Below are 143,315 nucleotides of genomic sequence, written 5' to 3'. Positions count from 1 at the left end.
GACTCGCTGCCTTTAGGCTCACGAGCTGGGCGGCGAGTGCGGTGCCATATTTGTGTGGCCGGGCTTCCCGTGGACGCTGGCTCGACCAGATACGTCTGGCGGACGCAAGCCTTTGAAATCCATTTGTGACTCGCTGCCCTTCGGCTCACGAGCTGGGAGGCGAGCGCGGTGCCACATTTGTGTGGCCGGGTTTCTCGTGGACGCTGGCTCGACCAGATACGTCCGGAGGACGCAAGCCGTTGAAACCCATTTGTGACTCGCTGCCTTTCGGCTCACGAGCTGGGCGGCGAGCGCGGTGCCACATTTGTGTGGCCGGGTTTCCCGTGGACGCTGGCTCCACCAGATACGTCCGGCGGACGCAAGCCTTTGAAACCCATTTGTGACTCTCTTCCCTTCGGCTCATGAGATGGGCGGCTAGCGTGGCACCACATTTGTGTGGCCGGGTTTCCCGTGGACGCTGGCTCGACCAGATACGTCCGGCGGACGCAAGCCTTTGAAACCCATTTGTGACTCGCTGCCTTTCGGCTCATGAGCTGGACGGCGAGCGCGGTGCCACATTTGTGTGGCCGGGTTTCCCGTGGACGCTGGCTACACCAGATACGTCCGGCGGACGCAAGCCTTTGAAACCCATTTGTGACTCTCTTCCCTTCGGCTCATGAGATGGGCGGCTAGCGCGGCACCACATTTGTGTGGCCGGGTTTCCCGTGGACGCTGGCTCGACCAGATACGTCCGGCGGACGCAAGCCTTTGAAACCCATTTGTGACTCACTGTCTTTCGGCTCACGAGCTGGGTGACGAGCGTGGCACCACATTTGTGTGGCCGGGTTTCCCGTGGACGCTGGCTAGACCAGATACGTCCGGCGGACGCAAGCCTTTGAAACCCATTTGTGACTCACTGCCTTTCGGCTCACGAGCTGGGCGACGAGCGTGGTACCACATTTGTGTGGCCGGGTTTCCCGTGGACGCTGGCTAGACCAGATACGTCCGGCGGACGCAAGCCTTTGAAATCCATTTGTGACTCGCTGCCGTTCGGCTCACGAGCTGGGAGGCGAGCGCGGTGCCACATTTGTGTGGCCGGGTTTCTTGTGGACGCTGGCTCGACCAGATACGTCCGGAGGACGCAAGCCGTTGAAACCCATTTGTGACTCGCTGCCTTTCGGCTCACGAGCTGGGCGGCGAGCGCGGTGCCACATTTGTGTGGCCGGGTTTCCCGTGGACGGTGGCTACACCAGATACGTCTGGCGGACGCAAGCCTTTGAAACCCATTTGTGACTCTCTTCCCTTCGGCTCATGAGATGGGCGGCTAGCGTGGCACCACATTTGTGTGGCCGGGTTTCCCGTGGACGCTGGCTCGACCAGATACGTGCAGCGGACGCAAGCCTTTGAAACCCATTTGTGACTCGCTGCCTTTCGGCTCATGAGCTGGGCGGCGAGCGCGGTGCCACATTTGTGTGGCCGGGTTTCCCGTGGATGCTGGCTACACCAGATACGTCCGGCGGACGCAAGCCTTTGAAACCCATTTGTGACTCTCTTCCCTTCGGCTCATGAGATGGGCGGCTAGCGCGGCACCACATTTGTGTGGCCGGGTTTCCCATGGACGCTGGCTTGACCAGATACGTCCGGCGGACGCAAGCCTTTGAAACCCATTTGTGACTCGCTGCCTTTCGGCTCATGAGCTGGACGGCGAGCGCGGTGCCACATTTGTGTGGCCGGGTTTCCCGTGGACGCTGGCTCGACCAGATACGTCCAGCGGACGCATGCCTTTGAAACCCATTTGTGACTCGCTGCCTTTCGGCTCATGAGCTGGGCGGCGAGCGCGGTGCCACATTTGTGTGGCCGGGTTTCTCGTGGACGCTGGGTAGACCAGATACATCCGGCGGACGCAAGCCTTTGAAACCCATTTTTGACTCGCTGCCTTTCGGCTCACGAGCTGGATGGCGAGCGCGGTGCCACATTTGTGTGGCCGGGTTTCCCGTGGACGCTGGCTAGACCAGATACGTCCGGCGGACGCAAGCCTTTGAAATCCATTTGTGACTCGCTGCCCTTCGGCTCACGAGCTGGGAGGCGAGCGCGGTGCCACATTTGTGTGGCCGGGTTTCTCGTGGACGCTGGCTCGACCAGATACGTCCGGAGGACGCAAGCCGTTGAAACCCATTTGTGACTCGCTGCCTTTCGGCTCACGAGCTGGGCGGCGAGCGCGGTGCCACATTTGTGTGGCCGGGTTTCCCGTGGACGCTGGCTACACCAGATACGTCCGGCGGACGCAAGCCTTTGAAACCCATTTGTGACTCTCTTCCCTTCGGCTCATGAGATGGGCGGCTAGCGCGGCACCACATTTGTGTGGCCGGGTTTCCCGTGGACGCTGGGTAGACAAGATACGTCCGGCGGATGCAAGCCTTTGAAACCCATTTGTGACTCGCTGCCTTTCGGCTCATGAGCTGGACGGCGAGCGCGGTGCCACATTTGTGTGGCCGGGTTTCCCGTGGACGCTGGCTACACCAGATACGTCCGGCGGACCCAAGCCTTTGAAACCCATTTGTGACTCTCTTCCCTTCGGCTCAGGAGATGGGCGGCTAGCGCGGCACCACATTTGTGTGGCCGGGTTTCCCGTGGATGCTGGCTCGACCAGATACGTCCGGCGGACGCAAGCCTTTGAAACCCATTTGTGACTCGCTGCCTTTCGGCTCATGAGCTGGACGGCGAGCGCGGTGCCACATTTGTGTGGCCGGGTTTCCCGTGGACGCTGGCTCGACCAGATACGTCCAGTGGACGCAAGCCTTTGACACCCATTTGTGACTCGCTGCCTTTCGGCTCATGAGCTGGGCGGCGAGCGCGGTGCCACATTTGTGTGGCCGGGTTTCTCGTGGACGCTGGGTAGACCAGATACATCCGGCGGACGCAAGCCTTTGACACCCATTTGTGACTCGCTGCCTTTCGGCTCATGAGCTGGGCGGCGAGCGCGGTGCCACATTTATGTGGCCGGGTTTCCCGTGGATGCTGGCTAGACCAGATACGTCTGACGGTCGCACGCCGTTGAAACCCATTTGTGACTCGCTGCCTTTAGGCTCACGAGCTGGGCGGCGAGTGCGGTGCCATATTTGTGTGGCCGGGCTTCCCGTGGACGCTGGCTCGACCAGATACGTCTGGCGGACGCAAGCCTTTGAAATCCATTTGTGACTCGCTGCCCTTCGGCTCACGAGCTGGGAGGCGAGCGCGGTGCCACATTTGTGTGGCCGGGTTTCTCGTGGACGCTGGCTCGACCAGATACGTCCGGAGGACGCAAGCCGTTGAAACCCATTTGTGACTCGCTGCCTTTCGGCTCACGAGCTGGGCGGCGAGCGCGGTGCCACATTTGTGTGGCCGGGTTTCCCGTGGACGCTGGCTCCACCAGATACGTCCGGCGGACGCAAGCCTTTGAAACCCATTTGTGACTCTCTTCCCTTCGGCTCATGAGATGGGCGGCTAGCGTGGCACCACATTTGTGTGGCCGGGTTTCCCGTGGACGATGGCTCGACCAGATACGTCCGGCGGACGCAAGCCTTTGAAACCCATTTGTGACTCGCTGCCTTTCGGCTCATGAGCTGGACGGCGAGCGCGGTGCCACATTTGTGTGGCCGGGTTTCCCGTGGACGCTGGCTACACCAGATACGTCCGGCGGACGCAAGCCTTTGAAACCCATTTGTGACTCTCTTCCCTTCGGCTCATGAGATGGGCGGCTAGCGCGGCACCACATTTGTGTGGCCGGGTTTCCCGTGGACGCTGGCTCGACCAGATACGTCCGGCGGACGCAAGCCTTTGAAACCCATTTGTGACTCACTGTCTTTCGGCTCACGAGCTGGGTGACGAGCGTGGCACCACATTTGTGTGGCCGGGTTTCCCGTGGACGCTGGCTAGACCAGATACGTCCGGCGGACGCAAGCCTTTGAAACCCATTTGTGACTCACTGCCTTTCGGCTCACGAGCTGGGCGACGAGCGTGGTACCACATTTGTGTGGCCGGGTTTCCCGTGGACGCTGGCTAGACCAGATACGTCCGGCGGACGCAAGCCTTTGAAATCCATTTGTGACTCGCTGCCGTTCGGCTCACGAGCTGGGAGGCGAGCGCGGTGCCACATTTGTGTGGCCGGGTTTCTTGTGGACGCTGGCTCGACCAGATACGTCCGGAGGACGCAAGCCGTTGAAACCCATTTGTGACTCGCTGCCTTTCGGCTCACGAGCTGGGCGGCGAGCGCGGTGCCACATTTGTGTGGCCGGGTTTCCCGTGGACGGTGGCTACACCAGATACGTCTGGCGGACGCAAGCCTTTGAAACCCATTTGTGACTCTCTTCCCTTCGGCTCATGAGATGGGCGGCTAGCGTGGCACCACATTTGTGTGGCCGGGTTTCCCGTGGACGCTGGCTCGACCAGATACGTGCAGCGGACGCAAGCCTTTGAAACCCATTTGTGACTCGCTGCCTTTCGGCTCATGAGCTGGGCGGCGAGCGCGGTGCCACATTTGTGTGGCCGGGTTTCTCGTGGACGCTGGGTAGACCAGATACATCCGGCGGACGCAAGCCTTTGAAACCCATTTTTGACTCGCTGCCTTTCGGCTCACGAGCTGGATGGCGAGCGCGGTGCCACATTTGTGTGGCCGGGTTTCCCGTGGACGCTGGCTAGACCAGATACGTCCGGCGGACGCAAGCCTTTGAAATCCATTTGTGACTCGCTGCCCTTCGGCTCACGAGCTGGGAGGCGAGCGCGGTGCCACATTTGTGTGGCCGGGTTTCTCGTGGACGCTGGCTCGACCAGATACGTCCGGAGGATGCAAGCCGTTGAAACCCATTTGTGACTCGCTGCCTTTCGGCTCACGAGCTGGGCGGCGAGCGCGGTGCCACATTTGTGTGGCCGGGTTTCTCGTGGGCGCTGGCTACACCAGATACGTCCGGCGGACGCAAGCCTTTGAAACCCATTTGTGACTCTCTTCCCTTCGGCTCATGAGATGGGCGGCTAGCGCGGCACCACATTTGTGTGGCCGGGTTTCCCATGGACGCTGGCTTGACCAGATACGTCCGGCGGACGCAAGCCTTTGAAACCCATTTGTGACTCGCTGCCTTTCGGCTCATGAGCTGGACGGCGAGCGCGGTGCCACATTTGTGTGGCCGGGTTTCCCGTGGACGCTGGCTCGACCAGATACGTCCAGCGGACGCATGCCTTTGAAACCCATTTGTGACTCGCTGCCTTTCGGCTCATGAGCTGGGCGGCGAGCGCGGTGCCACATTTGTGTGGCCGGGTTTCTCGTGGACGCTGGGTAGACCAGATACATCCGGCGGACGCAAGCCTTTGAAACCCATTTTTGACTCGCTGCCTTTCGGCTCACGAGCTGGATGGCGAGCGCGGTGCCACATTTGTGTGGCCGGGTTTCCCGTGGACGCTGGCTAGACCAGATACGTCCGGCGGACGCAAGCCTTTGAAATCCATTTGTGACTCGCTGCCCTTCGGCTCACGAGCTGGGAGGCGAGCGCGGTGCCACATTTGTGTGGCCGGGTTTCTCGTGGACGCTGGCTCGACCAGATACGTCCGGAGGACGCAAGCCGTTGAAACCCATTTGTGACTCGCTGCCTTTCGGCTCACGAGCTGGGCGGCGAGCGCGGTGCCACATTTGTGTGGCCGGGTTTCCCGTGGACGCTGGCTACACCAGATACGTCCGGCGGACGCAAGCCTTTGAAACCCATTTGTGACTCTCTTCCCTTCGGCTCATGAGATGGGCGGCTAGCGCGGCACCACATTTGTGTGGCCGGGTTTCCCGTGGACGCTGGGTAGACAAGATACGTCCGGCGGATGCAAGCCTTTGAAACCCATTTGTGACTCGCTGCCTTTCGGCTCATGAGCTGGACGGCGAGCGCGGTGCCACATTTGTGTGGCCGGGTTTCCCGTGGACGCTGGCTACACCAGATACGTCCGGCGGACGCAAGCCTTTGAAACCCATTTGTGACTCTCTTCCCTTCGGCTCAGGAGATGGGCGGCTAGCGCGGCACCACATTTGTGTGGCCGGGTTTCCCGTGGATGCTGGCTCGACCAGATACGTCCGGCGGACGCAAGCCTTTGAAACCCATTTGTGACTCGCTGCCTTTCGGCTCATGAGCTGGACGGCGAGCGCGGTGCCACATTTGTGTGGCCGGGTTTCCCGTGGACGCTGGCTCGACCAGATACGTCCAGTGGACGCAAGCCTTTGACACCCATTTGTGACTCGCTGCCTTTCGGCTCATGAGCTGGGCGGCGAGCGCGGTGCCACATTTGTGTGGCCGGGTTTCTCGTGGACGCTGGGTAGACCAGATACATCCGGCGGACGCAAGCCTTTGACACCCATTTGTGACTCGCTGCCTTTCGGCTCATGAGCTGGGCGGCGAGCGCGGTGCCACATTTATGTGGCCGGGTTTCCCGTGGATGCTGGCTAGACCAGATACGTCTGACGGTCGCACGCCGTTGAAACCCATTTGTGACTCGCTGCCTTTAGGCTCACGAGCTGGGCGGCGAGTGCGGTGCCATATTTGTGTGGCCGGGCTTCCCGTGGACGCTGGCTCGACCAGATACGTCTGGCGGACGCAAGCCTTTGAAATCCATTTGTGACTCGCTGCCCTTCGGCTCACGAGCTGGGAGGCGAGCGCGGTGCCACATTTGTGTGGCCGGGTTTCTCGTGGACGCTGGCTCGACCAGATACGTCCGGAGGACGCAAGCCGTTGAAACCCATTTGTGACTCGCTGCCTTTCGGCTCACGAGCTGGGCGGCGAGCGCGGTGCCACATTTGTGTGGCCGGGTTTCCCGTGGACGCTGGCTCCACCAGATACGTCCGGCGGACGCAAGCCTTTGAAACCCATTTGTGACTCTCTTCCCTTCGGCTCATGAGATGGGCGGCTAGCGTGGCACCACATTTGTGTGGCCGGGTTTCCCGTGGACGCTGGCTCGACCAGATACGTCCGGCGGACGCAAGCCTTTGAAACCCATTTGTGACTCGCTGCCTTTCGGCTCATGAGCTGGACGGCGAGCGCGGTGCCACATTTGTGTGGCCGGGTTTCCCGTGGACGCTGGCTACACCAGATACGTCCGGCGGACGCAAGCCTTTGAAACCCATTTGTGACTCTCTTCCCTTCGGCTCATGAGATGGGCGGCTAGCGCGGCACCACATTTGTGTGGCCGGGTTTCCCGTGGACGCTGGCTCGACCAGATACGTCCGGCGGACGCAAGCCTTTGAAACCCATTTGTGACTCACTGTCTTTCGGCTCACGAGCTGGGTGACGAGCGTGGCACCACATTTGTGTGGCCGGGTTTCCCGTGGACGCTGGCTAGACCAGATACGTCCGGCGGACGCAAGCCTTTGAAACCCATTTGTGACTCACTGCCTTTCGGCTCACGAGCTGGGCGACGAGCGTGGTACCACATTTGTGTGGCCGGGTTTCCCGTGGACGCTGGCTAGACCAGATACGTCCGGCGGACGCAAGCCTTTGAAATCCATTTGTGACTCGCTGCCGTTCGGCTCACGAGCTGGGAGGCGAGCGCGGTGCCACATTTGTGTGGCCGGGTTTCTTGTGGACGCTGGCTCGACCAGATACGTCCGGAGGACGCAAGCCGTTGAAACCCATTTGTGACTCGCTGCCTTTCGGCTCACGAGCTGGGCGGCGAGCGCGGTGCCACATTTGTGTGGCCGGGTTTCCCGTGGACGGTGGCTACACCAGATACGTCTGGCGGACGCAAGCCTTTGAAACCCATTTGTGACTCTCTTCCCTTCGGCTCATGAGATGGGCGGCTAGCGTGGCACCACATTTGTGTGGCCGGGTTTCCCGTGGACGCTGGCTCGACCAGATACGTGCAGCGGACGCAAGCCTTTGAAACCCATTTGTGACTCGCTGCCTTTCGGCTCATGAGCTGGGCGGCGAGCGCGGTGCCACATTTGTGTGGCCGGGTTTCTCGTGGACGCTGGGTAGACCAGATACATCCGGCGGACGCAAGCCTTTGAAACCCATTTTTGACTCGCTGCCTTTCGGCTCACGAGCTGGATGGCGAGCGCGGTGCCACATTTGTGTGGCCGGGTTTCCCGTGGACGCTGGCTAGACCAGATACGTCCGGCGGACGCAAGCCTTTGAAATCCATTTGTGACTCGCTGCCCTTCGGCTCACGAGCTGGGAGGCGAGCGCGGTGCCACATTTGTGTGGCCGGGTTTCTCGTGGACGCTGGCTCGACCAGATACGTCCGGAGGATGCAAGCCGTTGAAACCCATTTGTGACTCGCTGCCTTTCGGCTCACGAGCTGGGCGGCGAGCGCGGTGCCACATTTGTGTGGCCGGGTTTCTCGTGGGCGCTGGCTACACCAGATACGTCCGGCGGACGCAAGCCTTTGAAACCCATTTGTGACTCTCTTCCCTTCGGCTCATGAGATGGGCGGCTAGCGCGGCACCACATTTGTGTGGCCGGGTTTCCCGTGGACGCTGGGTAGACAAGATACGTCCGGAGGATGCAAGCCTTTGAAACCCATTTGTGACTCGCTGCCTTTCGGCTCATGAGCTGGACGGCGAGCGCGGTGCCACATTTGTGCGGCCGGGTTTCCCGTGGACGCTGGCTACACCAGATACGTCCGGCGGACGCAAGCCTTTGAAACCCATTTGTGACTCTCTTCCCTTCGGCTCATGAGATGGGCGGCTAGCGCGGCACCACATTTGTGTGGCCGGGTTTCCCGTGGATGCTGGCTCGACCAGATACGTCCGGCGGACGCAAGCCTTTGAAACCCATTTGTGACTCGCTGCCTTTCGGCTCATGAGCTGGACGGCGAGCGCGGTGCCACATTTGTGTGGCCGGGTTTCCCGTGGACGCTGGCTCGACCAGATACGTCCAGCGGACGCAAGCCTTTGAAACCCATTTGTGACTCGCTGCCTTTCGGCTCATGAGCTGGGCGGCGAGCGCGGTGCCACATTTGTGTGGCCGGGTTTCTCGTGGACGCTGGGTAGACCAGATACATCCGGCGGACGCAAGCCTTTGAAACCCATTTTTGACTCGCTGCCTTTCGGCTCACGAGCTGGATGGCGAGCGCGGTGCCACATTTGTGTGGCCGGGTTTCCCGTGGATGCTGGCTAGACCAGATACGTCTGACGGTCGCACGCCGTTGAAACCCATTTGTGACTCGCTGCCTTTAGGCTCACGAGCTGGGCGGCGAGTGCGGTGCCATATTTGTGTGGCCGGGCTTCCCGTGGACGCTGGCTCGACCAGATACGTCCGGCGGACGCAAGCCTTTGAAACCCATTTGTGACTCACTGCCTTTCGGCTCACGAGCTGGGTGACGAGCGTGGCACCACATTTGTGTGGCCGGGTTTCCCGTGGACGCTGGCTAGACCAGATACGTCCGGCGGACGCAAGCCTTTGAAACCCATTTGTGACTCACTGCCTTTCGGCTCACGAGCTGGGCGACGAGCGTGGTACCACATTTGTGTGGCCGGGTTTCCCGTGGACGCTGGCTAGACCAGATACGTCCGGCGGACGCAAGCCTTTGAAATCCATTTGTGACTCGCTGCCCTTCGGCTCACGAGCTGGGAGGCGAGCGCGGTGCCACATTTGTGTGGCCGGGTTTCTCGTGGACGCTGGCTCGACCAGATACGTCCGGAGGACGCAAGCCGTTGAAACCCATTTGTGACTCGCTGCCTTTCGGCTCACGAGCTGGGCGGCGAGCGCGGTGCCACATTTGTGTGGCCGGGTTTCCCGTGGACGCTGGCTACACCAAATACGTCTGGCGGACGCAAGCCTTTGAAACCCATTTGTGACTCTCTTCCCTTCCGCTCATGAGATGGGCGGCTAGCGTGGCACCACATTTGTGTGGCCGGGTTTCCCGTGGACGCTGGCTCGACCAGATACGTCCAGCGGACGCAAGCCTTTGAAACCCATTTGTGACTCGCTGCCTTTCGGCTCATGAGCTGGGCGGCGAGCGCGGTGCCACATTTGTGTGGCCGGGTTTCTCGTGGACGCTGGGTAGACCAGATACATCCGGCGGACGCAAGCCTTTGAAACCCATTTTTGACTCGCTGCCTTTCGGCTCACGAGCTGGATGGCGAGCGCGGTGCCACATTTGTGTGGCCGGGTTTCCCGTGGACGCTGGCTAGACCAGATACGTCCGGCGGACGCAAGCCTTTGAAATCCATTCGTGACTCGCTGCCCTTCGGCTCACGAGCTGGGAGGCGAGCGCGGTGCCACATTTGTGTGGCCGGGTTTCTCGTGGACGCTGGCTCGACCAGATACGTCCGGAGGACGCAAGCCGTTGAAACCCATTTGTGACTCGCTGCCTTTCGGCTCACGAGCTGGGCGGCGAGCGCGGTGCCACATTTGTGTGGCCGGGTTTCCCGTGGACGCTGGCTACACCAGATACGTCCGGCGGACGCAAGCCTTTGAAACCCATTTGTGACTCTCTTCCCTTCGGCTCATGAGATGGGCGGCTAGCGCGGCACCACATTTGTGTGGCCGGGTTTCCCGTGGACGCTGGGTAGACAAGATACGTCCGGAGGATGCAAGCCTTTGAAACCCATTTGTGACTCGCTGCCTTTCGGCTCATGAGCTGGACGGCGAGCGCGGTGCCACATTTGTGTGGCCGGGTTTCCCGTGGACGCTGGCTACACCAGATACGTCCGGCGGACGCAAGCCTTTGAAACCCATTTGTGACTCTCTTCCCTTCGGCTCATGAGATGGGCGGCTAGCGCGGCACCACATTTGTGTGGCCGGGTTTCCCGTGGATGCTGGCTCGACCAGATACGTCCGGCGGACGCAAGCCTTTGAAACCCATTTGTGACTCGCTACCTTTCGGCTCATGAGCTGGACGGCGAGCGCGGTGCCACATTTGTGTGGCCGGGTTTCCCGTGGACGCTGGCTCGACCAGATACGTCCAGCGGACGCAAGCCTTTGAAACCCATTTGTGACTCGCTGCCTTTCGGCTCATGAGCTGGGCGGCGAGCGCGGTGCCACATTTGTGTGGCCGGGTTTCTCGTGGACGCTGGGTAGACCAGATACATCCGGCGGACGCAAGCCTTTGAAACCCATTTTTGACTCGCTACCTTTCGGCTCACGAACTGGATGGCGAGCGCGGTGCCACATTTGTGTGGCCGGGGTTCCCGTGGATGCTGGCTAGACCAGATACGTCTGACGGTCGCACGCCGTTGAAACCCATTTGTGACTCGCTGCCTTTCGGCTCATGAGCTGGACGGCGAGCGCGGTGCCACATTTGTGTGGCCGGGTTTCCCGTGGACGCTGGCTACACCAGATACGTCCGACGGACGCAAGCCTTTGAAACCCATTTGTGACTCTCTTCCCTTCGGCTCATGAGATGGGCGGCTAGCGCGGCACCACATTTGTGTGGCCGGGTTTCCCGTGGATGCTGGCTCGACCAGATACGTCCGGCGGACGCAAGCCTTTGAAACCCATTTGTGACTCGCTGCCTTTCGGCTCATGAGCTGGACGGCGAGCGCGGTGCCACATTTGTGTGGCCGGGTTTCCCGTGGACGCTGGCTCGACCAGATACGTCCAGCGGACGCAAGCCTTTGAAACCCATTTGTGACTCGCTGCCTTTCGGCTCATGAGCTGGGCGGCGAGCGCGGTGCCACATTTGTGTGGCCGGGTTTCTCGTGGACGCTGGGTAGACCAGATACATCCGGCGGACGCAAGCCTTTGAAACCCATTTTTGACTCGCTGCCTTTCGGCTCACGAGCTGGATGGCGAGCGCGGTGCCACATTTGTGTGGCCGGGTTTCCCGTGGATGCTGGCTAGACCAGATACGTCTGACGGTCGCACGCCGTTGAAACCCATTTGTGACTCGCTGCCTTTAGGCTCACGAGCTGGGCGGCGAGTGCGGTGCCATATTTGTGTGGCCGGGCTTCCCGTGGACGCTGGCTCGACCAGATACGTCCGGCGGACGCAAGCCTTTGAAACCCATTTGTGACTCACTGCCTTTCGGCTCACGAGCTGGGTGACGAGCGTGGCACCACATTTGTGTGGCCGGGTTTCCCGTGGACGCTGGCTAGACCAGATACGTCCGGCGGACGCAAGCCTTTGAAACCCATTTGTGACTCACTGCCTTTCGGCTCACGAGCTGGGCGACGAGCGTGGTACCACATTTGTGTGGCCGGGTTTCCCGTGGACGCTGGCTAGACCAGATACGTCCGGCGGACGCAAGCCTTTGAAATCCATTTGTGTATCGCTGCCCTTCGGCTCACGAGCTGGGAGGCGAGCGCGGTGCCACATTTGTGTGGCCGGGTTTCTCGTGGACTCTGGCTCGACCAGATACGTCCGGAGGACGCAAGCCGTTGAAACCCATTTGTGACTCGCTGCCTTTCGGCTCACGAGCTGGGCGGCGAGCGCGGTGCCACATTTGTGTGGCCGGGTTTCCCGTGGACGCTGGCTACACCAAATACGTCTGGCGGACGCAAGCCTTTGAAACCCATTTGTGACTCTCTTCCCTTCGGCTCATGAGATGGGCGGCTAGCGTGGCACCACATTTGTGTGGCCGGGTTTCCCGTCGACGCTGGCTCGACCAGATACGTCCAGCGGACGCAAGCCTTTGAAACCCATTTGTGACTCGCTGCCTTTCGGCTCATGAGCTGGGCGGCGAGCGCGGTGCCACATTTGTGTGGCCGGGTTTCTCGTGGACGCTGGGTAGACCAGATACATCCGGCGGACGCAAGCCTTTGAAACCCATTTTTGACTCGCTGCCTTTCGGCTCACGAGCTGGATGGCGAGCGCGGTGCCACATTTGTGTGGCCGGGTTTCCCGTGGACGCTGGCTAGACCAGATACGTCCGGCGGACGCAAGCCTTTGAAATCCATTCGTGACTCGCTGCCCTTCGGCTCACGAGCTGGGAGGCGAGCGCGGTGCCACATTTGTGTGGCCGGGTTTCTCGTGGACGCTGGCTCGACCAGATACGTCCGGAGGACGCAAGCCGTTGAAACCCATTTGTGACTCGCTGCCTTTCGGCTCACGAGCTGGGCGGCGAGCGCGGTGCCACATTTGTGTGGCCGGGTTTCCCGTGGACGCTGGCTACACCAGATACGTCCGGCGGACGCAAGCCTTTGAAACCCATTTGTGACTCTCTTCCCTTCGGCTCATGAGATGGGCGGCTAGCGCGGCACCACATTTGTGTGGCCGGGTTTCCCGTGGACGCTGGGTAGACAAGATACGTCCGGAGGATGCAAGCCTTTGAAACCCATTTGTGACTCGCTGCCTTTCGGCTCATGAGCTGGACGGCGAGCGCGGTGCCACATTTGTGTGGCCGGGTTTCCCGTGGACGCTGGTTACACCAGATACGTCCGGCGGACGCAAGCCTTTGAAACCCATTTGTGACTCTCTTCCCTTCGGCTCATGAGATGGGCGGCTAGCGCGGCACCACATTTGTGTGGCCGGGTTTCCCGTGGATGCTGGCACGACCAGATACGTCCAGCGGACGCAAGCCTTTGAAACCCATTTGTGACTCGCTGCCTTTCGGCTCATGAGCTGGACGGCGAGCGCGGTGCCACATTTGTGTGGCCGGGTTTCCCGTGGACGCTGGCTCGACCAGATACGTCCAGCGGACGCAAGCCTTTGAAACCCATTTGTGACTCGCTGCCTTTCGGCTCATGAGCTGGGCGGCGAGCGCGGTGCCACATTTGTGTGGCCGGGTTTCTCGTGGACGCTGGGTAGACCAGATACATCCGGCGGACGCAAGCCTTTGAAACCCATTTTTGACTCGCTGCCTTTCGGCTCACGAGCTGGATGGCGAGCGCGGTGCCACATTTGTGTGGCCGGGGTTCCCGTGGATGCTGGCTAGACCAGATACGTCTGACGGTCGCACGCCGTTGAAACCCATTTGTTACTCGCTGCCTTTAGGCTCACGAGCTGGGCGGTGAGTGCGGTGCCATATTTGTGTGGCCGGGCTTCCCGTGGACGCTGGCTCGACCAGATACGTCCGGCGGATGCAAGCCTTTGAAATCCATTTGTGACTCGCTGCCCTTCGGCTCACGAGCTGGGAGGCGAGCGCGGTGCCACATTTGTGTGGCCGGGTTTCTCGTGGACGCTGGCTCGACCAGATACGTCCGGAGGACGCAAGCCGTTGAAACCCATTTGTGACTCGCTGCCTTTCGGCTCACGAGCTGGGCGGCGAGCGCGGTGCCACATTTGTGTGGCCGGGTTTCCCGTGGACGCTGGCTACACCAGATACGTCCGGCGGACGCAAGCCTTTGAAACCCATTTGTGACTCTCTTCCCTTCGGCTCATGAGATGGGCGGCTAGCGCGGCACCACATTTGTGTGGCCGGGTTTCCCGTGGACGCTGGGTAGACAAGATACGTCCGGAGGATGCAAGCCTTTGAAACCCATTTGTGACTCGCTGCCTTTCGGCTCACGAGCTGGGCGGCGAGCGCGGTGCCACATTTGTGTGGCCGGGTTTCCCGTGGACGCTGGCTACACCAGATACGTCCGGCGGACGCAAGCCTTTGAAACCCATTTGTGACTCCCTTCCCTTCGGCTCATGAGATGGGCGGCTAGCGTGGCACCACATTTGTGTGGCCGGGTTTCCCGTGGACGCTGGCTCGACCAGATACGTCCGGCGGACGCAAGCCTTTGAAACCCATTTGTGACTCGCTGCCTTTCGGCTCATGAGCTGGACGGCGAGCGCGGTGCCACATTTGTGTGGCCGGGTTTCCCGTGGACGCTGGGTAGACAACATACGTCCGGCGGATGCAAGCCTTTGAAACCCATTTGTGACTCGCTGCCTTTCGGCTCATGAGCTGGACGGCGAGCGCGGTGCCACATTTGTGTGGCCGGGTTTCCCGTGGACGCTGGCTACACCAGATACGTCCGGCGGACGCAAGCCTTTGAAACCCATTTGTGACTCTCTTCCCTTCGGCTCATGAGATGGGCGGCTAGCGCGGCACCACATTTGTGTGGCCGGGTTTACCGTGGACGCTGGCTCGACCAGATACGTCCGGCGGACGCAAGCCTTTGAAACCCATTTGTGACTCACTGTCTTTCGGCTCACGAGCTGGGTGACGAGCGTGGCACCACATTTGTGTGGCCGGGTTTCCCGTGGACGCTGGCTAGACCAGATACGTCCGGCGGACGCAAGCCTTTGAAACCCATTTGTGACTCACTGCCTTTCGGCTCACGAGCTGGGCGACGAGCGTGGTACCACATTTGTGTGGCCGGGTTTCCCGTGGATGCAAGCTAGACCAGATACGTCCGGCGGACGCAAGCCTTTGAAATCCATTTGTGACTCGCTGCCGTTCGGCTCACGAGCTGGGAGGCGAGCGCGGTGCCACATTTGTGTGGCCGGGTTTCTTGTGGACGCTGGCTCGACCAGATACGTCCGGAGGACGCACGCCGTTGAAACCCATTTGTGACTCGCTGCCTTTCGGCTCATGAGCTAGACGGCGAGCGCGGTGCCACATTTGTGTGGCCGGGTTTCCCGTGGACGCTGGCTACACCAGATACGTCCGGCGGACGCAAGCCTTTGAAACCCATTTGTGACTCTCTTCCCTTCGGCTCATGAGATGGGCGGCTAGCGCGGCACCACAATTGTGTGGCCGGGTTTCCCGTGGATGCTGGCTCGACCAGATACGTCCGGCGGACGCAAGCCTTTGAAACCCATTTGTGACTCGCTGCCTTTCGGCTCATGAGCTGGACGGCGAGCGCGGTGCCACATTTGTGTGGCCGGGTTTCCCGTGGACGCTGGCTCGACCAGATACGTCCAGCGGACGCAAGCCTTTGAAACCCATTTGTGACTCGCTGCCTTTCGGCTCATGAGCTGGGCGGCGAGCGCGGTGCCACATTTGTGTGGCCGGGTTTCTCGTGGACGCTGGGTAGACCAGATACATCCGGCGGACGCAAGCCTTTGAAACCCATTTTTGACTCGCTGCCTTTCGGCTCACGAGCTGGATGGCGAGCGCGGTGCCACATTTGTGTGGCCGGGTTTCCCGTGGATGCTGGCTAGACCAGATACGTCTGACGGTCGCACGCCGTTGAAACCCATTTGTGACTCGCTGCCTTTAGGCTCACGAGCTGGGCGGCGAGTGCGGTGCCATATTTGTGTGGCCGGGCTTCCCGTGGACGCTGGCTCGACCAGATACGTCCGGCGGACGCAAGCCTTTGAAACCCATTTGTGACTCACTGCCTTTCGGCTCACGAGCTCGGTGACGAGCGTGGCACCACATTTGTGTGGCCGGGTTTCCCGTGGACGCTGGCTAGACCAGATACGTCCGGCGGACGCAAGCCTTTGAAACCCATTTGTGACTCACTGCCTTTCGGCTCACGAGCTGGGCGACGAGCGTGGTACCACATTTGTGTGGCCGGGTTTCCCGTGGACGCTGGCTAGACCAGATACGTCCGGCGGACGCAAGCCTTTGAAATCCATTTGTGACTCGCTGCCCTTCGGCTCACGAGCTGGGAGGCGAGCGCGGTGCCACATTTGTGTGGCCGGGTTTCTCGTGGACTCTGGCTCGACCAGATACGTCCGGAGGACGCAAGCCGTTGAAACCCATTTGTGACTCGCTGCCTTTCGGCTCACGAGCTGGGCGGCGAGCGCGGTGCCACATTTGTGTGGCCGGGTTTCCCGTGGACGCTGGCTACACCAAATACGTCTGGCGGACGCAAGCCTTTGAAACCCATTTGTGACTCTCTTCCCTTCGGCTCATGAGATGGGCGGCTAGCGTGGCACCACATTTGTGTGGCCGGGTTTCCCGTGGACGCTGGCTCGACCAGATACGTCCAGCGGACGCAAGCCTTTGAAACCCATTTGTGACTCGCTGCCTTTCGGCTCATGAGCTGGGCGGCGAGCGCTGTGCCGCATTTGTGTGGCCGGGTTTCTCGTGGACGCTGGGTAGACCAGATACATCCGGCGGACGCAAGCCTTTGAAACCCATTTTTGACTCGCTGCCTTTCGGCTCACGAGCTGGATGGCGAGCGCGGTGCCACATTTGTGTGGCCGGGTTTCCCGTGGACGCTGGCTAGACCAGATACGTCCGGCGGACGCAAGCCTTTGAAATCCATTCGTGACTCGCTGCCCTTCGGCTCACGAGCTGGGAGGCGAGCGCGGTGCCACATTTGTGTGGCCGGGTTTCTCGTGGACGCTGGCTCGACCAGATACGTCCGGAGGACGCAAGCCGTTGAAACCCATTTGTGACTCGCTGCCTTTCGGCTCACGAGCTGGGCGGCGAGCGCGGTGCCACATTTGTGTGGCCGGGTTTCCCGTGGACGCTGGCTACACCAGATACGTCCGGCGGACGCAAGCCTTTGAAACCCATTTGTGACTCTCTTCCCTTCGGCTCATGAGATGGGCGGCTAGCGCGGCACCACATTTGTGTGGCCGGGTTTCCCGTGGACGCTGGGTAGACAAGATACGTCCGGAGGATGCAAGCCTTTGAAACCCATTTGTGACTCGCTGCCTTTCGGCTCATGAGCTGGACGGCGAGCGCGGTGCCACATTTGTGTGGCCGGGTTTCCCGTGGACGCTGGCTACACCAGATACGTCCGGCGGACGCAAGCCTTTGAAACCCATTTGTGACTCTCTTCCCTTCGGCTCATGAGATGGGCGGCTAGCGCGGCACCACATTTGTGTGGCCGGGTTTCCCGTGGATGCTGGCACGACCAGATACGTCCGGCGGACGCAAGCCTTTGAAACCCATTTGTGACTCGCTGCCTTTCGGCTCATGAGCTGGACGGCGAGCGCGGTGCCACATTTGTGTGGCCGGGTTTCCCGTGGACGCTGGCTCGACCAGATACGTCCAGCGGACGCAAGCCTTTGAAACCCATTTGTGACTCGCTGCCTTTCGGCTCATGAGCTGGGCGGCGAGCGCGGTGCCACATTTGTGTGGCCGGGTTTCTCGTGGACGCTGGGTAGACCAGATACATCCGGCGGACGCAAGCCTTTGAAACCCATTTTTGACTCGCTGCCTTTCGGCTCACGAGCTGGATGGCGAGCGCGGTGCCACATTTGTGTGGCCGGGGTTCCCGTGGATGCTGGCTAGACCAGATACGTCTGACGGTCGCACGCCGTTGAAACCCATTTGTGACTCGCTGCCTTTAGGCTCACGAGCTGGGCGGCGAGTGCGGTGCCATATTTGTGTGGCCGGGCTTCCCGTGGACGCTGGCTCGACCAGATACGTCCGGCGGACGCAAGCCTTTGAAATCCATTTGTGACTCGCTGCCCTTCGGCTCACGAGCTGGGAGGCGAGCGCGGTGCCACATTTGTGTGGCCGGGTTTCTCGTGGACGCTGGCTCGACCAGATACGTCCGGAGGACGCAAGCCGTTGAAACCCATTTGTGACTCGCTGCCTTTCGGCTCACGAGCTGGGCGGCGAGCGCGGTGCCACATTTGTGTGGCCGGGTTTCCCGTGGACGCTGGCTACACCAGATACGTCCGGCGGACGCAAGCCTTTGAAACCCATTTGTGACTCCCTTCCCTTCGGCTCATGAGATGGGCGGCTAGCGTGGCACCACATTTGTGTGGCCGAGTTTCCCGTGGACGCTGGCTCGACCAGATACGTCCGGCGGACGCAAGCCTTTGAAACCCATTTGTGACTCGCTGCCTTTCGGCTCATGAGCTGGACGGCGAGCGCGGTGCCACATTTGTGTGGCCGGGTTTCCCGTGGACGCTGGGTAGACAACATACGTCCGGCGGATGCAAGTCTTTGAAACCCATTTGTGACTCGCTGCCTTTCGGCTCATGAACTGGACGGCGAGCGCGGTGCCACATTTGTGTGGCCGGGTTTCCCGTGGACGCTGGCTACACCAGATACGTCCGGCGGACGCAAGCCTTTGAAACCCATTTGTGACTCTCTTCCCTTCGGCTCATGAGATGGACGGCTAGCACGGCACCACATTTGTGTGGCCGGGTTTCCCGTGGACGCTGGCTCGACCAGATACGTCCGGCGGACGCAAGCCTTTGAAACCCATTTGTGACTCACTGCCTTTCGGCTCACGAGCTGGGTGACGAGCGTGGCACCACATTTGTGTGGCTGGGTTTCCCGTGGACGCTGGCTAGACCGGATACGTCCGGCGGACGGAAGCCTTTGAAACCCATTTGTGACTCACTGCCTTTCGGCTCACGAGCTGGGCGACGAGCGTGGTACCACATTTGTGTGGCCGGGTTTCCCGTGGACGCTGGCTAGACCAAATACGTCCGGCGGACGCAAGCCTTTGAAATCCATTTGTGACTCGCTGCCCTTTGGCTCACGAGCTGGGAGGCGAGCGCGGTGCCACATTTGTGTGGCCGGGTTTCTCGTGGACGCTGGCTCGACCAGATACGTCCGGAGGACGCAAGCCGTTGAAACCCATTTGTGACTCGCTGCCTTTCGACTCACGAGCTGGGCGGCGAGCGCGGTGCCACATTTGTGTGGCCGGGTTTCCCGTGGACGCTGGCTACACCAGATACGTCTGGCGGACGCAAGCCTTTGAAACCCATTTGTGACTCTCTTCCCTTCGGCTCATGAGATGAGCGGCTAGCGTGGCACCACATTTGTGTGGCCGGGTTTCCCGTGGACGCTGGCTCGACCAGATACGTCCGGCGGACGCAAGCCTTTGAAACCCATTTGTGACTCGCTGCCTTTCGGCTCATGAGCTGGACGGCGAGTGCGGTGCAACATTTGTGTGGCCGGGTTTCCCGTGGACGCTGGCTCGACCAGATACGTCCAGCGGACGCAAGCCTTTGAAACCCATTTGTGACTCGCTGCCTTTCGGCTCATGAGCTGGGCGGCGAGCGCGGTGCCACATTTGTGTGGCCGGGTTTCTCGTGGACGCTGGGTAGACCAGATACATCCGGCGGACGCAAGCCTTTGAAACCCATTTTTGACTCGCTTCCTTTCGGCTCACGAGCTGGATGGCGAGCGCGGTGCCACATTTGTGTGGCCGGGTTTCCCGTGGACACTGGCTAGACCAGATACGTCCGGCGGACGCAAGCCTTTGAAATCCATTTGTGACTCGCTGCCCTTCGGCTCACGAGCTGGGAGGCGAGCGCGGTGCCACATTTGTGTGGCCGGGTTTCTCGTGGACGCTGGCTCGACCAGATACGTCCGGAGGACGCAAGCCGTTGAAACCCATTTGTGACTCGCTGCCTTTCGGCTCACGAGCTGGGCGGTGAGCGCGGTGCCACATTTGTGTGGCCGGGTTTCCCGTGGACGCTGGCTACACCAGATATGTCCGGCGGACGCAAGCCTTTGAAACCCATTTGTGACTCTCTTCCCTTCGGCTCATGAGATGGGCGGCTAGCGCGGCACCACATTTGTGTGGCCGGGTTTCCCGTGGACGCTGGGTAGACAAGATACTTCCGGCGGATGCAAGCCTTTGAAACCCATTTGTGACTCGCTGCCTTTCGGCTCATGAGCTGGACGGCGAGCGCGGTGCCACATTTGTGTGGCCGGGTTTCCCGTGGACGCTGGCTACACCAGATACGTCCGGCGGACGCAAGCCTTTGAAACCCATTTGTGACTCTCTTCCCTTCGGCTCATGAGATGGGCGGCTAGCGCGGCACCACATTTGTGTGGCCGTGTTTCCCGTGGATGCTGGCTCGACCAGATACGTCCGGCGGACGCAAGCCTTTGAAACCCATTTGTGACTCGCTGCCTTTCGGCTCATGAGCTGGACGGCGAGCGTGGTGCCACATTTGTGTGGCCGGGTTTCCCGTGGACGCTGGCTCGACCAGATACGTCCAGCGGACGCAAGCCTTTGAAACCCATTTGTGACTCGCTGCCTTTCGGCTCATGAGCTGGGCGGCGAGCGCGGTGCCACATTTGTGTGGCCGGGTTTCTCGTGGACGCTGGGTAGACCAGATACATCCGGCGGACGCAAGCCTTTGAAACCCATTTTTGACTCGCTGCCTTTCGGCTCACGAGCTGGATGGCGAGCGCGGTGCCACATTTGTGTGGCCGGGTTTCCCGTGGATGCTGGCTAGACCAGATACGTCTGACGGTCGCACGCCGTTGAAACCCATTTGTGACTCGCTGCCTTTAGGCTCACGAGCTGGGCGGCGAGTGCGGTGCCATATTTGTGTGGCCGGGCTTCCCGTGGACGCTGGCTCGACCAGATACGTCCGACGGACGCAAGCCTTTGAAACCCATTTGTGACTCACTGCCTTTCGGCTCACGAGCTGGGTGACGAGCGTGGTAACACATTTGTGTGGCCGGGTTTCCCGTGGACGCTGGCTAGACCAGATACGTCCGGCGGACGCAAGCCTTTGAAACCCATTTGTGACTCACTGCCTTTCGGCTCACGAGCTGGGCGACGAGCGTGGTACCACATTTGTGTGGCCGGGTTTCCCGTGGACGCTGGCTAGACCAGATACGTCCGGCGGACGCAAGCCTTTGAAATCCATTTGTGACTCGCTGCCCTTAGGCTCACGAGCTGGGAGGCGAGCGCGGTGCCACATTTGTGTGGCCGGGTTTCCCGTGGACGCTGGCTCGACCAGATACGTCCGGAGGACGCAAGCCTTTGAAACCCATTTGTGACTCGCTGCCTTTCGGCTCACGAGCTGGGCGGCGAGTGCGGTGCCACATTTGTGTGGCCGGGTTTCCCGTGGACGCTGGCTACACCAGATACGTCCGGCGGACGCAAGCCTTTGAAACCCATTTGTGACTCGCTTCCCTTCGGCTCATGAGATGGGCGGCTAGCGCGGCACCACATTTGTGTGGCCGGGTTTCCCGTGGATGCTGGCTAGACCAGATACGTCCGGCGGACGCAAGCCTTTGAAACCCATTTGTGACTCGCTACCTTTCGGCTCATGAGCTGGACGGCGAGCGCGGTGCCACATTTGTGTGGCCGGGTTTCCCGTGGACGCTGGGTAGACAAGATACGTCCGGCGGATGCAAGCCTTTGAAACCCATTTGTGACTCGCTGCCTTTCGGCTCATGAGCTGGACGGCGAGCGCGGTGCCATATTTGTGTGGCCGGGTTTCCCGTGGACGCTGGCTACACCAGATACGTCCGGCGGACGCAAGCCTTTGAAACCCATTTGTGACTCTCTTCCCTTCGGCTCATGAGATGGGCGGCTAGCGCGGCACCACATTTGTGTGGCCGGGTTTCCCGTGGACGCTGGCTCGACCAGATACGTCCGGCGGACGCAAGCCTTTGAAACCCATTTGTGACTCACTGCCTTTCGGCTCACGAGCTGGGCGACGAGCGTGGTACCACATTTGTGTGGCCGGGTTTCCCGTGGACGCTGGCTAGACCAGATACGTCCGGCGGACGCAAGCCTTTGAAATCCATTTGTGACTCGCTGCCCTTAGGCTCACGAGCTGGGAGGCGAGCGCGGTGCCACATTTGTGTGGCCGGGTTTCCCGTGGACGCTGGCTCGACCAGATACGTCCGGAGGACGCAAGCCTTTGAAACCCATTTGTGACTCGCTGCCTTTCGGCTCACGAGCTGGGCGGCGAGCGCGGTGCCACATTTGTGTGGCCGGGTTTCCCGTGGACGCTGGCTACACCAGATACGTCCGGCGGACGCAAGCCTTTGAAACCCATTTGTGACTCGCTTCCCTTCGGCTCATGAGATGGGCGGCTAGCGCGGCACCACATTTGTGTGGCCGGGTTTCCCGTGGATGCTGGCTAGACCAGATACGTCCGGCGGACGCAAGCCTTTGAAACCCATTTGTGACTCGCTACCTTTCGGCTCATGAGCTGGACGGCGAGCGCGGTGCCACATTTGTGTGGCCGGGTTTCCCGTGGACGCTGGGTAGACAAGATACGTCCGGCGGATGCAAGCCTTTGAAACCCATTTGTGACTCGCTGCCTTTCGGCTCATGAGCTGGACGGCGAGCGCGGTGCCACATTTGTGTGGCCGGGTTTCCCGTGGACGCTGGCTACACCAGATACGTCCGGCGGACGCAAGCCTTTGAAACCCATTTGTGACTCTCTTCCCTTCGGCTCATGAGATGGGCGGCTAGCGCGGCACCACATTTGTGTGGCCGGGTTTCCCGTGGACGCTGGGTAGACAAGATACTTCCGGCGGATGCAAGCCTTTGAAACCCATTTGTGACTCGCTGCCTTTCGGCTCATGAGCTGGACGGCGAGCGCGGTGCCACATTTGTGTGGCCGGGTTTCCCGTGGACGCTGGCTACACCAGATACGTCCGGCGGACGCAAGCCTTTGAAACCCATTTGTGACTCTCTTCCCTTCGGCTCATGAGATGGGCGGCTAGCGCGGCACCACATTTGTGTGGCCGGGTTTCCCGTGGATGCTGGCTCGACCAGATACGTCCGGCGGACGCAAGCCTTTGAAACCCATTTGTGACTCGCTGCCTTTCGGCTCATGAGCTGGACGGCGAGCGTGGTGCCACATTTGTGTGGCCGGGTTTCCCGTGGACGCTGGCTCGACCAGATACGTCCAGCGGACGCAAGCCTTTGAAACCCATTTGTGACTCGCTGCCTTTCGGCTCATGAGCTGGGCGGCGAGCGCGGTGCCACATTTGTGTGGCCGGGTTTCTCGTGGACGCTGGGTAGACCAGATACATCCGGCGGACGCAAGCCTTTGAAACCCATTTTTGACTCGCTGCCTTTCGGCTCACGAGCTGGATGGCGAGCGCGGTGCCACATTTGTGTGGCCGGGTTTCCCGTGGATGCTGGCTAGACCAGATACGTCTGACGGTCGCACGCCGTTGAAACCTATTTGTGACTCGCTGCCTTTAGGCTCACGAGCTGGGCGGCGAGTGCGGTGCCATATTTGTGTGGCCGGGCTTCCCGTGGACGCTGGCTCGACCAGATACGTCCGGCGGACGCAAGCCTTTGAAACCCATTTGTGACTCACTGCCTTTCGGCTCACGAGCTGGGTGACGAGCGTGGTAACACATTTGTGTGGCCGGGTTTCCCGTGGACGCTGGCTAGACCAGATACGTCCGGCGGACGCAAGCCTTTGAAACCCATTTGTGACTCACTGCCTTTTGGCTCACGAGCTGGGCGACGAGCGTGGTACCACATTTGTGTGGCCGGGTTTCCCGTGGACGCTGGCTAGACCAGATACGTCCGGCGGACGCAAGCCTTTGAAATCCATTTGTGACTCGCTGCCCTTAGGCTCACGAGCTGGGAGGCGAGCGCGGTGCCACATTTGTGTGGCCGGGTTTCCCGTGGACGCTGGCTCGACCACATACGTCCGGAGGACGCAAGCCTTTGAAACCCATTTGTGACTCGCTGCCTTTCGGCTCACGAGCTGGGCGGCGAGCGCGGTGCCACATTTGTGTGGCCGGGTTTCCCGTGGACGCTGGCTACACCAGATACGTCCGGCGGACGCAAGCCTTTGAAACCCATTTGTGACTCGCTTCCCTTCGGCTCATGAGATGGGCGGCTAGCGCGGCACCACATTTGTGTGGCCGGGTTTCCCGTGGATGCTGGCTAGACCAGATACGTCCGGCGGACGCAAGCCTTTGAAACCCATTTGTGACTCGCTACCTTTCGGCTCATGAGCTGGACGGCGAGCGCGGTGCCACATTTGTGTGGCCGGGTTTCCCGTGGACGCTGGGTAGACAAGATACGTCCGGCGGATGCAAGCCTTTGAAACCCATTTGTGACTCGCTGCCTTTCGGCTCATGAGCTGGACGGCGAGCGCGGTGCCACATTTGTGTGGCCGGGTTTCCCGTGGACGCTGGCTACACCAGATACGTCCGGCGGACGCAAGCCTTTGAAACCCATTTGTGACTCTCTTCCCTTCGGCTCATGAGATGGGCGGCTAGCGCGGCACCACATTTGTGTGGCCGGGTTTCCCGTGGACGCTGGCTCGACCAGATACGTCCGGCGGACGCAAGCCTTTGAAACCCATTTGTGACTCGCTGCCTTTCGGCTCATGAGCTGGACGGCGAGCGCGGTGCCACATTTGTGTGGCCGGGTTTCCCGTGGACGCTGGCTCGACCAGATACGTGCAGCGGACGCAAGCCTTTGAAACCCATTTGTGACTCGCTGCCTTTCGGCTCATGAGCTGGGCGGCGAGCGCGGTGCCACATTTGTGTGGCCGGGTTTCTCGTGGACGCTTGGTAGACCAGATACATCCGGCGGACGCAAGCCTTTGAAACCCATTTTTGACTCGCTGCCTTTCGGCTCACGAGCTGGATGGGGAGCGCGGTGCCACATTTGTGTGGCCGGGTTTCCCGTGGATGCTGGCTAGACCAGATACGTCTGACGGTCGCACGCCGTTGAAACCCATTTGTGACTCGCTGCCTTTAAGCTCACGAGCTGGGCGGCGAGTGCGGTGCCATATTTGTGTGGCCGGGCTTCCCGTGGACGCTGGATCGACCAGATACGTCCGGCGGACGCAAGCCTTTGAAACCAATTTGTGACTCACTGCCTTTCGGCTCACGAGCTGGGTGACGAGCGTGGTAACACATTTGTGTGGCCGGGTTTCCCGTGGACGCTGGCTAGACCAGATACGTCCGGCGGACGCAAGCCTTTGAAACCCATTTGTGACTCACTGCCTTTCGGCTCACGAGCTGGGCGACGAGCGTGGTACCACATTTGTGTGGCCGGGTTTCCCGTGGACGCTGGCTAGACCAGATACGTCCGGCGGACGCAAGCCTTTGAAATCCATTTGTGACTCGCTGCCCTTAGGCTCACGAGCTGGGAGGCGAGCGCGGTGCCACATTTGTGTGGCCGGGTTTCCCGTGGACGCTGGCTCGACCAGATACGTCCGGAGGACGCAAGCCTTTGAAACCCATTTGTGACTCGCTGCCTTTCGGCTCACGAGCTGGGCGGCGAGCGCGGTGCCACATTTGTGTGGCCGGGTTTCCCGTGGACGCTGGCTACACCAGATACGTCCGGCGGACGCAAGCCTTTGAAACCCATTTGTGACTCGCTTCCCTTCGGCTCATGAGATGGGCGGCTAGCGCGGCACCACATTTGTGTGGCCGGGTTTCCCGTGGATGCTGGCTAGACCAGATACGTCCGGCGGACGCAAGCCTTTGAAACCCATTTGTGACTCGCTGCCTTTCGGCTCATGAGCTGGACGGCGAGCGCGGCGCCACATTTGTGTGGCCGGGTTTCCCGTGGACGCTGGGTAGACAAGATACGTCCGGCGGATGCAAGCCTTTGAAACCCATTTGTGACTCGCTGCCTTTCGGCTCATGAGCTGGACGGCGAGCGCGGTGCCACATTTGTGTGGCCGCGTTTCCCGTGGACGCTGGCTACACCAGATACGTCCGGCGGACGCAAGCCTTTGAAACCCATTTGTCACTCTCTTCCCTTCGGCTCATGAGATGGACGGCTAGCACGGCACCACATTTGTGTGGCCAGGTTTCCCGTGGACGCTGGCTCGACCAGATACGTCCGGCGGACGCAAGCCTTTGAAACCCATTTGTGACTCACTGCCTTTCGGCTCACGAGCTGGGTGACGAGCGTGGCACCACATTTGTGTGGCCGGGTTTCCCGTGGACGCTGGCTAGACCAGATACGTCCGGCGGACGCAAGCCTTTGAAACCCATTTGTGACTCACTGCCTTTCGGCTCACGAGCTGGGCGACGAGCGTGGTACCACATTTGTGTGGCCGGGTTTCCCGTGGACGCTGGCTAGACCAAATACGTCCGGCGGACGCAAGCCTTTGAAATCCATTTGTGACTCGCTGCCCTTCGGCTCACGAGCTGGGAGGCGAGCGCGGTGCCACATTTGTGTGGCCGGGTTTCTCGTGGACGCTGGCTCGACCAGATACGTCCGGAGGACGCAAGCCGTTGAAACCCATTTGTGACTCGCTGCCTTTCGACTCACGAGCTGGGCGGCGAGCGCGGTGCCACATTTGTGTGGCCGGGTTTCCCGTGGACGCTGGCTACACCAGATACGTCTGGCGGACGCAAGCCTTTGAAACCCATTTGTGACTCTGTTCCCTTCGGCTCATGAGATGAGCGGCTAGCGTGGCACCACATTTGTGTGGCCGGGTTTCCCGTGGACGCTGGCTCGACCAGATACGTCCGGCGGACGCAAGCCTTTGAAACCCATTTGTGACTCGCTGCCTTTCGGCTCATGAGCTGGACGGCGAGTGCGGTGCAACATTTGTGTGGCCGGGTTTCCCGTGGACGCTGGCTCGACCAGATACGTCCAGCGGACGCAAGCCTTTGAAACCCATTTGTGACTCGCTGCCTTTCGGCTCATGATCTGGGCGGCGAGCGCGGTGCCACATTTGTGTGGCCGGGTTTCTCGTGGACGCTGGGTAGACCAGATACATCCGGCAGACGCAAGCCTTTGAAACCCATTTTTGACTCGCTTCCTTTCGGCTCACGAGCTGGATGGCGAGCGCGGTGCCACATTTGTGTGGCCGGGTTTCCCGTGGACGCTGGCTAGACCAGATACGTCCGGCGGACGCAAGCCTTTGAAATCCATTTGTGACTCGCTGCCCTTCGGCTCACGAGCTGGGAGGCGAGCGCGGTGCCACATTTGTGTGGCCGGGTTTCTCGTGGACGCTGGCTCGACCAGATACGTCCGGAGGACGCAAGCCGTTGAAACCCATTTGTGACTCGCTGCCTTTCGGCTCACGAGCTGGGCGGCGAGCGCGGTGCCACATTTGTGTGGCCGGGTTTCCCGTGGACGCTGGCTACACCAGATACGTCCGGCGGACGCAAGCCTTTGAAACCCATTTGTGACTCTCTTCCCTTCGGCTCATGAGATTGGCGGCTAGCGCGGCACCACATTTGTGTGGCCGGGTTTCCCGTGGACGCTGGGTAGACAAGATACTTCCGGCGGATGCAAGCCTTTGAAACCCATTTGTGACTCGCTGCCTTTCGGCTCATGAGCTGGACGGCGAGCGCGGTGCCACATTTGTGTGGCCGGGTTTCCCGTGGACGCTGGCTACACCAGATACGTCCGGCGGACGCAAGCCTTTGAAACCCATTTGTGACTCTCTTCCCTTCGGCTCATGAGATGGGCGGCTAGCGCGGCACCACATTTGTGTGGCCGGGTTTCCCGTGGATGCTGGCTAGACCAGATACGTCTGACGGTCGCACGCCGTTGAAACCCATTTGTGACTCGCTGCCTTTAGGCTCACGAGCTGGGCGGCGAGTGCGGTGCCATATTTGTGTGGCTGGGCTTCCCGTGGACGCTGGATCGACCAGATACGTCCGGCGGACGCAAGCCTTTGAAACCAATTTGTGACTCACTGCCTTTCGGCTCACGAGCTGGGTGACGAGCGTGGTAACACATTTGTGTGGCCGGGTTTCCCGTGGACGCTGGCTAGACCAGATACGTCCGGCGGACGCAAGCCTTTGAAACCCATTTGTGACTCACTGCCTTTCGGCTCACGAGCTGGGCGACGAGCGTGGTACCACATTTGTGTGGCCGGGTTTCCCGTGGACGCTGGCTAGACCAGATACGTCCGGCGGACGCAAGCCTTTGAAATCCATTTGTGACTCGCTGCCCTTAGGCTCACGAGCTGGGAGGCGAGCGCGGTGCCACATTTGTGTGGCCGGGTTTCCCGTGGACGCTGGCTCGACCAGATACGTCCGGAGGACGCAAGCCTTTGAAACCCATTTGTGACTCGCTGCCTTTCGGCTCACGAGCTGGGCGGCGAGCGCGGTGCCACATTTGTGTGGCCGGGTTTCCCGTGGACGCTGGCTACACCAGATACGTCCGGCGGACGCAAGCCTTTGAAACCCATTTGTGACTCGCTTCCCTTCGGCTCATGAGATGGGCGGCTAGCGCGGCACCACATTTGTGTGGCCGGGTTTCCCGTGGATGCTGGCTAGACCAGATACGTCCGGCGGACGCAAGCCTTTGAAACCCATTTGTGACTCGCTGCCTTTCGGCTCATGAGCTGGACGGCGAGCGCGGCGCCACATTTGTGTGGCCGGGTTTCCCGTGGACGCTGGGTAGACAAGATACGTCCGGCGGATGCAAGCCTTTGAAACCCATTTGTGACTCGCTGCCTTTCGGCTCATGAGCTGGACGGCGAGCGCGGTGCCACATTTGTGTGGCCGGGTTTCCCGTGGACGCTGGCTACACCAGATACGTCCGGCGGACGCAAGCCTTTGAAACCCATTTGTGACTCTCTTCCCTTCGGCTCATGAGATGGACGGCTAGCACGGCACCACATTTGTGTGGCCGGGTTTCCCGTGGACGCTGGCTCGACCAGATACGTCCGGCGGACGCAAGCCTTTGAAACCCATTTGTGACTCACTGCCTTTCGGCTCACGAGCTGGGTGACGAGCGTGGCACCACATTTGTGTGGCCGGGTTTCCCGTGGACGCTGGCTAGACCAGATACGTCCGGCGGACGCAAGCCTTTGAAACCCATTTGTGACTCACTGCCTTTCGGCTCACGAGCTGGGCGACGAGCGTGGTACCACATTTGTGTGGCCGGGTTTCCCGTGGACGCTGGCTAGACCAAATACGTCCGGCGGACGCAAGCCTTTGAAATCCATTTGTGACTCGCTGCCCTTCGGCTCACGAGCTGGGAGGCGAGCGCGGTGCCACATTTGTGTGGCCGGGTTTCTCGTGGACGCTGGCTCGACCAGATACGTCCGGAGGACGCAAGCCGTTGAAACCCATTTGTGACTCGCTGCCTTTCGACTCACGAGCTGGGCGGCGAGCGCGGTGCCACATTTGTGTGGCCGGGTTTCCCGTGGACGCTGGCTACACCAGATACGTCTGGCGGACGCAAGCCTTTGAAACCCATTTGTGACTCTGTTCCCTTCGGCTCATGAGATGAGCGGCTAGCGTGGCACCACATTTGTGTGGCCGGGTTTCCCGTGGACGCTGGCTCGACCAGATACGTCCGGCGGACGCAAGCCTTTGAAACCCATTTGTGACTCGCTGCCTTTCGGCTCATGAGCTGGACGGCGAGTGCGGTGCAACATTTGTGTGGCCGGGTTTCCCGTGGACGCTGGCTCGACCAGATACGTCCAGCGGACGCAAGCCTTTGAAACCCATTTGTGACTCGCTGCCTTTCGGCTCATGAGCTGGGCGGCGAGCGCGGTGCCACATTTGTGTGGCCGGGTTTCTCGTGGACGCTGGGTAGACCAGATACATCCGGCAAGCGCAAGCCTTTGAAACCCATTTTTGACTCGCTTCCTTTCGGCTCACGAGCTGGATGGCGAGCGCGGTGCCACATTTGTGTGGCCGGGTTTCCCGTGGACGCTGGCTAGACCAGATACGTCCGGCGGATGAAAGCCTTTGAAATCCATTTGTGACTCGCTGCCCTTCGGCTCACGAGCTGGGAGGCGAGCGCGGTGCCACATTTGTGTGGCCGGGTTTCTCGTGGACGCTGGCTCGACCAGATACGTCCGGAGGACGCAAGCCGTTGAAACCCATTTGTGACTCGCTGCCTTTCGGCTCACGAGCTGGGCGGCGAGCGCGGTGCCACATTTGTGTGGCCGGGTTTCCCGTGGACGCTGGCTACACCAGATACTTCCGGCGGACGCAAGCCTTTGAAACCCATTTGTGACTCTCTTCCCTTCGGCTCATGAGATTGGCGGCTAGCGCGGCACCACATTTGTGTGGCCGGGTTTCCCGTGGACGCTGGGTAGACAAGATACTTCCGGCGGATGCAAGCCTTTGAAACCCATTTGTGACTCGCTGCCTTTCGGCTCATGAGCTGGACGGCGAGCGCGGTGCCACATTTGTGTGGCCGGGTTTCCCGTGGACGCTGGCTACACCAGATACGTCCGGCGGACGCAAGCCTTTGAAACCCATTTGTGACTCTCTTCCCTTCGGCTCATGAGATGGGCGGCTAGCGCGGCACCACATTTGTGTGGCCGGGTTACCCGTGGATGCTGGCTCGACCAGATACGTCCGGCGGACGCAAGCCTTTGAAACCCATTTGTGACTCGCTGCCTTTCGACTCATGAGCTGGACGGCGAGCGTGGTGCCACATTTGTGTGGCCGGGTTTCCCGTGGACGCTGGCTCGACCAGATACGTCCAGCGGACGCAAGCCTTTGAAACCCATTTGTGACTCGCTGCCTTTCGGCTCATGAGCTGGGCGGCGAGCGCGGTGCCACATTTGTGTGGCCGGGTTTCTCGTGGACGCTGGGTAGACCAGATACATCCGGCGGACGCAAGCCTTTGAAACCCATTTTTGACTCGCTGCCTTTCGGCTCACGAGCTGGATGGCGAGCGCGGTGCCACATTTGTGTGGCCGGGTTTCCCGTGGATGCTGGCTAGACCAGATACGTCTGACGGTCGCACGCCGTTGAAACCCATTTGTGACTCGCTGCCTTTAGGCTCACGAGCTGGGCGGCGAGTGCGGTGCCATATTTGTGTGGCCGGGCTTCCCGTGGACGCTGGCTCGACCAGATACGTCCGGCGGACGCAAGCCTTTGAAACCCATTTGTGACTCACTGCCTTTCGGCTCACGAGCTGGGTGACGAGCGTGGTAACACATTTGTGTGGCCGGGTTTCCCGTGGACGCTGGCTAGACCAGATACGTCCGGCGGACGCAAGCCTTTGAAACCCATTTGTGACTCACTGCCTTTCGGCTCACGAGCTGGGCGACGAGCGTGGTACCACATTTGTGTGGCCGGGTTTCCCGTGGACGCTGGCTAGACCAGATACGTCCGGCGGACGCAAGCCTTTGAAATCCATTTGTGACTCGCTGCCCTTAGGCTCACGAGCTGGGAGGCGAGCGCGGTGCCACATTTGTGTGGCCGGGTTTCCCGTGGACGCTGGCTCGACCAGATACGTCCGGAGGACGCAAGCCTTTGAAACCCATTTGTGACTCGCTGCCTTTCGGCTCACGAGCTGGGCGGCGAGCGCGGTGCCACATTTGTGTGGCCGGGTTTCCCGTGGACGCTGGCTACACCAGATACGTCCGGCGGACGCAAGCCTTTGAAACCCATTTGTGACTCGCTTCCCTTCGGCTCATGAGATGGGCGGCTAGCGCGGCACCACATTTGTGTGGCCGGGTTTACCGTGGATACTGGCTAGACCAGATACGTCCGGCGGACGCAAGCCTTTGAAACCCATTTGTGACTCGCTACCTTTCGGCTCATGAGCTGGACGGCGAGCGCGGTGCCACATTTGTGTGGCCGGGTTTCCCGTGGACGCTGGGTAGACAAGATACGTCCGGCGGATGCAAGCCTTTGAAACCCATTTGTGACTCGCTGCCTTTCGGCTCATGAGCTGGACGGCGAGCGCGGTGCCACATTTGTGTGGCCGGGTTTCCCGTGGACGCTGGCTACACCAGATACGTCCGGCGGACGCAAGCCTTTGAAACCCATTTGTGACTCTCTTCCCTTCGGCTCATGAGATGGGCGGCTAGCGCGGCACCACATTTGTGTGGCCGGGTTTCCCGTGGACGCTGGCTCGACCAGATACATCCGGCGGACGCAAGCCTTTGAAACCCATTTGTGACTCGCTGCCTTTCGGCTCATGAGCTGGACGGCGAGCGCGGTGCCACATTTGTGTGGCCGGGTTTCCCGTGGACGCTGGCTCGACCAGATACGTCCAGCGGACGCAAGCCTTTGAAACCCATTTGTGACTCGCTGCCTTTCGGCTCATGAGCTGGGCGGCGAGCGCGGTGCCACATTTGTGTGGCCGGGTTTCTCGTGGACGCTGGGTAGACCAGATACATCCGGCGGACGCAAGCCTTTGAAACCCATTTTTGACTCGCTGCCTTTCGGCTCACGAGCTGGATGGCGAGCGCGGTGCCACATTTGTGTGGCCGGGTTTCCCGTGGATGCTGGCTAGACCAGATACGTCTGACGGTCGCACGCCGTTGAAACCCATTTGTGACTCGCTGCCTTTAGGCTCACGAGCTGGGCGGCGAGTGCGGTGCCATATTTGTGTGGCCGGGCTTCCCGTGGACGCTGGATCGACCAGATACGTCCGGCGGACGCAAGCCTTTGAAACCAATTTGTGACTCACTGCCTTTCGGCTCACGAGCTGGGTGACGAGCGTGGTAACACATTTGTGTGGCCGGGTTTCCCGTGGACGCTGGCTAGACCAGATACGTCCGGCGGACGCAAGCCTTTGAAACCCATTTGTGACTCACTGCCTTTCGGCTCACGAGCTGGGCGACGAGCGTGGTACCACATTTGTGTGGCCGGGTTTCCCGTGGACGCTGGCTAGACCAGATACGTCCGGCGGACGCAAGCCTTTGAAATCCATTTGTGACTCGCTGCCCTTAGGCTCACGAGCTGGGAGGCGAGCGCGGTGCCACATTTGTGTGGCCGGGTTTCCCGTGGACGCTGGCTCGACCAGATACGTCCGGAGGACGCAAGCCTTTGAAACCCATTTGTGACTCGCTGCCTTTCGGCTCACGAGCTGGGCGGCGAGCGCGGTGCCACATTTGTGTGGCCGGGTTTCCCGTGGACGCTGGCTACACCAGATACGTCCGGCGGACGCAAGCCTTTGAAACCCATTTGTGACTCGCTTCCCTTCGGCTCATGAGATGGGCGGCTAGCGCGGCACCACATTTGTGTGGCCGGGTTTCCCGTGGATGCTGGCTAGACCAGATACGTCCGGCGGACGCAAGCCTTTCAAACCCATTTGTGACTCGCTGCCTTTCGGCTCATGAGCTGGACGGCGAGCGCGGCGCCACATTTGTGTGGCCGGGTTTCCCGTGGACGCTGGGTAGACAAGATACGTCCGGCGGATGCAAGCCTTTGAAACCCATTTGTGACTCGCTGCCTTTCGGCTCATGAGCTGGACGGCGAGCGCGGTGCCACATTTGTGTGGCCGGGTTTCCCGTGGACGCTGGCTACACCAGATACGTCCGGCGGACGCAAGCCTTTGAAACCCATTTGTGACTCTGTTCCCTTCGGCTCATGAGATGGGCGGCTAGCGCGGCACCACATTTGTGTGGCCGGGTTTCCCGTGGACGCTGGCTCGACCAGATACGTCCGGCGGACGCAAGCCTTTGAAACCCATTTGTGACTCGCTGCCTTTCGGCTCATGAGCTGGACGGCGAGCGCGGTGCCACATTTGTGTGGCCGGGTTTCCCGTGGACGCTGGCTAGATCAGATACGTCCGGCGGACGCAAGCCTTTGAAATCCATTTGTGACTCGCTGCCCTTCGGCTCACGAGCTGGGAGGCGAGCGCGGTGCCATATTTGTGTGGCCGGGTTTCTCGTGGACGCTGGCTCGACCAGATACGTCCGGAGGACGCAAGCCGTTGAAACCCATATGTGACTCGCTGCCTTTCGGCTCATGAGCCGGGCGGCGAGCGCGGTGCCACATTTGTGTGGCCGGGTTTCTCGTGGACGCTGGGTAGACCAGATACATCCGGCGGACGCAAGCCTTTGAAACCCATTTTTGACTCGCTGCCTTTCGGCTCACGAGCTGGATGGCGAGCGCGGTGCCACATTTGTGTGGCCGGGTTTCCCGTGGATGCTGGCTAGACCAGATACGTCTGACGGTCGCACGCCGTTGAAACCCATTTGTGACTCGCTGCCTTTAGGCTCACGAGCTGGGCGGCGAGTGCGGTGCCATATTTGTGTGGCCGGGCTTCCCGTGGACGCTGGCTCGACCAGATACGTCCGGCGGACGCAAGCCTTTGAAACCCATTTGTAACTCGCTTCCCTTCGGCTCATGAGATGGGCGGCTAGCGCGGCACCACATTTGTGTGGCCGGGTTTCCCGTGGACGCTGGCTAGACCAGATACGTCCGGCGGACGCAAGCCTTTGAAACCCATTTGTGACTCGCTGCCTTTCGGCTCATGAGCTGGACGGCGAGCGCGGTGCCACATTTGTGTGGCCGGGTTTCCCGTGGACGCTGGGTAGACCAGATACTTCCGGCGGACGCAAGCCTTTGAAACCTATTTATCACTCGCTACCTTTCGGCTCACGAGCTGGATGGCGAGCGCGGTGCCACATTTGTGTGGCCGGGTTTCCCGTGGATGCTGGCTAGACCAGATACGTCTGACGGTCGCACGCCGTTGAAACCCATTTGTGACTCGCTGCCTTTAGGCTCACGAGCTGGGCGGCGAGTGCGGTGCCATATTTGTGTGGCCGGGCTTCCCGTGGACGCTGGCTCGACCAGATACGTCCGGCGGACGCAAGCCTTTGAAACCCATTTGTGACTCACTGCCTTTCGGCTCACGAGCTGGGTGACGAGCGTGGTAACACATTTGTGTGGCCGGGTTTCCCGTGGACGCTGGCTAGACCAGATACGTCCGGCGGACGCAAGCCTTTGAAACCCATTTGTGACTCACTGCCTTTCGGCTCACGAGCTGGGCGACGAGCGTGGTACCACATTTGTGTGGCCGGGTTTCCCGTGGACGCTGGCTAGACCAGATACGTCCGGCGGACGCAAGCCTTTGAAATCCATTTGTGACTCGCTGCCCTTAGGCTCACGAGCTGGGAGGCGAGCGCGGTGCCACATTTGTGTGGCCGGGTTTCCCGTGGACGCTGGCTCGACCACATACGTCCGGAGGACGCAAGCCTTTGAAACCCATTTGTGACTCGCTGCCTTTCGGCTCACGAGCTGGGCGGCGAGCGCGGTGCCACATTTGTGTGGCCGGGTTTCCCGTGGACGCTGGCTCGACCAGATACGTCCGGAGGACGCAAGCCTTTGAAACCCATTTGTGACTCGCTGCCTTTCGGCTCACGAGCTGGGCGGCGAGCGCGGTGCCACATTTGTGTGGCCGGGTTTCCCGTGGACGCTGGCTACACCAGATACGTCCGGCGGACGCAAGCCTTTGAAACCCATTTGTGACTCGCTTCCCTTCGGCTCATGAGATGGGCGGCTAGCGCGGCACCACATTTGTGTGGCCGGGTTTCCCGTGGATGCTGGCTAGACCAGATACGTCCGGCGGACGCAAGCCTTTGAAACCCATTTGTGACTCGCTGCCTTTCGGCTCATGAGCTGGACGGCGAGCGCGGTGCCACATTTGTGTTGCCGGGTTTCCCGTGGACGGTGGGTAGACAAGATACGTCCGGCGGATGCAAGCCTTTGAAACCCATTTGTGACTCGCTGCCTTTCGGCTCATGAGCTGGACGGCGAGCGCGGTGCCACATTTGTGTGGCCGGGTTTCCCGTGGACGCTGGCTACACCAGATACGTCCGGCGGACGCAAGCCTTTGAAACCCATTTGTGACTCTCTTCCCTTCGGCTCATGAGATGGGCGGCTAGCGCGGCACCACATTTGTGTGGCCGGGTTTCCCGTGGACGCTGGCTCGACCAGATACGTCCGGCGGACGCAAGCCTTTGAAACCCATTTGTGACTCGCTGCCTTTCGGCTCATGAGCTGGACGGCGAGCGCGGTGCCACATTTGTGTGGCCGGGTTTCCCGTGGACGCTGGCTCGACCAGATACGTCCAGCGGACGCAAGCCTTTGAAACCCATTTGTGACTCGCTGCCTTTCGGCTCATGAGCTGGGCGGCGAGCGCGGTGCCACATTTGTGTGGCCGGGTTTCTCGTGGACGCTGGGTAGACCAGATACATCCGGCGGACGCAAGCCTTTGAAACCCATTTTTGACTCGCTGCCTTTCGGCTCACGAGCTGGATGGCGAGCGCGGTGCCACATTTGTGTGGCCGGGTTTCCCGTGGATGCTGGCTAGACCAGATACGTCTGACGGTCGCACGCCGTTGAAACCCATTTGTGACTCGCTGCCTTTAGGCTCACGAGCTGGGCGGCGAGTGCGGTGCCATATTTGTGTGGCCGGGCTTCCCGTGGACGCTGGATCGACCAGATACGTCCGGCGGACGCAAGCCTTTGAAACCAATTTGTGACTCACTGCCTTTCGGCTCACGAGCTGGGTGACGAGCGTGGTAACACATTTGTGTGGCCGGGTTTCCCGTGGACGCTGGCTAGACCAGATACGTCCGGCGGACGCAAGCCTTTGAAACCCATTTGTGACTCACTGCCTTTCGGCTCACGAGCTGGGCGACGAGCGTGGTACCACATTTGTGTGGCCGGGTTTCCCGTGGACGCTGGCTAGACCAGATACGTCCGGCGGACGCAAGCCTTTGAAATCCATTTGTGACTCGCTGCCCTTAGGCTCACGAGCTGGGAGGCGAGCGCGGTGCCACATTTGTGTGGCCGGGTTTCCCGTGGACGCTGGCTCGACCAGATACGTCCGGAGGACGCAAGCCTTTGAAACCCATTTGTGACTCGCTGCCTTTCGGCTCACGAGCTGGGCGGCGAGCGCGGTGCCACATTTGTGTGGCCGGGTTTCCCGTGGACGCTGGCTACACCAGATACGTCCGGCGGACGCAAGCCTTTGAAACCCATTTGTGACTCGCTTCCCTTCGGCTCATGAGATGGGCGGCTAGCGCGGCACCACATTTGTGTGGCCGGGTTTCCCGTGGATGCTGGCTAGACCAGATACGTCCGGCGGACGCAAGCCTTTGAAACCCATTTGTGACTCGCTGCCTTTCGGCTCATGAGCTGGACGGCGAGCGCGGCGCCACATTTGTGTGGCCGGGTTTCCCGTGGACGCTGGGTAGACAAGATACGTCCGGCGGATGCAAGCCTTTGAAACCCATTTGTGACTCGCTGCCTTTCGGCTCATGAGCTGGACGGCGAGCGCGGTGCCACATTTGTGTGGCCGGGTTTCCCGTGGACGCTGGCTACACCAGATACGTCCGGCGGACGCAAGCCTTTGAAACCCATTTGTGACTCTGTTCCCTTCGGCTCATGAGATGGGCGGCTAGCGCGGCACCACATTTGTGTGGCCGGGTTTCCCGTGGACGCTGGCTCGACCAGATACGTCCGGCGGACGCAAGCCTTTGAAACCCATTTGTGACTCGCTGCCTTTCGGCTCATGAGCTGGACGGCGAGCGCGGTGCCACATTTGTGTGGCCGGGTTTCCCGTGGACGCTGGCTAGATCAGATACGTCCGGCGGACGCAAGCCTTTGAAATCCATTTGTGACTCGCTGCCCTTCGGCTCACGAGCTGGGAGGCGAGCGCGGTGCCATATTTGTGTGGCCGGGTTTCTCGTGGACGCTGGCTCGACCAGATACGTCCGGAGGACGCAAGCCGTTGAAACCCATATGTGACTCGCTGCCTTTCGGCTCATGAGCCGGGCGGCGAGCGCGGTGCCACATTTGTGTGGCCGGGTTTCTCGTGGACGCTGGGTAGACCAGATACATCCGGCGGACGCAAGCCTTTGAAACCCATTTTTGACTCGCTGCCTTTCGGCTCACGAGCTGGATGGCGAGCGCGGTGCCACATTTGTGTGGCCGGGTTTCCCGTGGATGCTGGCTAGACCAGATACGTCTGACGGTCGCACGCCGTTGAAACCCATTTGTGACTCGCTGCCTTTAGGCTCACGAGCTGGGCGGCGAGTGCGGTGCCATATTTGTGTGGCCGGGCTTCCCGTGGACGCTGGCTCGACCAGATACGTCCGGCGGACGCAAGCCTTTGAAACCCATTTGTAACTCGCTTCCCTTCGGCTCATGAGATGGGCGGCTAGCGCGGCACCACATTTGTGTGGCCGGGTTTCCCGTGGACGCTGGCTAGACCAGATACGTCCGGCGGACGCAAGCCTTTGAAACCCATTTGTGACTCGCTGCCTTTCGGCTCATGAGCTGGACGGCGAGCGCGGTGCCACATTTGTGTGGCCGGGTTTCCCGTGGACGCTGGGTAGACCAGATACTTCCGGCGGACGCAAGCCTTTGAAACCTATTTATCACTCGCTACCTTTCGGCTCACGAGCTGGATGGCGAGCGCGGTGCCACATTTGTGTGGCCGGGTTTCCCGTGGATGCTGGCTAGACCAGATACGTCTGACGGTCGCACGCCGTTGAAACCCATTTGTGACTCGCTGCCTTTAGGCTCACGAGCTGGGCGGCGAGTGCGGTGCCATATTTGTGTGGCCGGGCTTCCCGTGGACGCTGGCTCGACCAGATACGTCCGGCGGACGCAAGCCTTTGAAACCCATTTGTGACTCACTGCCTTTCGGCTCACGAGCTGGGTGACGAGCGTGGTAACACATTTGTGTGGCCGGGTTTCCCGTGGACGCTGGCTAGACCAGATACGTCCGGCGGACGCAAGCCTTTGAAACCCATTTGTGACTCACTGCCTTTCGGCTCACGAGCTGGGCGACGAGCGTGGTACCACATTTGTGTGGCCGGGTTTCCCGTGGACGCTGGCTAGACCAGATACGTCCGGCGGACGCAAGCCTTTGAAATCCATTTGTGACTCGCTGCCCTTAGGCTCACGAGCTGGGAGGCGAGCGCGGTGCCACATTTGTGTGGCCGGGTTTCCCGTGGACGCTGGCTCGACCACATACGTCCGGAGGACGCAAGCCTTTGAAACCCATTTGTGACTCGCTGCCTTTCGGCTCACGAGCTGGGCGGCGAGCGCGGTGCCACATTTGTGTGGCCGGGTTTCCCGTGGACGCTGGCTCGACCAGATACGTCCGGAGGACGCAAGCCTTTGAAACCCATTTGTGACTCGCTGCCTTTCGGCTCACGAGCTGGGCGGCGAGCGCGGTGCCACATTTGTGTGGCCGGGTTTCCCGTGGACGCTGGCTACACCAGATACGTCCGGCGGACGCAAGCCTTTGAAACCCATTTGTGACTCGCTTCCCTTCGGCTCATGAGATGGGCGGCTAGCGCGGCACCACATTTGTGTGGCCGGGTTTCCCGTGGATGCTGGCTAGACCAGATACGTCCGGCGGACGCAAGCCTTTGAAACCCATTTGTGACTCGCTGCCTTTCGGCTCATGAGCTGGACGGCGAGCGCGGTGCCACATTTGTGTTGCCGGGTTTCCCGTGGACGGTGGGTAGACAAGATACGTCCGGCGGATGCAAGCCTTTGAAACCCATTTGTGACTCGCTGCCTTTCGGCTCATGAGCTGGACGGCGAGCGCGGTGCCACATTTGTGTGGCCGGGTTTCCCGTGGACGCTGGCTAGATCAGATACGTCCGGCGGACGCAAGCCTTTGAAATCCATTTGTGACTCGCTGCCCTTCGGCTCACGAGCTGGGAGGCGAGCGCGGTGCCATATTTGTGTGGCCGGGTTTCTCGTGGACGCTGGCTCGACCAGATACGTCCGGAGGACGCAAGCCGTTGAAACCCATATGTGACTCGCTGCCTTTCGGCTCATGAGCCGGGCGGCGAGCGCGGTGCCACATTTGTGTGGCCGGGTTTCTCGTGGACGCTGGGTAGACCAGATACATCCGGCGGACGCAAGCCTTTGAAACCCATTTTTGACTCGCTGCCTTTCGGCTCACGAGCTGGATGGCGAGCGCGGTGCCACATTTGTGTGGCCGGGTTTCCCGTGGATGCTGGCTAGACCAGATACGTCTGACGGTCGCACGCCGTTGAAACCCATTTGTGACTCGCTGCCTTTAGGCTCACGAGCTGGGCGGCGAGTGCGGTGCCATATTTGTGTGGCCGGGCTTCCCGTGGACGCTGGCTCGACCAGATACGTCCGGCGGACGCAAGCCTTTGAAACCCATTTGTGACTCACTGCCTTTCGGCTCACGAGCTGGGTGACGAGCGTGGTAACACATTTGTGTGGCCGGGTTTCCCGTGGACGCTGGCTAGACCAGATACGTCCGGCGGACGCAAGCCTTTGAAACCCATTTGTGACTCACTGCCTTTCGGCTCACGAGCTGGGCGACGAGCGTGGTACCACATTTGTGTGGCCGGGTTTCCCGTGGACGCTGGCTAGACCAGATACGTCCGGCGGACGCAAGCCTTTGAAATCCATTTGTGACTCGCTGCCCTTAGGCTCACGAGCTGGGAGGCGAGCGCGGTGCCACATTTGTGTGGCCGGGTTTCCCGTGGACGCTGGCTCGACCAGATACGTCCGGAGGACGCAAGCCTTTGAAACCCATTTGTGACTCGCTGCCTTTCGGCTCACGAGCTGGGCGGCGAGCGCGGTGCCACATTTGTGTGGCCGGGTTTCCCGTGGACGCTGGCTACACCAGATACGTCCGGCGGACGCAAGCCTTTGAAACCCATTTGTGACTCGCTTCCCTTCGGCTCATGAGATGGGCGGCTAGCGCGGCACCACATTTTTGTGGCCGGGTTTCCCGTGGACGCTGGCTAGACCAGATACGTCCGGCGGACGCAAGCCTTTGAAACCCATTTGTGACTCGCTGCCTTTCGGCTCATGAGCTGGACGGCGAGCGCGGTGCCACATTTGTGTGGCCGGGTTTCCCGTGGACGCTGGGTAGACCAGATACTTCCGGCGGACGCAAGCCTTTGAAACCTATTTATCACTCGCTACCTTTCGGCTCACGAGCTGGATGGCGAGCGCGGTGCCACATTTGTGTGGCCAGGTTTCCCGTGGACGCTGGGTAGACAAGATACGTCCGACGGTCGCACGCCTTTGAAACCCATTTGTGACTCGCTGCCTTTAAGCTCATGAGCTGGGCGGCGAGCGTGGTGCCACATTTGTGTGGCCGGGTTTCCCGTGGATGCTGGCTAGACCAGATACGTCCGGCGGACGCAAGCCTTTGAAACCCATTTGTGACTCGCTGCCCTGCGGCTCATGAGCTGGCCGGCGAGCGCGGCACCACATTTGTGTAGCCGGGTTTCCCGTGGACGCTGGCTCGACCAGATACATCCAGCGGACGCAAGCCTTTGAAACCCATTTGTGACTCGCTGCCTTTCGGCTCATGAGCTGGACGGCGAGCGCGGTGCCACATTTGTGTGGCCGGGTTTCCCGTGGACACTGGCTCGACCAGATACGTCCAGCGGACGCAAGCCTTTGAAACCCATTTGTGACTCGCTGCCTTTCGGCTCATGAGCTGGGCGGCGAGCGCGGTGCCACATTTGTGTGGCCGGGTTTCTCGTGGACGCTGGGTAGACCAGATACATCCGGCGGACGCAAGCCTTTGAAACCCATTTTTGACTCGCTGCCTTTCGGCTCACGAGCTGGATGGCGAGCGCGGTTCCACATTTGTGTGGCCGGGTTTCCCGTGGACGCTGGCTAGATCAGATACGTCCGGCGGACGCAAGCCTTTGAAATCCATTTGTGACTCGCTGCCCTTCGGCTCACGAGCTGGGAGGCGAGCGCGGTGCCACATTTGTGTGGCCGGGTTTCTCGTGGACGCTGGCTCGACCAGATACGTCCGGAGGACGCAAGCCGTTGAAACCCATTTGTGACTCGCTGCCTTTCGGCTCATGAGCTGGGCGGCGAGCGCGGTGCCACATTTGTGTGGCCGGGTTTCTCGTGGACGCTGGGTAGACCAGATACATCCGGCGGACGCAAGCCTTTGAAACCCATTTTTGACTCGCTGCCTTTTGGCTCACGAGCTGGATGGCGAGCGCGGTGCCACATTTGTGTGGCCGGGTTTCCCGTGGATGCTGGCTAGACCAGATACGTCTGACGGTCGCACGCCGTTGAAACCCATTTGTGACTCGCTGCCTTTAGGCTCACGAGCTGGGCGGCGAGTGCGGTGCCATATTTGTGTGGCCGGGCTTCCCGTGGACGCTGGCTCGACCAGATACGTCCGGCGGACGCAAGCCTTTGAAACCCATTTGTGACTCACTGCCTTTCGGCTCACGAGCTGGGTGACGAGCGTGGTAACACATTTGTGTGGCCGGGTTTCCCGTGGACGCTGGCTAGACCAGATACGTCCGGCGGACGCAAGCCTTTGAAACCCATTTGTGACTCACTGCCTTTCGGCTCACGAGCTGGGCGACGAGCGTGGTACCACATTTGTGTGGCCGGGTTTCCCGTGGACGCTGGCTAGACCAGATACGTCCGGCGGACGCAAGCCTTTGAAATCCATTTGTGACTCGCTGCCCTTAGGCTCACGAGCTGGGAGGCGAGCGCGGTGCCACATTTGTGTGGCCGGGTTTCCCGTGGACGCTGGCTAGATCAGATACGTCCGGCGGACGCAAGCCTTTGAAATCCATTTGTGACTCGCTGCCCTTCGGCTCACGAGCTGGGAGGCGAGCGCGGTGCCACATTTGTGTGGCCGGGTTTCTCGTGGACGCTGGCTCGACCAGATACGTCCGGAGGACGCAAGCCGTTGAAACCCATTTGTGACTCGCTGCCTTTCGGCTCATGAGCTGGACGGCGAGCGCGGTGCCACATTTGTGTGGCCGGGTTTCCCGTGGACACTGGCTAGATCAGATACGTCCGGCGGACGCAAGCCTTTGAAATCCATTTGTGACTCGCTGCCCTTCGGCTCACGAGCTGGGAGGCGAGCGCGGTGCCATATTTGTGTGGCCGGGTTTCTCGTGGACGCTGGCTCGACCAGATACGTCCGGAGGACGCAAGCCGTTGAAACCCATATGTGACTCGCTGCCTTTCGGCTCATGAGCCGGGCGGCGAGCGCGGTGCCACATTTGTGTGGCCGGGTTTCCCGTGGACGCTGGCTACACCAGATACGTCCGGCGGACGCAAGCCTTTGAAACCCATTTGTGACTCGCTTCCCTTCGGCTCATGAGATGGGCGGCTAGCGCGGCACCACATTTTTGTGGCCGGGTTTCCCGTGGACGCTGGCTAGACCAGATACGTCCGGCGGACGCAAGCCTTTGAAACCCATTTGTGACTCGCTGCCTTTCGGCTCATGAGCTGGACGGCGAGCGCGGTGCCACATTTGTGTGGCCGGGTTTCCCGTGGACGCTGGGTAGACCAGATACTTCCGGCGGACGCAAGCCTTTGAAACCTATTTATCACTCGCTACCTTTCGGCTCACGAGCTGGATGGCGAGCGCGGTGCCACATTTGTGTGGCCAGGTTTCCCGTGGACGCTGGGTAGACAAGATACGTCCGACGGTCGCACGCCTTTGAAACCCATTTGTGACTCGCTGCCTTTAAGCTCATGAGCTGGGCGGCGAGCGTGGTGCCACATTTGTGTGGCCGGGTTTCCCGTGGATGCTGGCTAGACCAGATACGTCCGGCGGACGCAAGCCTTTGAAACCCATTTGTGACTCGCTGCCCTGCGGCTCATGAGCTGGCCGGCGAGCGCGGCACCACATTTGTGTAGCCGGGTTTCCCGTGGACGCTGGCTCGACCAGATACATCCAGCGGACGCAAGCCTTTGAAACCCATTTGTGACTCGCTGCCTTTCGGCTCATGAGCTGGACGGCGAGCGCGGTGCCACATTTGTGTGGCCGGGTTTCCCGTGGACACTGGCTCGACCAGATACGTCCAGCGGACGCAAGCCTTTGAAACCCATTTGTGACTCGCTGCCTTTCGGCTCATGAGCTGGGCGGCGAGCGCGGTGCCACATTTGTGTGGCCGGGTTTCTCGTGGACGCTGGGTAGACCAGATACATCCGGCGGACGCAAGCCTTTGAAACCCATTTTTGACTCGCTGCCTTTCGGCTCACGAGCTGGATGGCGAGCGCGGTTCCACATTTGTGTGGCCGGGTTTCCCGTGGACGCTGGCTAGATCAGATACGTCCGGCGGACGCAAGCCTTTGAAATCCATTTGTGACTCGCTGCCCTTCGGCTCACGAGCTGGGAGGCGAGCGCGGTGCCACATTTGTGTGGCCGGGTTTCTCGTGGACGCTGGCTCGACCAGATACGTCCGGAGGACGCAAGCCGTTGAAACCCATTTGTGACTCGCTGCCTTTCGGCTCATGAGCTGGGCGGCGAGCGCGGTGCCACATTTGTGTGGCCGGGTTTCTCGTGGACGCTGGGTAGACCAGATACATCCGGCGGACGCAAGCCTTTGAAACCCATTTTTGACTCGCTGCCTTTTGGCTCACGAGCTGGATGGCGAGCGCGGTGCCACATTTGTGTGGCCGGGTTTCCCGTGGATGCTGGCTAGACCAGATACGTCTGACGGTCGCACGCCGTTGAAACCCATTTGTGACTCGCTGCCTTTAGGCTCACGAGCTGGGCGGCGAGTGCGGTGCCATATTTGTGTGGCCGGGCTTCCCGTGGACGCTGGCTCGACCAGATACGTCCGGCGGACGCAAGCCTTTGAAACCCATTTGTGACTCACTGCCTTTCGGCTCACGAGCTGGGTGACGAGCGTGGTAACACATTTGTGTGGCCGGGTTTCCCGTGGACGCTGGCTAGACCAGATACGTCCGGCGGACGCAAGCCTTTGAAACCCATTTGTGACTCACTGCCTTTCGGCTCACGAGCTGGGCGACGAGCGTGGTACCACATTTGTGTGGCCGGGTTTCCCGTGGACGCTGGCTAGACCAGATACGTCCGGCGGACGCAAGCCTTTGAAATCCATTTGTGACTCGCTGCCCTTAGGCTCACGAGCTGGGAGGCGAGCGCGGTGCCACATTTGTGTGGCCGGGTTTCCCGTGGACGCTGGCTAGATCAGATACGTCCGGCGGACGCAAGCCTTTGAAATCCATTTGTGACTCGCTGCCCTTCGGCTCACGAGCTGGGAGGCGAGCGCGGTGCCACATTTGTGTGGCCGGGTTTCTCGTGGACGCTGGCTCGACCAGATACGTCCGGAGGACGCAAGCCGTTGAAACCCATTTGTGACTCGCTGCCTTTCGGCTCATGAGCTGGACGGCGAGCGCGGTGCCACATTTGTGTGGCCGGGTTTCCCGTGGACACTGGCTAGATCAGATACGTCCGGCGGACGCAAGCCTTTGAAATCCATTTGTGACTCGCTGCCCTTCGGCTCACGAGCTGGGAGGCGAGCGCGGTGCCATATTTGTGTGGCCGGGTTTCTCGTGGACGCTGGCTCGACCAGATACGTCCGGAGGACGCAAGCCGTTGAAACCCATATGTGACTCGCTGCCTTTCGGCTCATGAGCCGGGCGGCGAGCGCGGTGCCACATTTGTGTGGCCGGGTTTCTCGTGGACGCTGGGTAGACCAGATACATCCGGCGGACGCAAGCCTTTGAAACCCATTTTTGACTCGCTGCCTTTCGGCTCACGAGCTGGATGGCGAGCGCGGTGCCACATTTGTGTGGCCGGGTTTCCCGTGGATGCTGGCTAGACCAGATACGTCTGACGGTCGCACGCCGTTGAAACCCATTTGTGACTCGCTACCTTTAGGCTCACGAGCTGGGCGGCGAGTGCGGTGCCATATTTGTGTGGCCGGGCTTCCCGTGGACGCTGGCTCGACCAGATACGTCCGGCGGACGCAAGCCTTTGAAACCCATTTGTGACTCACTGCCTTTCGGCTCACGAGCTGGGTGACGAGCGTGGTAACACATTTGTGTAGCCGGGTTTCCCGTGGACGCTGGCTAGACCAGATACGTCCGGCGGACGCAAGCCTTTGAAACCCATTTGTGACTCACTGCCTTTCGGCTCACGAGCTGGGCGACGAGCGTGGTACCACATTTGTGTGGCCGGGTTTCCCGTGGACGCTGGCTAGACCAGATACGTCCGGCGGACGCAAGCCTTTAAAATCCATTTGTGACTCGCTGCCCTTAGGCTCACGAGCTGGGAGGCGAGCGCGGTGCCACATTTGTGTGGCCGGGTTTCCCGTGGACGCTGGCTCGACCAGATACGTCCTGAGGACGCAAGCCTTTGAAACCCATTTGTGACTCGATGCCTTTCGGCTCACGAGCTGGGCGGCGAGCGCGGTGCCACATTTGTGTGGCCGGGTTTCCCGTGGACGCTGGCTACACCAGATACGTCCGGCGGACGCAAGCCTTTGAAACCCATTTGTGACTCGCTGCCTTTCGGCTCATGAGCTGGACGGCGAGCGCGGTGCCACATTTGTGTGGCCGGGTTTCCCGTGGACGCTGGGTAGACAAGATACGTCCGGCGGATGCAAGCCTTTGAAACCCATTTGTGACTCGCTGCCTTTCGGCTCATGAGCTGGACGGCGAGCGCGGTGCCACATTTGTGTGGCCGGGTTTCCCGTGGACGCTGGCTACACCAGATACGTCCGGCGGACGCAAGCCTTTGAAACCCATTTGTGACTCACTGCCTTTCGGCTCACGAGCTGGGCGGCGAGCGCGGTGCCACATTTGTGTGGCCGGGTTTCCCGTGGACGCTGGCTACACCAGATACGTCCGGCGGACGCAAGCCTTTGAAACCCATTTGTGACTCGCTTCCCTTCGGATCATGAGATGGGCGGCTAGCGCGGCACCACATTTGTGTGGCCGGGTTTCCCGTGGATGCTGGCTAGACCAGATACGTCCGGCGGACGCAAGCCTTTGAAACCCATTTGTGACTCGCTGCCTTTCGGCTCATGAGCTGGACGGCGAGCGCGGTGCCACATTTGTGTGGCCGGGTTTCCCGTGGACGCTGGGTAGACAAGATACGTCCGGTGGATGCAAGCCTTTGAAACCCATTTGTGACTCGCTGCCTTTCGGCTCATGAGCTGGACGGCGAGCGCGGTGCCACATTTGTGTGGCCGGGTTTCCCGTGGACGCTGGCTACACCAGATACGTCCGGCGGACGCAAGCCTTTGAAACCCATTTGTGACTCTCTTCCCTTCGGCTCATGAGATGGGCGGCTAGCGCGGCACCACATTTGTGTGGCCGGGTTTCCCGTGGACGCTGGCTCGACCAGATACGTCCGGCGGACGCAAGCCTTTGAAACCCATTTGTGACTCGCTGCCTTTCGGCTCATGAGCTGGACGGCGAGCGCGGTGCCACATTTGTGTGGCCGGGTTTCCCGTGGACGCTGGCTCGACCAGATACGTCCAGCGGACGCAAGCCTTTGAAACCCATTTGTGACTCGCTGCCTTTCGGCTCATGAGCTGGGCGGCGAGCGCGGTGCCACATTTGTGTGGCCGGGTTTCTCGTGGACGCTGGGTAGACCAGATACATCCGGCGGACGCAAGCCTTTGAAACCCATTTTTGACTCGCTGCCTTTCGGCTCACGAGCTGGATGGCGAGCGCGTTGCCACATTTGTGTGGCCGGGTTTCCCGTGGATGCTGGCTAGACCAGATACGTCTGACGGTCGCACGCCGTTGAAACCCATTTGTGACTCGCTGCCTTTAGGCTCACGAGCTGGGCGGCGAGTGCGGTGCCATATTTGTGTGGCCGGGCTTCCCGTGGACGCTGGCTCGACCAGATACGTCCGGCGGACGCAAGCCTTTGAAACCCATTTGTGACTCACTGCCTTTCGGCTCACGAGCTGGGTGACGAGCGTGGTAACACATTTGTGTGGCCGGGTTTCCCGTGGACGCTGGCTAGACCAGATACGTCCGGCGGACGCAAGCCTTTGAAACCCATTTGTGACTCACTGCCTTTCGGCTCACGAGCTGGGCGACGAGCGTGGTACCACATTTGTGTGGCCGGGTTTCCCGTGGACGCTGGCTAGACCAGATACGATTGGCGGACGCAAGCCTTTGAAATCCATTTGTGACTCGCTGCCCTTAGGCTCACGAGCTGGGAGGCGAGCGCGGTGCCACATTTGTGTGGCCGGGTTTCCCGTGGACGCTGGCTAGATCAGATACGTCCGGCGGACGCAAGCCTTTGAAATCCATTTGTGACTCGCTGCCCTTCGGCTCACGAGCTGGAAGGCGAGCGCGGTGCCACATTTGTGTGGCCGGGTTTCTCGTGGACGCTGGCTCGACCAGATACGTCCGGAGGACGCAAGCCGTTGAAACCCATTTGTGACTCGCTGCCTTTCGGCTCATGAGCTGGACGGCGAGCGCGGTGCCACATTTGTGTGGCCGGGTTTCCCGTGGACGCTGGCTAGATCAGATACGTCCGGCGGACGCAAGCCTTTGAAATCCATTTGTGACTCGCTGCCCTTCGGCTCACGAGCTGGGAGGCGAGCGCGGTGCCATATTTGTGTGGCCGGGTTTCTCGTGGACGCTGGCTCGACCAGATACGTCCGGAGGACGCAAGCCGTTGAAACCCATATGTGACTCGCTGCCTTTCGGCTCATGAGCCGGGCGGCGAGCGCGGTGCCACATTTGTGTGGCCGGGTTTCTCGTGGACGCTGGGTAGACCAGATACATCCGGCGGACGCAAGCCTTTGAAACCCATTTTTGACTCGCTGCCTTTCGGCTCACGAGCTGGATGGCGAGCGCGGTGCCACATTTGTGTGGCCGGGTTTCCCGTGGATGCTGGCTAGACCAGATACGTCTGACGGTCGCACGCCGTTGAAACCCATTTGTGACTCGCTGCCTTTAGGCTCATGAGCTGGGCGGCGAGTGCGGTGCCATATTTGTGTGGCCGGGCTTCCCGTGGACGCTGGCTCGACCAGATACGTCCGGCGGACGCAAGCCTTTGAAACCCATTTGTGACTCACTGCCTTTCGGCTCACGAGCTGGGTGACGAGCGTGGTAACACATTTGTGTAGCCGGGTTTCCCGTGGACGCTGGCTAGACCAGATACGTCCGGCGGACGCAAGCCTTTGAAACCCATTTGTGACTCACTGCCTTTCGGCTCACGAGCTGGGCGACGAGCGTGGTACCACATTTGTGTGGCCGGGTTTCCCGTGGACGCTGGCTAGACCAGATACGTCCGGCGGACGCAAGCCTTTAAAATCCATTTGTGACTCGCTGCCCTTAGGCTCACGAGCTGGGAGGCGAGCGCGGTGCCACATTTGTGTGGCCGGGTTTCCCGTGGACGCTGGCTCGACCAGATACGTCCTGAGGACGCAAGCCTTTGAAACCCATTTGTGACTCGATGCCTTTCGGCTCACGAGCTGGGCGGCGAGCGCGGTGCCACATTTGTGTGGCCGGGTTTCCCGTGGACGCTGGCTACACCAGATACGTCCGGCGGACGCAAGCCTTTGAAACCCATTTGTGACTCGCTGCCTTTCGGCTCATGAGCTGGACGGCGAGCGCGGTGCCACATTTGTGTGGCCGGGTTTCCCGTGGACGCTGGGTAGACAAGATACGTCCGGCGGATGCAAGCCTTTGAAACCCATTTGTGACTCGCTGCCTTTCGGCTCATGAGCTTGACGGCGAGCGCGGTGCCACATTTGTGTGGCCGGGTTTCCCGTGGACGCTGGCTACACCAGATACGTCCGGCGGACGCAAGCCTTTGAAACCCATTTGTGACTCGCTGCCTTTCGGCTCACGAGCTGGGCGGCGAGCGCGGTGCCACATTTGTGTGGCCGGGTTTCCCGTGGACGCTGGCTACACCAGATACGTCCGGCGGACGCAAGCCTTTGAAACCCATTTGTGACTCGCTTCCCTTCGGATCATGAGATGGGCGGCTAGCGCGGCACCACATTTGTGTGGCCGGGTTTCCCGTGGATGCTGGCTAGACCAGATACGTCCGGCGGACGCAAGCCTTTGAAACCCATTTGTGACTCGCTGCCTTTCGGCTCATGAGCTGGACGGCGAGCGCGGTGCCACATTTGTGTGGCCGGGTTTCCCGTGGACGCTGGGTAGACAAGATACGTCCGGTGGATGCAAGCCTTTGAAACCCATTTGTGACTCGCTGCCTTTCGGCTCATGAGCTGGACGGCGAGCGCGGTGCCACATTTGTGTGGCCGGGTTTCCCGTGGACGCTGGCTACACCAGATACGTCCGGCGGACGCAAGCCTTTGAAACCCATTTGTGACTCTCTTCCCTTCGGCTCATGAGATGGGCGGCTAGCGCGGCACCACATTTGTGTGGCCGGGTTTCCCGTGGACGCTGGCTCGACCAGATACGTCCGGCGGACGCAAGCCTTTGAAACCCATTTGTGACTCGCTGCCTTTCGGCTCATGAGCTGGACGGCGAGCGCGGTGCCACATTTGTGTGGCCGGGTTTCCCGTGGACGCTGGCTCGACCAGATACGTCCAGCGGACGCAAGCCTTTGAAACCCATTTGTGACTCGCTGCCTTTCGGCTCATGAGCTGGGCGGCGAGCGCGGTGCCACATTTGTGTGGCCGGGTTTCTCGTGGACGCTGGGTAGACCAGATACATCCGGCGGACGCAAGCCTTTGAAACCCATTTTTGACTCGCTGCCTTTCGGCTCACGAGCTGGATGGCGAGCGCGTTGCCACATTTGTGTGGCCGGGTTTCCCGTGGATGCTGGCTAGACCAGATACGTCTGACGGTCGCACGCCGTTGAAACCCATTTGTGACTCGCTGCCTTTAGGCTCACGAGCTGGGCGGCGAGTGCGGTGCCATATTTGTGTGGCCGGGCTTCCCGTGGACGCTGGCTCGACCAGATACGTCCGGCGGACGCAAGCCTTTGAAACCCATTTGTGACTCGCTGCCTTTCGGCTCATGAGCTGGATGGCGAGCGCGGTGCCACATTTGTGTGGCCGGGTTTCCCGTGGACGCTGGGTAGACAAGATACGTCCGGCGGATGCAAGCCTTTGAAACCCATTTGTGACTCGCTGCCTTTCGGCTCATAAGCTGGACGGCGAGCGCGGTGCCACATTTGTGTGGCCGGGTTTCCCGTGGACGCTGGCTACACCAGATACGTCCGGCGGACGCAAGCCTTTGAAACCCATTTGTGACTCTCTTCCCTTCGGCTCATGAGATGGGCGGCTAGCGCGGCACCACATTTGTGTAGCCGGGTTTCCCGTGGACGCTGGCTCGACCAGATACATCCAGCGGACGCAAGCCTTTGAAACCCATTTGTGACTCGCTGCCTTTCGGCTCATGAGCTGGACGGCGAGCGCGGTGCCACATTTGTGTGGCCGGGTTTCCCGTGGACGCTGGCTCGACCAGATACGTCCAGCGGACGCAAGCCTTTGAAACCCATTTGTGACTCGCTGCCTTTCGGCTCATGAGCTGGGCGGCGAGCGCGGTGCCACATTTGTGTGGCCGGGTTTCTCGTGGACGCTGGGTAGACCAGATACATCCGGCGGACGCAAGCCTTTGAAACCCATTTTTGACTCGCTGCCTTTCGGCTCACGAGCTGGATGGCGAGCGCGGTTCCACATTTGTGTGGCCGGGTTTCCCGTGGACGCTGGCTAGATCAGATACGTCCGGCGGACGCAAGCCTTTGAAATCCATTTGTGACTCGCTGCCCTTCGGCTCACGAGCTGGGAGGCGAGCGCGGTGCCACATTTGTGTGGCCGGGTTTCTCGTGGACGCTGGCTCGACCAGATACGTCCGGAGGACGCAAGCCGTTGAAACCCATTTGTGACTCGCTGCCTTTCGGCTCATGAGCTGGGCGGCGAGCGCGGTGCCACATTTGTGTGGCCGGGTTTCTCGTGGACGCTGGGTAGACCAGATACATCCGGCGGACGCAAGCCTTTGAAACCCATTTTTGACTCGCTGCCTTTCGGCTCACGAGCTGGATGGCGAGCGCGGTGCCACATTTGTGTGGCCGGGTTTCCCGTGGATGCTGGCTAGACCAGATACGTCTGACGGTCGCACGCCGTTGAAACCCATTTGTGACTCGCTGCCTTTAGGCTCACGAGCTGGGCGGCGAGTGCGGTGCCATATTTGTGTGGCCGGGCTTCCCGTGGACGCTGGCTCGACCAGATACGTCCGGCGGACGCAAGCCTTTGAAACCCATTTGTGACTCACTGCCTTTCGGCTCACGAGCTGGGTGACGAGCGTGGTAACACATTTGTGTGGCCGGGTTTCCCGTGGACGCTGGCTAGACCAGATACGTCCGGCGGACGCAAGCCTTTGAAACCCATTTGTGACTCACTGCCTTTCGGCTCACGAGCTGGGCGACGAGCGTGGTACCACATTTGTGTGGCCGGGTTTCCCGTGGACGCTGGCTAGACCAGATACGTCCGGCGGACGCAAGCCTTTGAAATCCATTTGTGACTCGCTGCCCTTAGGCTCACGAGCTGGGAGGCGAGCGCGGTGCCACATTTGTGTGGCCGGGTTTCTCGTGGACGCTGGCTCGACCAGATACGTCCGGAGGACGCAAGCCTTTGAAACCCATTTGTGACTCGCTGCCTTTCGGCTCACGAGCTGGGCGGCGAGCGCGGTGCCACATTTGTGTGGCCGGGTTTCCCGTGGACGCTGGCTACACCAGATACGTCCGGCGGACGCAAGCCTTTGAAACCCATTTGTGACTCTCTTCCCTTCGGCTCATGAGATGGGCGGCTAGCGCGGCACCACATTTGTGTGGCCGGGTTTCCCGTGGATGCTGGCTAGACCAGATACGTCCGGCGGACGCAAGCCTTTGAAACCCGTTTGTGACTCGCTGCCTTTCGGCTCATGAGCTGGACGGCGAGCGCGGTGCCACATTTGTGTGGCCGGGTTTCCCGCGGATGCTGGGTAGACAAGATACGTCCGGCGGATGCAAGCCTTTGAAACCCATTTGTGACTCGCTGCCTTTCGGCTCATGAGCTGGACGGCGAGCGCGGTGCCACATTTGTGTGGCCGGGTTTCCCGTGGACGCTGGCTACACTAGAAACGTCCGGCGGACGCAAGCCTTTGAAACCCATTTGTGACTCTCTTCCCTTCGGCTCATGAGATGGGCGGCTAGCGCGGCACCACATTTGTGTGGCCGGGTTTCCCGTGGACGCTGGCTCGACCAGATACGTCCGGCGGACGCAAGCCTTTGAAACCCATTTGTGACTCGCTGCCTTTCGGCTCATGAGCTGGACGGCGAGCGCGGTGCCACATTTGTGTGGCCGGGTTTCCCGTGGACGCTGGCTCGACCAGATACGTCCAGCGGACGCAAGCCTTTGAAACCCATTTGTGACTCGCTGCCTTTCGGCTCATGAGCTGGGCGGCGAGCGCGGTGCCACATTTGTGTGGCCGGGTTTCTCGTGGACGCTGGGTAGACCAGATACATCCGGCGGACGCAAGCCTTTGAAACCCATTTTTGACTCGCTGCCTTTCGGCTCACGAGCTGGATGGCGAGCGCGGTGCCACATTTGTGTGGCCGGGTTTCCCGTGGATGCTGGCTAGACCAGATACGTCTGACGGTCGCACGCCGTTGAAACCCATTTGTGACTCGCTGCCTTTAGGCTCACGAGCTGGGCGGCGAGTGCGGTGCCATATTTGTGTGGCCGGGCTTCCCGTGGACGCTGGCTCGACCAGATACGTCCGGCGGACGCAAGCCTTTGAAACCCATTTGTGACTCACTGCCTTTCGGCTCACGAGCTGGGTGACGAGCGTGGTAACACATTTGTGTGGCCGGGTTTCCCGTGGACGCTGGCTAGACCAGATACGTCCGGCGGACGCAAGCCTTTGAAACCCATTTGTGACTCACTGCCTTTCGGCTCACGAGCTGGGCGACGAGCGTGGTACCACATTTGTGTGGCCGGGTTTCCCGTGGACGCTGGCTAGACCAGATACGTCCGGCGGACGCAAGCCTTTGAAATCCATTTGTGACTCGCTGCCCTTAGGCTCACGAGCTGGGAGGCGAGCGCGGTGCCACATTTGTGTGGCCGGGTTTCTCGTGGACGCTGGCTCGACCAGATACGTCCGGAGGACGCAAGCCTTTGAAACCCATTTGTGACTCGCTGCCTTTCGGCTCACGAGCTGGGCGGCGAGCGCGGTGCCACATTTGTGTGGCCGGGTTTCCCGTGGACGCTGGCTACACCAGATACGTCCGGCGGACGCAAGCCTTTGAAACCCATTTGTGACTCTCTTCCCTTCGGCTCATGAGATGGGCGGCTAGCGCGGCACCACATTTGTGTGGCCGGGTTTCCCGTGGATGCTGGCTAGACCAGATACGTCCGGCGGATGCAAGCCTTTGAAACCCGTTTGTGACTCGCTGCCTTTCGGCTCATGAGCTGGACGGCGAGCGCGGTGCCACATTTGTGTGGCCGGGTTTCCCGCGGATGCTGGGTAGACAAGATACGTCCGGCGGATGCAAGCCTTTGAAACCCATTTGTGACTCGCTGCCTTTCGGCTCATGAGCTGGACGGCGAGCGCGGTGCCACATTTGTGTGGCCGGGTTTCCCGTGGACGCTGGCTACACTAGAAACGTCCGGCGGACGCAAGCCTTTGAAACCCATTTGTGACTCTCTTCCCTTCGGCTCATGAGATGGGCGGCTAGCGCGGCACCACATTTGTGTGGCCGGGTTTCCCGTGGACGCTGGCTCGACCAGATACGTCCGGCGGACGCAAGCCTTTGAAACCCATTTGTGACTCGCTGCCTTTCGGCTCATGAGCTGGACGGCGAGCGCGGTGCCACATTTGTGTGGCCGGGTTTCCCGTGGACGCTGGCTCGACCAGATACGTCCAGCGGACGCAAGCCTTTGAAACCCATTTGTGACTCGCTGCCTTTCGGCTCATGAGCTGGGCGGCGAGCGCGGTGCCACATTTGTGTGGCCGGGTTTCTCGTGGACGCTGGGTAGACCAGATACATCCGGCGGACGCAAGCCTTTGAAACCCATTTTTGACTCGCTGCCTTTCGGCTCACGAGCTGGATGGCGAGCGCGGTGCCACATTTGTGTGGCCGGGTTTCCCGTGGATGCTGGCTAGACCAGATACGTCTGACGGTCGCACGCCGTTGAAACCCATTTGTGACTCGCTGCCTTTAGGCTCACGAGCTGGGCGGCGAGTGCGGTGCCATATTTGTGTGGCCGGGCTTCCCGTGGACGCTGGCTCGACCAGATACGTCCGGCGGACGCAAGCCTTTGAAACCCATTTGTGACTCACTGCCTTTCGGCTCACGAGCTGGGTGACGAGCGTGGTAACACATTTGTGTGGCCGGGTTTCCCGTGGACGCTGGCTAGACCAGATACGTCCGGCGGACGCAAGCCTTTGAAACCCATTTGTGACTCACTGCCTTTCGGCTCACGAGCTGGGCGACGAGCGTGGTACCACATTTGTGTGGCCGGGTTTCCCGTGGACGCTGGCTAGACCAGATACGTCCGGCGGACGCAAGCCTTTGAAATCCATTTGTGACTCGCTGCCCTTAGGCTCACGAGCTGGGAGGCGAGCGCGGTGCCACATTTGTGTGGCCGGGTTTCCCGTGGACGCTGGCTCGACCAGATACGTCCGGAGGACGCAAGCCTTTGAAACCCATTTGTGACTCGCTGCCTTTCGGCTCACGAGCTGGGCGGCGAGCGCGGTGCCACATTTGTGTGGCCGGGTTTCCCGTGGACGCTGGCTACACCAGATACGTCCGGCAGACGCAAGCCTTTGAAACCCATTTGTGACTCGCTTCCCTTCGGCTCATGAGATGGGCGGCTAGCGCGGCACCACATTTGTGTGGCCGGGTTTCCCGTGGATGCTGGCTAGACCAGATACGTCCGGCGGACGCAAGCCTTTGAAACCCATTTGTGACTCGCTGCCTTTCGGCTCATGAGCTGGACGGCGAGCGCGGTGCCACATTTGTGTGGCCGGGTTTCCCGTGGACGCTGGGTAGACAAGATACGTCCGGCGGATGCAAGCCTTTGAAACCCATTTGTGACTCGCTGCCTTTCGGCTCATGAGCTGGACGGCGAGCGCGGTGCCACATTTGTGTGGCCGGGTTTCCCGTGGACGCTGGCTACACCAGATACGTCCGGCGGACGCAAGCCTTTGAAACCCATTTGTGACTCTCTTATCTTCGGCTCATGAGATGGGCGGCTAGCGCGGCACCACATTTGTGTGGCCGGGTTTCCCGTGGACGCTGGCTCGACCAGATACGTCCGGCGGACGCAAGCCTTTGAAACCCATTTGTGACTCGCTGCCTTTCGGCTCATGAGCTGGACGGCGAGCGCGGTGCCACATTTGTGTGGCCGGGTTTCCCGTGGACGCTGGGTAGACAAGATACGTCCGGCGGATGCAAGCCTTTGAAACCCATTTGTGACTCGCTGCCTTTCGGCTCATGAGCTGGACGGCGAGCGCGGTGCCACATTTGTGTGGCCGGGTTTCCCGTGGACGCTGGCTACACCAGATACGTCCGGCGGACGCAAGCCTTTGAAACCCATTTGTGACTCTCTTCCCTTCGGCTCATGAGATGGGCGGCTAGCGCGGCACCACATTTGTGTGGCCGGGTTTCCCGTGGACGCTGGCTCGACCAGATACGTCCGGCGGACGCAAGCCTTTGAAACCCATTTGTGACTCGCTGCCTTTCGGCTCATGAGCTGGACGGCGAGCGCGGTGCCACATTTGTGTGGCCGGGTTTCCCGTGGACGCTGGCTCGACCAGATACGTCCGGCGGACGCAAGCCTTTGAAACCCATTTGTGACTCACTGCCTTTCGGCTCACGAGCTGGGTGACGAGCGTGGTAACACATTTGTGTGGCCGGGTTTCCCGTGGACGCTGGCTAGACCAGATACGTCCGGCGGACGCAAGCTTTTGAAACCCATTTGTGACTCACTGCCTTTCGGCTCACGAGCTGGGCGACGAGCGTGGTACCACATTTGTGTGGCCGGTTTCCCGTGGACGCTGGCTAGACCAGATACGTCCGGCGGACGCAAGCCTTTGAAATCCATTTGTGACTCGCTGCCCTTAGGCTCACGAGCTGGGAGGCGAGCGCGGTGCCACATTTGTGTGGCCGGGTTTCCCGTGGACGCTGGCTCGACCAGATACATCCGGAGGACGCAAGCCTTTGAAACCCATTTGTGACTCGCTGCCTTTGGGCTCACGAGCTGGGCGGCGAGCGCGGTGCCACATTTGTGTGGCCGGGTTTCCCGTGGACGCTGGCTACACCAGATACGTCCGGCGGACGCAAGCCTTTGAAACCCATTTGTGACTCGCTTCCCTTCGGCTCATGAGATGGGCGGCTAGCGCGGCACCACATTTGTGTGGCCGGGTTTCCCGTGGATGCTGGCTAGACCAGATACGTCCGGCGGACGCAAGCCTTTGAAACCCATTTGTGACTCGCTGCCTTTCGGCTCATGAGCTGGACGGCGAGCGCGGTGCCACATTTGTGTGGCCGGGTTTCCCGTGGACGCTGGGTAGACAAGATACGTCCGGCGGATGCAAGCCTTTGAAACCCATTTGTGACTCGCTGCCTTTCGGCTCATGAGCTGGACGGCGAGCGCGGTGCCACATTTGTGTGGCCGGGTTTCCCCTGGACGCTGGCTACACCAGATACGTCCGGCGGACGCAAGCCTTTGAAACCCATTTGTGACTCTCTTCCCTTCGGCTCATGAGATGGGCGGCTAGCGCGGCACCACATTTGTGTGGCTGGGTTTCCCGTGGACGCTGGCTCGACCAGATACGTCCGGCGGACGCAAGCCTTTGAAACCCATTTGTGACTCGCTGCCTTTCGGCTCATGAGCTGGACGGCGAGCGCGGTGCCACATTTGTGTGGCCGGGTTTCTCGTGGACGCTGGCTCGACCAGATACGTCCGGAGGACGCAAGCCGTTGAAACCCATTTGTGACTCGCTGCCTTTCGGCTCATGAGCTGGGCGGCGAGCGCGGTGCCACATTTGTGTGGCCGGGTTTCTCGTGGACGCTGGGTAGACCAGATACATCCGGCGGACGCAAGCCTTCGAAACCCATTTTTGACTCGCTGCCTTTCGGCTCACGAGCTGGATGGCGAGCGCGGTGCCACATTTGTGTGGCTGGGTTTCCCGTGGATGCTGGCTAGACCAGATACGTCTGACGGTCGCACGCCGTTGAAACCCATTTGTGACTCGCTGCCTTTAGGCTCACGAGCTGGGCGGCGAGTGCGGTGCCATATTTGTGTGGCCGGGCTTCCCGTGGACGTTGGCTCGACCAGATACGTCCGGCGGACGCAAGCCTTTGAAACCCATTTGTGACTCTCTTCCCTTCGGCTCATGAGATGGGCGGCTAGCGCGGCACCACATTTGTGTGGCCGGGTTTCCCGTGGACGCTGGCTCGACCAGATACGTCCGGCGGACGCAAGCCTTTGAAACCCATTTGTGACTCGCTGCCTTTCGGCTCATGAGCTGGACGGCGAGCGTGGTGCCACATTTGTGTGGCCGGGTTTCCCGTGGACGCTGGCTCGACCAGATACGTCCGGCGGACGCAAGCCTTTGAAACCCATTTGTGACTCTCTTCCCTTCGGCTCATGAGATGGGCGGCTAGCGCGGCACCACATTTGTGTGGCCGGGTCTCCCGTGGACGCTGGCTCGACCAGATACGTCCGGCGGACGCAAGCCTTTGAAACCCATTTGTGACTCGCTGCCTTTCGGCTCATGAGCTGGGCGGCGAGCGCGGTGCCACATTTGTGTGGCCGGGTTTCTCGTGGACGCTGGGTAGACCAGATACATCCGGCGGACGCAAGCCTTCGAAACCCATTTTTGACTCGCTGCCTTTCGGCTCACGAGCTGGATGGCGAGCGCGGTGCCAAATTTGTGTGGCCGGGTTTCCCGTGGATGCTGGCTAGACCAGATACGTCTGACGGTCGCACGCCGTTGAAACCCATTTGTGACTCGCTGCCTTTAGGCTCACGAGCTGGGCGGCGAGTGCGGTGCCATATTTGTGTGGCCGGGCTTCCCGTGGACGCTGGCTCGACCAGATACGTCCGGCGGACGCAAGCCTTTGAAACCCATTTGTGACTCACTGCCTTTCGGCTCACGAGCTGGGTGATGAGCGTGGTAACACATTTGTGTGGCCGGGTTTCCCGTGGACGCTGGCTAGACCAGATACGTCCGGCGGACGCAAGCCTTTGAAACCCATTTGTGACTCACTGCCTTTCGGCTCACGAGCTGGGCGACGAGCGTGGTACCACATTTGTGTGGCCGGGTTTCCCGTGGACGCTGGCTAGACCAGATACGTCCGGCGTACGCAAGCCTTTGAAATCCATTTGTGACTCGCTGCCCTTAGGCTCACGAGCTGGGAGGCGAGCGCGGTGCCACATTTGTGTGGCCGGGTTTCCCGTGGACGCTGGCTCGACCAGATACGTCCGGAGGACGCAAGCCTTTGAAACCCATTTGTGACTCGCTGCCTTTCGGCTCACGAGCTGGGCGGCGAGCGCGGTGCCACATTTGTGTGGCCGGGTTTCCCGTGGACGCTGGCTACACCAGATACGTCCGGCGGACGCAAGCCTTTGAAACCCATTTGTGACTCGCTGCCCTGCGGCTCATGAGCTGGGCGGCGAGCGCGGCACCACATTTGTGTAGCCGGGTTTCCCGTGGACGCTAGCTCGACCAGATACATCCAGCGGACGCAAGCCTTTGAAACCCATTTGTGACTCGCTGCCTTTCGGCTCATGAGCTGGACGGCGAGCGCGGTGCCACATTTGTGTGGCCGGGTTTCCCGTGGACGCTGGCTCGACCAGATACGTCCAGCGGACGCAAGCCTTTGAAACCCATTTGTGACTCGCTGCCTTTCGGCTCATGAGCTGGGCGGCGAGCGCGGTGCCACATTTGTGTGGCCGGGTTTCTCGTGGACGCTGGGTAGACCAGATACATCCGGCGGACGCAAGCCTTCGAAACCCATTTTTGACTCGCTGCCTTTCGGCTCACGAGCTGGATGGCGAGCGCGGTGCCACATTTGTGTGGCCGGGTTTCCCGTGGATGCTGGCTAGACCAGATACGTCTGACGGTCACACGCCGTTGAAACCCATTTGTGACTCGCTGCCTTTAGGCTCACGAGCTGGGCGGCGAGTGCGGTGCCATATTTGTGTGGCCGGGCTTCCCGTGGACGCTAGCTCGACCAGATACGTCCGGCGGACGCAAGCCTTTGAAACCCATTTGTGACTCACTGCCTTTCGGCTCACGAGCTGGGTGATGAGCGTGGTAACACATTTGTGTGGCCGGGTTTCCCGTGGACGCTGGCTAGACCAGATACGTCCGGCGGACGCAAGCCTTTGAAACCCATTTGTGACTCACTGCCTTTCGGCTCACGAGCTGGGCGACGAGCGTGGTACCACATTTGTGTGGCCGGGTTTCCCGTGGACGCTGGCTAGACCAGATACGTCCGGCGTACGCAAGCCTTTGAAATCCATTTGTGACTCGCTGCCCTTAGGCTCACGAGCTGGGAGGCGAGCGCGGTGCCACATTGGTGTGGCCGGGTTTCCCGTGGACGCTGGCTCGACCAGATACGTCCGGAGGACGCAAGCCTTTGAAACCCATTTGTGACTCGCTGCCTTTCGGCTCACGAGCTGGGCGGCGAGCGCGGTGCCACATTTGTGTGGCCGGGTTTCCCGTGGACGCTGGCTACACCAGATACGTCCGGCGGACGCAAGCCTTTGAAACCCATTTGTGACTCGCTGCCCTGCGGCTCATGAGCTGGGCGGCGAGCGCGGCACCACATTTGTGTAGCCGGGTTTCCCGTGGACGCTAGCTCGACCAGATACATCCAGCGGACGCAAGCCTTTGAAACCCATTTGTGACTCGCTGCCTTTCGGCTCATGAGCTGGACGGCGAGCGCGGTGCCACATTTGTGTGGCCGGGTTTCCCGTGGACGCTGGCTCGACCAGATACGTCCAGCGGACGCAAGCCTTTGAACCCCTTTTGTGACTCGCTGCCTTTCGGCTCATGAGCTGGGCGGCGAGCGCGGTGCCACATTTGTGTGGCCGGGTTTCTCGTGGACGCTGGGTAGACCAGATACATCCGGCGGACGCAAGCCTTTGAAACCCATTTTTGACTCGCTGCCTTTCGGCTCACGAGCTGGATGGCGAGCGCGGTGCCACATTTGTGTGGCCGGGTTTCCCGTGGACGCTGGCTAGATCAGATACGTCCGGCGGACGCAAGCCTTTGAAATCCATTTGTGACTCGCTGCCCTTCGGCTCACGAGCTGGGAGGCGAGCGCGGTGCCACATTTGTGTGGCCGGGTTTCTCGTGGACGCTGGCTCGACCAGATACGTCCGGAGGACGCAAGCCGTTGAAACCCATTTGTGACTCGCTGCCTTTCGGCTCATGAGCTGGGCGGCGAGCGCGGTGCCACATTTGTGTGGCCGGGTTTCTCGTGGACGCTGGGTAGACCAGATACATCCGGCGGACGCAAGCCTTTGAAACCCATTTTTGACTCGCTGCCTTTTGGCTCACGAGCTGGATGGCGAGCGCGGTGCCACATTTGTGTGGCCGGGTTTCCCGTGGATGCTGGCTAGACCAGATACGTCTGAGGTCGCACGCCGTTGAAACCCATTTGTGACTCGCTGCCTTTAGGCTCACGAGCTGGGCGGCGAGTGCGGTGCCATATTTGTGTGGCCGGGCTTCCCGTGGACGCTGGCTCGACCAGATACGTCCGGCGGACGCAAGCCTTTGAAACCCATTTGTGACTCACTGCCTTTCGGCTCACGAGCTGGGTGACGAGCGTGGTAACACATTTGTGTGGCCGGGTTTCCCGTGGACGCTGGCTAGACCAGATACGTCCGGCGGACGCAAGCCTTTGAAACCCATTTGTGACTCACTGCCTTTCGGCTCATGAGCTGGACGGCGAGCGCGGTGCCACATTTGTGTGGCCGGGTTTCCCGTGGACGCTGGCTACACCAGATACGTCCGGCGGACGCAAGCCTTTGAAACCCATTTGTGACTCTCTTCCCTTCGGCTCATGAGATGGGCGGCTAGCGCGGCACCACATTTGTGTGGCCGGGTTTCCCGTGGACGCTGGCTCGACCAGATACGTCCGGCGGACGCAAGCCTTTGAAACCCATTTGTGACTCGCTGCCTTTCGGCTCATGAGCTGGACGGCGAGCGCGGTGCCACATTTGTGTGGCCGGGTTTCCCGTGGACGCTGGCTCGACCAGATACGTCCAGCGGACGCAAGCCTTTGAAACCCATTTGTGACTCGCTGCCTTTCGGCTCATGAGCTGGGCGGCGAGCGCGGTGCCACATTTGTGTGGTCGGGTTTCTCGTGGACGCTGGGTAGACCAGATACATCCGGCGGACGCAAGCCTTTGAAACCCATTTTTGACTCGCTGCCTTTCGGCGCACGAGCTGGATGGCGAGCGCGGTGCCACATTTGTGTGGCCGGGTTTCCCGTGGATGCTGGCTAGACCAGATACGTCTGACGGTCGCACGCCGTTGAAACCCATTTGTGACTCGCTGCCTTTAGGCTCACGAGCTGGGCGGCGAGTGCGGTGCCATATTTGTGTGGCCGGGCTTCCCGTGGACGCTGGCTCGACCAGATACGTCCGGCGGACGCAAGCCTTTGAAACCCATTTGTGACTCACTGCCTTTCGGCTCACGAGCTGGGTGACGAGCGTGGTAACACATTTGTGTGGCCGGGTTTCCCGTGGACGCTGGCTAGACCAGATACGTCCGGCGGACGCAAGCCTTTGAAAGCCATTTGTGACTCACTGCCTTTCGGCTCACGAGCTGGGCGACGAGCGTGGTACCACATTTGTGTGGCCGGGTTTCCCGTGGACGCTGGCTAGACCAGATACGTCCGGCGGACGCAAGCCTTTGAAATCCATTTGTGACTCGCTGCCCTTAGGCTCACGAGCTGGGAGGCGAGCACGGTGCCACATTTGTGTGGCCGGGTTTCCCGTGGACGCTGGCTCGACCAGATACATCCGGAGGACGCAAGCCTTTGAAACCCATTTGTGACTCGCTGCCTTTCGGCTCATGAGCTGGACGGCGAGCGCGGTGCCACATTTGTGTGGCCGGGTTTCCCGTGGACGCTGGCTCGACCAGATACGTCCAGCGGACGCAAGCCCTTGAAACCCATTTGTGACTCGCTGCCTTTCGACTCATGAGCTGGGCGGCGAGCGCGGTGCCACATTTGTGTGGCCGGGTTTCTCGTGGACGCTGGGTAGACCAGATACATCCGGCGGACGCAAGCCTTCGAAACCCATTTTTGACTCGCTGCCTTTCGGCTCACGAGCTGGATGGCGAGCGCGGTGCCACATTTGTGTGGCTGGGTTTCCCGTGGATGCTGGCTAGACCAGATACGTCTGACGGTCGCACGCCGTTGAAACCCATTTGTGACTCGCTGCCTTTAGGCTCACGAGCTGGGCGGCGAGTGCGGTGCCATATTTGTGTGGCCGGGCTTCCCGTGGACGCTGGCTCGACCAGATACGTCCGGCGGACGCAAGCCTTTGAAACCCATTTGTGACTCTCTTCCCTTCGGCTCATAAGATGGGCGGCTAGCGCGGCACCACATTTGTGTGGCCGGGTTTCCCGTGGACGCTGGCTCGACCAGATACGTCCGGCGGACGCAAGCCTTTGAAACCCATTTGTGACTCGCTGCCTTTCGGCTCATGAGCTGGACGGCGAGCGCGGTGCCACATTTGTGTGGCCGGGTTTCCCGTGGACGCTGGCTCGACCAGATACGTCCAGCGGACGCAAGCCTTTGAAACCCATTTGTGACTCGCTGCCTTTCGGCTCATGAGCTGGGCGGCGAGCGCGGTTCCACATTTGTGTGGCCGGGTTTCTCGTGGACGCTGGGTAGACCAAATACATCCGGCGGACGCAAGCCTTCGAAACCCATTTTTGACTCGCTGCCTTTCGGCTCACGAGCTGGATGGCGAGCGCGGTGCCACATTTGTCTGGCCGGGTTTCCTGTGGATGCTGGCTAGACCGGATACGTCTGACGGTCGCACGCCGTTGAAACCCATTTGTGACTCGCTGCCTTTAGGCTCACGAGCTGGGCGGCGAGTGCGGTGCCATATTTGTGTGGCCGGGCTTCCCGTGGACGCTGGCTCGACCAGATACGTCCGGCGGACGCAAGCCTTTGAAACCCATTTGTGACTCACTGCCTTTCGGCTCACGAGCTGGGTGATGAGCGTGGTAACACATTTGTGTGGCCGGGTTTCCCGTGGACGCTGGCTAGACCAGATACGTCCGGCGGACGCAAGCCTTTGAAACCCATTTGTGACTCACTGCCTTTCGGCTCACGAGCTGGGCGACGAGCGTGGTACCACATTTGTGTGGCCGGGTTTCCCGTGGACGCTGGCTAGACCAGATACGTCCGGCGGACGCAAGCCTTTGAAATCCATTTGTGACTCGCTGCCCTTAGGCTCACGAGCTGGGAGGCGAGCGCGGTGCCACATTTGTGTGGCCGGGTTTCCCGTGGACGCTGGCTCGACCAGATACGTCCGGAGGACGCAAGCCTTTGAAACCCATTTGTGACTCGCTGCCTTTCGGCTCACGAGCTGGGCGGCGAGCGCGGTGCCACATTTGTGTGGCCGGGTTTTCCGTGGACGCTGGCTACACCAGATACGTCCGGCGGACGCAAGCCTTTGAAACCCATTTGTGACTCGCTGCCCTGCGGCTCATGAGCTGGGCGGCGAGCGCGGCACCACATTTGTGTAGCCGGGTTTCCCGTGGACGCTGGCTCGACCAGATACATCCAGCGGACGCAAGCCTTTGAAACCCATTTGTGACTCGCTGCCTTTCGGCTCATGAGCTGGACGGCGAGCGCGGTGCCACATTTGTGTGGCCGGGTTTCCCGTGGACGCTGGCTCGACCAGATACGTCCAGCGGACGCAAGCCTTTGAAACCCATTTGTGACTCGCTGCCTTTCGGCTCATGAGCTGGGCGGCGAGCGCGGTGCCACATTTGTGTGGCCGGGTTTCTCGTGGACGCTGGGTAGACCAGATACATCCTGCGGACGCAAGCCTTTGAAACCCATTTTTGACTCGCTGCCTTTCGGCTCACGAGCTGGATGGCGAACGCGGTGCCACATTTGTGTGGCCGGGTTTCCCGTGGACGCTGGCTAGATCAGATACGTCCGGCGGACGCAAGCCTTTGAAATCCATTTGTGACTCGCTGCCCTTCGGCTCACGAGCTGGGAGGCGAGCGCGGTGCCACATTTGTGTGGCCGGGTTTCTCGTGGACGCTGGCTCGACCAGATACGTCCGGAGGACGCAAGCCGTTGAAACCCATTTGTGACTCGCTGCCTTTCGGCTCATGAGCTGGGCGGCGAGCGCGGTGCCACATTTGTGTGGCCGGGTTTCTCGTGGACGCTGGGTAGACCAGATACATCCGGCGGACGCAATCCTTTGAAACCCATTTTTGACTCGCTGCCTTTTGGCTCACGAGCTGGATGGCGAGCGCGGTGCCACATTTGTGTGGCCGGGTTTCCCGTGGATGCTGGCTAGACCAGATACGTCTGAGGTCGCACGCCGTTGAAACCCATTTGTGACTCGCTGCCTTTAGGCTCACGAGCTGGGCGGCGAGTGCGGTGCCATATTTGTGTGGCCGGGCTTCCCGTGGACGCTGGCTCGACCAGATACGTCCGGCGGACGCAAGCCTTTGAAACCCATTTGTGACTCACTGCCTTTCGGCTCACGAGCTGGGTGACGAGCGTGGTAACACATTTGTGTGGCCGGGTTTCCCGTGGACGCTGGCTAGACCAGATACGTCCGGCGGACGCAAGCCTTTGAAATCCATTTGTGACTCGCTGCCCTTAGGCTCACGAGCTGGGAGGCGAGCGCGGTGCCACATTTGTGTGGCCGGGTTTCCCGTGGACGCTGGCTCGACCAGATACGTCCGGAGGACGCAAGCCTTTGAAACCCATTTGTGACTCGCTGCCTTTCGGCTCACGAGCTGGGTGGCGAGCGCGGTGCCACATTTGTGTGGCCGGGTTTCCCGTGGACACTGGCTACACCAGATACGTCTGGCGGACGCAAGCCTTTGAAACCCATTTGTGACTCGCTTCCCTTCGGCTCATGAGATGGGCGGCTAGCGCGGCACCACATTTGTGTAGCCGGGTTTCCCGTGGACGCTGGCTAGACCAGATACGTCCGGCGGACGCAAGCCTTTGAAACCCATTTGTGACTCGCTGCCTTTCGGCTCATGAGCTGGACGGCGAGCGCGGTGCCACATTTGTGTGGCCGGGTTTCCCGTGGACGCTGGGTAGACCAGATACTTCCGGCGGACGCAAGCCTTTGAAACCTATTTATCACTCGCTGCCTTTCGGCTCACGAGCTGGATGGCGAGCGCGGTGCCACATTTGTGTGGCCAGGTTTCCCGTGGACGCTGGGTAGACAAGATACGTCCGACGGTCGCACGCCTTTGAAACCCATTTGTGACTCGCTGCCTTTAAGCTCATGAGCTGGGCGGCGAGCGCGGTGCCACATTTGTGTGGCCGGGTTTCCCGTGGACGCTGGCTAGACCAGATACGTCCGGCGGACGCAAGCCTTTGAAACCCATTTGTGACTCGCTGCCCTGCGGCTCATGAGCTGGGCGGCAAGCGGCACCACATTTGTGTAGCCGGGTTTCCCGTGGACGCTGGCTCGACCAGATACATCCAGCGGACGCAAGCCTTTGAAACCCATTTGTGACTCGCTGCCTTTCGGCTCATGAGCTGGACGGCGAGCGCGGTGCCACATTTGTGTGGCCGGGTTAACCGTGGACGCTGGATAGACCAGATACGTCCGGCGGACGCAAGCCTTTGAAACAAATTTGTGACTCGCTGCCTTGCGGCTCATGAGCTGGGCGGCGAGCGCGGCACCACATCTGTGTGGCCAGGTTTCCCGTGGACGCTGGCTAGACAAGATACGTCCGGCGGATGCAAGCCTTTGAAACTCATTTGTGACTCGCTTCCCTTCGGCTCATGAGCTGGGCGGCTAGCGCGGCACCACATTTGTGTGGCCGAGTTTCCCGTGGACAATGGCTAGACCAGATACGTCCGGCGGACGCAAGTCATTGAAACCCATTTTGACTCGCTGCCTTTCGGCTCATGAGCTGGGCGGCGAGCGCGATGCCACATTTGTGTGGCCGGGTTTCCCGTGGACGCTGGGTAGACCAGATACGTCCGGCGGACGCAAGCCTTTGAAACCCATTTTTGACTCGCTGCCTTTCGGCTCATGAGCTAGACGGCGAGCGCGGTGCCACATTTGTGTGGCCGGGTTTCCCGTGGACGCTGGCTAGACCAGATACGTCCGGCGGACGCAAGCCTTTGAAACCCATTTGTGACTCGCTGCCTTTCGGCTCATGAGCTGGGCGGCGAGCACGGCACCACATTTGTGTGGCAAGGTTTCCCGTGGACGCTGGCTAGACAAGATACGTCCGGCGGATGCAAGCCTTTGAAACCCATTTGTGACTCGCTGCCTTTGGGCTCATGAGCTGGACGGCGAGTGCGGTGCCACATTTGTGTGGCCGGGTTTCTCGTGGACGCTGGGTAGACCAGATACGTCCGGCAGACGCAAGCCTTTGAAACCCATTTATGACTCGCTGCCCTGCGGCTCACGAGCTGGACGGCGAGCGCGGTGCCATATTTGTGTGGCCGGGCTTCCCGTGGACGCTGGCTAGACCAGATATGTCCAACGGACGCAAGCCTTTGAAACCCATTTGTGACTCGCTGCCCTGCGGCTCACGAGCTGGGCGGCGAGCGCGGCACCACATTTGTGTGGCCGGGTTTCCCGTGGACGCTGGCTCGACAAGATACGTCCGGCGGATGCAAGCCTTTGAAACCCATTTGTGACTCGCTGCCTTTCGGCTCATGAGCTGGACGGCGAGTGCGGTGCCACATTTGTGTGGCCGGGTTTCTCGTGGACGCTGGGTAGACCAGATACGTCCGGCGGACGCAAGCCTTTGAAACCCATTTATGACTCGCTGCCTTTCGGCTTACGAGCTGGGCGGCGAGCGCGGTGCCATATTTGTGTGGCCAGGTTTCCCGTGGACGCTGGGTAGACCAGATACGTCCGACGGTCGCACGCCTTTGAAACCCATTTGTGACTCGCTGCCTTTAGGCTCACGAGCTGGGCGGCGAGCGCGATGCCACATTTGTGTGGCCGAGCTTCCCGTGGACGCTGGCTCGACCAGATACGTCCGGCGGACGCAAGCCTTTGAAACCCATTTGTGACTCGCTGCCTTTCGGCTTACGAGCTGGGCGGCGAGCGCGGTGCCACATTTGTGTGGCCAGGTTTCCCGTGGACGCTGGGTAGACCAGATACGTCCGACGGTCGCACGCCTTTGAAACCCATTTGTGACTCGCTGCCTTTAGGCTCACGAGCTGGGCGGCGAGCGCGGTGCCATATTTGTGTGGCCGGGGTTCCCGTGGACGCTGGCTAGACCAGATATGTCCGGCGGACGCAAGCCTTTGAAACCCATTTGTGACTCGCTGCCCTGCGGCTCACGAGATGGGCGGCGAGCGCGGCACCACATTTGTGTGGCCGGGTTTCCCGTGGACGCTGGCTCGACAAGATACGTCCGGCGGATGCAAGCCTTTGAAACCCATTTGTGACTCGCTGCCTTTCGGCTCATGAGCTGGACGGCGAGTGCGGTGCCACATTTGTGTGGCCGGGTTTCTCGTGGACGCTGGGTAGACCAGATACGTCCGGCGGACGCAAGCCTTTGAAACCCATTTATGACTCGCTGCCTTTCGGCTCACGAGCTGGATGGCAAGCGCGGTGCCACATTTGTGTGGCCAGGTTTCCCGTGGATGCTGGCTAGACCAGATATGGCCGACAGTCGCACGCCTTTGAAACCCATTTGTGACTCGCTGCCTTTCGGCTCATGAGCTGGGCGGCGAGCGCGGCACCATATTTGTGTGGCCGGGCTTCCCGTGGACGCTGGCTCGACTAGATACGTCCGGCGGACGCAAGCCTTTGAAACCCATTTGTGACTTGCTGCCTTTCGGCTTACGAGCTGGGCGGCGAGCGCGGTGCCACATTTGTGTGGCCAGGTTTCCCGTGGACGCTGATTAGACCAGATACGTCCGACGGTCGCACGCCTTTGAAACCCATTTGTGACTCGCTGCCTTTCGGCTTACGAGCTGGGCGGCGAGCGCGGTGCCACATTTGTGTGGCCAGGTTTCCCGTGGACGCTGGGTAGACCAGATACGTCCGACGGTCGCACGCCTTTGAAACCCATTTGTGACTCGCTGCCTTTAGGCTCACGAGCTGGGCGGCGAGCGCGGTGCCATATTTGTGTGGCCGGGCTTCCCGTGGACGCTGGCTAGACCAGATATGTCCGGCGGACGCAAGCCTTTGAAACCCATTTGTGACTCGCTGCCCTGCGGCTCACGTGCTGGGCGGCGAGCGCGGCACCACATTTGTGTGGCCGGGTTTCCGGTGGACGCTGGCTCGACAAGATACGTCCGGCGGATGCAAGCCTTTGAAACCCATTTGTGACTCGCTGCCTTTCGGCTCATGAGCTGGACGGCGAGTGCGGTGCCACATTTGTGTGGCCGGGTTTCTCCTGGACGCTGGGTAGACCAGATACGTCCGGCGGACGCAAGCCTTTGAAACCCATTTATGACTCGCTGCCTTTCGGCTCACGAGCTGGATGGCAAGCGCGGTGCCACATTTGTGTGGCCAGGTTTCCCGTGGATGCTGGCTAGACCAGATATGGCCGACAGTCGCACGCCTTTGAAACCCATTTGTGACTCGCTGCCTTTCGGCTCATGAGTTGGGCGGCGAGCGCGGCACCATATTTGTGTGGCCGGGCTTCCCGTGGACGCTGGCTCGACTAGATACGTCCGGCGGACGCAAGCCTTTGAAACCCATTTGTGACTTGCTGCCTTTCGGCTTACGAGCTGGGCGGCGAGCGCGGTGCCACATTTGTGTGGCCAGGTTTCCCGTGGACGCTGATTAGACCAGATACGTCCGACGGTCGCACGCCTTTGAAACCCATTTGTGACTCGCTGCCTTTCGGCTCACGAGTAGGGCGGCGAGCGCGGTGCCATATTTGTGTGGCCGGGCTTCCCGTGGACGCTGGCTAGACCAGATACGTCCGGCGGACACAAGCCTTTGAAACCCATTTGTGACTCACTGCCTTTCGGCGCACGAGCTGGGCGGCGAGGGCGGTGCCACATTTGTGTGGCCGGGTTTCCCGTGGACGCTGGCTAGACCAGATACGTCCGGCGGACGCAAGCCTTTGAAACCCATTTGTGACTCGCTGCCTTTCGGCTCATGAGTTGGTCGGCGAGCGCGGCACCACATTTGTGTGGCCAGGTTTCCCGTGGACACTGGCTAGACAAGATACGTCCGGCGGATGCAAGCCTTTGAAACCCATTTGTGACTCGCTGCCTTTCGGCTCATGAGCTGGGCGGCGAGCGCGGCACCACATTTGTGTGGCCGGGTTTCCCGTGGACGCTGGCTCGACCAGATACGTCCAGCGGACGCAAGCCTTTGAAACCCATTTGTGACTCGCTGCCTTTCGGCTCATGAGCTGGACGGCGAGCGCGGTGCCACATTTGTGTGGCCGGGTTTCCCGTGGACGCTGGCTAGACCAGATACGTCCGGCGGACGCAAGCCTTTGAAACCCATTTGTGACTCGCTGCCTTTCGGCTCATGAGCTGGGCGGCGAGCGCGGCACCACATTTGTGTGGCCAGGTTTCCCGTGGACGCTGGCTAGCAAGATACGTCCGGCGGATGCAAGCCTTTGAAACCCATTTGTGACTCGCTGCCTTTCGGCTCATGAGCTGGACGGCGAGCGCGGTGCCACATTTGTGTGGCCGGGTTTCTCGTGGACGCTGGGTAGACCAGATACATCCGGCGGACGCAAGCCTTTGAAACCCATTTATGACTCGCTGCCTTTCGGCTCACGAGCTGGATGGAGAGCGCGGTGCCACATTTGTGTGGCCAGGTTTCCCGTGGATGCTGGCTAGACCAGATACGTCCGACGGTCGCACGCCTTTGAAACCCATTTGTGACTCGCTGCCTTTAGGCTCACCAGCTGGGCGGCGAGTGCGGTGCCACATTTGTGTGGGCGGGTTTCCCGTGGACGCTGGCCAGACCAGATACGTCCGGCGGACGCAAGCCTTTGAAACCCATTTGTGACTCACTGCCTTTCGGCTCACGAGCTGGGCGACGAGCGTGGTTTCACATTTGTGTGGCCGGGTTTCCCGTGGACGCTGGCTAGACCAGATACGTCCGGCGGACGCAAGCCTTTGAAATCCATTTGTGACTCGCTGCCCTTCGGCTCACGAGCTGGGAGGCGAGCGCGGTGCCACATTTATGTGGCCGGGTTTCCCGTGGACGCTGGCTACACCAGATACGTCTGGCGGACGCAAGCCTTTGAAACCCATTTGTGACTCGCTTCCCTTCGGCTCATGAGATGGGCGGCTAGCGCGGCACCACATTTGTGTGGCCGGGTTTCCCGTGGACGCTGGCTAGACCAGATACGTCCGGCGGACGCAAGCCTTTGAAACCCATTTGTGACTCGCTGCCTTTCGGCTCATGAGCTGGACGGCGAGCGCGGTGCCACATTTGTGTGGCCGGGTTTCCCGTGGACGCTGGGTAGACCAGATACTTCCGGCGGACGCAAGCCTTTGAAACCTATTTATCACTCGCTGCCTTTCGGCTCACGAGCTGGATGGCGAGCGCGGTGCCACATTTGTGTGGCCAGGTTTCCCGTGGACGCTGGGTAGACAAGATACGTCCGACGGTCGCACGCCTTTGAAACCCATTTGTGACTCGCTGCCTTTAAGCTCATGAGCTGGGCGGCGAGCGCGGTGCCACATTTGTGTGGCCGGGTTTCCTGTGGACGCTGGCTAGACCAGATACGTCCGGCGGACGCAAGCCTTTGAAACCCATTTGTGACTCGCTGCCTTTCGGCTCATGAGCTGGACGGCGAGCGCGGCACCACATTTGTGTAGCCGGGTTTCCCGTGGACGCTGGCTCGACCAGATACATCCAGCGGACGCAAGCCTTTGAAACCCATTTGTGACTCGCTGCCTTTCGGCTCATGAGCTGGACGGCGAGCGCGGTGCCACATTTGTGTGGCCGGGTTTCCCGTGGACGCTGGATAGACCAGATACGTCCGGCGGACGCAAGCCTTTGAAACCCATTTGTGACTCGCTGCCTTTCGGCTCATGAGCTGGGCGGCGAGCGCGGCACCACATCTGTGTGGCCAGGTTTCCCGTGGACGCTGGCTAGACAAGATACGTCCGGCGGATGCAAGCCTTTGAAACTCATTTGTGACTCGCTTCCCTTCGGCTCATGAGCTGGGCGGCTAGCGCGGCACCACATTTGTGTGGCCGAGTTTCCCGTGGACAATGGCTAGACCAGATACGTCCGGCGGACGCAAGTCATTGAAACCCATTTTGACTCGCTGCCTTTCGGCTCATGAGCTGGGCGGCGAGCGCGATGCCACATTTGTGTGGCCGGGTTTCCCGTGGACGCTGGGTAGACCAGATACGTCCGGCGGACGCAAGCCTTTGAAACCCATTTTTGACTCGCTGCCTTTCGGCTCATGAGCTAGACGGCGAGCGCGGTGCCACATTTGTGTGGCCGGGTTTCCCGTGGACGCTGGCTAGACCAGATACGTCCGGCGGACGCAAGCCTTTGAAACCCATTTGTGACTCGCTGCCTTTCGGCTCATGAGCTGGACGGCGAGCGCGGCACCACATTTGTGTGGCCAGGTTTCCCGTGGACGCTGGCTAGACAAGATACGTCCGGCGGATGCAAGCCTTTGAAACCCATTTGTGACTCGCTGCCTTTGGGCTCATGAGCTGGACGGCGAGTGCGGTGCCACATTTGTGTGGCCGGGTTTCTCGTGGACGCTGGGTAGACCAGATACGTCCGGCAGACGCAAGCCTTTGAAACCCATTTATGACTCGCTGCCTTTCGGCTCACGAGCTGGATGGCGAGCGCGGTGCCACATTTGTGTGGCCAGGTTTCCCGTGGACGCTGGGTAGACCAGATACGTCCGACGGTCGCACGCCTTTGAAACCCATTTGTGACTCGCTGCCTTTAGGCTCACGAGCTGGACGGCGAGCGCGGTGCCATATTTGTGTGGCCGGGCTTCCCGTGGACGCTGGCTAGACCAGATATGTCCGGCGGACGCAAGCCTTTGAAACCCATTTGTGACTCGCTGCCCTGCGGCTCACGAGCTGGGCGGCGAGCGCGGCACCACATTTGTGTGGCCGGGTTTCCCGTGGACGCTGGCTCGACAAGATACGTCCGGCGGATGCAAGCCTTTGAAACCCATTTGTGACTCGCTGCCTTTCGGCTCATGAGCTGGACGGCGAGTGCGGTGCCACATTTGTGTGGCCGGGTTTCTCGTGGACGCTGGGTAGACCAGATACGTCCGGCGGACGCAAGCCTTTGAAACCCATTTATGACTCGCTGCCTTTCGGCTCACGAGCTGGATGGCAAGCGCGGTGCCACATTTGTGTGGCCAGGTTTCCCGTGGATGCTGGCTAGACCAGATATGGCCGACAGTCGCACGCCTTTGAAACCCATTTGTGACTCGCTGCCTTTCGGCTCATGAGCTGGGCGGCGAGCGCGGCACCATATTTGTGTGGCCGGGCTTCCCGTGGACGCTGGCTCGACTAGATACGTCCGGCGGACGCAAGCCTTTGAAACCCATTTGTGACTTGCTGCCTTTCGGCTTACGAGCTGGGCGGCGAGCGCGGTGCCACATTTGTGTGGCCAGGTTTCCCGTGGACGCTGATTAGACCAGATACGTCCGACGGTCGCACGCCTTTGAAACCCATTTGTGACTCGCTGCCTTTCGGCTCACGAGTAGGGCGGCGAGCGCGGTGCCATATTTGTGTGGCCGGGCTTCCCGTGGACGCTGGCTAGACCAGATACGTCCGGCGGACACAAGCCTTTGAAACCCATTTGTGACTCGCTGCCCTTCGGCGCACAAGCTGGGCGGCGAGGGCGGTGCCACATTTGTGTGGCCGGGTTTCCCGTGGACGCTGGCTAGACCAGATACGTCCGGCGGACGCAAGCCTTTGAAACCCATTTGTGACTCGCTGCCTTTCGGCTCATGAGCTGGGCGGCGAGCGCGGCACCACATTTGTGTGGCCAGGTTTCCCGTGGACGCTGGCTAGACAAGATACGTCCGGCGGATGCAAGCCTTTAAAACCCATTTGTGACTCGCTGCCTTTCGGCTCATGAGCTGGGCGGCGAGCGCGGCACCACATTTGTGTGGCCGGGTTTCCCGTGGACGCTGGCTCGACCAGATACGTCCAGCGGACGCAAGCCTTTGAAACCCATTTGTGACTCGCTGCCTTTCGGCTCATGAGCTGGACGGCGAGCGCGGTGCCACATTTGTGTGGCCGGGTTTCCCGTGGACGCTGGCTAGACCAGATACGTCCGGCGGACGCAAGCCTTTGAAACCCATTTGTGACTCGCTGCCTTTCGGCTCATGAGCTGGGCGGCGAGCGCGGCACCACATTTGTGTGGCCAGGTTTCCCGTGGACGCTGGCTAGCAAGATACATCCGGCGGATGCAAGCCTTTGAAACCCATTTGTGACTCGCTGCCTTTCGGCTCATGAGCTGGACGGCGAGCGCGGTGCCACATTTGTGTGGCCGGGTTTCTCGTGGACGCTGGGTAGACCAGATACATCCGGCGGACGCAAGCCTTTGAAACCCATTTATGACTCGCTGCCTTTCGGCTCACGAGCAGGATGGATAGCGCGGTGCCACATTTGTGTGGCCAGGTTTCCCGTGGATGCTGGCTAGACCAGATACGTCCGACGGTCGCACGCCTTTGAAACCCATTTGTGACTCGCTGCCTTTAGGCTCACGAGCTGGGCGGCGAGTGCGGTGCCACATTTGTGTGGGCGGGTTTCCCGTGGACGCTGGCCAGACCAGATACGTCCGGCGGACGCAAGCCTTTGAAACCCATTTGTGACTCACTGCCTTTCGGCTCACGAGCTGGGCGACGAGCGTGGTACCACATTTGTGTGGCCGGGTTTCCCGTGGACGCTGGCTAGACCAGATACGTCCGGCGGACGCAAGCCTTTGAAATCCATTTGTGACTCGCTGCCCTTCGGCTCACGAGCTGGGAGGCGAGCGCGGTGTCACATTTGTGTGGCCGGGTTTCGCGTGGACGCTGGCTACACCAGATACGTCTGGCGGACGCAAGCCTTTGAAACCCATTTGTGACTCGCTGCCTTTCGGTTCATGAGCTGGACGGCGAGCGCGGTGCCACATTTGTGTGGCCGGGTTTCCCGTGGACGCTGGGTAGACCAGATACTTCCGGCGGACGCAAGCCTTTGAAACCTATTTATCACTCGCTGCCTTTCGGCTCACGAGCTGGATGGCGAGCGCGGTGCCACATTTGTGTGGCCAGGTTTCCCGTGGACGCTGGGTAGACAAGATACGTCCGACGGTCGCACGCCTTTGAAACCCATTTGTGACTCGCTGCCTTTAAGCTCATGAGCTGGGCGGCGAGCGCGGTGCCACATTTGTGTGGCCGGGTTTCCTGTGGACGCTGGCTAGACCAGATACGTCCGGCGGACGCAAGCCTTTGAAACCCATTTGTGACTCGCTGCCCTGCGGCTCATGAGCTGGGCGGCGAGCGCGGCACCACATTTGTGTAGCCGGGTTTCCCGTGGACGCTGGCTCGACCAGATACATCCAGCGGACGCAAGCCTTTGAAACCCATTTGTGACTCGCTGCCTTTCGGCTCATGAGCTGGACGGCGAGCGCGGTGCCACATTTGTGTGGCCGGGTTTCCCGTGGACGCTGGATAGACCAGATACGTCCGGCGGACGCAAGCCTTTGAAACCCATTTGTGACTCGCTGCCTTTCGGCTCATGAGCTGGGCGGCGAGCGCGGCACCACATTTGTGTGGCTAGGTTTCCCGTGGACGCTGGCTAGACAAGATACGTCCGGCGGATGCAAGCCTTTGAAACCCATTTGTGACTCGCTTCCCTTCGGCTCATGAGCTGGGCGGCTAGCGCGGCACCACATTTGTGTGGCCGAGTTTCCCGTGGACAATGGATAGACCAGATACGTCCGGCGGACACAAGTCATTGAAACCCATTTTGACTTGCTGCCTTTCGGCTCATGAGCTGGGCGGCGAGCGCGATGCCACATTTGTGTGGCCAGGTTTCCCGTGGACGCTGGGTAGACCAGATACGTCCGGCGGACGCAAGCCTTTGAAACCAATTTGTGACTCGCTGCCTTTCGGCTCATGAGCTGGGCGGCGAGCGCGGCACCACATTTGTGTGGCCAGGTTTCCCGTGGACGCTGGCTAGACAAGATACGTCCGGCGGACGCAAGCCTTTGAAACCCATTTGTGACTCGCTGCCCTGCGGCTCACGAGCTGGGCGGCGAGCGCGGCACCACATTTGTGTGGCCGGGTTTCCCGTGGACGCTGGCTCGACAAGATACGTCCGGCGGATGCAAGCCTTTGAAACCCATTTGTGACTCGCTGCCTTTCGGCTCATGAGCTGGACGGCGAGTCCGGTGCCACATTTGTGTGGCCGGGTTTCTCGTGGACGCTGGGTAGACCAGATACGTCCGGCGGACGCAAGCCTTTGAAACCCATTTATGACTCGCTGCCTTTCGGCTCACGAGCTGGATGGCAAGCGCGGTGCCACATTTGTGTGGCCAGGTTTCCCGTGGATGCTGGCTAGACCAGATATGGCCGACAGTCGCACGCCTTTGAAACCCATTTGTGACTCGCTGCCTTTCGGCTCATGAGCTGGGCGGCGAGCGCGGCACCATATTTGTGTGGCCGGGCTTCCCGTGGACGCTGGCTCGACTAGATACGTCCGGCGGACGCAAGCCTTTGAAACCCATTTGTGACTTGCTGCCTTTCGGCTTACGAGCTGGGCGGCGAGCGCGGTGCCACATTTGTGTGGCCAGGTTTCCCGTGGACGCTGATTAGACCAGATACGTCCGACGGTCGCACGCCTTTGAAACCCATTTGTGACTCGCTGCCTTTCGGCTCACGAGTAGGGCGGCGAACGCGGTGCCATATTTGTGTGGCCGGGCTTCCCGTGGACGCTGGCTAGACCAGATACGTCCGGCGGACACAAGCCTTTGAAACCCATTTGTGACTCGCTGCGTTTCGGCGCACGAGCTGGGCGGCGAGGGCGGTGCCACATTTGTGTGGCCGGGTTTCCCGTGGACGCTGGCTAGACCAGATACGTCCGGCGGACGCAAGCCTTTGAAACCCATTTGTGACTCGCTGCCTTTCGGCTCATGAGCTGGGCGGCGAGCGCGTCACCACATTTGTGTGGCCAGGTTTCCCGTGGACGCTGGCTAGACAAGATACGTCCGGCGGATGCAAGCCTTTGAAACCCATTTGTGACTCGCTGCCTTTCGGCTCATGAGCTGGGCGGCGAGCGCGGCACCACATTTGTGTGGCCGGGTTTCCCGTGGACGCTGGCTCGACCAGATACGTCCAGCAGACGCAAGCCTTTGAAACCCATTTGTGACTCGCTGCCTTTCGGCTCATGAGCTGGACGGCGAGCGCGGTGCCACATTTGTGTGGCCGGGTTTCCCGTGGACGCTGGCTAGACCAGATACGTCCGGCGGACGCAAGCCTTTGAAACCCATTTGTGACTCGCTGCCTTTCGGCTCATGAGCTGGGCGGCGAGCGCGGCACCACATTTGTGTGGCCAGGTTTCCCGTGGACGCTGGCTAGCAAGATACGTCCGGCGGATGCAAGCCTTTGAAACCCATTTGTGACTCGCTGCCTTTCGGCTCATGAGCTGGACGGCGAGCGCGGTGCCACATTTGTGTGGCCGGGTTTCTCGTGGACGCTGGGTAGACCAGATACATCCGGCGGACGCAAGCCTTTGAAACCCATTTATGACTCGCTGCCTTTCGGCTCACGAGCTGGATGGAGAGCGCGGTGCCACATTTGTGTGGCCAGGTTTCCCGTGGATGCTGGCTAGACCAGATACGTCCGACGGTCGCACGCCTTTGAAACCCATTTGTGACTCGCTGCCTTTAGGCTCACGAGCTGGGCGGCGAGTGCGGTGCCACATTTGTGTGGGCGGGTTTCCCGTGGACGCTGGCCAGACCAGATACGTCCGGCGGACGCAAGCCTTTGAAACCCATTTGTGACTCACTGCCTTTCGGCTCACGAGCTGGGCGACGAGCGTGGTACCACATTTGTGTGGCCGGGTTTCCCGTGGACGCTGGCTAGACCAGATACGTCCGGCGGACGCAAGCCTTTGAAATCCATTTGTGACTCGCTGCCCTTCGGCTCACGAGCTGGGAGGCGAGCGCGGTGCCACATTTGTGTGGCCGGGTTTCCCGTGGACGCTGGCTACACCAGATACGTCTGGCGGACGCATGCCTTTGAAACCCATTTGTGACTCGATTCCCTTCGGCTCATGAGATGGGCGGCTAGCGCGGCACCACATTTGTGTGGCCGGGTTTCCTGTGGACGCTGGCTAGACCAGATACGTCCGGCGGACGCAAGCCTTTGAAACCCATTTGTGACTCGCTGCCTTTCGGCTCATGAGCTGGACGGCGAGCGCGGTGCCACATTTGTGTGGCCGGGTTTCCCGTGGACGCTGGGTAGACCAGATACTTCCGGCGGACGCAAGCCTTTGAAACCTATTTATCACTCGCTGCCTTTCGGCTCACGAGCTGGATGGCGAGCGCGGTGCCACATTTGTGTGGCCAGGTTTCCCGTGGACGCTGGGTAGACAAGATACGTCCGACGGTCGCACGCCTTTGAAACCCATTTGTGACTCGCTGCCTTTAAGCTCATGAGCTGGGCGGCGAGCGCGGTGCCACATTTGTGTGGCCGGGTTTCCTGTGGACGCTGGCTAGACCAGATACGTCCGGCGGACGCAAGCCTTTGAAACCCATTTGTGACTCGCTGCCCTGCGGCTCATGAGCTGGGCGGCGAGCGCGGCACCACATTTGTGTAGCCGGGTTTCCCGTGGACGCTGGCTCGACCAGATACATCCAGCGGACGCAAGCCTTTGAAACCCATTTGTGACTCGCTGCCTTTCGGCTCATGAGCTGGATGGCAAGCGCGGTGCCACATTTGTGTGGCCAGGTTTCCCGTGGATGCTGGCTAGACCAGATATGGCCGACAGTCGCACGCCTTTGAAACCCATTTGTGACTCGCTGCCTTTCGGCTCATGAGGTGGGCGGCGAGCGCGGCACCATATTTGTGTGGCCGGGCTTCCCGTGGACGCTGGCTCGACCAGATACGTCCGGCGGACGCAAGCCTTTGAAACCCATTTGTGACTTGCTGCCTTTCGGCTTACGAGCTGGGCGGCGAGCGCGGTGCCACATTTGTGTGGCCAGGTTTCCCGTGGACGCTGATTAGACCAGATACGTCCGACGGTCGCACGCCTTTGAAACCCATTTGTGACTCGCTGCCTTTCGGCTCACGAGTAGGGCGGCGAGCGCGGTGCCATATTTGTGTGGCCGGGCTTCCCGTGGACGCTGGCTAGACCAGATACGTCCGGCGGACACAAGCCTTTGAAACCCATTTGTGACTCGCTGCCTTTCGGCGCACGAGCTGGGCGGCGAGGGCGGTGCCACATTTGTGTGGCCGGGTTTCCCGTGGACGCTGGCTAGACCAGATACGTCCGGCGGACGCAAGCCTTTGAAACCCATTTGTGACTCGCTGCCTTTCGGCTCATGAGCTGGGCGGCGAGCGCGGCACCACATTTGTGTGGCCAGGTTTCCCGTGGACGCTGGCTAGACAAGATACGTCCGGCGGATGCAAGCCTTTGAAACCCATTTGTGACTCGCTTCCCTTCGGCTCATGAGCTGGGCGGCTAGCGCGGCACCACATTTGTGTGGCCGAGTTTCCCGTGGACAATGGCTAGACTAGATACGTCCGGCGGACACAAGTCATTGAAACCCATTTTGACTCGCTGCCTTTCGGCTCATGAGCTGGGCGGCGAGCGCGATGCCACATTTGTGTGGCCAGGTTTCCCGTGGACGCTGGGTAGACCAGATACGTCCGGCGGACGCAAGCCTTTGAAACCCATTTGTGACTCGCTGCCTTTCGGCTCATGAGCTAGACGGCGAGCGCGGTGCCACATTTGTGTGGCCGGGTTTCCCGTGGACGCTGGCTAGACCAGATACGTCCGGCGGACGCAAGCCTTTGAAACCCATTTGTGACTCGCTGCCTTTCGGCTCATGAGCTGGGCGGCGAGCGCGGCACCACATTTGTGTGGCCAGGTTTCCCGTGGACGCTGGCTAGACAAGATACGTCCGGCGGATGCAAGCCTTTGAAACCCATTTGTGACTCGCTGCCTTTGGGCTCATGAGCTGGACGGCGAGTGCGGTGCCACATTTGTGTGGCCGGGTTTCTCGTGGACGCTGGGTAGACCAGATACGTCCGGCAGACGCAAGCCTTTGAAACCCATTTATGACTCGCTGCCATTCGGCTCACGAGCTGGATGGCGAGCGCGGTGCCACATTTGTGTGGCCAGGTTTCCCGTGGACGCTGGGTAGACCAGATACGTCCGACGGTCGCACGCCTTTGAAACCCATTTGTGACTCGCTGCCTTTAGGCTCACGAGCTGGACGGCGAGCGCGGTGCCATATTTGTGTGGCCGGGCTTCCCGTGGACGCTGGCTAGACCAGATACGTCCGGCAGACGCAAGCCTTTGAAACCCATTTGTGACTCGCTGCCCTGCGGCTCACGAGCTGGGCGGCGAGCGCGGCACCACATTTGTGTGGCCGGGTTTCCCGTGGACGCTGGCTCGACAAGATACGTCCGGCGGATGCAAGCCTTTGAAACCCATTTGTGACTCGCTGCCTTTCGGCTCATGAGCTGGACGGCGAGTGCGGTGCCACATTTGTGTGGCCGGGTTTCTCGTGGACGCTGGGTAGACCAGATACGTCCGGCGGACGCAAGCCTTTGAAATCCATTTATGACTCGCTGCCTTTCGGCTTACGAGCTGGGCGGCGAGCGCGGTGCCACATTTGTGTGGCCAGGTTTCCCGTGGACGCTGGGTAGACCAGATACGTCCGACGGTCGCACGCCTTTGAAACCCATTTGTGACTCGCTGCCTTTAGGCTCACGAGCTGGGCGGCGAGCGCGATGCCACATTTGTGTGGCCGAGCTTCCCGTGGACGCTGGCTCGACCAGATACGTCCGGCGGACGCAAGCCTTTGAAACCCATTTGTGACTCGCTGCCTTTCGGCTTACGAGCTGGGCGGCGAGCGCGGTGCCACATTTGTGTGGCCAGGTTTCCCGTGGACGCTGGGTAGACCAGATACGTCCGACGGTCGCACGCCTTTGAAACCCATTTGTGACTCGCTGCCTTTAGGCTCACGAGCTGGGCGGCGAGCGCGGTGCCATATTTGTGTGGCCGGGCTTCCCGTGGACGCTGGCTAGACCAGATATGTCCGGCGGACGCAAGCCTTTGAAACCCATTTGTGACTCGCTGCCCTGTGGCTCACGAGCTGGGCGGCGAGCGCGGCACCACATTTGTGTGGCCGGGTTTCCCGTGGACGCTGGCTCGACAAGATACGTCCGGCGGATGCAAGCCTTTGAAACCCATTTGTGACTCGCTGCCTTTCGGCTCATGAGCTGGACGGCGAGTGCGGTGCCACATTTGTGTGGCCGGGTTTCTCGTGGACGCTGGGTAGACCAGATACGTCCGGCGGACGCAAGCCTTTGAAACCCATTTATGACTCGCTGCCTTTCGGCTCACGAGCTGGATGGCAAGCGCGGTGCCACATTTGTGTGGCCAGGTTTCCCGTGGATGCTGGCTAGACCAGATATGGCCGACAGTCGCACGCCTTTGAAACCCATTTGTGACTCGCTGCCTTTCGGCTCATGAGGTGGGCGGCGAGCGCGGCACCATATTTGTGTGGCCGGGCTTCCCGTGGACGCTGGCTCGACCAGATACGTCCGGCGGACGCAAGCCTTTGAAACCCATTTGTGACTTGCTGCCTTTCGGCTTACGAGCTGGGCGGCGAGCGCGGTGCCACATTTGTGTGGCCAGGTTTCCCGTGGACGCTGATTAGACCAGATACGTCCGACGGTCGCACGCCTTTGAAACCCATTTGTGACTCGCTGCCTTTCGGCTCACGAGTAGGGCGGCGAGCGCGGTGCCATATTTGTGTGGCCGGGCTTCCCGTGGACGCTGGCTAGACCAGATACGTCCGGCGGACACAAGCCTTTGAAACCCATTTGTGACTCGCTGCCTTTCGGCGCACGAGCTGGGCGGCGAGGGCGGTGCCACATTTGTGTGGCCGGGTTTCCCGTGGACGCTGGCTAGACCAGATACGTCCGGCGGACGCAAGCCTTTGAAACCCATTTGTGACTCGCTGCCTTTCGGCTCATGAGCTGGGCGGCGAGCGCGGCACCACATTTGTGTGGCCAGGTTTCCCGTGGACGCTGGCTAGACAAGATACGTCCGGCGGATGCAAGCCTTTGAAACCCATTTGTGACTCGCTGCCTTTCGCCTCATGAGCTGGGCGGCGAGCGCGGCACCACATTTGTGTGGCCGGGTTTCCCGTGGACGCTGGCTCGACCAGATACGTCCAGCGGACGCAAGCCTTTGAAACCCATTTGTGACTCGCTGCCTTTCGGCTCATGAGCTGGACGGCGAGCGCGGTGCCACATTTGTGTGGCCGGGTTTCCCGTGGACGCTGGCTAGACCAGATACGTCCGGCGGACGCAAGCCTTTGAAACCCATTTGTGACTCGCTGCCTTTCGGCTCATGAGCTGGGCGGCGAGCGCGGCACCACATTTGTGTGGCCAGGTTTCCCGTGGACGCTGGCTAGCAAGATACGTCCGGCGGATGCAAGCCTTTGAAACCCATTTGTGACTCGCTGCCTTTCGGCTCATGAGCTGGACGGCGAGCGCGGTGCCACATTTGTGTGGCCGGGTTTCTCGTGGACGCTGGGTAGACCAGATACATCCGGCGGACGCAAGCCTTTGAAACCCATTTATGACTCGCTGCCTTTCGGCTCACGAGCTGGATGGAGAGCGCGGTGCCACATTTGTGTGGCCAGGTTTCCCGTGGATGCTGGCTAGACCAGATACGTCCGACGGTCGCACGCCTTTGAAACCCATTTGTGACTCGCTGCCTTTAGGCTCACGAGCTGGGCGGCGAGTGCGGTGCCACATTTGTGTGGGCGGGTTTCCCGTGGACGCTGGCCAGACCAGATACGTCCGGCGGACGCAAGCCTTTGAAACCCATTTGTGACTCACTGCCTTTCGGCTCACGAGCTGGGCGACGAGCGTGGTACCACATTTGTGTGGCCGGGTTTCCCGTGGACGCTGGCTAGACCAGATACGTCCGGCGGACGCAAGCCTTTGAAATCCATTTGTGACTCGCTGCCCTTCGGCTCACGAGCTGGGAGGCGAGCGCGGTGCCACATTTGTGTGGCCGGGTTTCCCGTGGACGCTGGCTACACCAGATACGTCTGGCGGACGCAAGCCTTTGAAACCCATTTGTGACTCGCTTCCCTTCGGCTCATGAGATGGGCGGCTAGCGCGGCACCACATTTGTGTGGCCGGGTTTCCCGTGGACGCTGGCTAGACCAGATACGTCCGGCGGACGCAAGCCTTTGAAACCCATTTGTGACTCGCTGCCTTTCGGCTCATGAGCTGGACGGCGAGCGCGGTGCCACATTTGTGTGGCCGGGTTTCCCGTGGACGCTGGGTAGACCAGATACTTCCGGCGGACGCAAGCCTTTGAAACCTATTTATCACTCGCTGCCTTTCGGCTCACGAGCTGGATGGCGAGCGCGGTGCCACATTTGTGTGGCCAGGTTTCCCGTGGACGCTGGGTAGACAAGATACGTCCGACGGTCGCACGCCTTTGAAACCTATTTGTGACTCGCTGCCTTTAAGCTCATGAGCTGGGCGGCGAGCGCGGTGCCACATTTGTGTGGCCGGGTTTCCCGTGGACGCTGGCTAGACCAGATACGTCCGGCGGACGCAAGCCTTTGAAACCCATTTGTGACTCGCTGCCCTGCGGCTCATGAGCTGGGCGGCGAGCGCGGCACCACATTTGTGTGGCCGGGTTTCCCGTGGACGCTGGCTCGACCAGATACATCCAGCGGACGCAAGCCTTTGAAACCCATTTGTGACTCGCTGCCTTTCGGCTCATAAGCTGGACGGCGAGCGCGTTGCCACATTTGTGTGGCCGGGTTTCCCGTGGACGCTGGATAGACCAGATACGTCCGGCGGACGCAAGCCTTTGAAACCCATTTGTGACTCGCTGCCTTTCGGCTCATGAGCTGGGCGGCGAGCGCGGCACCACATTTGTGTGGCCAGGTTTCCCGTGGACGCTGGCTAGACAAGATACGTCCGGTGGATGCAAGCCTTTGAAACCCATTTGTGACTCGCTTCCCTTCGGCTCATGAGCTGGGCGGCTAGTGCGGCACCACATTTGTGTGGCCGAGTTTCCCGTGGACAATGGCTAGACCAGATACGTCCGGCGGACACAAGTCATTGAAACCCATTTTGACTCGCTGCCTTTCGGCTCATGATCTGGGCGGCGAGCGCGATGCCACATTTGTGTGGCCGGGTTTCCCGTGGACGCTGGGTAGACCAGATACGTCCGGCGGACGCAAGCCTTTGAAACCCATTTGTGACTCGCTGCCTTTCGGCTCATGAGCTAGACGGCGAGCGCGGTGCCACATTTGTGTGGCCGGGTTTCCCGTGGACGCTGGCTAGACCAGATACGTCCGGCGGACGCAAGCCTTTGAAACCCATTTGTGACTCGCTGCCTTTCGGCTCATGAGCTGGGCGGCGAGCGCGGCACCACATTTGTGTGGCCAGGTTTCCCGTGGACGCTGGCTAGACAAGATACGTCCGGCGGATGCAAGCCTTTGAAACCCATTTGTGACTCGCTTCCCTTCGGCTCATGAGCTGGGCGGCTAGCGCGGCACCACATTTGTGTGGCCGAGTTTCCCGTGGACAATGGCTAGACTAGATACGTCCGGCGGACACAAGTCATTGAAACCCATTTTGACTCGCTGCCTTTCGGCTCATGAGCTGGGCGGCGAGCGCGATGCCACATTTGTGTGGCCAGGTTTCCCGTGGACGCTGGGTAGACCAGATACGTCCGGCGGACGCAAGCCTTTGAAACCCATTTGTGACTCGCTGCCTTTCGGCTCATGAGCTAGACGGCGAGCGCGGTGCCACATTTGTGTGGCCGGGTTTCCCGTGGACGCTGGCTAGACCAGATACGTCCGGCGGACGCAAGCCTTTGAAACCCATTTGTGACTCGCTGCCTTTCGGCTCATGAGCTGGGCGGCGAGCGCGGCACCACATTTGTGTGGCCAGGTTTCCCGTGGACGCTGGCTAGACAAGATACGTCCGGCGGATGCAAGCCTTTGAAACCCATTTGTGACTCGCTGCCTTTGGGCTCATGAGCTGGACGGCGAGTGCGGTGCCACATTTGTGTGGCCGGGTTTCTCGTGGACGCTGGGTAGACCAGATACGTCCGGCAGACGCAAGCCTTTGAAACCCATTTATGACTCGCTGCCATTCGGCTCACGAGCTGGATGGCGAGCGCGGTGCCACATTTGTGTGGCCAGGTTTCCCGTGGACGCTGGGTAGACCAGATACGTCCGACGGTCGCACGCCTTTGAAACCCATTTGTGACTCGCTGCCTTTAGGCTCACGAGCTGGACGGCGAGCGCGGTGCCATATTTGTGTGGCCGGGCTTCCCGTGGACGCTGGCTAGACCAGATACGTCCGGCAGACGCAAGCCTTTGAAACCCATTTGTGACTCGCTGCCCTGCGGCTCACGAGCTGGGCGGCGAGCGCGGCACCACATTTGTGTGGCCGGGTTTCCCGTGGACGCTGGCTCGACAAGATACGTCCGGCGGATGCAAGCCTTTGAAACCCATTTGTGACTCGCTGCCTTTCGGCTCATGAGCTGGACGGCGAGTGCGGTGCCACATTTGTGTGGCCGGGTTTCTCGTGGACGCTGGGTAGACCAGATACGTCCGGCGGACGCAAGCCTTTGAAATCCATTTATGACTCGCTGCCTTTCGGCTTACGAGCTGGGCGGCGAGCGCGGTGCCACATTTGTGTGGCCAGGTTTCCCGTGGACGCTGGGTAGACCAGATACGTCCGACGGTCGCACGCCTTTGAAACCCATTTGTGACTCGCTGCCTTTAGGCTCACGAGCTGGGCGGCGAGCGCGATGCCACATTTGTGTGGCCGAGCTTCCCGTGGACGCTGGCTCGACCAGATACGTCCGGCGGACGCAAGCCTTTGAAACCCATTTGTGACTCGCTGCCTTTCGGCTTACGAGCTGGGCGGCGAGCGCGGTGCCACATTTGTGTGGCCAGGTTTCCCGTGGACGCTGGGTAGACCAGATACGTCCGACGGTCGCACGCCTTTGAAACCCATTTGTGACTCGCTGCCTTTAGGCTCACGAGCTGGGCGGCGAGCGCGGTGCCATATTTGTGTGGCCGGGCTTCCCGTGGACGCTGGCTAGACCAGATATGTCCGGCGGACGCAAGCCTTTGAAACCCATTTGTGACTCGCTGCCCTGCGGCTCACGAGCTGGGCGGCGAGCGCGGCACCACATTTGTGTGGCCGGGTTTCCCGTGGACGCTGGCTCGACAAGATACGTCCGGCGGATGCAAGCCTTTGAAACCCATTTGTGACTCGCTGCCTTTCGGCTCATGAGCTGGACGGCGAGTGCGGTGCCACATTTGTGTGGCCGGGTTTCTCGTGGACGCTGGGTAGACCAGATACGTCCGGCGGACGCAAGCCTTTGAAACCCATTTATGACTCGCTGCCTTTCGGCTCACGAGCTGGATGGCAAGCGCGGTGCCACATTTGTGTGGCCAGGTTTCCCGTGGATGCTGGCTAGACCAGATATGGCCGACAGTCGCACGCCTTTGAAACCCATTTGTGACTCGCTGCCTTTCGGCTCATGAGGTGGGCGGCGAGCGCGGCACCATATTTGTGTGGCCGGGCTTCCCGTGGACGCTGGCTCGACCAGATACGTCCGGCGGACGCAAGCCTTTGAAACCCATTTGTGACTTGCTGCCTTTCGGCTTACGAGCTGGGCGGCGAGCGCGGTGCCACATTTGTGTGGCCAGGTTTCCCGTGGACGCTGATTAGACCAGATACGTCCGACGGTCGCACGCCTTTGAAACCCATTTGTGACTCGCTGCCTTTCGGCTCACGAGTAGGGCGGCGAGCGCGGTGCCATATTTGTGTGGCCGGGCTTCCCGTGGACGCTGGCTAGACCAGATACGTCCGGCGGACACAAGCCTTTGAAACCCATTTGTGACTCGCTGCCTTTCGGCGCACGAGCTGGGCGGCGAGGGCGGTGCCACATTTGTGTGGCCGGGTTTCCCGTGGACGCTGGCTAGACCAGATACGTCCGGCGGACGCAAGCCTTTGAAACCCATTTGTGACTCGCTGCCTTTCGGCTCATGAGCTGGGCGGCGAGCGCGGCACCACATTTGTGTGGCCAGGTTTCCCGTGGACGCTGGCTAGACAAGATACGTCCGGCGGATGCAAGCCTTTGAAACCCATTTGTGACTCGCTGCCTTTCGCCTCATGAGCTGGGCGGCGAGCGCGGCACCACATTTGTGTGGCCGGGTTTCCCGTGGACGCTGGCTCGACCAGATACGTCCAGCGGACGCAAGCCTTTGAAACCCATTTGTGACTCGCTGCCTTTCGGCTCATGAGCTGGACGGCGAGCGCGGTGCCACATTTGTGTGGCCGGGTTTCCCGTGGACGCTGGCTAGACCAGATACGTCCGGCGGACGCAAGCCTTTGAAACCCATTTGTGACTCGCTGCCTTTCGGCTCATGAGCTGGGCGGCGAGCGCGGCACCACATTTGTGTGGCCAGGTTTCCCGTAGACGCTGGCTAGCAAGATACGTCCGGCGGATGCAAGCCTTTGAAACCCATTTGTGACTCGCTGCCTTTCGGCTCATGAGCTGGACGGCGAGCGCGGTGCCACATTTGTGTGGCCGGGTTTCTCGTGGACGCTGGGTAGACCAGATACATCCGGCGGACGCAAGCCTTTGAAACCCATTTATGACTCGCTGCCTTTCGGCTCACGAGCTGGATGGAGAGCGCGGTGCCACATTTGTGTGGCCAGGTTTCCCGTGGATGCTGGCTAGACCAGATACGTCCGACGGTCGCACGCCTTTGAAACCCATTTGTGACTCGCTGCCTTTAGGCTCACGAGCTGGGCGGCGAGTGCGGTGCCACATTTGTGTGGGCGGGTTTCCCGTGGACGCTGGCCAGACCAGATACGTCCGGCGGACGCAAGCCTTTGAAACCCATTTGTGACTCACTGCCTTTCGGCTCACGAGCTGGGCGACGAGCGTGGTACCACATTTGTGTGGCCGGGTTTCCCGTGGACGCTGGCTAGACCAGATACGTCCGGCGGACGCAAGCCTTTGAAATCCATTTGTGACTCGCTGCCCTTCGGCTCACGAGCTGGGAGGCGAGCGCGGTGCCACATTTGTGTGGCCGGGTTTCCCGTGGACGCTGGCTACACCAGATACGTCTGGCGGACGCAAGCCTTTGAAACCCATTTGTGACTCGCTTCCCTTCGGCTCATGAGATGGGCGGCTAGCGCGGCACCACATTTGTGTGGCCGGGTTTCCCGTGGACGCTGGCTAGACCAGATACGTCCGGCGGACGCAAGCCTTTGAAACCCATTTGTGACTCGCTGCCTTTCGGCTCATGAGCTGGACGGCGAGCGCGGTGCCACATTTGTGTGGCCGGGTTTCCCGTGGACGCTGGGTAGACCAGATACTTCCGGCGGACGCAAGCCTTTGAAACCTATTTATCACTCGCTGCCTTTCGGCTCACGAGCTGGATGGCGAGCGCGGTGCCACATTTGTGTGGCCAGGTTTCCCGTGGACGCTGGGTAGACAAGATACGTCCGACGGTCGCACGCCTTTGAAACCTATTTGTGACTCGCTGCCTTTAAGCTCATGAGCTGGGCGGCGAGCGCGGTGCCACATTTGTGTGGCCGGGTTTCCCGTGGACGCTGGCTAGACCAGATACGTCCGGCGGACGCAAGCCTTTGAAACCCATTTGTGACTCGCTGCCCTGCGGCTCATGAGCTGGGCGGCGAGCGCGGCACCACATTTGTGTAGCCGGGTTTCCCGTGGACGCTGGCTCGACCAGATACATCCAGCGGACGCAAGCCTTTGAAACCCATTTGTGACTCGCTGCCTTTCGGCTCATGAGCTGGACGGCGAGCGCGTTGCCACATTTGTGTGGCCGGGTTTCCCGTGGACGCTGGATAGACAAGATACGTCCGACGGTCGCACGCCTTTGAAACCTATTTGTGACTCGCTGCCTTTAAGCTCATGAGCTGGGCGGCGAGCGCGGTGCCACATTTGTGTGGCCAGGTTTCCCGTGGACGCTGGGTAGACAAGATACGTCCGACGGTCGCACGCCTTTGAAACCTATTTGTGACTCGCTGCCTTTAAGCTCATGAGCTGGGCGGCGAGCGCGGTGCCACATTTGTGTGGCCGGGTTTCCCGTGGACGCTGGCTAGACCAGATACGTCCGGCGGACGCAAGCCTTTGAAACCCATTTGTGACTCGCTGCCCTGCGGCTCATGAGCTGGGCGGCGAGCGCGGCACCACATTTGTGTAGCCGGGTTTCCCGTGGACGCTGGCTCGACCAGATACATCCAGCGGACGCAAGCCTTTGAAACCCATTTGTGACTCGCTTCCCTTCGGCTCATGAGCTGGGCGGCTAGTGCGGCACCACATTTGTGTGGCCGAGTTTCCCGTGGACAATGGCTAGACCAGATACGTCCGGCGGACACAAGTCATTGAAACCCATTTTGACTCGCTGCCTTTCGGCTCATGATCTGGGCGGCGAGCGCGATGCCACATTTGTGTGGCCGGGTTTCCCGTGGACGCTGGGTAGACCAGATACGTCCGGCGGACGCAAGCCTTTGAAACCCATTTGTGACTCGCTGCCTTTCGGCTCATGAGCTAGACGGCGAGCGCGGTGCCACATTTGTGTGGCCGGGTTTCCCGTGGACGCTGGCTAGACCAGATACGTCCGGCGGACGCAAGCCTTTGAAACCCATTTGTGACTCGCTGCCTTTCGGCTCATGAGCTGGGCGGCGAGCGCGGCACCACATTTGTGTGGCCAGGTTTCCCGTGGACGCTGGCTAGACAAGATACGTCCGGCGGATGCAAGGCTTTGAAACCCATTTGTGACTCGCTGCCTTTGGGCTCATGAGCTGGACGGCGAGTGCGGTGCCACATTTGTGTGGCCGGGTTTCCCGTGGACGCTGGCTAGACCAGATACGTCCGGCGGACGCAAGCCTTTGAAATCCATTTGTGACTCGCTGCCCTTCGTCTCACGAGCTGGGAGGCGAGCGCGGTGCCACATTTGTGTGGCCGGGTTTCCCGTGGGCGCTGGCTACACTAGATACGTCTGGCGGACGCAAGCCTTTGAAACCCATTTGTGACTCGCTTCCCTTCGGCTCATGAGATGGGCGGCTAGCGCGGCACCACATTTGTGTGGCCGGGTTTCCCGTGGACGCTGGCTAGACCAGATACGTCCGGCGGACGCAAGCCTTTGAAACCCATTTGTGACTCGCTGCCTTTCGGCTCATGAGCTGGACGGCGAGCGCGGTGCCACATTTGTGTGGCCGGGTTTCCCGTGGACGCTGGGTAGACCAGATACTTCCGGCGGACGCAAGCCTTTGAAACCTATTTATCACTCGCTGCCTTTCGGCTCACGAGCTGGATGGCGAGCGCGGTGCCACATTTGTGTGGCCAGGTTTCCCGTGGACGCTGGGTAGACAAGATACGTCCGACGGTCGCACGCCTTTGAAACCCATTTGTGACTCGCTGCCTTTAAGCTCATGAGCTGGGCGGCGAGCGCGGTGCCACATTTGTGTGGCCGGGTTTCCCGTGGACGCTGGCTAGACCAGATACGTCCGGCGGACGCAAGCCTTTGAAACCCATTTGTGACTCGCTGCCCTGCGGCTCATGAGCTGGGCGGCGAGCGCGGCACCACATTTGTGTAGCCGGGTTTCCCGTGGACGCTGGCTCGACCAGATACATCCAGCGGACGCAAGCCTTTGAAACCCATTTGTGACTCGCTGCCTTTCGGCTCATGAGCTGGACGGCGAGCGCGTTGCCACATTTGTGTGGCCAGGTTTCCCGTGGACGCTGGATAGACCAGATACGTCCGGCGGACGCAAGCCTTTGAAACCCATTTGTGACTCGCTGCCTTTCGGCTCATGAGCTGGGCGGCGAGCGCGGCACCACATTTGTGTGGCCAGGTTTCCCGTGGATGCTGGCTAGACAAGATACGTCCGGCGGATGCAAGCCTTTGAAACCCATTTGTGACTCGCTGCCTTTCGGCTCATGAGCTGGGCGGCGAGCGCGGCACCACATTTGTGTGGCCGGGTTTCCCGTGGACACTGGCTCGACCAGATACGTCCGGCGGACACAAGTCATTGAAACCCATTTTGACTCGCTGCCTTTCGGCTCATGAGCTGGGCGGCGAGCGCGATGCCACATTTGTGTGGCCGGGTTTCCCGTGGACGCTGGGTAGACCAGATACGTCCGGCGGACGCAAGCCTTTGAAACCCATTTGTGACTCGCTGCCTTTCGGCTCATGAGCTAGACGGCGAGCGCGGTGCCACATTTGTGTGGCCGGGTTTCCCGTGGACGCTGGCTAGACCAGATACGTCCGGCGGACGCAAGCCTTTGAAACCCATTTGTGACTCGCTGCCTTTCGGCTCATGAGCTGGGCGGTGAGCGCGGCACCACATTTGTGTGGCCAGGTTTCCCGTGGACGCTGGCTAGACAAGATACGTCCGGCGGATGCAAGCCTTTGAAACCCATTTGTGACTCGCTGCCTTTGGGCTCATGAGCTGGACGGCGAGTGCGGTGCCACATTTGTGTGGCCGGGTTTCTCGTGGACGCTGGGTAGACCAGATACGTCCGGCAGACGCAAGCCTTTGAAACCCATTTATGACTCGCTGCCTTTCGGCTCACGAGCTGGATGGCGAGCGCGGTGCCACATTTGTGTGGCCAGGTTTCCCGTGGACGCTGGGTAGACCAGATACGTCCGACGGTCGCACGCCTTTGAAACCCATTTGTGACTCGCTGCCTTTAGGCTCACGAGCTGGACGGCGATCGCGGTGCCATATTTGTGTGGCCGGGCTTCCCGTGGACGCTGGCTAGACCAGATATGTCCGGCGGACGCAAGCCTTTGAAACCCATTTGTGACTCGCTGCCCTGCGGCTCACGAGCTGGGCGGCGAGCGCGGCAACACATTTGTGTGGCCGGGTTTCCCGTGGACGCTGGCTCGACAAGATACGTCCGGCGGATGCAAGCCTTTGAAACCCATTTGTGACTCGCTGCCTTTCGGCTCATGAGCTGGACGGCGAGTGCGGTGCCACATTTGTGTGGCCGGGTTTCTCGTGGACGCTGGGTAGACCAGATACGTCCGGCGGACGCAAGCCTTTGAAACCCATTTATGACTCGCTGCCTTTCGGCTTACGAGCTGGGCGGCGAGCGCGGTGCCACATTTGTGTGGCCAGGTTTCCCGTGGACGCTGGGTAGACCAGATACGTCCGACGGTCGCACGCCTTTGAAACCCATTTGTGACTCGCTGCCTTTAGGCTCACGAGCTGGGCGGCGAGCGCGATGCCACATTTGTGTGGCCGAGCTTCCCGTGGACGCTGGCTCGACCAGATACGTCCGGCGGACGCAAGCCTTTGAAACCCATTTGTGACTCGCTGCCTTTCGGCTTACGAGCTGGGCGGCGAGCGCGGTGCCACATTTGTGTGGCCAGGTTTCCCGTGGACGCTGGGTAGACCAGATACGTCCGACGGTCGCACGCCTTCGAAACCCATTTGTGACTCGCTGCCTTTAGGCTCACGAGCTGGGCGGCGAGCGCGGTGCCATATTTGTGTGGCCGGGCTTCCCGTGGACGCTGGCTAGACCAGATATGTCCGGCGGACGCAAGCCTTTGAAACCCATTTGTGACTCGCTGCCCTGCGGCTCACGAGCTGGGCGGCGAGCGCGGCACCACATTTGTGTGGCCGGGTTTCCCGTGGACGCTGGCTCGACAAGATACGTCCGGCGGATGCAAGCCTTTGAAACCCATTTGTGACTCGCTGCCTTTCGGCTCATGAGCTGGACGGCGAGTGCGGTGCCACATTTGTGTGGCCGGGTTTCTCGTGGACGCTGGGTAGACCAGATACGTCCGGCGGACGCAAGCCTTTGAAACCCATTTATGACTCGCTGCCTTTCGGCTCACGAGCTGGATGGCAAGCGCGGTGCCACATTTGTGTGGCCAGGTTTCCCGTGGATGCTGGCTAGACCAGATATGGCCGACAGTCGCACGCCTTTGAAACCCATTTGTGACTCGCTGCCTTTCGGCTCATGAGCTGGGCGGCGAGCGCGGCACCATATTTGTGTGGCCGGGCTTCCCGTGGACGCTGGCTCGACCAGATACGTCCGGCGGACGCAAGCCTTTGAAACCCATTTGTGACTTGCTGCCTTTCGGCTTATGAGCTGGGCGGCGAGCGCGGTTCCACATTTGTGTGGCCAGGTTTCCCGTGGACGCTGGGTAGACCAGATACGTCCGACGGTCGCACGCCTTTGAAACCCATTTGTGACTCGCTGCCTTTAGGCTCACGAGCTGGACGGCGATCGCGGTGCCATATTTGTGTGGCCGGGCTTCCCGTGGACGCTGGCTAGACCAGATATGTCCGGCGGACGCAAGCCTTTGAAACCCATTTGTGACTCGCTGCCCTGCGGCTCACGAGCTGGGCGGCGAGCGCGGCAACACATTTGTGTGGCCGGGTTTCCCGTGGACGCTGGCTCGACAAGATACGTCCGGCGGATGCAAGCCTTTGAAACCCATTTGTGACTCGCTGCCTTTCGGCTCATGAGCTGGACGGCGAGTGCGGTGCCACATTTGTGTGGCCGGGTTTCTCGTGGACGCTGGGTAGACCAGATACGTCCGGCGGACGCAAGCCTTTGAAACCCATTTATGACTCGCTGCCTTTCGGCTTACGAGCTGGGCGGCGAGCGCGGTGCCACATTTGTGTGGCCAGGTTTCCCGTGGACGCTGGGTAGACCAGATACGTCCGACGGTCGCACGCCTTTGAAACCCATTTGTGACTCGCTGCCTTTAGGCTCACGAGCTGGGCGGCGAGCGCGATGCCACATTTGTGTGGCCGAGCTTCCCGTGGACGCTGGCTCGACCAGATACGTCCGGCGGACGCAAGCCTTTGAAACCCATTTGTGACTCGCTGCCTTTCGGCTTACGAGCTGGGCGGCGAGCGCGGTGCCACATTTGTGTGGCCAGGTTTCCCGTGGACGCTGGGTAGACCAGATACGTCCGACGGTCGCACGCCTTCGAAACCCATTTGTGACTCGCTGCCTTTAGGCTCACGAGCTGGGCGGCGAGCGCGGTGCCATATTTGTGTGGCCGGGCTTCCCGTGGACGCTGGCTAGACCAGATATGTCCGGCGGACGCAAGCCTTTGAAACCCATTTGTGACTCGCTGCCCTGCGGCTCACGAGCTGGGCGGCGAGCGCGGCACCACATTTGTGTGGCCGGGTTTCCCGTGGACGCTGGCTCGACAAGATACGTCCGGCGGATGCAAGCCTTTGAAACCCATTTGTGACTCGCTGCCTTTCGGCTCATGAGCTGGACGGCGAGTGCGGTGCCACATTTGTGTGGCCGGGTTTCTCGTGGACGCTGGGTAGACCAGATACGTCCGGCGGACGCAAGCCTTTGAAACCCATTTATGACTCGCTGCCTTTCGGCTCACGAGCTGGATGGCAAGCGCGGTGCCACATTTGTGTGGCCAGGTTTCCCGTGGATGCTGGCTAGACCAGATATGGCCGACAGTCGCACGCCTTTGAAACCCATTTGTGACTCGCTGCCTTTCGGCTCATGAGCTGGGCGGCGAGCGCGGCAACATATTTGTGTGGCCGGGCTTCCCGTGGACGCTGGCTCGACCAGATACGTCCGGCGGACGCAAGCCTTTGAAACCCATTTGTGACTTGCTGCCTTTCGGCTTATGAGCTGGGCGGCGAGCGCGGTTCCACATTTGTGTGGCCAGGTTTCCCGTGGACGCTGGGTAGACCAGATACGTCCGACGGTCGCACGCCTTTGAAACCCATTTGTGACTCGCTGCCTTTAGGCTCACGAGCTGGACGGCGATCGCGGTGCCATATTTGTGTGGCCGGGCTTCCCGTGGACGCTGGCTAGACCAGATATGTCCGGCGGACGCAAGCCTTTGAAACCCATTTGTGACTCGCTGCCCTGCGGCTCACGAGCTGGGCGGCGAGCGCGGCAACACATTTGTGTGGCCGGGTTTCCCGTGGACGCTGGCTCGACAAGATACGTCCGGCGGATGCAAGCCTTTGAAACCCATTTGTGACTCGCTGCCTTTCGGCTCATGAGCTGGACGGCGAGTGCGGTGCCACATTTGTGTGGCCGGGTTTCTCGTGGACGCTGGGTAGACCAGATACGTCCGGCGGACGCAAGCCTTTGAAACCCATTTATGACTCGCTGCCTTTCGGCTTACGAGCTGGGCGGCGAGCGCGGTGCCACATTTGTGTGGCCAGGTTTCCCGTGGACGCTGGGTAGACCAGATACGTCCGACGGTCGCACGCCTTTGAAACCCATTTGTGACTCGCTGCCTTTAGGCTCACGAGCTGGGCGGCGAGCGCGATGCCACATTTGTGTGGCCGAGCTTCCCGTGGACGCTGGCTCGACCAGATACGTCCGGCGGACGCAAGCCTTTGAAACCCATTTGTGACTCGCTGCCTTTCGGCTTACGAGCTGGGCGGCGAGCGCGGTGCCACATTTGTGTGGCCAGGTTTCCCGTGGACGCTGGGTAGACCAGATACGTCCGACGGTCGCACGCCTTCGAAACCCATTTGTGACTCGCTGCCTTTAGGCTCACGAGCTGGGCGGCGAGCGCGGTGCCATATTTGTGTGGCCGGGCTTCCCGTGGACGCTGGCTAGACCAGATATGTCCGGCGGACGCAAGCCTTTGAAACCCATTTGTGACTCGCTGCCCTGCGGCTCACGAGCTGGGCGGCGAGCGCGGCACCACATTTGTGTGGCCGGGTTTCCCGTGGACGCTGGCTCGACAAGATACGTCCGGCGGATGCAAGCCTTTGAAACCCATTTGTGACTCGCTGCCTTTCGGCTCATGAGCTGGACGGCGAGTGCGGTGCCACATTTGTGTGGCCGGGTTTCTCGTGGACGCTGGGTAGACCAGATACGTCCGGCGGACGCAAGCCTTTGAAACCCATTTATGACTCGCTGCCTTTCGGCTCACGAGCTGGATGGCAAGCGCGGTGCCACATTTGTGTGGCCAGGTTTCCCGTGGATGCTGGCTAGACCAGATATGGCCGACAGTCGCACGCCTTTGAAACCCATTTGTGACTCGCTGCCTTTCGGCTCATGAGCTGGGCGGCGAGCGCGGCACCATATTTGTGTGGCCGGGCTTCCCGTGGACGCTGGCTCGACCAGATACGTCCGGCGGACGCAAGCCTTTGAAACCCATTTGTGACTTGCTGCCTTTCGGCTTATGAGCTGGGCGGCGAGCGCGGTGCCACATTTGTGTGGCCAGGTTTCCCGTGGACGCTGATTAGACCAGATACGTCCGACGGTCGCACGCCTTTGAAACCCATTTGTGACTCGCTGCGTTTCGGCTCACGAGTAGGACGGCGAGCGCGGTGCCATATTTGTGTGGCCGTGCTTCCCGTGGACGCTGGCTAGACCAGATACGTCCGGCGGACACAAGCCTTTGAAACCCATTTGTGACTCGCTGCCCTTCGGCTCACGAGCTGGGAGGCGAGCGCGGTGCCACATTTGTGTGGCCGGGTTTCCCGTGGACGCTGGCTACACCAGATACGTCTGGCGGACGCAAGCCTTTGAAACCCATTTGTGACTCGCTTCCCTTCGGCTCATGAGATGGGCGGCTAGCGCGGCACCACATTTGTGTGGCCGGGTTTCCCGTGGACGCTGGCTAGACCAGATACGTCCGGCGGACGCAAGCCTTTGAAACCCATTTGTGACTCGCTGCCTTTCGGCTCATGAGCTGGACGGCGAGCGCGGTGCCACATTTGTGTGGCCGGGTTTCCCGTGGACGCTGGGTAGACCAGATACTTCCGGCGGACGCAAGCCTTTGAAACCTATTTATCACTCGCTGCCTTTCGGCTCACGAGCTGGATGGCGAGCGCGGTGCCACATTTGTGTGGCCAGGTTTCCCGTGGACGCTGGGTAGACAAGATACGTCCGACGGTCGCACGCCTTTGAAACCCATTTGTGACTCGCTGCCTTTAAGCTCATGAGCTGGGCGGCGAGCGCGGTGCCACATTTGTGTGGCCGGGTTTCCCGTGGACGCTGGCTAGACCAGATACGTCCGGCGGACGCAAGCCTTTGAAACCCATTTGTGACTCGCTGCCCTGCGGCTCATGAGCTGGGCGGCGAGCGCGGCACCACATTTGTGTAGCCGGGTTTCCCGTGGACGCTGGCTCGACCAGATACATCCAGCGGGTGCAAGCCTTTGAAACCCATTTGTGACTCGCTGCCTTTCGGCTCATGAGCTGGACGGCGAGCGCGTTGCCACATTTGTGTGGCCGGGTTTCCCGTGGACGCTGGATAGACCAGATACGTCCGGCGGACGCAAGCCTTTGAAACCCATTTGTGACTCGCTGCCTTTCGGCTCATGAGCTGGGCGGCGAGCGCGGCACCACATTTGTGTGGCCAGGTTTCCCGTGGACGCTGGCTAGACAAGATACGTCCGGCGGATGCAAGCCTTTGAAACCCATTTGTGACTCGCTTCCCTTCGGCTCATGAGCTGGGCGGCTAGCGCGGCACCACATTTGTGTGGCCGAGTTTCCCGTGGACAATGGCTAGACCAGATACGTCCGGCGGACACAAGTCATTGAAACCCATTTTGACTCGCTGCCTTTCGGCTCATGAGCTGGGCGGCGAGCGCGATGCCACATTTGTGTGGCTGGGTTTCCCGTGGACGCTGGGTAGACCAGATACGTCCGGCGGACGCAAGCCTTTGAAACCCATTTGTGACTCGCTGCCTTTCGGCTCATGAGCTAGACGGCGAGCGCGGTGCCACATTTGTGTGGCCGGGTTTCCCGTGGACGCTGGCTAGACCAGATACGTCCGGCGGACGCAAGCCTTTGAAACCCATTTGTGACTCGCTGCCTTTCGGCTCATGAGCTGGGCGGCGAGCGCGGCACCACATTTGTGTGGCCAGGTTTCCCGTGGACGCTGGCTAGACAAGATACGTCCGGCGGATGCAAGCCTTTGAAACCCATTTGTGACTCGCTGCCTTTGGGCTCATGAGCTGGACGGCGAGTGCGGTGCCACATTTGTGTGGCCGGGTTTCTCGTGGACGCTGGGTAGACCAGATACGTCCGGCAGACGCAAGCCTTTGAAACCCATTTATGACTCGCTGCCTTTCGGCTCACGAGCTGGATGGCGAGCGCGGTGCCACATTTGTGTGGCCAGGTTTCCCGTGGACGCTGGGTAGACCAGATACGTCCGACGGTCGCACGCCTTTGAAACCCATTTGTGACTCGCTGCCTTTCGGCTCACGAGTAGGGCGGCGAGCGCGGTGCCATATTTGTGTGGCCGTGCTTCCCGTGGACGCTGGCTAGACCAGATACGTCCGGCGGACACAAGCCTTTGAAACCCATTTGTGACTCGCTGCCCTTCGGCTCACGAGCTGGGAGGCGAGCGCGGTGCCACATTTGTGTGGCCGGGTTTCCCGTGGACGCTGGCTACACCAGATACGTCTGGCGGACGCAAGCCTTTGAAACCCATTTGTGACTCGCTTCCCTTCGGCTCATGAGATGGGCGGCTAGCGCGGCACCACATTTGTGTGGCCGGGTTTCCCGTGGACGCTGGCTAGACCAGATACGTCCGGCGGACGCAAGCCTTTGAAACCCATTTGTGACTCGCTGCCTTTCGGCTCATGAGCTGGACGGCGAGCGCGGTGCCACATTTGTGTGGCCGGGTTTCCCGTGGACGCTGGGTAGACCAGATACTTCCGGCGGACGCAAGCCTTTGAAACCTATTTATCACTCGCTGCCTTTCGGCTCACGAGCTGGATGGCGAGCGCGGTGCCACATTTGTGTGGCCAGGTTTCCCGTGGACGCTGGGTAGACAAGATACGTCCGACGGTCGCACGCCTTTGAAACCCATTTGTGACTCGCTGCCTTTAAGCTCATGAGCTGGGCGGCGAGCGCGGTGCCACATTTGTGTGGCCGGGTTTCCCGTGGACGCTGGCTAGACCAGATACGTCCGGCGGACGCAAGCCTTTGAAACCCATTTGTGACTCGCTGCCCTGCGGCTCATGAGCTGGGCGGCGAGCGCGGCACCACATTTGTGTAGCCGGGTTTCCCGTGGACGCTGGCTCGACCAGATACATCCAGCGGACGCAAGCCTTTGAAACCCATTTGTGACTCGCTGCCTTTCGGCTCATGAGCTGGACGGCGAGCGCGTTGCCACATTTGTGTGGCCGGGTTTCCCGTGGACGCTGGATAGACCAGATACGTCCGGCGGACGCAAGCCTTTGAAACCCATTTGTGACTCGCTGCCTTTCGGCTCATGAGCTGGGCGGCGAGCGCGGCACCACATTTGTGTGGCCAGGTTTCCCGTGGACGCTGGCTAGACAAGATACGTCCGGCGGATGCAAGCCTTTGAAACCCATTTGTGACTCGCTTCCCTTCGGCTCATGAGCTGGGCGGCTAGCGCGGCACCACATTTGTGTGGCCGAGTTTCCCGTGGACAATGGCTAGACCAGATACGTCCGGCGGACACAAGTCATTGAAACCCATTTTGACTCGCTGCCTTTCGGCTCATGAGCTGGGCGGCGAGCGCGATGCCACATTTGTGTGGCTGGGTTTCCCGTGGACACTGGGTAGACCAGATACGTCCGGCGGACGCAAGCCTTTGAAACCCATTTGTGACTCGCTGCCTTTCGGCTCATGAGCTAGACGGCGAGCGCGGTGCCACATTTGTGTGGCCGGGTTTCCCGTGGACGCTGGCTAGACCAGATACGTCCGGCGGACGCAAGCCTTTGAAACCCATTTGTGACTCGCTGCCTTTCGGCTCATGAGCTGGGCGGCGAGCGCGGCACCACATTTGTGTGGCCAGGTTTCCCGTGGACGCTGGCTAGACAAGATACGTCCGGCGGATGCAAGCCTTTGAAACCCATTTGTGACTCGCTGCCTTTGGGCTCATGAGCTGGACGGCGAGTGCGGTGCCACATTTGTGTGGCCGGGTTTCTCGTGGACGCTGGGTAGACCAGATACGTCCGGCAGACGCAAGCCTTTGAAACCCATTTATGACTCGCTGCCTTTCGGCTCACGAGCTGGATGGCGAGCGCGGTGCCACATTTGTGTGGCCAGGTTTCCCGTGGACGCTGGGTAGACCAGATACGTCCGACGGTCGCACACCTTTGAAACCCATTTGTGACTCGCTGCCTTTAGGCTCACGAGCTGGACGGCGATCGCGGTGCCATATTTGTGTGGCCGGGCTTCCCGTGGACGCTGGCTAGACCAGATATGTCCGGCGGACGCAAGCCTTTGAAACCCATTTGTGACTTGCTGCCTTTCGGCTTATGAGCTGGGCGGCGAGCGCGGTGCCACATTTGTGTGGCCAGGTTTCCCGTGGACGCTGATTAGACCAGATACGTCCGACGGTCGCACGCCTTTGAAACCCATTTGTGACTCGCTGCCTTTCGGCTCACGAGTAGGGCGGCGAGCGCGGTGCCATATTTGTGTGGCCGTGCTTCCCGTGGACGCTGGCTAGACCAGATACGTCCGGCGGACACAAGCCTTTGAAACCCATTTGTGACTCGCTGCCCTTCGGCTCACGAGCTGGGAGGCGAGCGCGGTGCCACATTTGTGTGGCCGGGTTTCCCGTGGACGCTGGCTACACCAGATACGTCTGGCGGACGCAAGCCTTTGAAACCCATTTGTGACTCGCTTCCCTTCGGCTCATGAGATGGGCGGCTAGCGCGGCACCACATTTGTGTGGTCGGGTTTCCCGTGGACGCTGGCTAAACCAGATACGTCCGGCGGACGCAAGCCTTTGAAACCCATTTGTGACTCGCTGCCTTTCGGCTCATGAGCTGGACGGCGAGCGCGGTGCCACATTTGTGTGGCCGGGTTTCCCGTGGACGCTGGGTAGACCAGATACTTCCGGCGGACGCAAGCCTTTGAAACCTATTTATCACTCGCTGCCTTTCGGCTCACGAGCTGGATGGCGAGCGCGGTGCCACATTTGTGTGGCCAGGTTTCCCGTGGACGCTGGGTAGACAAGATACGTCCGACGGTCGCACGCCTTTGAAACCCATTTGTGACTCGCTGCCTTTAAGCTCATGAGCTGGGCGGCGAGCGCGGTGCCACATTTGTGTGGCCGGGTTTCCCGTGGACGCTGGCTAGACCAGATACGTCCGGCGGACGCAAGCCTTTGAAACCCATTTGTGACTCGCTGCCCTGCGGCTCATGAGCTGGGCGGCGAGCGCGGCACCACATTTGTGTAGCCGGGTTTCCCGTGGACGCTGGCTCGACCAGATACATCCAGCGGACGCAAGCCTTTGAAACCCATTTGTGACTCGCTGCCTTTCGGCTCATGAGCTGGACGGCGAGCGCGTTGCCACATTTGTGTGGCCGGGTTTCCCGTGGACGCTGGATAGACCAGATACGTCCGGCGGACGCAAGCCTTTGAAACCCATTTGTGACTCGCTGCCTTTCGGCTCATGAGCTGGGCGGCGAGCGCGGCACCACATTTGTGTGGCCAGGTTTCCCGTGGACGCTGGCTAGACAAGATACGTCCGGCGGATGCAAGCCTTTGAAACCCATTTGTGACTCGCTTCCCTTCGGCTCATGAGCTGGGCGGCTAGCGCGGCACCACATTTGTGTGGCCGAGTTTCCCGTGGACAATGGCTAGACCAGATACGTCCGGCGGAAACAAGTCATTGAAACCCATTTTGACTCGCTGCCTTTCGGCTCATGAGCTGGACGGCGAGCGCGATGCCACATTTGTGTGGCTGGGTTTCCCGTGGACGCTGGGTAGACCAGATACGTCCGGCGGACGCAAGCCTTTGAAACCCATTTGTGACTCGCTGCCTTTCGGCTCATGAGCTAGACGGCGAGCGCGGTGCCACATTTGTGTGGCCGGGTTTCCCGTGGACGCTGGCTAGACCAGATACGTCCGGCGGACGCAAGCCTTTGAAACCCATTTGTGACTCGCTGCCTTTCGGCTCATGAGCTGGGCGGCGAGCGCGGCACCACATTTGTGTGGCCAGGTTTCTCGTGGACGCTGGCTAGACAAGATACGTCCGGCGGATGCAAGCCTTTGAAACCCATTTGTGACTCGCTGCCTTTGGGCTCATGAGCTGGACGGCGAGTGCGGTGCCACATTTGTGTGGCCGGGTTTCTCGTGGACGCTGGGTAGACCAGATACGTCCGGCAGACGCAAGCCTTTGAAACCCATTTATGACTCGCTGCCTTTCGGCTCACGAGCTGGATGGCGAGCGCGGTGCCACATTTGTGTGGCCAGGTTTCCCGTGGACGCTGGGTAGACCAGATACGTCCGACGGTCGCACGCCTTTGAAACCCATTTGTGACTCGCTGCCTTTAGGCTCACGAGCTGGACGGCGATCGCGGTGCCATATTTGTGTGGCCGGGCTTCCCGTGGACGCTGGCTAGACCAGATATGTCCGGCGGACGCAAGCCTTTGAAACCCATTTGTGACTCGCTGCCCTGCGGCTCACGAGCTGGGCGGCGAGCGCGGCACCACATTTGTGTGGCCGGGTTTCCCGTGGACGCTGGCTCGACAAGATACGTCCGGCGGATGCAAGCCTTTGAAACCCATTTGTGACTCGCTGCCTTTCGGCTCATGAGCTGGACGGCGAGTGCGGTGCCACATTTGTGTGGCCGGGTTTCTCGTGGACGCTGGGTAGACCAGATACGTCCGGCGGACGCAAGCCTTTGAAACCCATTTATGACTCGCTGCCTTTCGGCTTACGAGCTGGGCGGCGAGCGCGGTGCCACATTTGTGTGGCCAGGTTTCCCGTGGACGCTGGGTAGACCAGATACGTCCGACGGTCGCACGCCTTTGAAACCCATTTGTGACTCGCTGCCTTTAGGCTCACGAGCTGGGCGGCGAGCGCGATGCCACATTTGTGTGGCCGAGCTTCCCGTGGACGCTGGCTCGACCAGATACGTCCGGCGGACGCAAGCCTTTGAAACCCATTTGTGACTCGCTGCCTTTCGGCTTACGAGCTGGGCGGCGAGCGCGGTGCCACATTTGTGTGGCCAGGTTTCCCGTGGACGCTGGGTAGACCAGATACGTCCGACGGTCGCACGCCTTCGAAACCCATTTGTGACTCGCTGCCTTTAGGCTCACGAGCTGGGCGGCGAGCGCGGTGCCATATTTGTGTGGCCGGGCTTCCCGTGGACGCTGGCTAGACCAGATATGTCCGGCGGACGCAAGCCTTTGAAACCCATTTGTGACTCGCTGCCCTGCGGCTCACGAGCTGGGCGGCGAGCGCGGCACCACATTTTTGTGGCCGGGTTTCCCGTGGACGCTGGCTCGACAAGATACGTCCGGCGAATGCAAGCCTTTGAAACCCATTTGTGACTCGCTGCCTTTCGGCTCATGAGCTGGACGGCGAGTGCGGTGCCACATTTGTGTGGCCGGGTTTCTCGTGGACGCTGGGTAGACCAGATACGTCCGGCGGACGCAAGCCTTTGAAACCCATTTATGACTCGCTGCCTTTCGGCTCACGAGCTGGATGGCAAGCGCGGTGCCACATTTGTGTGGCCAGGTTTCCCGTGGATGCTGGCTAGACCAGATATGGCCGACAGTCGCACGCCTTTGAAACCCATTTGTGACTCGCTGCCTTTCGGCTCATGAGCTGGGCAGCGAGCGCGGCACCATATTTGTGTGGCCGGGCTTCCCGTGGACGCTGGCTCGACCGGATACGTCCGGCGGACGCAAGCCTTTGAAACCCATTTGTGACTTGCTGCCTTTCGGCTTACGAGCTGGGCGGCGAGCGCGGTGCCACATTTGTGTGGCCAGGTTTCCCGTGGACGCTGATTAGATCAGATACGTCCGACGGTCGCACGCCTTTGAAACCCATTTGTGACTCGCTGCCTTTCGGCTCACGAGTAGGGCGGCGAGCGCGGTGCCATATTTGTGTGGCCGTGCTTCCCGTGGACGCTGGCTAGACCAGATACGTCCGGCGGACACAAGCCTTTGAAACCCATTTGTGACTCGCTGCCCTTCGGCTCACGAGCTGGGAGGCGAGCGCGGTGCCACATTTGTGTGGCCGGGTTTCCCGTGGACGCTGGCTACACCAGATACGTCTGGCGGACGCAAGCCTTTGAAACCCATTTGTGACTCGCTTCCCTTCGGCTCATGAGATGGGCGGCTAGCGCGGCACCACATTTGTGTGGCCGGGTTTCCCGTGGACGCTGGCTAGACCAGATACGTCCGGCGGACGCAAGCCTTTGAAACCCATTTGTGACTCGCTGCCTTTCGGCTCATGAGCTGGACGGCGAGCGCGGTGCCACATTTGTGTGGCCGGGTTTCCCGTGGACGCTGGGTAGACCAGATACTTCCGGCGGACGCAAGCCTTTGAAACCTATTTATCACTCGCTGCCTTTCGGCTCACGAGCTGGATGGCGAGCGCGGTGCCACATTTGTGTGGCCAGGTTTCCCGTGGACGCTGGGTAGACAAGATACGTCCGACGGTCGCACGCCTTTGAAACCCATTTGTGACTCGCTGCCTTTAAGCTCATGAGCTGGGCGGCGAGCGCGGTGCCACATTTGTGTGGCCGGGTTTCCCGTGGACGCTGGCTAGACCAGATACGTCCGGCGGACGCAAGCCTTTGAAACCCATTTGTGACTCGCTGCCCTGCGGCTCATGAGCTGGGCGGCGAGCGCGGCACCACATTTGTGTAGCCGGGTTTCCCGTGGACGCTGGCTCGACCAGATACATCCAGCGGACGCAAGCCTTTGAAACCCATTTGTGACTCGCTGCCTTTCGGCTCATGAGCTGGACGGCGAGCGCGATGCCACATTTGTGTGGCTGGGTTTCCCGTGGACGCTGGGTAGACCAGATACGTCCGGCGGACGCAAGCCTTTGAAACCCATTTGTGACTCGCTGCCTTTCGGCTCATGAGCTAGACGGCGAGCGCGGTGCCACATTTGTGTGGCCGGGTTTCCCGTGGACGCTGGCTAGACCAGATACGTCCGGCGGACGCAAGCCTTTGAAACCCATTTGTGACTCGCTGCCTTTCGGCTCATGAGCTGGGCGGCGAGCGCGGCACCACATTTGTGTGGCCAGGTTTCCCGTGGACGCTGGCTAGACAAGATACGTCCGGCGGATGCAAGCCTTTGAAACCCATTTGTGACTCGCTGCCTTTGGGCTCATGAGCTGGACGGCGAGTGCGGTGCCACATTTGTGTGGCCGGGTTTCTCGTGGACGCTGGGTAGACCAGATACGTCCGGCAGACGCAAGCCTTTGAAACCCATTTATGACTCGCTGCCTTTCGGCTCACGAGCTGGATGGCGAGCGCGGTGCCACATTTGTGTGGCCAGGTTTCCCGTGGACGCTGGGTAGACCAGATACGTCCGACGGTCGCACGCCTTTGAAACCCATTTGTGACTCGCTGCCTTTAGGCTCACGAGCTGGACGGCGATCGCGGTGCCATATTTGTGTGGCCGGGCTTCCCGTGGACGCTGGCTAGACCAGATATGTCCGGCGGACGCAAGCCTTTGAAACCCATTTGTGACTCGCTGCCCTGCGGCTCACGAGCTGGGCGGCGAGCGCGGCACCACATTTGTGTGGCCGGGTTTCCCGTGGACGCTGGCTCGACAAGATACGTCCGGCGGATGCAAGCCTTTGAAACCCATTTGTGACTCGCTGCCTTTCGGCTCATGAGCTGGACGGCGAGTGCGGTGCCACATTTGTGTGGCCGGGTTTCTCGTGGACGCTGGGTAGACCAGATACGTCCGGCGGACGCAAGCCTTTGAAACCCATTTATGACTCGCTGCCTTTCGGCTTACGAGCTGGGCGGCGAGCGCGGTGCCACATTTGTGTGGCCAGGTTTCCCGTGGACGCTGGGTAGACCAGATACGTCCGACGGTCGCACGCCTTTGAAACCCATTTGTGACTCGCTGCCTTTAGGCTCACGAGCTGGGTGGCGAGCGCGATGCCACATTTGTGTGGCCGAGCTTCCCGTGGACGCTGGCTCGACCAGATACGTCCGGCGGACGCAAGCCTTTGAAACCCATTTGTGACTCGCTGCCCTGCGGCTCACGAGCTGGGCGGCGAGCGCGGCACCACATTTGTGTGGCCGGGTTTCCCGTGGACGCTGGCTCGACAAGATACGTCCGGCGGATGCAAGCCTTTGAAACCCATTTGTGACTCGCTGCCTTTCGGCTCATGAGCTGGACGGCGAGTGCGGTGCCACATTTGTGTGGCCGGGTTTCTCGTGGACGCTGGGTAGACCAGATACGTCCGGCGGACGCAAGCCTTTGAAACCCATTTATGACTCGCTGCCTTTCGGCTCACGAGCTGGATGGCAAGCGCGGTGCCACATTTGTGTGGCCAGGTTTCCCGTGGATGCTGGCTAGACCAGATATGGCCGACAGTCGCACGCCTTTGAAACCCATTTGTGACTCGCTGCCTTTCGGCTCATGAGCTGGGCAGCGAGCGCGGCACCATATTTGTGTGGCCGGGCTTCCCGTGGACGCTGGCTCGACCGGATACGTCCGGCGGACGCAAGCCTTTGAAACCCATTTGTGACTTGCTGCCTTTCGGCTTACGAGCTGGGCGGCGAGCGCGGTGCCACATTTGTGTGGCCAGGTTTCCCGTGGACGCTGATTAGATCAGATACGTCCGACGGTCGCACGCCTTTGAAACCCATTTGTGACTCGCTGCCTTTCGGCTCACGAGTAGGGCGGCGAGCGCGGTGCCATATTTGTGTGGCCGTGCTTCCCGTGGACGCTGGCTAGACCAGATACGTCCGGCGGACACAAGCCTTTGAAACCCATTTGTGACTCGCTGCCCTTCGGCTCACGAGCTGGGAGGCGAGCGCGGTGCCACATTTGTGTGGCCGGGTTTCCCGTGGACGCTGGCTACACCAGATACGTCTGGCGGACGCAAGCCTTTGAAACCCATTTGTGACTCGCTTCCCTTCGGCTCATGAGATGGGCGGCTAGCGCGGCACCACATTTGTGTGGCCGGGTTTCCCGTGGACGCTGGCTAGACCAGATACGTCCGGCGGACGCAAGCCTTTGAAACCCATTTGTGACTCGCTGCCTTTCGGCTCATGAGCTGGACGGCGAGCGCGGTGCCACATTTGTGTGGCCGGGTTTCCCGTGGACGCTGGGTAGACCAGATACTTCCGGCGGACGCAAGCCTTTGAAACCTATTTATCACTCGCTGCCTTTCGGCTCACGAGCTGGATGGCGAGCGCGGTGCCACATTTGTGTGGCCAGGTTTCCCGTGGACGCTGGGTAGACAAGATACGTCCGACGGTCGCACGCCTTTGAAACCCATTTGTGACTCGCTGCCTTTAAGCTCATGAGCTGGGCGGCGAGCGCGGTGCCACATTTGTGTGGCCGGCTTTCCCGTGGACGCTGGCTAGACCAGATACGTCCGGCGGACGCAAGCCTTTGAAACCCATTTGTGACTCGCTGCCCTGCGGCTCATGAGCTGGGCGGCGAGCGCGGCACCACATTTGTGTAGCCGGGTTTCCCGTGGACGCTGGCTCGACCAGATACATCCAGCGGACGCAAGCCTTTGAAACCCATTTGTGACTCGCTGCCTTTCGGCTCATGAGCTGGACGGCGAGCGCGATGCCACATTTGTGTGGCTGGGTTTCCCGTGGACGCTGGGTAGACCAGATACGTCCGGCGGACGCAAGCCTTTGAAACCCATTTGTGACTCGCTGCCTTTCGGCTCATGAGCTAGACGGCGAGCGCGGTGCCACATTTGTGTGGCCGGGTTTCCCGTGGACGCTGGCTAGACCAGATACGTCCGGCGGACGCAAGCCTTTGAAACCCATTTGTGACTCGCTGCCTTTCGGCTCATGAGCTGGGCGGCGAGCGCGGCACCACATTTGTGTGGCCAGGTTTCCCGTGGACGCTGGCTAGACAAGATACGTCCGGCGGATGCAAGCCTTTGAAACCCATTTGTGACTCGCTGCCTTTGGGCTCATGAGCTGGACGGCGAGTGCGGTGCCACATTTGTGTGGCCGGGTTTCTCGTGGACGCTGGGTAGACCAGATACGTCCGGCAGACGCAAGCCTTTGAAACCCATTTATGACTCGTTGCCTTTCGGCTCACGAGCTGGATGGCGAGCGCGGTGCCACATTTGTGTGGCCAGGTTTCCCGTGGACGCTGGGTAGACCAGATACGTCCGACGGTCGCACGCCTTTGAAACCCATTTGTGACTCGCTGCCTTTAGGCTCACGAGCTGGACGGCGATCGCGGTGCCATATTTGTGTGGCCGGGCTTCCCGTGGACGCTGGCTAGACCAGATATGTCCGGCGGACGCAAGCCTTTGAAACCCATTTGTGACTCGCTGCCCTGCGGCTCACGAGCTGGGCGGCGAGCGCGGCACCACATTTGTGTGGCCGGGTTTCCCGTGGACGCTGGCTCGACAAGATACGTCCGGCGGATGCAAGCCTTTGAAACCCATTTGTGACTCGCTGCCTTTCGGCTCATGAGCTGGACGGCGAGTGCGGTGCCACATTTGTGTGGCCGGGTTTCTCGTGGACGCTGGGTAGACCAGATACGTCCGGCGGACGCAAGCCTTTGAAACCCATTTATGACTCGCTGCCTTTCGGCTTACGAGCTGGGCGGCGAGCGCGGTGCCACATTTGTGTGGCCAGGTTTCCCGTGGACGCTGGGTAGACCAGATACGTCCGACGGTCGCACGCCTTTGAAACCCATTTGTGACTCGCTGCCTTTAGGCTCACGAGCTGGGTGGCGAGCGCGATGCCACATTTGTGTGGCCGAGCTTCCCGTGGACGCTGGCTCGACCAGATACGTCCGGCGGACGCAAGCCTTTGAAACCCATTTGTGACTCGCTGCCCTGCGGCTCACGAGCTGGGCGGCGAGCGCGGCACCACATTTGTGTGGCCGGGTTTCCCGTGGACGCTGGCTCGACAAGATACGTCCGGCGGATGCAAGCCTTTGAAACCCATTTGTGACTCGCTGCCTTTCGGCTCATGAGCTGGACGGCGAGTGCGGTGCCACATTTGTGTGGCCGGGTTTCTCGTGGACGCTGGGTAGACCAGATACGTCCGGCGGACGCAAGCCTTTGAAACCCATTTATGACTCGCTGCCTTTCGGCTCACGAGCTGGATGGCAAGCGCGGTGCCACATTTGTGTGGCCAGGTTTCCCGTGGATGCTGGCTAGACCAGATATGGCCGACAGTCGCACGCCTTTGAAACCCATTTGTGACTCGCTGCCTTTCGGCTCATGAGCTGGGCAGCGAGCGCGGCACCATATTTGTGTGGCCGGGCTTCCCGTGGACGCTGGCTCGACCGGATACGTCCGGCGGACGCAAGCCTTTGAAACCCATTTGTGACTTGCTGCCTTTCGGCTTACGAGCTGGGCGGCGAGCGCGGTGCCACATTTGTGTGGCCAGGTTTCCCGTGGACGCTGATTAGATCAGATACGTCCGACGGTCGCACGCCTTTGAAACCCATTTGTGACTCGCTGCCTTTCGGCTCACGAGTAGGGCGGCGAGCGCGGTGCCATATTTGTGTGGCCGTGCTTCCCGTGGACGCTGGCTAGACCAGATACGTCCGGCGGACACAAGCCTTTGAAACCCATTTGTGACTCGCTGCCCTTCGGCTCACGAGCTGGGAGGCGAGCGCGGTGCCACATTTGTGTGGCCGGGTTTCCCGTGGACGCTGGCTACACCAGATACGTCTGGCGGACGCAAGCCTTTGAAACCCATTTGTGACTCGCTTCCCTTCGGCTCATGAGATGGGCGGCTAGCGCGGCACCACATTTGTGTGGCCGGGTTTCCCGTGGACGCTGGCTAGACCAGATACGTCCGGCGGACGCAAGCCTTTGAAACCCATTTGTGACTCGCTGCCTTTCGGCTCATGAGCTGGACGGCGAGCGCGGTGCCACATTTGTGTGGCCGGGTTTCCCGTGGACGCTGGGTAGACCAGATACTTCCGGCGGACGCAAGCCTTTGAAACCTATTTATCACTCGCTGCCTTTCGGCTCACGAGCTGGATGGCGAGCGCGGTGCCACATTTGTGTGGCCAGGTTTCCCGTGGACGCTGGGTAGACAAGATACGTCCGACGGTCGCACGCCTTTGAAACCCATTTGTGACTCGCTGCCTTTAAGCTCATGAGCTGGGCGGCGAGCGCGGTGCCACATTTGTGTGGCCGGGTTTCCCGTGGACGCTGGCTAGACCAGATACGTCCGGCGGACGCAAGCCTTTGAAACCCATTTGTGACTCGCTGCCCTGCGGCTCATGAGCTGGGCGGCGAGCGCGGCACCACATTTGTGTAGCCGGGTTTCCCGTGGACGCTGGCTCGACCAGATACATCCAGCGGACGCAAGCCTTTGAAACCCATTTGTGACTCGCTGCCTTTCGGCTCATGAGCTGGACGGCGAGCGCGATGCCACATTTGTGTGGCTGGGTTTCCCGTGGACGCTGGGTAGACCAGATACGTCCGGCGGACGCAAGCCTTTGAAACCCATTTGTGACTCGCTGCCTTTCGGCTCATGAGCTAGACGGCGAGCGCGGTGCCACATTTGTGTGGCCGGGTTTCCCGTGGACGCTGGCTAGACCAGATACGTCCGGCGGACGCAAGCCTTTGAAACCCATTTGTGACTCGCTGCCTTTCGGCTCATGAGCTGGGCGGCGAGCGCGGCACCACATTTGTGTGGCCAGGTTTCCCGTGGACGCTGGCTAGACAAGATACGTCCGGCGGATGCAAGCCTTTGAAACCCATTTGTGACTCGCTGCCTTTGGGCTCATGAGCTGGACGGCGAGTGCGGTGCCACATTTGTGTGGCCGGGTTTCTCGTGGACGCTGGGTAGACCAGATACGTCCGGCAGACGCAAGCCTTTGAAACCCATTTATGACTCGCTGCCTTTCGGCTCACGAGCTGGATGGCGAGCGCGGTGCCACATTTGTGTGGCCAGGTTTCCCGTGGACGCTGGGTAGACCAGATACGTCCGACGGTCGCACGCCTTTGAAACCCATTTGTGACTCGCTGCCTTTAGGCTCACGAGCTGGACGGCGATCGCGGTGCCATATTTGTGTGGCCGGGCTTCCCGTGGACGCTGGCTAGACCAGATATGTCCGGCGGACGCAAGCCTTTGAAACCCATTTGTGACTCGCTGCCCTGCGGCTCACGAGCTGGGCGGCGAGCGCGGCACCACATTTGTGTGGCCGGGTTTCCCGTGGACGCTGGCTCGACAAGATACGTCCGGCGGATGCAAGCCTTTGAAACCCATTTGTGACTCGCTGCCTTTCGGCTCATGAGCTGGACGGCGAGTGCGGTGCCACATTTGTGTGGCCGGGTTTCTCGTGGACGCTGGGTAGACCAGATACGTCCGGCGGACGCAAGCCTTTGAAACCCATTTATGACTCGCTGCCTTTCGGCTTACGAGCTGGGCGGCGAGCGCGGTGCCACATTTGTGTGGCCAGGTTTCCCGTGGACGCTGGGTAGACCAGATACGTCCGACGGTCGCACGCCTTTGAAACCCATTTGTGACTCGCTGCCTTTAGGCTCACGAGCTGGGTGGCGAGCGCGATGCCACATTTGTGTGGCCGAGCTTCCCGTGGACGCTGGCTCGACCAGATACGTCCGGCGGACGCAAGCCTTTGAAACCCATTTGTGACTCGCTGCCTTTCGGCTTACGAGCTGGGCGGCGAGCGCGGTGCCACATTTGTGTGGCCAGGTTTCCCGTGGACGCTGGGTAGACCAGATACGTCCGACGGTCGCACGCCTTCGAAACCCATTTGTGACTCGCTGCCTTTAGGCTCACGAGCTGGGCGGCGAGCGCGGTGCCATATTTGTGTGGCCGGGCTTCCCGTGGACGCTGGCTAGACCAGATATGTCCGGCGGACGCAAGCCTTTGAAACCCATTTGTGACTCGCTGCCCTGCGGCTCACGAGCTGGGCGGCGAGCGCGGCACCACATTTGTGTGGCCGGGTTTCCCGTGGACGCTGGCTCGACAAGATACGTCCGGCGAATGCAAGCCTTTGAAACCCATTTGTGACTCGCTGCCTTTCGGCTCATGAGCTGGACGGCGAGTGCGGTGCCACATTTGTGTGGCCGGGTTTCTCGTGGACGCTGGGTAGACCAGATACGTCCGGCGGACGCAAGCCTTTGAAACCCATTTATGACTCGCTGCCTTTCGGCTCACGAGCTGGATGGCAAGCGCGGTGCCACATTTGTGTGGCCAGGTTTCCCGTGGATGCTGGCTAGACCAGATATGGCCGACAGTCGCACGCCTTTGAAACCCATTTGTGACTCGCTGCCTTTCGGCTCATGAGCTGGGCAGCGAGCGCGGCACCATATTTGTGTGGCCGGGCTTCCCGTGGACGCTGGCTCGACCAGATACGTCCGGCGGACGCAAGCCTTTGAAACCCATTTGTGACTTGCTGCCTTTCGGCTTACGAGCTGGGCGGCGAGCGCGGTGCCACATTTGTGTGGCCAGGTTTCCCGTGGACGCTGATTAGATCAGATACGTCCGACGGTCGCACGCCTTTGAAACCCATTTGTGACTCGCTGCCTTTCGGCTCACGAGTAGGGCGGCGAGCGCGGTGCCATATTTGTGTGGCCGTGCTTCCCGTGGACGCTGGCTAGACCAGATACGTCCGGCGGACACAAGCCTTTGAAACCCATTTGTGACTCGCTGCCCTTCGGCTCACGAGCTGGGAGGCGAGCGCGGTGCCACATTTGTGTGGCCGGGTTTCCCGTGGACGCTGGCTACACCAGATACGTCTGGCGGACGCAAGCCTTTGAAACCCATTTGTGACTCGCTTCCCTTCGGCTCATGAGATGGGCGGCTAGCGCGGCACCACATTTGTGTGGCCGGGTTTCCCGTGGACGCTGGCTAGACCAGATACGTCCGGCGGACGCAAGCCTTTGAAACCCATTTGTGACTCGCTGCCTTTCGGCTCATGAGCTGGACGGCGAGCGCGGTGCCACATTTGTGTGGCCGGGTTTCCCGTGGACGCTGGGTAGACCAGATACTTCCGGCGGACGCAAGCCTTTGAAACCTATTTATCACTCGCTGCCTTTCGGCTCACGAGCTGGATGGCGAGCGCGGTGCCACATTTGTGTGGCCAGGTTTCCCGTGGACGCTGGGTAGACAAGATACGTCCGACGGTCGCACGCCTTTGAAACCCATTTGTGACTCGCTGCCTTTAAGCTCATGAGCTGGGCGGCGAGCGCGGTGCCACATTTGTGTGGCCGGGTTTCCCGTGGACGCTGGCTAGACCAGATACGTCCGGCGGACGCAAGCCTTTGAAACCCATTTGTGACTCGCTGCCCTGCGGCTCATGAGCTGGGCGGCGAGCGCGGCACCACATTTGTGTAGCCGGGTTTCCCGTGGACGCTGGCTCGACCAGATACATCCAGCGGACGCAAGCCTTTGAAACCCATTTGTGACTCGCTGCCTTTCGGCTCATGAGCTGGACGGCGAGCGCGTTGCCACATTTGTGTGGCCGGGTTTCCCGTGGACGCTGGATAGACCAGATACGTCTGGCGGACGCAAGCCTTTGAAACCCATTTGTGACTCGCTGCCTTTCGGCTCATGAGCTGGGCGGCGAGCGCGGCACCACATTTGTGTGGCCAGGTTTCCCGTGGACGCTGGCTAGACAAGATACGTCCGGCGGATGCAAGCCTTTGAAACCCATTTGTGACTCGCTTCCCTTCGGCTCATGAGCTGGGCGGCTAGCGCGGCACCACATTTGTGTGGCCGAGTTTCCCGTGGACAATGGCTAGACCAGATACGTCCGGCGGACACAAGTCATTGAAACCCATTTTGATTCGCTGCCTTTCGGCTCATGAGCTGGGCGGCGAGCGCGATGCCACATTTGTGTGGCCGGGTTTCCCGTGGACGCTGGGTAGACCAGATACGTCCGGCGGACGCAAGCCTTTGAAACCCATTTGTGACTCGCTGCCTTTCGGCTCATGAGCTAGACGGCGAGCGCGGTGCCACATTTGTGTGGCCGGGTTTCCCGTGGACGCTGGCTAAACCAGATACGTCCGGCGGACGCAAGCCTTTGAAACCCATTTGTGACTCGCTGCCTTTCGGCTCATGAGCTGGGCGGCGAGCGCGGCACCACATTTGTGTGGCCAGGTTTCTCGTGGACGCTGGGTAGACCAGATACGTCCGGCAGACGCAAGCCTTTGAAACCCATTTATGACTCGCTGCCTTTCGGCTCACGAGCTGGATGGCGAGCGCGGTGCCACATTTGTGTGGCCAGGTTTCCCGTGGATGCTGGCTAGACCAGATATGGCCGGCGGACGCAAGCCTTTGAAACCCATTTGTGACTCGCTGCCCTGCGGCTCACGAGCTGGGCGGCGAGCGCGGCACCACATTTGTGTGGCCGGGTTTCCCGTGGACGCTGGCTCGACAAGATACGTCCGGCGGATGCAAGCCTTTGAAACCCATTTGTGACTCGCTGCCTTTCGGCTCATGAGCTGGACGGCGAGTGCGGTGCCACATTTGTGTGGCCGGGTTTCTCGTGGACGCTGGGTAGACCAGATACGTCCGGCGGACGCAAGCCTTTGAAACCCATTTATGACTCGCTGCCTTTCGGCTCACGAGCTGGATGGCAAGCGCGGTGCCACATTTGTGTGGCCAGGTTTCCCGTGGATGCTGGCTAGACCAGATATGGCCGACAGTCGCACGCCTTTGAAACCCATTTGTGACTCGCTGCCTTTCGGCTTATGAGCTGGGCGGCGAGCGCGGCACCATATTTGTGTGGCCGGGCTTCCCGTGGACGCTGGCTCGACCAGATACGTCCGGCGGACGCAAGCCTTTGAAACCAATTTGTGACTTGCTGCCTTTCGGCTTACGAGCTGGGCGGCGAGCGCGGTGCCACATTTGTGTGGCCAGGTTTCCCGTGGACGCTGATTAGACCAGATACGTCCGACGGTCGCACGCCTTTGAAACCCATTTGTGACTCGCTGCCTTTCGGCTCACGAGTAGGGCGGCGAGCGCGGTGCCATATTTGTGTGGTCGTGCTTCCCGTGGACGCTGGCTAGACCAGATACGTCCGGCGGACACAAGCCTTTGAAACCCATTTCTGACTCGCTGCCTTTCGGCTCATGAGCTGGGCGGCGAGCGCGGCACCACATTTGTGTGGCCAGGTTTCCCGTGGACGCTGGCTAGACAAGATACGTCCGACGGATGCAAGCCTTTGAAACCCATTTGTGACTCGCTGCCTTTCGGCTCATGAGCTGGGCGGCGAGCGCGGCACCACATTTGTGTGGCCGGGTTTCCCGTGGACGCTGGCTCGACCAGATACGTCCAGCGGACGCAAGCCTTTGAAACCCATTTGTGACTCGCTGCCTTTCGGCTCATGAGCTGGGCGGCGAGCGCGGCACCACATTTGTGTGGCCAGGTTTCCCGTGGACGCTGGCTAGCAAGATACGTCTGGCGGATGCAAGCCTTTGAAACCCATTTGTGACTCGCTGCCTTTCGGCTCATGAGCTGGACGGCGAGCGCGGTGCCACATTTGTGTGGCCGGGTTTATCGTGGACGCTGGGTAGACCAGATACATCCGGCGGACGCAAGCCTTTGAAACCCATTTATGACTCGCTGCCTTTCGGCTCACGAGCTGGATGGAGAGCGCGGTGCCACATTTGTGTGGCCAGGTTTCCCGTGGATGCTGGCTAGACCAGATACGTCCGACGGTCGCACGCCTTTGAAACCCGTTTGTGACTCGCTGCCTTTAGGCTCACGAGCTGGGCGGCGAGTGCGGTGCCATATTTGTGTGGCCGGGCTTCCCGTGGACGCTGGCTCGACCAGATACGTCCGGCGGACGCAAGCCTTTGAAACCCATTTGTGACTCACTGCCTTTCGGCTCACGAGCTGGGTGACGAGCGTGGTACCACATTTGTGTGGGCGGGTTTCCCGTGGACGCTGGCCAGACCAGATACGTCCGGCGGACGCAAGCCTTTGAAACCCATTTGTGACTCACTGCCTTTCGGCTCACGAGCTGGGCGACGAGCGTGGTACCACATTTGTGTGGCCGGGTTTCCCGTGGACGCTGGCTAGACCAGATACGTCCGGCGGACGCAAGCCTTTGAAATCCATTTGTGACTCGCTGCCCTTCGGCTCACGAGCTGGGAGGCGAGCGCGGTGCCACATTTGTGTGGCCGGGTTTCTCGTGGACGCTGGCTCGACCAGATACGTCCGGAGGACGCAAGCCGTTGAAACCCATTTGTGACTCGCTGCCTTTCGGCTCACGGGCTGGGCGGCGAGCGCGGTGCCACATTTGTGTGGCCGGGTTTCCCGTGGACGCTGGCTACACCAGATACGTCCGGCGGACGCAAGCCTTTGAAACCCATTTGTGACTCTCTTCCCTTCGGCTCATGAGATGGGCGGTTAGCGCGGCAGCACATTTGTGTGGCCAGGTTTCCCGTGGATGCTGGCTAGACAAGATACGTCCGGCGGATGCAAGCCTTTGAAACCCATTTGTGACTCGCTGCCTTTCGGCTCATGAGCTGGGCGGCGAGCGCGGTGCCATATTTGTGTGGCCGGGCTTCCCGTGGACGCTGGCACGACCAGATACGTCCGGCGGACGCAAGCCTTTGAAACCCATTTGTGACTCACTGCCTTTCGGCTCATGAGCTGGACGGCGAGCGCGGTGCCACATTTGTGTGGCCGGGTTTCCCGTGGACGCTAGCTAGACCAGATACGTCCGGCGGACGCAAGCCTTTGAAACCCATTTGTGAGTCGCTGCCTTTCGGCTCACGAGCTGGGCGGCGAGGGCGGTGCCACATTTGTGTGGCCGGGTTTCCCGTGGACGCTGGCTAGACCAGATACGTCCGGCGGACGCAAGCCTTTGAAACCCATTTGTGACTCGCTGCCTTTCGGCTCATGAGCTGGGCGGCGAGCGCGGCACCACATTTGTGTGGCCAGGTTTCCCGTGGATGCTGGCTAGACAAGATACGTCCGGCGGATGCAAGCCTTTGAAACCCATTTATGACTCGCTGCCTTTCGGCTCATGAGCTGGGCGGCGAGCGCGGCACCACATTTGTGTGGCCGGGTTTCCCGTGGACACTGGCTCGACCAGATACGTCCAGCGGACGCAAGCCTTTGAATTCCATTTGTGACTCGCTGCCTTTCGGCTCATGAGCTGGACGGCGAGCGCGGTGCCACATTTGTGTGGCCGGGTTTCCCGTGGACGCTGGCTAGACCAGATACGTCCGGCGGACGCAAGCCTTTGAAACCCATTTGCGACTCGCTGCCTTTCGGCTCATGAGCTGGGCGGCGAGCGCGGCACCACATTTGTGTGGCCAGGTTTCCCGTGGACGCTGGCTAGACAAGATACGTCCGGCGGATGCAAGCCTTTGAAACCCATTTGTGACTCGCTGCCTTTCGGCTCATGAGCTGGACGGCGAGCGCGGTGCCACATTTGTGTGGCCGGGTTTCTCGTGGACGCTGGGTAGACCAGATACATCCGGCGGACGCAAGCCTTTGAAACCCATTTATGACTCGCTGCCTTTCGGCTCACGAGCTGGATGGAGAGCGCGGTGCCACATTTGTGTGGCCAGCTTTCCCGTGGATGCTGGCTAGACCAGATACGTCCGACGGTCGCACGCCTTTGAAACCCATTTGTGACTCGCTGCCTTTAGGCTCACGAGCTGGGCGGCGAGTGCGGTGCCATATTTGTGTGGCTGGGTTTCCCGTGGACGCTGGCTACACCAGATACGTCCGGCGGACGCAAGCCTTTGAAACCCATTTGTGACTCTCTTCCCTTCGGCTCATGAGATGGGCGGCTAGCGCGGCACCACATTTGTGTGGCCGGGTTTCCCGTGGACGCTGGCTCGACCAGATACGTCCGGCGGACGCAAGACTTTGAAACCCATTTATGACTCGCTGCCTTTCGGCTCACGAGCTGGATGGAGAGCGCGGTGCCACATTTGTGTGGCCAGGTTTCCCGTGGATGCTGGCTAGACCAGATACGTCCGACGGTCGCACGCCTTTGAAACCCATTTGTGACTCGCTGCCTTTCGGCTCATGAGCTGGGCGGCGAGCGCGGCACCATATTTGTGTGGCCGGGCTTCCCGTGGACGCTGGCTCGACCAGATACGTCCGGCGGACGCAAGCCTTTGAAACCCATTTGTGACTTGCTGCCTTTCGGCTTACGAGCTGGGCGGCGCGCGCGGTGCCACATTTGTGTGGCCAGGTTTCCCGTGGACGCTGATTAGACCAGATACGTCCGACGGTCGCACGCCTTTGAAACCCATTTGTGACTCGCTGCCTTTCGGCTCACGAGCTGGGCGGCGAGCGCGGTGCCATATTTGTGTGGCCGGGCTTCCCATGGACGCTGGCTAGACCAGATACGTCCGGCGGACGCAAGCCTTTGAAACCCATTTGTGACTCGCTGCCTTTCGGCTCATGAGCTGGACGGCGAGCGCGGTGCCACATTTGTGTGGCCGGGTTTCCCGTGGACGCTGGCTAGACCAGATACGTCCGGCGGACGCAAGCCTTTGAAACCCATTTGTGACTCGCTGCCTTTCGGCTCATGAGCTGGGCGGCGAGCACGGCACCACATTTGTGTGGCCAGGTTTCCCGTGGACGCTGGCTAGACAAGATACGTCCGGCGGATGCAAGCCTTTGAAACCCATTTGTGACTCGCTGCCTTTCGGCTCATGAGCTGGACGGCGAGCGCGGTGCCACATTTGTGTGGCCGGGTTTCTCGTGGACGCTGGGTAGACCAGATACATCCGGCGGACGCAAGCCTTTGAAACCCATTTATGACTCGCTGCCTTTCGGCTCACGAGCTGGATGGAGAGCGCGGTGCCACATTTGTGTGGCCAGGTTTCCCGTGGATGTTGGCTAGACCAGATACGTCCGACGGTCGCACGCCTTTGAAACCCATTTGTGACTCGCTGCCTTTAGGCTCACGAGCTGGGCGGCGAGTGCGGTGCCATATTTGTGTGGCCGGGCTTCCCGTGGATGCTGGCACGACCAGATACGTCCGGCGGACGCAAGCCTTTGAAACCCATTTGTGACTCACTGCCTTTCGGCTCACGAGCTGGGTGACGAGCGTGGTACCACATTTGTGTGGCCGGGTTTCCCGTGGACGCTGGCCAGACCAGATACGTCCGGCGGACGCAAGCCTTTGAAACCCATTTGTGACTGACTGCCTTTCGGCTCACGAGCTGGGCGACGAGCGTGGTACCACATTTGTGTGGCCGGGTTTCCCGTGGACGCTGGCTAGACCAGATACGTCCGGCGGACGCAAGCCTTTGAAATCCATTTGTGACTCGCTGCCCTTCGGCTCATGAGCTGGGAGGCGAGCGCGGTGCCACATTTGTGTGGCCGGGTTTCTCGTGGACGCTGGCTCGACCATATACGTCCGGAGGACGCAAGCCGTTGAAACCCATTTGTGACTCGCTGCCTTTCGGCTCACGGGCTGGGCGGCGAGCGCGGTGCCACATTTGTGTGGCCGGGTTTCCCGTGGACGCTGGCTACACCAGATACGTCCGGCGGACGCAAGCCTTTGAAACCCATTTGTGACTATCTTCCCTTCGGCTCATGAGATGGGCGGCTAGCGCGGCACCACATTTGTGTGGCCGGGTTTCCCGTGGACGCTGGATCGACCAGATACGTCCGGCGGACGCAAGCCTTTGAAACCCATTTGTGACTCGCTGCCTTTCGGCTCATGAGCTGGACGGCGAGCGCGGTGCCACATTTGTGTGGCCGGGTTTCCCGTTGACGGTGGCTAGACCAGATACGTCCGGCGGACGTAAGCCTTTGAAACCCATTTGTGACTCGCTGCCTTTCGGCTCATGAGCTGGGCGGCGAGCGGGGCACCACATTTGTGTGGCCAGGTTTCCCGTGGACGCTGGCTAGACCAGATACGTCCGGCGGATGCAAGCCTTTGAAACCCATTTGTGACTCGCTGCCTTTCGGCTCATGAGCTGGACGGCGAGCGCGGTGCCACATTTGTGTGGCTGGGTTTCCCGTGGACGCTTGGTAGACCAGATACTTCCGGCGGACGCAAGCCTTTGAAACCCATTTGTGACTCGCTGCCATTCGGCTTACGAGCTGGGCGGCGAGCGCGGTGCCACATTTGTGTGGCCAGGTTTCCCGTGGACGCTGGGTAGACCAGATACGTCCGACGGTCGCACGCCTATGAAACCCATTTGTGACTCGCTGCCTTTCGGCTCACGAGCTGGGCGGCGAGCGCGGTGCCATATTTGTGTGGCCGGGCTTCCCGTGGACGCTGGCTAGACCAGATACGTCCGGCGGACGCAAGCCTTTGAAACCCATTTGTGACTCGCTGCCTTTCGGCTCACGAGCTGGGCGGCGAGGGCGGTGCCACATTTGTGTGGCCTGGTTTCCCGTGGACGCTGGCTAGACCAGATACGTTCGGCGGACGCAAGTCTTTGAAACCCATTTGCGACTCGCTGCCCTGCGGCTCATGAGCTGGGCGGCGAGCGCGGCACCACATTTGTGTGGCCGGGTTTCCCGTGGACGCTGGCTCGACCAGATACGTCCAGCGGACGCAAGCCTTTGAAACCCATTTGTGACTCGCTGCCTTTCGGCTCATGAGCTGGACGGCGAGCGCGGTGCCACATTTGTGTGGCAGGGTTTCCCGTGGACGCTAGCTAGACCAGATACGTCCGGCGGACGCAAGCCTTTGAAACCCATTTGTGACTCGCTGCCTTTCGGCTCACGAGCTGGGCGGCGAAGGCGGTGCCACATTTATGTGGCCGGGTTTCCCGTGGATGCTGGCTAGACCAGATACGTCTGGCGGACGCAAGCCTTTGAAACCCATTTGTGACTCGCTGCCTTTCGGCTCATGAGCTGGGCGGCGAGCGCGGCACCACATTTGTGTGGCCAGGTTTCCCGTGGACGCTGGCTAGACAAGATACGTCCGGCGGATGCAAGCCTTTGAAACCCATTTGTGACTCGCTGCCTTTCGGCTCATGAGCTGGGCGGCGAGCGCGGCACCACATTTGTGTGGCCGGGTTTCCCGTGGACGCTGGCTCGACCAAATACGTCCAGCGGACGCAAGCCTTTGAATTCCATTTGTGACTCGCTGCCTTTCAGCTCATGAGCTGGACGGCGAGCGCGGTGCCACATTTGTGTGGCCGGGTTTCCCGTGGACGCTGGCTAGACCAGATACGTCCGGCGGACGCAAGCCTTTGAAACCCATTTGTGACTCGCTGCCTTTCGGCTCATGAGCTGGGCGGCGAGCGCGGCACCACATTTGTGTGGCCAGGTTTCCCGTGGACGCTGGCTAGACAAGATACGTCCGGCGGATGCAAGCCTTTGAAACCCATTTGTGACTCGCTGCCTTTCGGCTCATGAGCTGGACGGCGAGCGCTGTGCCACATTTGTGTGGCCGGGTTTCTCGTGGACGCTGGGTAGACCAGATATATCTGGCGGACGCAAGCCTTTGAAACCCATTTATGACTCGCTGCCTTTCGGCTCACGAGCTGGATGGAGAGCGCGGTGCCACATTTGTGTGGCCAGCTTTCCCGTGGATGCTGGCTAGACCAGATACGTCCGACGGTCGCACACCTTTGAAACCCATTTGTGACTCGCTGCCTTTAGGCTCACGAGCTGGGCGGCGAGTGCGGTGCCATATTTGTGTGGCTGGGTTTCCCGTGGATGCTGGCTACACCAGATACGTCCGGCGGACGCAAGCCTTTGAAACCCATTTGTGACTCTCTTCCCTTCGGCTCATGAGATGGGCGGCTAGCGCGGCACCACATTTGTGTGGCCGGGTTTCCCGTGGACGCTGGCTCGACCAGATACGTCCGGCGGACGCAAGCCTTTGAAACCCATTTATGACTCGCTGCCTTTCGGCACACGAGCTGGATGGAGAGCGCGGTGCCACATTTGTGTGGCCAGGTTTCCCGTGGATGCTGGCTAGACCAGATACGTCCGACGGTCGCACGCCTTTGAAACCCATTTGTGACTCGTTGCCTTTAGGCTCACGAGCTGGGCGGCAAGTGCGGTGCCATATTTGTGTGGCCGGGCTTCCCGTGGACGCTGGCTCGACCAGATACGTCCGGCGGACGCAAGCCTTTGAAACCCATTTGTGACTCACTGCCTTTCGGCTCACGAGCTGGGTGACGAGCGTGGTACCATATTTGTGTGGCCGGGTTTCCCGTGGACGCTGGCTAGACCAGATACGTCCGGCGGACGCAAGCCTTTGAAACCCATTTGTGACTTACTGCCTTTCGGCTCACGAGCTGGGCGACGAGGGTGGTACCACATTTGTGTGGCCGGGTTTCCCGTGGACGCTGGCTAGACCAGATACGTCCGGCGGACGCAAGCCTTTGAAATCCATTTGTGACTCGCTGCCCTTTGGCTCACGAGCTGGGAGGCGAGCGCGGTGCCACATTTGTGTGGCCGGGTTTCTCGTGGACGCTGGCTCGACCAGATACGTCCGGAGGACGCAAGCCGTTGAAACCAATTTGTGACTCGCTGGCTTTCGGCTCACGAGCTGGGCGGCGAGCGCGGTGCCATATTTGTGTGGCCGGGTTTCCCGTGGACGCTAGCTACACCAGATACGTCCGGCGGACGCAAGCCTTTCAAACCCATTTGTGACTCTCTTCCCTTCGGCTCATGAGATGGGCGGCTAGCGCGGCACCACATTTGTGTGGCCGGGTTTCCCGTGGACGCTGGCTCGACCAGATACGTCCGACGGACGCAAGCCTTTGAAACCCATTTGTGACTCACTGCCTTTCGGCTCACGAGCTGGGTGACGAGCGTGGCACCACATTTGTGTGGCCGGGTTTCTCGTGGACGCTGGCTAGACCAGATACGTCCGGCGGACGCAAGCCTTTGAAACCCATTTGTGACTCACTGCCTTTCGGCTCACGAGCTGGGCGACGAGCGTGGTACCACATTTGCGTCGCCAGGTTTCCCGTGGACGCTGGCTAGACCAGATACGTCCGGCGGACGCAAGCCTTTGAAATCCATTTGTGACTCGCTGCCCTTCGGCTCACGAGCTGGGAGGCGAGCGCGGTGCCACATTTGTGTGGCCGGGTTTCTCGTGGACGCTGGCTCGACCAGATACGTCCGGAGGACGCAAGCCGTTGAAACCCATTTGTGACTCGCTGCCTTTCGGCTCACGAGCTGGGCGGCGAGCGCGGTGCCACATTTGTGTGGCCGGGTTTCCCGTGGACGCTGGCTACACCAGATACGTCCGGCGGACGCAAGCCTTTGAAACCCATTTGTGACTCTCTTCCCTTCGGCTCATGAGATGGGCGGCTAGCGCGGCACCACATTTGTGTGGCCGGGTTTCCCGTGGACGCTGGCTCGACCAGATACGTCCGGCGGACGCAAGCCTTTGAAACCCATTTGTGACTCGCTGCCTTTCGGCTCATGAGCTGGACGGCGAGCGCGGTGCCACATTTGTGTGGCCGGGTTTCTCGTGGACGCTGGGTAGACCAGATACATCCGGCGGACGCAAGCCTTTGAAACCCATTTATGACTCGCTGCCTTTCGGCTCACGAGCTGGATGGAGAGCGCGGTGCCACATTTGTGTGGCCAGGTTTCCCGTGGATGCTGGCTAGACCAGATACGTCCGACGGTCGCACGCCTTTGAAACCCATTTGTGACTCGCTGCCTTTAGGCTCACGAGCTGGGCGGCAAGTGCGGTGCCATATTTGTGTGGCCGGGCTTCCCGTGGACGCTGGCTCGGCCAGATACGTCCGGCGGATGCAAGCCTTTGAAACCCATTTGTGACTCACTGCCTTTCGGCTCACGAGCTGGGTGACGAGCGTGGTACCACATTTGTGTGGCCGGGTTTCCCGTGGACGCTGGCTAGACCAGATACGTCCTTCGGACGCAAGCCTTTGAAACCCATTTGTGACTCACTACCTTTCGGCTCACGAGCTGGGCGACGAGCGTGGTACCACATTTGTGTGGCCGTGTTTCCCGTGGACGCTGGCTAGACCAGATACGTCCGGCGGACGCAAGCCTTTGAAATCCATTTGTGACTCGCTGCCTTTCGGCTCACGGGCTGGGCGGCGAGCGCGGTGCCACATTTGTGTGGCCGGGTTTCCCGTGGACGCTGGCTACACCAGATACGTCCGGCGGACGCAAGCCTTTGAAACCCATTTGTGACTCTCTTAACTTCGGCTCATGAGATGGGCGGCTAGCGCGGCACCACATTTGTGTGGCCGGGTTTCCCGTGGACGCTGGCTCGACCAGATACGTCCGGCGGACGCAAGCCTTTGAAACCCATTTGTGACTCGCTGCCTTTCGGCTCATGAGCTGGACGGCGAGCGCGGTGCCACATTTTTGTGGCCGGGTTTCCCGTGGACGCTGGCTAGACCAGATACGTCCGGCGGACGTAAGCCTTTGAAACCCATTTGTGACTCGCTGCCTTTCGGCTCATGAGCTGGGCGGCGAGCGGGGCACCACATTTGTGTGGCCAGGTTTCCCGTGGACGCTGGCTAGACCAGATACGTCCGGCGGATGCAAGCCTTTGAAACCCATTTGTGACTCGCTGCCTTTCGGCTCATGAGCTGGACGGCGAGCGCGGTGCCACATTTGTGTGGCCGGGTTTCCCGTGGACGCTTGGTAGACCAGATACTTCCGGCGGACGCAAGCCTTTGAAACCCATTTGTGACTCGCTTCCTTTCGGCTTACGAGCTGGGCGGCGAGCGCGGTGCCACATTTGTGTGGCCAGGTTTCCCGTGGACGCTGGGTAGACCAGATACGTCCGACGGTCGCACGCTTTTGAAACCCATTTGTGACTCGCTGCCTTTAGGCTCACGAGCTGGGCGGCGAGCGCGGTGCCATATTTGTGTGGCCGGGCTTCCCGTGGACGCTGGCTAGACCAGATACGTCCGGCGGACGCAAGCCTTTGAAACCCATTTGTGACTCGCTGCCTTTCGGCTCACGAGCTGGGCGGCGAGCGCGGTGCCACATTTGTGTGGCCGGGTTTCCCGTGGACGCTGGGTAGACCAAATACGTCCGGCGGACGCAAGCCTTTGAAACCCATTTGTGACTCGCTGCCTTGCGGCTCATGAGCTTGGCGGCGAGCGCGGCACCTCATTTGTGTGGCCGGGTTTCCCGTGGACGCTGGCTCGACCAGATACGTCCAGCGGACGCAAGCCTTTGAAACCCATTTGTGACTCGCTGCCTTTCGGCTCATGAGCTAGACGGCGAGCGCGGTGCCACATTTGTGTGGCCGGGTTTCCCGTGGACGCTGGCTAGACCAGATACGTCCGGCGGACGCAAGCCTTTGAAACCCATTTGTGACTCGCTGCCTTTCGGCTCATGAGCTGGGCGGCGAGTGCGGCACCACATTTGTGTGGCCAGGTTTCCCGTGGACGCTGGCTAGACAAGATACGTCCGGCGGATGCAAGCCTTTGAAACCCATTTGTTACTCGCTGCCTTTCGGCTCATGAGCTGGACGGCGAGCGCGGTGCCACATTTGTGTGGCCGGGTTTCTCGTGGACGCTGGGTAGACCAGATACATCCGGCGGACGCAAGCCTTTGAAACCCATTTATGACTCGCTGCCTTTCGGCTCACGAGCTGGATGGAGAGCGCGGTGCCACATTTGTGTGGCCAGGTTTCCCGTGGATGTTGGCTAGACCAGATACGTCCGACGGTCGCACGCCTTTGAAACCCATTTGTGACTCGCTGCCTTTAGGCTCACGAGCTGGGCGGCGAGTGCGGTGCCATATTTGTGTGGCCGGGCTTCCCGTGGACGCTGGCTCGACCAGATACGTCCGGCGGACGCAAGCCTTTGAAACCCCTTTGTGACTCACTGCCTTTCGGCTCACGAGCTGGGTGACGAGCGTGGTACCACATTTGTGTGGCCGGGTTTCCCGTGGATGCTGGCCAGACCAGATACGTCCGGCGGACGCAAGCCTTTGAAACCCATTTGTGACTGACTGCCTTTCGGCTCACGAACTGGGGGACGAGCGTGGTACCACATTTGTGTGGCCGGGTTTCCCGTGGACGCTGGCTAGACCAGATACGTCCGGCGGACGCAAGCCTTTGAAATCCATTTGTGACTCGCTGCCCTTCGGCTCACGAGCTGGGAGGCGAGCGCGGTGCCACATTTGTGTGGCCGGGTTTCTCGTGGACGCTGGCTCGACCAGATACGTCCGGAGGACGCAAGCCGTTGAAACCCATTTGTGACTCGCTGCCTTTCGGCTCACGGGCTGGGCGGCGAGCGCGGTGCCACATTTGTGTGGCCGGGTTTCCCGTGGACGCTGGCTACACAAGATACGTCCGGCGGACGCAAGCCTTTGAAACCCATTTGTGACTCTCTTCCCTTCGGCTCATGAGATGGGCGGCTAGCGCGGCACCACATTTGTGTGGCCGGGTTTCCCGTGGACGCTGGCTCGACCTGATACGTCCGGCGGACGCAAGCCTTTGAAACCCATTTGTGACTCGCTGCCTTTCGGCTCATGAGCTGGACGGCGAGCGCGGTGCCACATTTGTGTGGCCGGGTTTCCCGTGGACGGTGGCTAGACCAGATACGTCCGGCGGACGTAAGCCTTTGAAACCCATTTGTGACTCGCTGCCTTTCGGCTCATGAGCTGGGCGGCGAGCGGGGCACCACATTTGTGTGGCCAGGTTTCCTGTGGACGCTGGCTAGACCAGATACGTCCGGCGGATGCAAGCCTTTGAAACCCATTTGTGACTCGCTGCCTTTCGGCTCATGAGCTGGACGGCGAGCGCGGTGCCACATTTGTGTGGCTGGATTTCCCGTGGACGGTTGGTAGACCAGATACTTCCGGCGGACGCAAGCCTTTGAAACCCATTTGTGACTCGCTGCCTTTCGGCTTACGAGCTGGGCGGCGAGCGCGGTGCCACATTTGTGTGGCCAGGTTTCCCGTGGACGCTGGGTAGACCAGATACGTCCGACGGTCGCACGCCTATGAAACCCATTTGTGACTCGCTGCCTTTCGGCTCACGAGCTGGGCGGCGAGCGCGGTGCCATATTTGTGTGGCCGGGCTTCCCGTGGACGCTGGCTAGACCAGATACGTCCGGCGGACGCAAGCCTTTGAAACCCATTTGTGACTCGCTGCCTTTCGGCTCACGAGCTGGGCGGCGAGGGCGGTGCCACATTTGTGTGGCCTGGTTTCCCGTGGATGCTGGCTAGACCAGATACGTCCGGCGGACGCAAGCCTTTGAAACCCATTTGTGACTCGCTGCCCTGCGGCTCATGAGCTGGGCGGCGAGCGCGGCACCACATTTGTGTGGCCGGGTTTCCCGTGGACGCTGGCTCGACCAGATACGTCCAGCGGACGCAAGCCTTTGAAACCCATTTGTGACTCGCTGCCTTTCGGCTCATGAGCTGGACGGCGAGCGCGGTGCCACATTTGTGTGGCAGGGTTTCCCGTGGACGCTAGCTAGACCAGATACGTCCGGCGGACGCAAGCCTTTGAAACCCATTTGTGACTCGCTGCCTTTCGGCTCACGAGCTGGGCGGCGAAGGCGGTGCCACATTTGTGTGGCCGGGTTTCCCATGGACGCTGGCTAGACCAGATACGTCCGGCGGACGCAAGCCTTTGAAACCCATTTGTGACTCGCTGCCTTTCGGCTCATGAGCTGGTCGGCGAGCGCGGCACCACATTTGTGTGGCCAGGTTTCCCGTGGACGCTGGCTAGACAAGATACGTCCGGCGGATGCAAGCCTTTGAAACCCATTTGTGACTCGCTGCCTTTCGGCTCATGAGCTGGGCGGCGAGCGCGGCACCACATTTGTGTGGCCGGGTTTCCCGTGGACGCTGGCTCGACCAGATACGTCCAGCGGACGCAAGCCTTTGAATTCCATTTGTGACTCGCTGCCTTTCGGCTCATGAGCTGGACGGCGAGCGCGGTGCCACATTTGTGTGGCCGGGTTTCCCGTGGACGCTGGCTAGACCAGATACGTCCGGCGGACGCAAGCCTTTGAAACCCATTTGTGACTCGCTGCCTTTCGGCTCATGAGCTGGGCGGCGAGCGCGGCACCACATTTGTGTGGCCAGGTTTCCCGTGGACGCTGGCTAGACAAGATACGTCCGGCGGATGCAAGCCTTTGAAACCCATTTGTGACTCGCTGCCTTTCGGCTCATGAGCTGGACGGCGAGCGCGGTGCCACATTTGTGTGGCCGGGTTTCTCGTGGACGCTGGGTAGACCAGATATATCCGGCGGACGCAAGCCTTTGAAACCCATTTATGACTCGCTGCCTTTCGGCTCACGAGCTGGATGGAGAGCGCGGTGCCACATTTGTGTGGCCAGCTTTCCCGTGGATGCTGGCTAGACCAGATACGTCCGACGGTCGCACGCCTTTGAAACCCATTTGTGACTCGCTGCCTTTAGGCTCAGGAGCTGGGCGGCGAGTGCGGTGCCATATTTGTGTGGCTGGGTTTCCCGTGGATGCTGGCTACACCAGATACGTCCGGCGGACGCAAGCCTTTGAAACCCATTTGTGACTCTCTTCCCTTCGGCTCATGAGATGGGCGGCTAGCGCGGCACCACATTTGTGTGGCCGGGTTTCCCGTGGACGCTGGCTCGACCAGATACGTCCGGCGGACGCAAGCCTTTGAAACCCATTTATGACTCGCTGCCTTTCGGCTCACGAGCTGGATGGAGAGCGCGGTGCCACATTTGTGTGGCCAGGTTTCCCGTGGATGCTGGCTAGACCAGATACGTCCGACGGTCGCACGCCTTTGAAACCCATTTGTGACTCGCTGCCTTTAGGCTCATGAGCTGGGCGGCAAGTGCGGTGCCATATTTGTGTGGCCGGGCTTCCCGTGAACGCTGGCTCGACCAGATACGTCCGGCGGACGCAAGCCTTTGAAACCCATTTGTGACTCACTGCCTTTCGGCTCACGAGCTGGGTGACGAGCGTGGTACCATATTTGTGTGGCCGGGTTTCCCGTGGACGCTGGCTAGACCAGATACGTCCGGCGGACGCAAGCCTTTGAAACCCATTTGTGACTTACTGCCTTTCGGCTCACGAGCTGGGCGACGAGCGTGGTACCACATTTGTGTGGCCGGGTTTCCCGTGGACGCTGGCTAGACCAGATACGTCCGGAGGACGTAAGCCTTTGAAATCCATTTGTGACTCGCTGCCCTTCGGCTCACGAGCTGGGAGGCGAGCGCGGTGCCACATTTGTGTGGCCGGGTTTCTCGTGGACGCTGGCTGGACCAGATACGTCCGGAGGACGCAAGCCGTTGAAACCAATTTGTGACTCGCTGCCTTTCGGCTCACGAGCTGGGCGGCGAGCGCGGTGCAACATTTGTGTGGCCGGGTTTCCCGTGGACGCTGGCTACACCAGATACGTCCGGCGGACGCAAGCCTTTCAAACCCATTTGTGACTCTCTTCCCTTCGGCTCATGAGATGGGCGGCTAGCGCGGCACCACATTTGTGTGGCCGGGTTTCCCGTGGACGCTGGCTCGACCAGATACGTCCGGCGGATGCAAGCCTTTGAAACCCATTTGTGACTCGCTGCCTTTCGGCTCATGAGCTGGACGGCGAGCGCGGTGCCACATTTGTGTGGCTGGGTTTCCCGTGGACGCTTGGTAGACCAGATACTTCCGGCGGACGCAAGCCTTTGAAACCCATTTGTGACTCGCTGCCATTCGGCTTACGAGCTGGGCGGCGAGCGCGGTGCCACATTTGTGTGGCCAGGTTTCCCGTGGACGCTGGGTAGACCAGATACGTCCGACGGTCGCACGCCTATGAAACCCATTTGTGACTCGCTGCCTTTCGGCTCACGAGCTGGGCGGCGAGCGCGGTGCCATATTTGTGTGGCCGGGCTTCCCGTGGACGCTGGCTAGACCAGATACGTCCGGCGGACGCAAGCCTTTGAAACCCATTTGTGACTCGCTGCCTTTCGGCTCACGAGCTGGGCGGCGAGGGCGGTGCCACATTTGTGTGGCCTGGTTTCCCGTGGACGCTGGCTAGACCAGATACGTTCGGCGGACGCAAGTCTTTGAAACCCATTTGCGACTCGCTGCCCTGCGGCTCATGAGCTGGGCGGCGAGCGCGGCACCACATTTGTGTGGCCGGGTTTCCCGTGGACGCTGGCTCGACCAGATACGTCCAGCGGACGCAAGCCTTTGAAACCCATTTGTGACTCGCTGCCTTTCGGCTCATGAGCTGGACGGCGAGCGCGGTGCCACATTTGTGTGGCAGGGTTTCCCGTGGACGCTAGCTAGACCAGATACGTCCGGCGGACGCAAGCCTTTGAAACCCATTTGTGACTCGCTGCCTTTCGGCTCACGAGCTGGGCGGCGAAGGCGGTGCCACATTTATGTGGCCGGGTTTCCCGTGGATGCTGGCTAGACCAGATACGTCTGGCGGACGCAAGCCTTTGAAACCCATTTGTGACTCGCTGCCTTTCGGCTCATGAGCTGGGCGGCGAGCGCGGCACCACATTTGTGTGGCCAGGTTTCCCGTGGACGCTGGCTAGACAAGATACGTCCGGCGGATGCAAGCCTTTGAAACCCATTTGTGACTCGCTGCCTTTCGGCTCATGAGCTGGGCGGCGAGCGCGGCACCACATTTGTGTGGCCGGGTTTCCCGTGGACGCTGGCTCGACCAAATACGTCCAGCGGACGCAAGCCTTTGAATTCCATTTGTGACTCGCTGCCTTTCAGCTCATGAGCTGGACGGCGAGCGCGGTGCCACATTTGTGTGGCCGGGTTTCCCGTGGACGCTGGCTAGACCAGATACGTCCGGCGGACGCAAGCCTTTGAAACCCATTTGTGACTCGCTGCCTTTCGGCTCATGAGCTGGGCGGCGAGCGCGGCACCACATTTGTGTGGCCAGGTTTCCCGTGGACACTGGCTAGACAAGATACGTCCGGCGGATGCAAGCCTTTGAAACCCATTTGTGACTCGCTGCCTTTCGGCTCATGAGCTGGACGGCGAGCGCTGTGCCACATTTGTGTGGCCGGGTTTCTCGTGGACGCTGGGTAGACCAGATATATCTGGCGGACGCAAGCCTTTGAAACCCATTTATGACTCGCTGCCTTTCGGCTCACGAGCTGGATGGAGAGCGCGGTGCCACATTTGTGTGGCCAGCTTTCCCGTGGATGCTGGCTAGACCAGATACGTCCGACGGTCGCACACCTTTGAAACCCATTTGTGACTCGCTGCCTTTAGGCTCACGAGCTGGGCGGCGAGTGCGGTGCCATATTTGTGTGGCTGGGTTTCCCGTGGATGCTGGCTACACCAGATACGTCCGGCGGACGCAAGCCTTTGAAACCCATTTGTGACTCTCTTCCCTTCGGCTCATGAGATGGGCGGCTAGCGCGGCACCACATTTGTGTGGCCGGGTTTCCCGTGGACGCTGGCTCGACCAGATACGTCCGGCGGACGCAAGCCTTTGAAACCCATTTATGACTCGCTGCCTTTCGGCACACGAGCTGGATGGAGAGCGCGGTGCCACATTTGTGTGGCCAGGTTTCCCGTGGATGCTGGCTAGACCAGATACGTCCGACGGTCGCACGCCTTTGAAACCCATTTGTGACTCGTTGCCTTTAGGCTCACGAGCTGGGCGGCAAGTGCGGTGCCATATTTGTGTGGCCGGGCTTCCCGTGGACGCTGGCTCGACCAGATACGTCCGGCGGACGCAAGCCTTTGAAACCCATTTGTGACTCACTGCCTTTCGGCTCACGAGCTGGGTGACGAGCGTGGTACCATATTTGTGTGGCCGGGTTTCCCGTGGACGCTGGCTAGACCAGATACGTCCGGCGGACGCAAGCCTTTGAAACCCATTTGTGACTTACTGCCTTTCGGCTCACGAGCTGGGCGACGAGGGTGGTACCACATTTGTGTGGCCGGGTTTCCCGTGGACGCTGGCTAGACCAGATACGTCCGGCGGACGCAAGCCTTTGAAATCCATTTGTGACTCGCTGCCCTTTGGCTCACGAGCTGGGAGGCGAGCGCGGTGCCACATTTGTGTGGCCGGGTTTCTCGTGGACGCTGGCTCGACCAGATACGTCCGGAGGACGCAAGCCGTTGAAACCAATTTGTGACTCGCTGGCTTTCGGCTCACGAGCTGGGCGGCGAGCGCGGTGCCATATTTGTGTGGCCGGGTTTCCCGTGGACGCTAGCTACACCAGATACGTCCGGCGGACGCAAGCCTTTCAAACCCATTTGTGACTCTCTTCCCTTCGGCTCATGAGATGGGCGGCTAGCGCGGCACCACATTTGTGTGGCCGGGTTTCCCGTGGACGCTGGCTCGACCAGATACGTCCGACGGACGCAAGCCTTTGAAACCCATTTGTGACTCACTGCCTTTCGGCTCACGAGCTGGGTGACGAGCGTGGCACCACATTTGTGTGGCCGGGTTTCTCGTGGACGCTGGCTAGACCAGATACGTCCGGCGGACGCAAGCCTTTGAAACCCATTTGTGACTCACTGCCTTTCGGCTCACGAGCTGGGCGACGAGCGTGGTACCACATTTGCGTCGCCAGGTTTCCCGTGGACGCTGGCTAGACCAGATACGTCCGGCGGACGCAAGCCTTTGAAATCCATTTGTGACTCGCTGCCCTTCGGCTCACGAGCTGGGAGGCGAGCGCGGTGCCACATTTGTGTGGCCGGGTTTCTCGTGGACGCTGGCTCGACCAGATACGTCCGGAGGACGCAAGCCGTTGAAACCCATTTGTGACTCGCTGCCTTTCGGCTCACGAGCTGGGCGGCGAGCGCGGTGCCACATTTGTGTGGCCGGGTTTCCCGTGGACGCTGGCTACACCAGATACGTCCGGCGGACGCAAGCCTTTGAAACCCATTTGTGACTCTCTTCCCTTCGGCTCATGAGATGGGCGGCTAGCGCGGCACCACATTTGTGTGGCCGGGTTTCCCGTGGACGCTGGCTCGACCAGATACGTCCGGCGGACGCAAGCCTTTGAAACCCATTTGTGACTCGCTGCCTTTCGGCTCATGAGCTGGACGGCGAGCGCGGTGCCACATTTGTGTGGCCGGGTTTCTCGTGGACGCTGGGTAGACCAGATACATCCGGCGGACGCAAGCCTTTGAAACCCATTTATGACTCGCTGCCTTTCGGCTCACGAGCTGGATGGAGAGCGCGGTGCCACATTTGTGTGGCCAGGTTTCCCGTGGATGCTGGCTAGACAAGATACGTCCGACGGTCGCACGCCTTTGAAACCCATTTGTGACTCGCTGCCTTTCGGCTCACGAGCTGGGCGGCGAGCGCGGTGCCATATTTGTGTGGCCGGGCTTCCCGTGGACGCTGGCTAGACCAGATACGTCCGGCGGACGCAAGCCTTTGAAACCCATTTGTGACTCGCTGCCTTTCGGCTCACGAGCTGGGCGGCGAGGGCGGTGCCACATTTGTGTGGCCTGGTTTCCCGTGGATGCTGGCTAGACCAGATACGTCCGGCGGACGCAAGCCTTTGAAACCCATTTGTGACTCGCTGCCCTGCGGCTCATGAGCTGGGCGGCGAGCGCGGCACCACATTTGTGTGGCCGGGTTTCCCGTGGACGCTGGCTCGACCAGATACGTCCAGCGGACGCAAGCCTTTGAAACCCATTTGTGACTCGCTGCCTTTCGGCTCATGAGCTGGACGGCGAGCGCGGTGCCACATTTGTGTGGCAGGGTTTCCCGTGGACGCTAGCTAGACAAGATACGTCCGGCGGACGCAAGCCTTTGAAACCCATTTGTGACTCGCTGCCTTTCGGCTCACGAGCTGGGCGGCGAAGGCGGTGCCACATTTGTGTGGCCGGGTTTCCCATGGACGCTGGCTAGACCAGATACGTCCGGCGGACGCAAGCCTTTGAAACCCATTTGTGACTCGCTGCCTTTCGGCTCATGAGCTGGTCGGCGAGCGCGGCACCACATTTGTGTGGCCAGGTTTCCCGTGGACGCTGGCTAGACAAGATACGTCCGGCGGATGCAAGCCTTTGAAACCCATTTGTGACTCGCTGCCTTTCGGCTCATGAGCTGGGCGGCGAGCGCGGCACCACATTTGTGTGGCCGGGTTTCCCGTGGACGCTGGCTCGACCAGATACGTCCAGCGGACGCAAGCCTTTGAATTCCATTTGTGACTCGCTGCCTTTCGGCTCATGAGCTGGACGGCGAGCGCGGTGCCACATTTGTGTGGCCGGGTTTCCCGTGGACGCTGGCTAGACCAGATACGTCCGGCGGACGCAAGCCTTTGAAACCCATTTGTGACTCGCTGCCTTTCGGCTCATGAGCTGGGCGGCGAGCGCGGCACCACATTTGTGTGGCCAGGTTTCCCGTGGACGCTGGCTAGACAAGATACGTCCGGCGGATGCAAGCCTTTGAAACCCATTTGTGACTCGCTGCCTTTCGGCTCATGAGCTGGACGGCGAGCGCGGTGCCACATTTGTGTGGCCGGGTTTCTCGTGGACGCTGGGTAGACCAGATATATCCGGCGGACGCAAGCCTTTGAAACCCATTTATGACTCGCTGCCTTTCGGCTCACGAGCTGGATGGAGAGCGCGGTGCCACATTTGTGTGGCCAGCTTTCCCGTGGATGCTGGCTAGACCAGATACGTCCGACGGTCGCACGCCTTTGAAACCCATTTGTGACTCGCTGCCTTTAGGCTCAGGAGCTGGGCGGCGAGTGCGGTGCCATATTTGTGTGGCTGGGTTTCCCGTGGATGCTGGCTACACCAGATACGTCCGGCGGACGCAAGCCTTTGAAACCCATTTGTGACTCTCTTCCCTTCGGCTCATGAGATGGGCGGCTAGCGCGGCACCACATTTGTGTGGCCGGGTTTCCCGTGGACGCTGGCTCGACCAGATACGTCCGGCGGACGCAAGCCTTTGAAACCCATTTATGACTCGCTGCCTTTCGGCTCACGAGCTGGATGGAGAGCGCGGTGCCACATTTGTGTGGCCAGGTTTCCCGTGGATGCTGGCTAGACCAGATACGTCCGACGGTCGCACGCCTTTGAAACCCATTTGTGACTCGCTGCCTTTAGGCTCATGAGCTGGGCGGCAAGTGCGGTGCCATATTTGTGTGGCCGGGCTTCCCGTGAACGCTGGCTCGACCAGATACGTCCGGCGGACGCAAGCCTTTGAAACCCATTTGTGACTCACTGCCTTTCGGCTCACGAGCTGGGTGACGAGCGTGGTACCATATTTGTGTGGCCGGGTTTCCCGTGGACGCTGGCTAGACCAGATACGTCCGGCGGACGCAAGCCTTTGAAACCCATTTGTGACTTACTGCCTTTCGGCTCACGAGCTGGGCGACGAGCGTGGTACCACATTTGTGTGGCCGGGTTTCCCGTGGACGCTGGCTAGACCAGATACGTCCGGAGGACGTAAGCCTTTGAAATCCATTTGTGACTCGCTGCCCTTCGGCTCACGAGCTGGGAGGCGAGCGCGGTGCCACATTTGTGTGGCCGGGTTTCTCGTGGACGCTGGCTGGACCAGATACGTCCGGAGGACGCAAGCCGTTGAAACCAATTTGTGACTCGCTGCCTTTCGGCTCACGAGCTGGGCGGCGAGCGCGGTGCAACATTTGTGTGGCCGGGTTTCCCGTGGACGCTGGCTACACCAGATACGTCCGGCGGACGCAAGCCTTTCAAACCCATTTGTGACTCTCTTCCCTTCGGCTCATGAGATGGGCGGCTAGCGCGGCACCACATTTGTGTGGCCGGGTTTCCCGTGGACGCTGGCTCGACCAGATACGTCCGGCGGACGCAAGCCTTTGAAACCCATTTGTGACTCACTGCCTTTCGGCTCACGAGCTGGGCGACGAGCGTGGTACCACATTTGTGTCGCCAGGTTTCCCGTGGACGCTGGCTAGACCAGATACGTCCGGCGGACGCAAGCCTTTGAAATCCATTTGTGACTCGCTGCCCTTCGGCTCACGAGCTGGGAGGCGAGCGCGGTGCCACATTTGTGTGGCCGGGTTTCTCGTGGACGCTGGCTCGACCAGATACGTCCGGAGGACGCAAGCCGTTGAAACCCATTTGTGACTCGCTGCCTTTCGGCTCACGAGCTGGGCGGCGAGCGCGGTGCCACATTTGTGTGGCCGGGTTTCCCGTGGACGCTGGCTACACCAGATACGTCCGGCGGACGCAAGCCTTTGAAACCCATTTGTGACTCTCTTCCCTTCGGCTCATGAGATGGGCGGCTAGCGCGGCACCACATTTGTGTGGCCGGGTTTCCCGTGGACGCTGGCTCGACCAGATACGTCCGGCGGACGCAAACCTTTGAAACCCATTTGTGACTCGCTGCCTTTCGGCTCATGAGCTGGACGGCGAGCGCGGTGCCACATTTGTGTGGCCGGGTTTCCCGTGGACGCTGGGTAGACCAGATACATCCGGCGGACGCAAGCCTTTGAAACCCATTTATGACTCGCTGCCTTTCGGCTCACGAGCTGGATGGAGAGCGCGGTGCCACATTTTTGTGGCCAGGTTTCCCGTGGATGCTGGCTAGACCAGATACGTCCGACGGTCGCACGCCTTTGAAACCCATTTGTGACTCGCTGCCTTTAGGCTCACGAGCTGGGCGGCAAGTGCGGTGCCATATTTGTGTGGCCGGGCTTCCCGTGGACGCTGGCTCGGCCAGATACGTCCGGCGGATGCAAGCCTTTGAAACCCATTTGTGACTCACTGCCTTTCGGCTCACGAGCTGGGTGACGAGCGTGGTACCACATTTGTGTGGCCGGGTTTCCCGTGGACGCTGGCTAGACCAGATACGTCCTTCGGACGCAAGCCTTTGAAACCCATTTGTGACTCACTACCTTTCGGCTCACGAGCTGGGCGACGAGCGTGGGTGTGGCCGGGTTTCCCGTGGACGCTGGCTAGACCAGATACGTCCGGCGGACGCAAGCCTTTGAAATCCATTTGTGACTCGCTGCCTTTCGGCTCACGGGCTGGGCGGCGAGCGCGGTGCCACATTTGTGTGGCCGGGTTTCCCGTGGACGCTGGCTACACCAGATACGTCCGGCGGACGCAAGCCTTTGAAACCCATTTGTGACTCTCTTCCCTTCGGCTCATGAGATGGGCGGCTAGCGCGGCACCACATTTGTGTGGCCGGGTTTCCCGTGGACGCTGGCTCGACCAGATACGTCCGGCGGACGCAAGCCTTTGAAACACATTTGTGACTCGCTGCCTTTCGGCTCATGAGCTGGACGGCGAGCGCGGTGCCACATTTGTGTGGCCGGGTTTCCCGTGGACGCTGGCTAGACCAGATACGTCCGGCGGACGTAAGCCTTTGAAACCCATTTGTGACTCGCTGCCTTTCGGCTCATGAGCTGGGCGGCGAGCGGGGCACCACATTTGTGTGGCCAGGTTTCCCGTGGACGCTGGCTAGACCAGATACGTCCGGCGGATGCAAGCCTTTGAAACCCATTTGTGACTCGCTGCCTTTCGGCTCATGAGCTGGACGGCGAGCGCGGTGCCACATTTGTGTGGCCGGGTTTCCCGTGGACGCTTGGTAGACCAGATACGTCCGACGGTCGCACGCCTTTGAAACCCATTTGTGACTCGCTGCCTTTAGGCTCACGAGCTGGGCGGCAAGTGCGGTGCCATATTTGTGTGGCCGGGCTTCCCGTGGACGCTGGCTCGGCCAGATACGTCCGGCGGATGCAAGCCTTTGAAACCCATTTGTGACTCACTGCCTTTCGGCTCACGAGCTGGGTGACGAGCGTGGTACCACATTTGTGTGGCCGGGTTTCCCGTGGACGCTGGCTAGACCAGATACGTCCTTCGGACGCAAGCCTTTGAAACCCATTTGTGACTCACTACCTTTCGGCTCACGAGCTGGGCGACGAGCGTGGTACCACATTTGTGTGGCCGGGTTTCCCGTGGACGCTGGCTAGACCAGATACGTCCGGCGGACGCAAGCCTTTGAAATCCATTTGTGACTCGCTGCCTTTCGGCTCACGGGCTGGGCGGCGAGCGCGGTGCCACATTTGTGTGGCCGGGTTTCCCGTGGACGCTGGCTACACCAGATACGTCCGGCGGACGCAAGCCTTTGAAACCCATTTGTGACTCTCTTCCCTTCGGCTCATGAGATGGGCGGCTAGCGCGGCACCACATTTGTGTGGCCGGGTTTCCCGTGGACGCTGGCTCGACCAGATACGTCCGGCGGACGCAAGCCTTTGAAACCCATTTGTGACTCGCTGCCTTTCGGCTCATGAGCTGGACGGCGAGCGCGGTGCTACATTTGTGTGGCCGGGTTTCCCGTGGACGCTTGGTAGACCAGATACTTCCGGCGGACGCAAGCCTTTGAAACCCATTTGTGACTCGCTGCCTTTCGGCTTACGAGCTGGGCGGCGAGCGCGGTGCCACATTTGTGTGGCCAGGTTTCCCGTGGACGCTGGGTAGACCAGATACGTCCGACGGTCGCACGCTTTTGAAACCCATTTGTGACTCGCTGCCTTTAGGCTCACGAGCTGGGCGGCGAGCGCGGTGCCATATTTGTGTGGCCGGGCTTCCCGTGGACGCTGGCTAGACCAGATACGTCCGGCGGACGCAAGCCTTTGAAACCCATTTGTGACTCGCTGCCTTTCGGCTCACGAGCTGGGCGGCGAGCGCGGTGCCAAATTTGTGTGGCCGGGTTTCCCGTGGACGCTGGGTAGACCAGATACGTCCGGCGGACGCAAGCCTTTGAAACCCATTTGTGACTCGCTGCCTTGCGGCTCATGAGCTTGGCGGCGAGCGCGGCACCTCATTTATGTGGCCGGGTTTCCCGTGGACGCTGGCTCGACCAGATACGTCCAGCGGACGCAAGCCTTTGAAACCCATTTGTGACTCGCTGCCTTTCGGCTCATGAGCTGGACGGCGAGCGCGGTGCCACATTTGTGTGGCCGGGTTTCCCGTGGACGCTGGCTAGACCAGATACGTCCGGCGGACGCAAGCCTTTGAAACCCATTTGTGACTCGCTGCCTTTCGGCTCATGAGCTGGGCGGCGAGCGCGGCACCACATTTGTGTGGCCAGGTTTCCCGTGGACGCTGGCTAGACAAGATACGTCCGGCGGATGCAAGCCTTTGAAACCCATTTGTGACTCGCTGCCTTTCGGCTCATGAGCTGGACGGCGAGCGCGGTGCCACATTTGTGTGGCCGGGTTTCTCGTGGACGCTGGGTAGACCAGATACATCCGGCGGACGCAAGCCTTTGAAACCCATTTATGACTCGCTGCCTTTCGGCTCACGAGTTGGATGGAGAGCGCGGTGCCACATTTGTGTGGCCAGGTTTCCCGTGGATGTTGGCTAGACCAGATACGTCCGACGGTCGCACGCCTTTGAAACCCATTTGTGACTCGCTGCCTTTAGGCTCACGAGCTGGGCGGCAAGTGCGGTGCCATATTTGTGTGGCCGGGCTTCCCGTGGACGCTGGCTCGGCCAGATACGTCCGGCGGATGCAAGCCTTTGAAACCCATTTGTGACTCACTGCCTTTCGGCTCACGAGCTGGGTGACGAGCGTGGTACCACATTTGTGTGGCCGGGTTTCCCGTGGACGCTGGCTAGACCAGATACGTCCTTCGGACGCAAGCCTTTGAAACCCATTTGTGACTCACTACCTTTCGGCTCACGAGCTGGGCGACGAGCGTGGTACCACATTTGTGTGGCCGGGTTTCCCGTGGACGCTGGCTAGACCAGATACGTCCGGCGGACGCAAGCCTTTGAAATCCATTTGTGACTCGCTGCCTTTCGGCTCACGGGCTGGGCGGCGAGCGCGGTGCCACATTTGTGTGGCCGGGTTTCCCGTGGACGCTGGCTACACCAGATACGTCCGGCGGACGCAAGCCTTTGAAACCCATTTGTGACTCACTGCCTTTCGGCTCACGAGCTGGGTGACGAGCGTGGTACCACATTTGTGTGGCCGGGTTTCCCGTGGACGCTGGCTAGACCAGATACGTCCTTCGGACGCAAGCCTTTGAAACCCATTTGTGACTCGCTGCCTTTCGGCTCATGAGCTGGGCGGCGAGCGCGGCACCACATTTGTGTGGCCAGGTTTCCCGTGGACGCTGGCTAGACAAGATACGTCCGGCGGATGCAAGCCTTTGAAACCCATTTGTGACTCGCTGCCTTTCGGCTCATGAGCTGGACGGCGAGCGCGGTGCCACATTTGTGTGGCCGGGTTTCTCGTGGACGCTGGGTAGACCAGATACATCCGGCGGACGCAAGCCTTTGAAACCCATTTATGACTCGCTGCCTTTCGGCTCACGAGTTGGATGGAGAGCGCGGTGCCACATTTGTGTGGCCAGGTTTCCCGTGGATGTTGGCTAGACCAGATACGTCCGACGGTCGCACGCCTTTGAAACCCATTTGTGACTCGCTGCCTTTAGGCTCACGAGCTGGGCGGCGAGTGCGGTGCCATATTTGTGTGGCCGGGCTTCCCGTGGACGCTGGCTCGACCAGATACGTCCGGCGGACGCAAGGCTTTGAAACCCATTTGTGACTCACTGCCTTTCGACTCACGAGCTGGGTGACGAGCGTGGTACCACATTTGTGTGGCCGGGTTTCCCGTGGACGCTGGCCAGACCAGATACGTCTGGCGGACGCAAGCCTTTGAAACCCATTTGTGACTGACTGCCTTTCGGCTCACGAGCTGGGCGACGAGCGTGGTACCACATTTGTGTGGCCGGGTTTCCCGTGGACGCTGGCTAAACCAGATACGTCCGGCGGACGCAAGCCTTTGAAATCCATTTGTGACTCGCTGCCCTTCGGCTCACGAGCTGGGAGGCGAGCGCGGTGCCACATTTGTGTGGCCGGGTTTCTCGTGGACGCTGGCTCGACCAGATACGTCCGGGGGACGCAAGCCGTTGAAACCCATTTGTGACTCGCTGCCTTTCGGCTCACGGGCTGGGCGGCGAGCGCGGTGCCACATTTGTGTGGCCGGGTTTCCCGTGGACGCTGGCTACACCAGATACGTCCGGCGGACGCAAGCCTTTGAAACCCATTTGTGACTCTCTTCCCTTCGGCTCATGAGATGGGCGGCTAGCGCGGCACCACATTTGTGTGGCCGGGTTTCCCGTGGACGCTGGCTAGACCAGATACGTCCGGCGGACGCAAGCCTTTGAAACCCATTTGTGACTCGCTGCCTTTCGGCTCATGAGCTGGGCGGCGAGCGCGGCACCACATTTGTGTGGCCAGGTTTCCCGTGGACGCTGGCTAGACAAGATACGTCCGGCGGATGCAAGCCTTTGAAACCCATTTGTGACTCGCTGCCTTTCGGCTCATGAGCTGGACGGCGAGCGCGGTGCCACATTTGTGTGGCCGGGTTTCCCGTGGACGCTGGCTAGACCAGATACGTCCGGCGGACGCAAGCCTTTGAAATCCATTTGTGACTCGCTGCTCTTCGGCTCACGAGCTGGGAGGCGAGCGCGGTGCCACGTTTGTGTGGCCGGGTTTCTCGTGGACGCTGGCTCGACCAGATACGTCCGGAGGACGCAAGCCGTTGAAACCCATTTGTGACTCGCTGCCTTTCGGCTCACGGGCTGGGCGGCGAGCGCGGTGCCACATTTGTGTGGCCGGGTTTCCCGTGGACGCTGGCTACACCAGATACGTCCGGCGGACGCAAGCCTTTGAAACCCATTTGTGACTCTCTTCCCTTCGGCTCATGAGATGGGCGGCTAGCGCGGCACCACATTTGTGTGGCCGGGTTTCCCGTGGACGCTGGCTCGACCTGATACGTCCGGCGGACGCAAGCCTTTGAAACCCATTTGTGACTCGCTGCCTTTCGGCTCATGAGTTGGACGGTGAGCGCGGTGCCACATTTGTGTGGCCGGGTTTCCCGTGGACGGTGGCTAGACCAGATACGTCCGGCGGACGTAAGCCTTTGAAACCCATTTGTGACTCGCTGCCTTTCGGCTCATGAGCTGGGCGGCGAGCGGGGCACCACATTTGTGTGGCCAGGTTTCCTGTGGACGCTGGCTAGACCAGATACGTCCGGCGGATGCAAGCCTTTGAAACCCATTTGTGACTCGCTGCCTTTCGGCTCATGAGCTGGACGGCGAGCGCGGTGCCACATTTGTGTGGCTGGATTTCCCGTGGACGCTTGGTAGACCAGATACTTCCGGCGGACGCAAGCCTTTGAAACCCATTTGTGACTCGCTGCCTTTCGGCTCATGAGCTGGACGGCGAGCGCGGTGCCACATTTGTGTGGCCGGGTTTCTCGTGGACGCTGGGTAGACCAGATACTTCCGGCGGACGCAAGCCTTTGAAACCCATTTATGACTCGCTGCCTTTCGGCTCACGAGTTGGATGGAGAGCGCGGTGCCACATTTGTGTGGCCAGGTTTCCCGTGGATGTTGGCTAGACCAGATACGTCCGACGGTCGCACGCCTTTGAAACCCATTTGTGACTCGCTGCCTTTAGGCTCACGAGCTGGGCGGCGAGTGCGGTGCCATATTTGTGTGGCCGGGCTTCCCGTGGACGCTGGCTCGACCAGATACGTCCGGCGGACGCAAGCCTTTGAAACCCATTTGTGACTCACTGCCTTTCGGCTCACGAGCTGGGTGACGAGCGTGGTACCACATTTGTGTGGCCGGGTTTCCCGTGGACGCTGGCCAGACCAGATACGTCCGGCGGACGCAAGCCTTTGAAACCCATTTGTGACTGACTGCCTTTCGGCTCACGAGCTGGGCGACGAGCGTGGTACCACATTTGTGTGGCCGGGTTTCCCGTGGACGCTGGCTAGACCAGATACGTCCGGCGGACGCAAGCCTTTGAAATCCATGTGTGACTCGCTGCCCTTCGGCTCACGAGCTGGGAGGCGAGCGCGGTGCCACATTTGTGTGGCCGGGTTTCTCGTGGACGCTGGCTCGACCAGATACGTCCGGAGGACGCAAGCCGTTGAAACCCATTTGTGACTCGCTGCCTTTCGGCTCACGGGCTGGGCGGCGAGCGCGGTGCCACATTTGTGTGGCCGGGTTTCCCGTGGACGCTGGCTACACCAGATACGTCCGGCGGACGCAAGCCTTTGAAACCCATTTGTGACTCTCTTCCCTTCGGCTCATGAGATGGGCGGCTAGCGCGGCACCACATTTGTGTGGCCGGGTTTCCCGTGGACGCTGGCTCGACCTGATACGTCCGGCGGACGCAAGCCTTTGAAACCCATTTGTGACTCGCTGCCTTTCGGCTCATGAGCTGGACGGCGAGCGCGGTGCCACATTTGTGTGGCCGGGTTTCCCGTGGACGGTGGCTAGACCAGATACGTCCGGCGGACGTAAGCCTTTGAAACCCATTTGTGACTCGCTGCCTTTCGGCTCATGAGCTGGGCGGCGAGCGGGGCACCACATTTGTGTGGGCAGGTTTCCTGTGGACGCTGGCTAGACCAGATA

The sequence above is a fragment of the Urtica dioica genome, chromosome 1 (assembly GCF_054948205.1).
Source record: "Urtica dioica subsp. dioica isolate 48M chromosome 1, U.dioica_male_clone48M_v1_H2, whole genome shotgun sequence".
NCBI lineage: Eukaryota > Viridiplantae > Streptophyta > Magnoliopsida > Rosales > Urticaceae > Urtica > Urtica dioica.
The sequence above is the reverse complement of the archived record's forward strand: the minus strand, read 5'-3'. Positions refer to the sequence as shown.